General features: G+C 46.1%; 1 protein-coding gene across 5 annotated transcripts; it reads right to left on the bottom strand.

Moving 5' to 3' along the window:
- Positions 1-6,195: 6,195 nt before the first annotated feature.
- On the bottom strand, positions 6,196-91,841 carry Nf2 (NF2, moesin-ezrin-radixin like (MERLIN) tumor suppressor). 5 transcript variants are annotated; one of them, XM_051165378.1, is made up of 17 exons: positions 91,358-91,838; positions 60,575-60,700; positions 58,803-58,925; positions 56,736-56,819; positions 47,224-47,292; positions 45,485-45,567; positions 42,710-42,785; positions 39,295-39,429; positions 33,728-33,802; positions 31,880-31,993; positions 28,578-28,700; positions 27,062-27,279; positions 24,570-24,675; positions 21,575-21,702; positions 18,997-19,162; positions 17,176-17,220; positions 6,196-6,888 (listed from the first exon to the last, which is right to left on the bottom strand). In XM_051165378.1, the coding sequence occupies exons 1-16, from the start codon at positions 91,469-91,471 to the stop codon at positions 17,185-17,187; spliced, it is 1,776 nt and encodes a 591-aa protein (XP_051021335.1). In that variant the 5' UTR covers positions 91,472-91,838; the 3' UTR covers positions 6,196-6,888; positions 17,176-17,184. The 5 variants fall into 5 exon arrangements, with proteins under 5 accessions (XP_051021335.1, XP_051021334.1, XP_051021338.1 ...); XM_051165379.1 differs by lacking the exon at positions 6,196-6,888 and adding an exon at positions 15,855-16,632; XM_051165377.1 differs by lacking the exon at positions 17,176-17,220.
- Positions 91,842-107,666: the final 15,825 nt, after the last annotated feature.

Genomic DNA, 107,666 nt, shown 5'->3' on the forward strand with positions numbered 1-107,666 from the left:
CCCCCCCCGCCTTTATCAGCCTCTGTGGCCTCAGGCCTGGACTAAGCCATACACCCCAGAGCATGCAAGCTTTTCGTGCAGGCTTCCCAGAGCACCACTCTCCACTGAAAACTCCTCACTCAGGACCTCTGGTGAGGAAAGGGTGGGGGTGCCCCATGCGATGCTTAGCTCCCATAGGTGTCAGAAGCCCCAAGATGGGTGCCACCTGGACTTAGCTGGGGAGACAGAGAGAAGCTGTGCTGACCCAGTGTTGGTTAGAATTTAACTCTAGTCTCTCGGGGTGAATGGCGCAGCAGGTACCTGTCACAAGACGCCTCCGCAGTCTCTGCTTTTGTTTACTGACTTAATTCCTTCAGATCAAAGGCTGCCCCTTCCTCTCCAATTGGGGGGAAGGGGCAGAATTACATTATTTATATTGGAAATGGGGAAGGCTCAGTGGGGACTATTTCTTTATGCCTGATAAGAAGAAATTAGGTCACTGCCACCTCTCCGGCGTCTGCTACATGATTCTTTCAACCTAGGTGCCTTGGACAGGGGCGAGGGCTCCATACGCAGAGCTGAGCTTGGTCCATCCAGAACCTCTTCTGTCCTGAATCTCCAGTAAATTATTGACCCAAGTGGAGAGCATTAACATCCTTCCCGGGCAGCCCCAAGCCAGGGCTATCTATCATCTTGTAGGCTCTGCAGCTGGCACTGGGCAAACATCAAGGACAAATAGGCCAGATGCAAGGTCATTAAAATCAGGGTGCAGGGGGTAGGGTGGGGCCCACATGGGGTAAGCCTGCTGCCTCTGGGCTGTGACTTCCTCTGGGTCTCCCTGACTTTTTTCTCTGTTTCCTCCTGTCTCAGGCCTTCAGAAGGCATCATTCAGAGAAAGCTGGCACCCTGGAGTGACCGCATGGTCCTGTGCTTAGAACCTCTAGGCACCATTAATCTTCATAAACCTTGAAAAGTCCCATTGACAGCACCAAAAAAAAAAAAAAAAAAAAAAAAAAAGTGAAACCACTTGCCTAGGTTGGCATGGCTAGGAAGTGGCTGAGCAGGTGTGGGACCCCAGGCTTGTTGGGCTCAGAGTCAAGGAGGGCTTAAGGCCCCCTGCCAGGACAAGACTTGTCCCCAGAACCCCTGAGGCTGGTGATAAAAGGAGATTCCAGCTGTGCTGCGGTGGCACATGCCTTTAATCCTCCAAGCACTCAGGAGCGTGAAGCAGGTGGATCCTCTTCAAGGCCAGCCTGGTCAACAGCGAGTTCCAGGAGAGCCAGGGCTATACAGAAAACCCCAAAATTATTAACAAGAATATCAATAATAAATAATAAATTAATAATAATTTTAATAATAGTAAAATTTTTGTTTTGGAATACATTGTTTTTGGGTTTTCAAGACAGGTTTTCCCTGTGTAGCCTTGCTGTCCTGAACTCACTTGTAGACCAGGCTGGCATCCAACTCACAGAGATCCACCTGTCTCTGCCTCCCTGAAGGCTGGGATCAAAGGTGTGCGCCACCACACCTGGCTCTTTTTTAGAGTAGTTAACATTTTTTATTACACATTTCTAGGGGATGGCATGCCCTTGCTGTGGTGCTTGGGTAGAAAGCAGGGAATAGCTAGTGGGACTGGGTCCTCTTGCTCTACTACCTTGTGGGTCCTGAGATTGAATTTAAAAGCAAATGTCTTTGCCCACCGAGCCCTCTTGTGGCTCAGAGTACTTTTGTTTCCATTCTTAGTCTTCCTGAGGCCCCTGGAGGTATCACTGTCAACCACTTTTTGCAGAAGTGGCAGAGGACCCTGCCCTGGGCTAAAGGCTGTGCCATAGCTACACAGAGCTGGTAAGCAAAGGCTGGGTCTCTTTTGGAGGCTCTCATCGTAAGAGTTCTCAGGTGGCCCTGAAATCTACCCAGCAGCAGCAGGCCAGGTGCTATTCTGGGGTTACCACTCCAGTGAGAAATGGGTATACAGTGGAAACAGGAGAGGAACAGCGGGGGGTCCTCTCTGAGTCAGATGGAGACCTTGCTGTGCTGATAAACGGCCCCATAATTTGCTGGCACTGCCCTGCCACTATGCTGATAGCTGAAGGAGCTTTCTCTCTTCAGGGCTCAGACTGCAGCCTCGGGATCCTGCCATAATGCAGTAATGACAGGCTGCCAGGGAGCCCCACACAGCAGGGAGGGGCGGGGGAGAACCCTCTCGCTGGAGAGGAAGTCTGGGCTGTCTGCAGGGAGAGAGAGGTGAGAAGGCAGTGACTTTCTCTTCCCCAGAGTGCAAGGGATGGGATCAGACAAGGTTGCCGCAAATTTCTGCTGGTACCTTCTCCCCTTCCAGACTTGGGCTCCTGGCTCCATTACACGTCGGTGGCTTCTAATCTGATCCCCCCCCATGAAGGCTCCTGGGGCACACGGTCCTGGGACTCAGCTGCCAGGCACTGCCTGCTCAAGAAGCCCAAGGCAGAGGGGGACGGCCAGCAGAGAGGCCACAGTGACAGCAGTGGACATTAAGGCACTGGGATGCAAATGCCACAATGAAGCACCAAGGTCCTAAAGACTTCCTAGGCCAGAACCTAACCCTCTAAACTCAGCTATCTCCTCCAGTAGGGACAGGGAGGTGGGGCCAGCCTGGACTATACAGTCCTTCAAAACAATGCAAATACCAGGCAAAACTCAGTTCCTGCTGTGCTTGATGGAGATGTTAGGCCCTCCGTGAGCACTATGGGCTTTTGGTGTCTTTTAAAAGTCAGGTGTAAATACTGACTTCAACAGCTTAAAATGCCCAGTTTATACACAGTGGTGTTTCCCCGCTTTGACTGTTCAGGAAATCAAGCCACTTCTAGTCGTTAAAACTAGCACACCTGTAGACCCAGCACTCGGGAGGCAGAGGCAGGTGGATCTCTGTGAGTTCGAGGCCAGCCTGGTCTATAAAGCGAGTCTAGGACAGCCAAGGCTACACAGAGAAACCCTGTCTTGAAAAACAAAACAACACAACAACAACAAAAGAAAACAAAAAAGAAAAAGAAAAAAAGCAGCCCCCACAAACAAACAAACAAACTAGCAACTAGTTGCTACCTTGTACTCAAATTCATCTCACACAAATGGAGGGCTGAGGCTACAGCTCGGTTAGTGGGGTGGCATGCCTGAATGACTGCTAGCACCTCATAAACCCACAGTGGTGGTGTTGCATAGCTGTAGTCCCTGTGCTAGGGGAGTGGGGGGGGGCATGAAACAGGAGGATCAGGAGTTTAAAGGCATCTCCAGCTGTGTAGTGAGACTGAAGACAGCTCATTATCTTAAAAACAAAAACAAAAACAAAACAAAACAAAACAAAACAAAAAACCCTGTTTTGAAAAGTGACACACAGCTTTCATCCCAGCACTCAGGAGGCAGAGACAGAAGGATCTTTCTGAATTCGAGGCCAGCCTGGTTTTACAGAGGGGGGTTCCAGGACAGCCAAAGCTACACAGAGAAACCCCATCTCAAAAAAAAAAACAAAAACAACAACAAAAACAAAAACAAAAAAAAACCCCCCCCAAAAAAACCAAAAACCAAAAACAAACAAAACAACAACAAAACACCCCCAAGCCTCAAAACAGTTAAGAGCTCTATATTTTCAAAGCTAACAAAACACTGCCCAAACTTTTATAACTTTTTTTTTTTTTCCCAAGACAGGGTCTGTTTGTGCAGCCTTGGCTGGCCTCAAACTCACAGCGATCCTCCTGCCTCTGCCTCCTGAGTGCTGGGATTAAAGGCGTGTGCCACCACTGCCCGGCCTTTTATAATTCTTAACATCATTCCAAAAGATATAAAATAGTATTTAACTCAGACCCCGGGGAAGTATGTACCCAGCCACGCACCATTGATGGGCAGATTCTGAACTGCATGGCTAGTGATCTCACTGTCTCATAAACATGACCATGCACCCAGACTGCCAGTCAGCAGGCCACACAGCCTCATGGAACCACTGTCCTGGATGTGACTTACTCGGTTTAGTTGGAGACAGGCTGGCCTCAAATTTGAAATCCCCTTCCCTCAGCCTTCTGAGAGCTATATAGCTATATACCATGGAATATTTTTAATATTTTAATGCAGGATCCTGCCCGCATTGCCTGAATATGGCTCAGAGGTTAAGAGCACTTGCTGTTCCAGAGGACCCAGGTTCAGTTCTCAGCAACCACACGGTGACACACAGCCATCTATAACTCCAGTTCCAGGGGATCCGATATCTTCTGATCTCTGTGGGCAACAGGCATGCACATACATACATGAATGCAAAATACACATAAAATGAAAATAAAGCTAAAAGAAAAAAAAAAAAAAAGGAAGACACTAATGGCAGACTATAGCAGCTTAGAATTTTTATTAAAACAATCACTTAAATTATAATCACCCCCAGCCCACACAGAAGACAGCTTCATGTCCTGGCCCTGGTAGGAGTGACACGGGCCTCCCAGGAAGAGATGCTGGACAAGAGAACCGAGGAGTGGAAGCCCATGGCGCTGGCTTGGCCTCAAGGCACCTGGGAGAGGCTGGGTCCTCGTGAAGGCTGCCTGCACCAGAGGCTTTGAGGCTCTGGCCCTGCTGGCAAGAACAGCCAGTTGCTGTTGCTGGTTGTCAGCCTCTGGGCTTCTTTGGAAGTGAGGGAGCAAGAGAATCCTGTCTAAAAGATGGCCAAGCAGTAAAGTAGTGTTATGTAAGCCCACGGGTGTTGTCAAGGAGGCCTTGGCAGTGACCTCAGGTCACAGTGCTGCTGTGGCTGAGGAATGGCCTCAGTTGGGGTGTATGACCAGGCACAGGCCAACAGCAAGGTTTCAGTGTCCTGCACCGAGTGACTTACTGTTTCAGTATCATATACCCCTTACCCAAGGGCCACTGAAGCTACAGGTGACATAGCCAGGGCTGTAGCCCACTTCACTTGGACTTGAGACACATCTGTCCTTGACCCTGATGTTGTCTACCAGAAAGCACTGAGCCACAGGCTCAAAGCAGCCATTACTCTGAACCTTCTTCTCCAGGGCTAGAGACATGGGGACCCCACCCCCTCTCTCCAGGGGAGCTCAAGTACTTCTGACAGAGTGGGCTTGGGCCCTACCTTCCAGGCAATGGGTACACCTGCCACTGCTCCCACACCAGGACTCCCACCCACGTGGTTTTGTAGCTTGGCATTTCCCAAATTTGAGTTACGAAGACTAGTTAAATTAAAAAACAGGGTCTGGGCCGGGAGGGGTGGTGCACACCTTTAATCCCACCACTCGGGAGGCAGAGGCACGTAGATCACTGTGAGTTCAAGGCCAGCCTGATCTAGAGTCCAGGACAGCCAAGGCTACACAGAGAAACTCTGTCTCAAAAAACCTAAAAAAAAAAAAAACAAAACAAAAACAAAAAACCAAGGCCTGGAATTTTTATAAACAGTGTCATGGTCCTGTGTCCCACAGCCACTGTCGGATTAAGTTTACAGGAGAGGAAGAAAGTCTATCCTGGAAGAAAGTCAGGGGTGAGTTCCAGGCCTGACAACACAGCTCAACCTCAGAGCCATGGCAGACTTGGCAAATGCTGGGGTGTCAAGTCCATAGGACTTTCCCTCAGCCTTAGGTTCTAGAGTCCTTATCCTAGGTGCCCAAAGAGGCTGGGGTGACACACTCAGGGGCGGCTGCCTATGGCAAAGTGGCCTGATGGGCAGCTAGCCAGTGGGAACAAGGTAGTGTGCCTTAGTTTCTCAAAACCAAACTGTACTGTGGAGACACATCGCTCTCAGCCCCTCAACCCAGCTCTCTTTGGTTAATATACATCTCTTTGTGGGCGAGGCATTTCACCTGCTGTTAGGACCCAAAGGGCCCTGATTGGCCATAGCAGTGACTCCAGCTATGAAAAAGATAGAGCCAACCGTGGAGTGTGTGAGTCACATAGTAGGCAACCCACAGGGTTAGCCTGTGTGACCCGCTGTGAGTGGATATCTATGCCAGGCTCAGGAAAGGAGGGACAAAAGGGACACTGCTGGGCCCTCAGGGAAGACAGGGACAATGAGGCCTAGGTATTGGAGAACACAAGGAAGAGACTATGGTAGGATGGGCAGCAGGCCTCTTGCGTTCCATGTGCCGAATGGGAACCAGTGGAGGCCCTGATCACAGCTGGGTTCCCAGGTACTCATGGGAATGTGACCAGGAAGCCCTGGCCCAGCAAAGGCAGGTATCTGAGCCTGAAGGGAGTTGTGCACATTGTACCGTCAGGTCCCTGCACAGGCTCCACTAGCCTCCCAGCCCCTCGGCCAGGCACCTGTCTTTCACCACAGCTGCCCTGCCTGCTTCCTGCCAATCAGACAGACACACTGCCTCAGGGGAGCCTGTCTAACGACCCATCACTGCTGGCTCTGCGCTCAGCCAGGCCATGCTTCTGCACTGTGTCAGATCCTTCCTGGGGAGCGGAGGCCCATCCCAGAACCCTAGCGGGGAGTGGGGAGCACAAGCACGGAAAATTTCAGGCAGCTTTCACACTGGACTCCTATAGCTGCCTTCCAAACCAGAGCCTGACACCACAGCACCTAGGACGCAGGAAGGACGGTGTCCCATGCACAACACCAGAGAGAGAGAGAGAGAGAGAGAGAGAGAGAGAGAGAGAGAGAGAGAGAGAGAGAGAGAGAGAGAGAGAGAGAGCGCACGAGCGCAGGCCAGGAGAACTAGAACACCTTGAGAGATCTTTACAGGGTCAGAGTTCAAAAACAGCTGAAGGAGACTGGGCCCTCTACTCAGAGTTCCCAAACGAGCTGGCCCCCCATTGATGGCTCTCAGGCAGTCAGGCCCATGCTGTTGGTGTCAGGAGCAGCAGATGTGGCAGATCCTGAGTTGGCCGGGTCACCTGCTAGAGTTCTTCAAAGAAGGCCACTCGGGACTTGGCGCTCTGCAGAGTGAGCTGTAAGAAAGAAAAGAAGGACTGAAGGGAGCTGGGCCTCACAGCACAGCCCATCGTGCTACAGGGAACGACCTCAAAGGCAGCTGAGAGCCACAGGTACCGTACGGTGGTCATGGCCAGATGTGGGTCCAGATTCATGCCGAGGATCAAGTGCAGAAGGACACGCTGGAAGGACGGCTGGGGGCCGACGCAGCTCAGCAGGAACCTTCCTATCACATAACCCTTCCCAGAGGTGGGCTAGCTTGTGAACTGTGTTTCTGCTGCCTCTGAAACGCTAACTCCCACCTTGTGCTCTGCAGTGCACCAGCTTCTCTGGGCTGAGACCCTGGGTTGGCACTACCTCTCAGTTCTTACACTGGGCCAGGTAGCATAGCCTCAGGCAAAAAGGGACTGTGTCATATGAAAGGTCTGTTCTCTTCTCAGGGTGACCCCAAAGCAGACCTGTCCATGGCCTGGAAGCTGAGAGACAACAGACTCTCTTATGCATGTCAGGCCCACGCAGGACAAGGTGTCCTGAGCAGTGGCTGACATGTCACCCCAGCATCTCCCAGGAGGATACCACCCAAGAAGTTCTGGGCTGGGAAAATGGAGAAGAGGAAGAGAGGCAGGTCTGCCTCCCAGCCTCCCCAGACAGAAGCATCTGGCATAGGCACCTATTTCAAGCTGTTGCTGAGAGGGAGCCCTTGGGGCAAGACTCTATGTTCTTGATGCAGCCCCAGGGCTTCCCAGAAAGGAGTGTGTCAGGAACTGCACACTGCCCTTCTTCATGCCTAAAACGTTTACCTTAGTGCTTGGTTCTGAGTGGGAGAACAGGTTATGTTTATTGAGTGCATCGAATGAGATATGGGCCACAACTGTAACTAAGTGGGAGGGGAGACTCGAGGCTGCCTGCTTCCATTCCAGCTCACTATGTGGCCTCAGTAAACACCACTGATGTCTCTGCACCTCACTCCTCTGGAGGTAAGGCATGGGACAGGCTGCTCTGGTCCTTCGAAGAGTCTGCAGTACTCACCAAAGCTCTACAAAGGGCAGGAGAGGGCGACTGTGAACCCACTTCACCATCAAAAGACAGGCAGCATTAGTGTGCTCAAAACGAGACAGCTTGAGAGCCGACTCTTTAAATCCTGCCAAATCTTTTGGCCTTGAAGTTCCCGACTAACAAGCTGAATGCAAGGAGGCATCTGAGCTGTTTTCTTCAGCGGAACCAATTCCAGAAGCTCTATGGAAGCCCAGTTCTGCCAGGAATGGAGAGAGCTTTCCTTTGCTGAGGCAAACACCCTCCAGACGGGAACTGCATTTGGCTGGGTTTCTCCTGAGTGCCAGCAGAGGGGCCAGTGGGGGTGCGCCCTGTGATAATGGGGACCAGGACAGTAAAGGAGAAGATGGTGCCAAAGACCTAGGACAAGAATCCTCTCCGGGAAGGGTTTGAATCAAACGGTGTCCCCACAATTCTGGGACAACCTCAGGAGGTTTCTTGGGATAAGGAGCCTGCAGGCAGGAACGGGGCATAGCCATAGCCACTTCCAGTGAAATGCAAGGACAGCGGGACCCAAAAACTTATATCGGGTGTCGCAACCAGGCCACTTAAACCAACTGTGACACAGGGCAATGCAGCACTTTCTCACAGGGAAGTACCCGGCTCCTGCTGAGGACCCATTAGCCTGTCCTACCTGTGGCATCAAACCCCTTCTAGGGGAAGCAGAGGAGAGCAGAGCCCTCGTTAGGATAAAATTCAGGCAGAAGGGTCATGCACCGCGCCAGTCTCTAAGCCAGGACACACATTGCCCTGAGAGGCCTGGCTACTTCTCCAGGCAGGATGCCCAGGCGGTGGGGGCCGTTAAAAGTCCATAGTGTTGGCTCCAAGAATTCCTGGATCCACTACCCAAGTGTGCTGGCTGTCCCTTCAAGGTGCTTGGGGAGGGCTTTGGCAGCACCTGACTCCAGGTACTCAAGCATGTACTCATTAGGATGCAAAGCTCTCTGGGAAGATGCTCCCACCAGAATCCTACCAGTGCTGCACCACAGGGTACGATGACCTCTTTTCTCACCAGGAGGGTCTGTCCTTAGTGTAGGGGAAAGCACAGGCTAAGCACAGCCAGAAGTGCAATATCATGCAGGAGAGTGGCATTTCAGGGGCCTAAAGGCTGATAAATCCACCGTATAGAGTAGCTCAGGGCCTCTTATGGACACTGCTCAGCTCAAAGGGAGGCTTGACCAATACTACCCCACCTTCTACCCTTACCATACAGCTCCTGGCACTTCTAATTCCACCAGGAAACCGAAAGTCTGAGGAATGTAAACCGTGTGCTCACTTCCCACTGCTGGAGTGCTTCCAGGGGCCACCTCTGCCTGCTCCCTCAGCAGCACCCTTTATCTTAAGACATCAAATGCCTTCTGGCAGGACCGGAGGGCAGAGCTCATGCAGGAGGGAGGCAGACAGTGAGTGACTCAAGGGTATGCGGGGAGAAGCCTTGAGCCCTGTGAAGGAGGCATTCTAGAGAACAAGAAGCCCTTGTGCTGGGGCACTGTCACCTGTTTCTGCCGACTGTGCTCCTGGCTAGGCACTCCATGGGCAAGCTAACCCGTGGGGTCCACTGCCACCTGCTGTCCTGACACAGGCACGGCTCCCCCTAGATGGCTGGTTACCTCAGTCACAACTACAAGCAGGAGGTGCTCATGAAAGCAAAGGCTCAGAGAAAGCGGAGCACTGTGAGCCTTCATAATGCCAGCCGACAAGCTTCCTGGGCTTCTTACGACACTCTCACATCCAAACGTCGGAGAGCCCACTGCAACACTTGGGACGTCTTGTTGCCTAGTGATAGGAATGTACAGCACAGCAACACTTCTGCTTGTAAGATCCAGGGTACCATGGAGATGGTTCCACTAAGATTCCAGCCTCAGGCAGGTGTGGTGGTGCAGACTTGGGAGGCGGAGGCAGGCAGATTCTGACTTTGAGGCTAGCCTGGTCTACAGAATGAGTTCCAGGAGAGCCAGGGCTACACAGAGAAACTCAGTGTCAAAAAACCAACAAACCAACCAACCAAACAAAGATTCCAGCCTCATTCCCTTTCACAGGAGCCTCATATGTCATACTGAGATGGGACTTGAAGCCACCAGCAGAATCCCAGCCATCGTATTCGTGTGCAGCCTTTGGCTGTGGAGGTTCATCCCTTGGATGCGGTACAGGCTCTCTCATACCACTAAGAAAGGAGAGCCCTATATCTCATCAGGCTGTGGGTATGCCTGAGTCTGGCGTCCCTCCCTGAATCTTTCTGTGAACAAGCTGGCTGAGCTCCTGCTGACCAGGGACCACTCTGCTTTGCACAATCCTTCCAAACTCATGCTCGATGCAGACAAGGTCAGCCATAGGCATCTGGACAGTCAGGCCTTGCTCCTTGGGAAGCCTGGAATCCACGAGGCACGTGTTCACAGTGCCCAAGTCAGTGTGCTCTCGCCAGCTCTCCAGAGACGCACAGACCACGCAGCCTCCGCTCCAGCTCTAGGCTGCCCTGCTGCCCTCTTCCAGCTGTCTCTTCACATCTGATTACAATCAGCCCTGAGAATAATACAGGAGGAATTAACTTCTCTCTTGACTGAACCGGCTGTTCGAGTCTGTCACTAATCCAATTCCAATTTGAAGAGACCAACTTCCTTTTCTTTCTCTGTGGCAGATCTATATGGCTTTGTGTCACACGGGGCGGCTCATCTTTCTTCTCACCTCAGCACATAAAGACAGGCCCTGGAAGAGCCACCTTTGCTCCTACCCACAAATGACCAGGCTGTGGAAAGGGAGGACAAAGAGTCGCTTAGCAAAGGGAAGTCCCTTCTGCTCCCCAAATTATGTGTTAAGTGACAAAAACGGACAAAGCACCAAATCTAAGTAAGTTTGTATTTGGGAGATACACCTGTCTCCTTAAGACAAGAGTGGGGCTGGAGAGGTGGCTCAGTGGTTGTCTGCTCTTCCAGAGGTCCTGAGTTCAATTCTCAGGAACTACATGGTGGCTCATAACCATCTATAAAGTGATCTGATGCCCTCTTCTGGCCTGCAGGTGTACATGCAGATAGATTACTTATATACATAAAATAAACAAATATTAAAAAAAAGAGGATTGGGGCTATGTCAGTGACTCAGTGGTAAAGCACTTGTCTAGTATGTTCAAGGCCCGGGGTTCAATGTTCAGCACTGCAAAGAAATAAGCATTAAAAATAAATAAATAAATAAATAAATAAATAAATAAATAAATAAATAAAAGAAGGCCAGAGAGATGTCTTAGAGGTTAAGGGCACTGACTGCTCTTCCAGAAGTCCTGAGTTCAATTCCCAGCAACCACATGGTGGCTCACAACCATCTATAATATGATCTGATGCCCTCTTCTATCCTGCGCGTGTACATGCAGGCAGAGCACTGTGTACATAATAATAAATAAATTAAAAAAAAGATTGGCCAGATATGCTGATGCTAACATTTAAATATCAGCACTAGAGAAGCAGAGTCAGGGACATGTGTTGAGTCTGAGGCCTCCCTGGATTATACGGTAAGTTCCAGCCAGCCAAAGTGACAGAGACCCAGCGTTAAACAAAACAACAATGACAACAAAAGACTGGCTTTTCCCACCTTCAAAAAGGACCCATTACCCAGCTGGCTTCTTCTCATCTCTTAGCTGTCCCCTGATCGCTGTATGACATTGACTCCATCAAGATGGTCCTGAGAAACAGCTCCAGGGCTGGCAGGCAGGCCTGGAAGGTACCTGTGACCAGTGCGGTCATCTGACGGCCTAAGAAAGACTAACAACTAGGGTCCTCCAACTTTGATCCCGAGAGCGCCCCCTGCTGGAAATCCACCGTGAGACGGCAGACTGCCAACTGCCCATCTTGCCTCCGAAAACCCTTTTGGGGGGACCATTTCCTAGAGTGACAGGTGGGTAACTGAATGTATTCCAGTGTGAAGCTTGCAGCAGCAAGGCTGCTTGATTAAGAATGAATTACACTTTCATCAGCAGAGAAAGAAAACTGATTCACAAGGCTGCATTGTGACAATCTTGTCCTAATGCAAAAGGTAGTGGAGAGGCAGGCAGGACAGAGCCACTGTGGCTACCAGTGGGAGAAAGGAAGCGCTACAATTAAGCCAAGAGAACAAAGCTAATCAGGGCACCACACTCCTTACACTGGTGTCTGGGGGCCTCACCTCAATCCACTTCTCCCCAGAGAGGAGAGGAAGGTGGGAGGGGGATGTCTAATTCATTTTAAATAATAAGACCCACAGTGCCGAACCCATTTTAGATACTAACCTAATAACTCCCAGTGCTGAGACTCAGCTCGTCCCATAAAGATGCGGAAGAATTGAAATGCAAGCCCTAAAATCATGTTACACTTCCTCTCCGCCACTACATATTGAAAATGAAGGAGCAGGGGGAGGGCGGAGATAGAAAAGGACATGCAGATTCTCTGGCGTGAGGATCCACGGGGAACAAGCAGAATGGAGCAGAAAGGTGACAGCCAGAGCCAGCAGCAGCAAATTCAACATGATCTTTGTTTGGGGTGTGATAAACAACCCCTTCCTAAGCTGGAGCCAAGGTGGACAGTGCTGACAAAAGGAGGCCACCACTACAGACTGGGTACATTAAGCTTTTCTCAAGTCTTGCTAGGGACAGCTTGCACCCAAACACCATCCTCTTGATGTTTGCATCGAGAGAGCCATCCACAGAGGTGGAGTGAGAGGCCACATCCAGCCCTTTCCGGAGGGATCTGCCCAGGAAATCCCTGGGAGTATGCTCTGTATTAATCCTTAGGGGCCCTAAAGCAGCAGCAATGTGCCTGGAAATGACTGCCTGTGTCTCTACGCCCTGTGATGCTGGAAGGGACTATTGCTACTCTGTTCTTCCACCTGACAAACAAACTCATTGGTCTGATTCACCTCACTGGGCAGGTGGACGCTAAATGCAATCTACCAAGCACTCTGTGCAAGAGCCTTAAGAAAGAGGTCCAGATATACTGGTGCCACTTTTAAATTGCCAATCTCCAAAGAGAAATCATGGCAAGGCTCGTAAGAAGAGAACCCGCAGCCTGCAGAGTGAGTTTGCATCCCAGCTTTCCCCCTCCTGCTGTAGCAGCAACAAATCAGGTGCCCTGGGAGCGCTGTGTGCTGAAAGGAACGTCTCTTCAGAGCCAAGGGGCCAAATGGAATGTTTTACTGCATCAAATAAGGCCCCATAATGGCCACAGGCACTTTCAAGTAGTCATAAAACATTGAGGCCACAGGCAGGGTTTGTAGGCCCAACACTCCCCAAAGCAAACTCCTTTACAGGGTAAAGCTTCCCAACCAAACCCAGGATTAGGCTGCAGTCTTAGAAAGAGGCTTGCTGACCCTTCTATCTGAACCTACCAGAAATAAGCAAGAAACCTGTAGCCCTCAGTAGCCACAGGACCCTTGCAAACTCTTATGTTAGGAATGGCTTTTGGGAGTGACCCTACAGGTGACAAGCAAGAAAAGCACCCTCTCTTTAAATCCTACTTTTCACATGAGTGTTTTGCCTTTATATGTGTCTATGTACCATATACATGCCTGGTACCCAAGGAGGTTGAAGAGGATGCCAGGTCCTCTGGAACTGGGAGTACAGATGGTTTTAAGTTACCTAGTAGGTGTTGGGAACCAAACCTGGGTTCTCTGAAACAGCAATCAGTGATGCTGAGCCATCACTCCAGCCTAAAGAAGTGCTCTTTTAAGATCAGCTTCAAGCCGGGAGTGGTGGCTCACACCTTTAATCCCAGCACTCAGGAGGCAGAGGCAGGTAAATCTCTGAGTTTGAAGCCAGCCTGGTCCACAAAGCAAGTCCAGGACAGTAAGGGCTATGTAGAAAAACAGTGTCTCAAAATACAAACAAGCCTGGTGTGGTGGATCTCTGTGAGTTCGAGGCCATCCTAGTCTACAAAATGAGTCCAGGACAGTCAGAGCTCTGTTACAAAGAGAAACCCTGTCTGAAAAACCAAAACCAAATAGACCAGCACTTAAGGACTTGTGTGTGCTTCCATGGAATGTGGGAGCTGAGAAAGGTTCCTGGTGCAACGCAGTTTCTTTTGGGTTTTCTGTGTTCACATCTAGCCTTGCTGCTGCTCCCACCCCACTTGTCTCTTCTCTGAATGCAGTAAAGGAAGGTTCTGGAGTCTGAGGAGCCAGTATGCTGGCTTTTGTATCAGGACTGAAGGTGTTCTACCAGATAATGCCAGCAGGCCCACGGGTTTACAGTGAAGGCTAGACCTATGAACTGGGCATTACACTTCTCAGCAGCCATCTCTGAGGCTGTTTGTGTACAGCAGAGGTAACCAGGGAGGCTGCTTGCTCTAACTGTGGGAGATGCCTTTCACGCATACTCGATTTCTCCCTGAGATTTATCACTTCTCCAGGTGCCTGAAGTGTTGTACTCCATTTCCCAAGCTCTGAATCTCCAAGGAGACACTGCAGAAATTAAAGATGACATTAGACTTTCTGTCTTCCTGATCCAGGAGAGGCAGCTGGGTTTCCCATAAACGCCAAAGCTCTGCTTTCCCTGCTCCTCCACAGTGGGAAACGAGATTTGACAACAATGAGCTAAACCATCTCCAAATGAGGTAAGCTTTCTCAGCTCCGCGACCCCCGGAAGTTCTCAGTTGTCAATTTCCTTTGAAATCCTCCACTCCATTGGAGGTTAGAGGCATGAAAATGATGACTTGTTTGCTGGCTCTTGGATCAACTCCAATAAAGTTCTTGAGAGCGGGCTGGAGAGATGATGGCTCAGCAGTTAAGAGTGGTGACTACTCTTCTAGAGGCCTGGGGTTCAATTCTCAGCGCACAAATGGCCGCTTACAACTGTCTGTAACTCCAGTTCCAGGGGGTCTGATACCTCACACAGATATACATGAAGCCAAAACACCAATGCACACAAAATAAAAATAAATACATCATTTAATAATCTTGAAGGGACGACAGAATGGTCCTGAAGGGTGCTTGCTCCAAGATGTTTTCATCTCTAGAGTATGGTGGCCGAGCTAACTCACACCTGGCTACCATTGTCATCAGTACCGTGACTCTGAAGCCCAAACACTCAGGCCTAAGGTGCCCCGTGTGCCCACTCAGGTATCAGGAACATGTGTCATTCCTTCTGAGATTGAAATGAATCCTGGTTCCCCAGGGTGGCTTGCTGACTCAGATGCAAATGCTGCACCAGTTGGAAATACCACATCAACCGGGAAAAGTAGAAAATATAGGAACGTAAGATTAGCAGGAAGAGAAAGAAACCATAACCTTGAAGGCCCAAAGAAAAGTGGAGGAGTAGCCATAAAAGCTAATTCTGGTTCTCCAAGTTTTTCACCTCCATCACATGTCAATCAACACACCTGAGGCTCTCCTCCAGTTGTAGGCTTAAAAGTGGTAGTGTAACCCACAATTCCTCCCTCCTCCTCGATGGCTGGGTCACAAGCAGATGTTCCTTTTCATCTAGTTAAACCCTCACTGTGCACTAAGTGCCATGAGACGCCCCGCATTTAACCTCACAGCAACCCTGGGGATCAGATGATGACAGTGATTTGAGACAGGGTCTCACTGTGTAGACCAGCTAGCCTCACAGAGATCTGCCTATCTGGGATGAAAGGTGTGTGACGCTATGCCTGGCAGAAGATTATTTTTATGACATCTGTGCAAGTGCTCTTCCCAGCCCCTTTTATTTGAGACAATGTCTTGCTTTGGTTATTGAAGCTGTCCTTGAACTTGTGACTCCCCTGCCTCAGCCTTCTAAGAAGCTGGTTTATAAGGGTAAGCCATTGCCAGGTTTCACTTAACGCTGACAGACAAGGATTCTCATAGTCCACTCCCCGCCTCTCTGTTTCTTGACACAGGGTTTTTCTTTGTACCCTGGAAACTTGAAACTTGCTGGGACTAAAGGTGTGCACCACCATACCCAGCTAAGGATTCTGTCTCTTAAGAAAGAAAAAAAAAATTGGGGCACTGAGTAAGGCAAATCAGGATTTTCTGCTTGCCTAGTGCAAACCAGAGTTCATGAACCACCACAGACCCACTTGGGTACCCTCGTGCCACGGTGTCACCACTTGCAGAGTTCTGCCTGCCCGTGTGTTCCAGTGCCCTGCTCAGAGCACACACTGCGTGGTGTCAGGGTAAAAGTACCAGAGTGGGCATGAAGCTGACAAACAGAAGCTCACTCACTTACTCAGGCTCAAAGGACACTCAAAATCAGTGTTTATGCCATGGGTTCTTGGGACCTCAGTAAGCTCTCATTTGCCTGAGAAAGGATCTACTGTGACTTTAGAGGCTAATCTCCTTTGCTGGGACAATGAACAAGTACAGTTTTCGGGGCAGAAGGTTCAGGGTTTTTTCTACTTGACTACAGTAAGAATGCTAAAAGATTCAGTCTACACTCCTGTCAGAGTGTCAGCGGCCCACTGGCATGGATATGACTGGGGATCAGGCAGTAACAGAGGTGGGGTGACATTTTAATTCTGGGCAAAATAAATTTCTTCTACTGCCTAGGCACGTTAAGAGAATAATCTGTAATGCTTTAATTAATTGACTCATCACAAATGCTGCCTGCTCATCTCCTGGGTGTCTGCAATGGGACTTTTGCAGACGAGATTGTCCATGCACAGCTCCTTCCATGCTGTAGGGGGCAGAAGCCACAGTGGCCTTTAGGGCAGCCATGGGACAGCCAGCTCACTGCAACTGGCTTAAAGATGCACCAGTACTCTGTGTTTGCTGCCCTAGGAAAGAGAAGGGGCGTGCAGAGAACGGGAAGCTTAAGGGAAGATGAGAACCGTGACCCCGCGCCACAAGCCACCAGCTGTGGTAAGTCTGCAGAGCGCACCACAGGGTAGGAGTGATCTTGTACAGGAGACACCAGTCTTAAAGGCATCACAATTGACCACATTCCCATGCTAGAGTTATCTATCAAGGAGAACACCACCAAGAAGACACAGGACTTGGAGACAGGTCTGACTGGAAAGGAAGCCATGGCCTTCCCCAACCCAATGGTGACATACGATAGAGGAAGCAACGGGTCCTGCAGCCCCATGACATGCTCCTCAGAATGAGGCAGCCTTCTGAGCTCTGGAGGCTGGTCTCGGCCCCCCAGGGTGGACACCTGCTCTCACCCTCAAAGCATGCTATGGGCCAGGCCCAGGGCTTCACCTGCCCTTGGGAGGGCGCTGTGTGGCCCAAGGACAGAGACAGGCAAGCTCATGCATGGGTTAGTATCACAGACGGCAGGACCATCACCACAGACAGAATACCTGGGAATAACCTACTTTGAGGACTCAAATGCAGATAGGTCTTCTGCCTTGGGCTTGAGGCTAAACCAGCAAAATAAAATGAAAAAACAAAGACATACCCTGTGAAATCAAAATGCCACATGTGCCATTTGCAAAATGCTCAGTAATAGAGACAAGTGACTTCATACACTTTCATGGCTTGAACACTGGCTTCTCTGGTTTCAGCACTCCAGGCGTCTGTAGCCCAGCTGACCACAGCAGTGGTGGCACAGCAGGGTGTCCAGGTGACAAGGAGGCAGGGGTCTGAAGTTGCTCCCTCAGGGCTGACTGGCTCACCAGCCCAATCATGTTTTGGCTTAAGAGTAGAAGCCTCCCTTTTATTCCCCCTGCTCCTCCCTTTCTGAGACTGGGTCTTATATAACACGGGCTAGACATGCACTTTCGTTATAGCCAAATTGACCTTTAATCCTCCTGCCTCCTCTTCCTCCTGAGCTCTGTGGGCCACCATGCCTGGCTTTAAACTCCCTGTTGATGTCTAATAATTTTGTTTTAAATGAGAAACCCAGAAAACAACAGGAGTCATCGGAAAGAGGGTGTGCAATGGGGTGATGCCGTCCCTCTTATGTTGTTTGCTTTATCTTTTTTTTTTTTTGTTTGTTTGTTTTTTGTTTTTTTGAAACAGGGTTTCTCTGTGTAGCCTTGGCTGTCCTGGACTCACTTTGTAGACCAGGCTGGCCTCGAACTCACAAAGATCCTCCTGCTTCTGCCTCCCAAGTGCTGGATTAGAGGCGTGCGCCACCACACCGGCCCCCTCTTAATGTTATTAGGAAGAGTTCTCTACTTGGTGTCCATTGTAACATGCTAAGAAGAAATAGGGCTCCAAACACTCTCTCCTGAGATATGCACAGGCACACAGTGACCGCAGGGAGACATAGGTTTCTTAGGATTTTCAGTGACAACTTAATCACTTAAAACAGAGACAGTCCTTGAACTGGAGACTGCTTTACAGACTGAAGTAAAGAGTGAAGTTTAACCGCATTAGTTACCACTGAAGTGCGAGGGAAAGGAGACGCGGTCTTAGTTCTGTAGCCTAGGCTGGCCTTGAACTTGCACTTCTCCTGTCTCTGCCTCCTGAATGCTAGGGTTATTGCTGTGAGCCAACACACCAATCCCTTTATAACCTCCATTTTATAGGGGCACCCAGCTAAAAGCGGAGCATTAGCTTCCGGAGACCCTTTCTGCTTTGCCCAAATAAGAGATATATACATTCTTGGGCTAATAATGAGGACTGAGAAACTTCTAAATACTAAATTGACAAGAATTCTAAATATCAGGAGAGAAAGACAGGGCTCTGTGAGCCTCATAAACGAAGTTTCATCTTTTTAAACATTAACATTCTTCTAGATACTTCCTTTGAAGTATTAAAAAAAACCCTTGGAGATTCAGAATATGGTCTTACACAAAGACTAGAGGGGACTCCTTTCAGCATCCCCTAATCCACTGTGCGTCCTCATTAAGTGAAGCAGCTCCTTGGGCATAAGTCCTATTGGCTTTAGAGACAGAAGCACTTTAGTGCTCAGTGATAGATCAGAACCCATCCTCAAACAGGGACTCAGCTCGTCAGAGCTTTGAACACAAGCTTCCATCAAGCCAATGGGTTCACGGTCATTGGCAGATTAAATTCCCTTTCTATCAGGAATTGAAAATTTTCCTTAACTGAGTACATGCTATTAAAAAAAAAAAAAAAAAAAAAAAAAGGCAACAGTTTAATGACTGTGCTCCTGAGGAAACCAGATGACAATCTCACATTTCATTAATAAGTGTCCTGTTCAACAAAGCCCAGGAGACTCCAGGTACCTTTTTAATGGTATTGTGCTTGCTGCTGGTGCCGCCCCTGTCTGAGTTCTCGTTGTGTAGGATGTCCAAGGCTGTCTCCCTCTCTTTAAGTTTCAAGGCTTCAATTTCTGTCTTGAGTTCATTGAGCTGCTCCTGCAGATGCTTGCTCTTCTCCATGTACTCTACTCTATGGCAAGAAGAAACCACATATTACCACTGGCCAGACAACGAGGCAGGGAAGAGACAAGCCATGATTTACAAGCTGCTCAGTGTGGCAGCAGGAGTGGAAGCTTGGGGCTCACACCGGAACTTGGCCACTCAAAGCCAAAGGGAGCTTGGGCTGTCCACTTGACTGCTAGGAATCCCTTTCCCCGTCAGTACACTTGAGATAATAACTGCAGGCCTCTGGTCCGGGGAGAAAGGCCTGGGTAAACTTTCACAGTGCTCCACAAATAACCCCCGCCAGACAGCTTTGGTTTTGTATGAGGAATCACATCAATGCCGGCCTCCTGAACCGCAGCACGCTTCTGCTGCCACTTTTCTGGAAGCAGTAAAGCAGGTGATCTCTTCAGGAGACGCATCGACTCTCCCACTTACTCTGAGACCTTTAGAAAACGATGTCAGACACTAACTCAGAGTAACATGAAAAGGTTAAAGTGTTTAACTGCGAGAGCATGAGCAGAAAACTATGTAACACAAAAATGAGGAAACCCTCTGAAGGGATGGCTGTGGCCGGTCGATGGCTCGGCCGGCCTGTACGGAGGGAGAGTGCTGCGGGCTGACTGTCTGTGCTACCCTCGCTCACACACTACAGCCACATCACCAATGCTTTAGGAGGTGAAGGCCTCAGAAGTGATTAGGTCATCAGCCTCATGACGGGATTTATGTATGTCCCTTAAAAAAAAAAAAAAAAAGCCCAGTGAGAGACCCCTGACACATATGAGCACACAGCAAGAAGGTGCCATCAGTCAAGCAGGAGGAAGGCGCCCATTAAACCGAGCCGACAATGCCTTGATCTTGGATTTCTAAGCCTCCAGAATTACGAGAAGTAAATTTCTGTTGTTTATAAGCTTTCTAGCCTCTGGTATTTTGTCATAATAGCCAAACACACTAAGACAGTAAGAAAATACAAACTATAAAAAACCAAGAGACAGAACAGGATGTGGCCTTATGCTGATCACAACCACATAAACATGTACATCTGGACAATGGGAAAGGAACTCAGACTGATGCTCAGAGCAGCAACTCTGGATCATCAGCTTCTTAGCTGTTCTCAGCATGAGGGATCAAAGGAGCATAGGCTGGTGCATGATGACCCATGCTGGACTCCGGAGAGCCATCCAGAGAGGACAGCAGTTAGTGAGGGGTTTCAATCCTTGTCCTGCTCCTCATCAGCTATGTGATGGTGGGTGAACTCATCAAACTAAGTCTATTGTCTTATGTAAATGGAACACTAACATTGTTCTTTGGAGATTGGTCCTCGCTGCAGCCCAGGCCAGACTTGAATTTGCTATGTAGCTAAAGAGAATCTTGAAATTCTGATCCTCCTACTTTTACTTTCTGAGCACTAAGATTAGTGGTGCACGCCACCATGCCTGACTTACACTGCGCTGGAGACGACCCAGGGCTTTGTGTATGCTGGGCAAGCATTCCACAAACTGAGCTATATCCCCAGTCCCTAAAACCTGCCTTTGATGCCAGTGGGATGTTTGTTAATTAGCATGAATTAAATGAGACAAACACTAAAAAGCTGTGACACACAGGTGTCCAATCCACAGTGTAGCTGTGATCTCTGCCAGCTGTAGTACTATTAACCAATTTACTTCTGGCTCAAGGAGTAAGAGGGATCTTACTTAGATTTCATCTACAATGGCGCTGACTCCCCGTCTCCGCTTCACCTCTGCTGGCTGCAGTGTGGAGGGAGGGCACCTGGAAGAAGTGGCTGCGGTCTGGCTGGGCTGAAGCTCCACTCTCGGTTGCCAGCATAGGGGAGCTGGTCCCAGCTGGCCCCTGGCTTAGCTCAGCCTAGGAACTCTTTTTCCTCCCCCACCCCTTTTCTTCACCTTTTTTCTAGAACCACTGTTGAAGAAAGAACATGACCGGACCAAGAAGAGACTTGATACCCTATGAGCATATCCAGGGGGAAGAGGTCCCCCCTCAGTCACAGTCATAGGGGAGGGGAGTAAGGGGAAAATGGGAGGGAGGGAGGAATGAGAGGATACAGGGGATGGGATAACAATTGAGATGTAATATGAATAAATTAATAAAATATATTAAAAAAAAAAAAAAGAACATGACTGGAAGAAAACTGTAGTTTAGTTCTATGCAGACAACAGTCTAACTCAGAAACTCACCACAACCCAGTCCTACTCTTCAGTTAAGATTGAACCACTATAGACCCCAGGCCACCATTATGATCAAGTGTTATTTTTATCCTGGGACACGACTGTTGTCCTGATTTGTTATCTTTAATTATTAATTGGGAAATTTATTCTCTAGTGGGCAAAACAAAGCAAATCTTTGTGACCCCTGTGTCCCCCAGGCCAGGTCCACTCACTCATATTCAAGACTGCCCCAAGCAAGCACAGAGGGTACATACTTTTCTTTCTCTATCTCCATGGAAAGCCGCTTCATGTCAGTATCCTTGAAGTCAAATGACAGGCTGTCACCGATGACGTCAAAGCTAGGTATGTCAGGAGGCAGTGGTGCTGGGATTGGGTTCATGGGCTGTCATGAGAAAGCTCAGATTAGGAGGCTTAAATGACACAGGGCAAAGCCCTCTGGAGTCAATACTGCCAGGCAAGTGGTCCCAAAGCAGCCACATTCAGACAAGTCACCCTTCTCTGCTCAGATCTCATTTCCATGATCACTTGAATCAAACACAAACTTGCACTCAGCTTTTCATTTAGGAAACTCCCAGGCACTGGGCTAGGAGCTGGAAACACAGAGAAGACAGGCTCCCTGGCTCTAAGCAGATCAAAGTCTTGCTCAGGAAGCAGATGCATTTGCAAATCCTCACAGTTAAATGAGGTGTCCACTAGCCAGGGGAGGACCACAGGCGTAGGAGGTGGGGGGGGGGGGGGGATCAGAGACTGAGCCAAAGGATACGGGTGCCAGGCAAGAGGCACGCTGGTAGACGGTGCAACCAGAGCACTGCGCATTTGAAGTGCCTCCTGGCTTTGGATCAGAAAGGCTTTGCTGGCGTGTTAGGGGCTTAGATGCAGAAGACAGCCAGAGGAGGGCTTGAAGGATGGTTAAGGTGAAGCCATTAAACTTGTTTTCTGGACCTTCTCATCCCAGAACAAAAGGTCACCTAGCATACAGCCCCTACCTACCTCTCTAGTGTCCCTCATTATTTGTCCTGTTAGGTCATAAGCAATATTGCTTATTACCCGTTGGGCCATGTCAAGTTTCCATTTATGAACTTACACATATATCCTTTCCCCCTCCCTGCTGCTCTCCTCTCTCTCCCTTCCTCCTCCCCTGTCATTTTCTATGGTCCTAGGGATGTGCATGTTAGGTAAACACTTCACCACTGAGCTATATCCCCAGCCCTAGTCTCTGTTTCTTTTCTTTTCTTTTTTTGGAGACAGGGTTTCTCTGTCTAGCCTTGGCTGTCCTGGACTCACTCTGTAGATCAGCCTGGCCTCTACCTCACAGTGATCCCCAACTCTGTTTTTTTTTTTTTTAGTTTTGTTTTTGAGATGGAAGCTCACCACAAGGCCCAAGCTGGTCTCAAACTGGTGAGCTGCTGTCCTACCTTTCTGAGTGCAAGGACTGCAGGTGTGTTATCACATCTAGCAAACTCTCCAACCTGCTTTCAAAGCTCTCAACTCCTTTGGTCTCTTACCAAAGCCCTTCAGTCCCCTTCCCCTTGGCAAAATAGCTGTCTTTCCCTTTGTAGGTTTTTAGCATGGTGTGGACCGTGCTGCAATGGGTCTTTCCTCAGTTCCAACTGCAGCGACCCTCACCGTTACATCAGTTTTTGTCTATGTCTACAAACATTTTGAAGGTAGACTTGGTCTTTTCATCCTTGGATTTTTCACTGAGCCTGGGACAGTGTTTGGGATGGAACAGAGCCTCTTAACTGCATTTATGGCAATGAGGTCTAAGGCAGGATGTGTGAGGAGTGTCAAATGTGCCTCTGACAGGGACATCTAGGTCCTACTTATATTCTGTTTTCAGGGCTGAATGTTGGGTATATGAGTCTGTGGAAATTCATCAGGCTGGACAGTTGTAACTGACACATGACTATTTACTTCAGAAAAATCCCCAGGAAGGAAGAACACTAGATGTTACCCTGTTAATGAGAGCAGAAACCTCTTTGGCAGGTGTCACAAATGAACAGCTGATCTCACAGTTCTACTTATAAGAACTGATTCTACCAAAACTGTCATGTGTGTGCACAAAGATTTGTGTTCAGGGATGTTGAGTGCAGTTGTGTTCAAAATTGATACAGAAAACATACTAAGTACCCATCGATAGGGACTGGCTAGCTGAATTACAATCCACCTATACGACATGGTCTGATTAAGGAGCTGGTGTGTTCTCCTCTGGGACACATTGCTAAAGGAAAGAGTAAAATGAAGAGCAGTTTAGGTTCATAGCCCAGCTGAACCCTCAGATGACCACAATCCCAGCTGTCACCTGACTGTGACCATCCGAGCGCTCCCAAGAGAAGACATGAGCCTGATTAATGCACCATGCCCGAGAGACAAGTAATGGTGTTTGTGGTTATTCGTTATCAGGGACAGGTAACGAGGACACGTGGCAATAGCAAACTGCTCACATTTCTCCAACTCAAACCCTGGGCTCTCATGTCTCTGTGCCCTGAATGCATCTGTGGCACGTGTGAATGTACCATGTGCAAAAATGTGCAGTGTGTTTGTTATGCACACGACTGTTCACTATGTGTGCGGCATACGTGTGAAGAGTTACGTGTCTGTGCTGTGAAGACATTGTGTCCTTGTCTAGACTACCCCACCCTCCCTTCCCTGCCCAGCAGGGCATGCTGCTCCTCTGCAGAACTCAGCCACACCGAGCCTTTCCTGCTCCTGGGCACCTGTGTCTGTCAGGATGGAGATTTCCAACTGATGAGCAGAAACTCTCCAGAATGGAGTGTACAGAGGAAAGGAGGGAAGCAATGTCTACCTATCTTGTGACCCCACTCAGTAAAGGGCAGCCTCCCCAGCCCCAAACCCAGGCTGGCAGCTGGTTCTGGCACAGCAGTGATTTGTTCTGAGGTGTAAGTCAGCCCCTTCACAGAACCACACCAGCACACAGTATACACTGACAACTGAAGATCACATTTAACTTGGCAGTAGGGAGCTAGACAGCAAATTCTCTTGAGGGTAGAGACTATAACGTAGTTATAAACATTCCAGAGCTGGAAAGGGCCCTGTGGTCTGTTATCTATGTAGCAAAAGCGGTAACTAACTAGCTAGACAAGGCTAAACACAGACCAGGAGGGCCCAATCCAGCCCTAAATTTGCTTTGTCACCGGAAGGCACTGTGAAATGAACTAAGGGGCTGGGAGGTTTAGGGAAGTTGCCAGACCGAAGCAGCCAAAGCTGCGAGACTGAGCCCAGGCTCACTGGATATGTGGGCTTGGTGGCGATTTCTAAGAGCTTCTGCTTGGCTCTTCGCTCTGCTTCGCGGGCTTCCTGCAAGTCTTGCTTTAGCTGATCAGCCTCCTTGGCCCTGCAGAGAAAGAAAGAGATGTCAGCTCCACAGACCGGGACAAGGAGGGTGGCTGGACACTTACCTTACTTATAGAGCAAGGACCTGGATGAACCCTGTACATGGCACCTAACAAGGCAAACAAGGACAATGTGGCAGGGACAGTTACAGGAAGCCAGAACTTCTAAAGTAAGAACAGTATTCCTGGGTGCTGTTTAATTTTTGTTTTGTTTTTTTGATATGGGGTTTCTCTGGGTAGCCTTGGCTGTCATGGACTTGCTTTGTAGACCAGGCTAGCCTCAAATTCACAGAGACTGGACTGCCTCTGCCTCCATGAGGGCTAGGACTACAGGTGTGCGCCGCTGCATCTGGTTGGGCACTGTTTTTATACTAATGGTAAAGCAGACTGAAATACAGGGTAGCTGGTGGGAATAACCGAAGCAGCAGTTCTGCAGGCCAGCAAAGTGCAGGGGTCAGAGGTCAATCTGGGTAACACGGGCAGATGCAATCTCAAAGTAACAAAAATAAGAGTGTGGTATCCCATGGCTTTAATCCCAGTACTAGGAGGCAGAGGCAGGCAGATCTCTAAGTTTTAGGCCAGCCTGATCTACACAGTGAGTTCGAGGTAGCCAGGGCTACACAGTGACACCCTGTCTCAAAACAAACAAACAAACAACAACACCAAAACGGGTGGAGAGGAGGGAGAGTGGGTAGGGCCCAGAGGCACTCCGCTTGTTTCTGGTGAGGAGTGGGCTGGGAAAGGAGAGCATCACAAGCCTTACATACACAGGACTACAAAGGGTAGAACATGAGAGAAGTGCTTCTTATAGGCCAAGTATCCACTTTCCTTGGCAGGAAGAAGTCCCGTCACTGAAGGCATCTATGTCTTGGTGCAGAACTCTGCTCTATGGGTTGGGTACAGCATGAAAGATTGTACAGAGGTCAAGCCCTAGAGATGTGATCCATACACAGAAAGGAGCCTGGAGTGGGCAGGCATCAAGGAACCATAATCTCAGAGTGACATGCAAAAAGTGGTGAGAAAAACTGTAGTGAATCTACCTTAGTAGCTAAGAGCCAAATTCAAGGGCTCTAAATCAACAGAGCCAAATGCTACGTGAACTGTGCCAGTGTTTATCTGAAGGCCGCAGGACTAGAACAATCCAGAGCCTAGAATAGTCTAAAGAGTACAGGTAACAGTTCTATCCTCCGGGGATGGAGAGATGGCTCAGAGGATAAGGGCACTGACTGCTCCTCCAGAGGTCCTGAGTTCAATTCCCAGCATCTGCATGGTGGCTCACAGCTATCTATCTATATTGTGATCTGATGCCCTCTTCTGGCATGCAAGTGAACATGCAGGCAGAATACTGTATACATAATAACAAATAAATAAATAAATAAATATTTTTTAAAAACCCAAAAAACAAAAACAAAAACAAAAACCAAAACAGTTCTATCCTCCAACCTGGCCACAAGCTATGACAACCTGGTCACCAAAAACACAAGCTAGCCTGCTCCCCTAACTACCTGGAAAACTACAGGGAAATAGGTAAGTAGTTTCTCTTTTGATGTAAATAACTGCCACTGATCTACATTAAAAGGGAAAAGAACCAAGCACATATGATACAGACACTTATGTGGGTGTGAGCCAGGGCAGAGGTCAATGAGGGGTATGGTCCTCTTGCCCTCCCCCTCAGTGGAGCGTCTCTCAGTCAATGTGTGCTCATTGAGTCAACTGGACCAGCTGGCCACTAGGCTCCACGGATCCTCCTGTGGGGAGGCTAAGACACATGCCACTGTGCTCAGATTCTACATGGGTGATGGCAATACAAAGCCAGCAGGCACTTTCCTGATAAGGCCACTTCCCCTTTAAAAAATGGTTTTATTATATGCATAGGTGTTTTGCAAGTCTGTATTTGTGTGCCATGTGCATGCCTGGTGTCCACGGAGGCCAGAGAGGGTTGCGTCTTCTCGAACTGGAATTACAGTTGATTTCAAGTCACCATGTGGGTGCTGGGAATCCAACCCAGGTTCTTTGGAGAGTAGCTCTTAACCTCTGAGCCATCTCTCTAACACACTGCTCGACCCTCTACCCCCTTTTTTATACAAAAGAACCTCTTTTCTTCTGTGGCTAAAAGCAGCCTGTGGATATGCTTAAATGTTTTTCCTGCAAGCTTCACTATTAGAAGGATGGGGTTATGCTGTGAAACATGACAAAAAGGTTCCCTGGGAAAGAGAAGTATGTTCTCTGCCCTCCTAGGAGCTCCCATCCCACTAGCCTGTCAAGGAAGAAGTCTTACAGTCCTGTTCCCACAACAGAGAAGTTTGAGGATGCTCTAACCAGCTCTGGTAGGGCTGGAACCAAGGAAACAACCCTTTACCCAGCCCAGGACCCAGGACGAGCATTCACCTCCTCTCTGACTCCTCTGCCATCTTCAGTGCCAGCACTTCAGCCTCCAGCACCTTCTGCTCCATCAGGCGCTTCTCCTCCTCTGTCCGAATGGCTGTGGCCTTGATCCGCTGCATCTCTTGCTCAGCCTCTGCAGCCTTTTGAGCCAGAAGCTTGGCCTCCTCCTCTGTGATCTGAGCCTTTTCAGCCAACAGGTCCGCCGTTTCCTCAGACCGCATCTGGGAAGAAAAGTACCTTCAAATAGTGCAGGGTCAGTGAGTGCTTCCCACAGAGGCGGAGCAGTCCCTGTGCATGCTGGCCTCCCTGCCAGGGCAACAAGGACCAGTCTTTTTTTATTTTTATTTTTTAAATTTTGGTTTTTCTGTATAGGTGTTTTGCCTATGTATATGTCTGTGCATGATGCAGTACCTCTAGAAGCCAAAAGAGGATGCCCTGGAGCTGGAGTTACAGATGGCTGTGAGCTGCCATGTGGGTGCTGGGAATCAAACCTGGTCCTCTAGAAGAGCAGCTGGACTTCTGAGCCATCTTTCCAGCCCCCAAGAGCCAGCCTTAGCCTCCCTAGGCCTCCCCCCTGAGAGACTCCCAGTCTGTCTGACAACAGAAGACATGCTACATACTCCAACTATTCAACCGGGTCTCCCATCCTCCACCATGGGAAAATGAAAAAAGCCTCTATGTAGAGAATACATTTTGGCTGAAGCTTATGCTTGTGAGGGAATAAGCAATTTAAACTCTGTTCTGTCCCTTTAAGTCAGTGACTCAAAAGCAGAGGTGTCCACACCCACTCCTGTGCAAATGTCTGGAGACTATTTCCTGCAGTGCTAGAGAATCAAATATAAGGCTGGGCACAGCAGGTATGCCTTTTATCCAATCTCTAGTAAAATGAGGCAGGGAAGATCAAGAGTTCAAGGTTATCCTTGGCTATATACAAAGTCCAGTCTGGGATATCTGAAACCTGTCTCATCCCACTGCCCACCTACCCCCACTCAAATTGAATACACAAAAATAAATAAATACATGGAGCCATGGGCATGGTAGAAAAAGGCTGTGCCCTGGGCCACATCTGAATCCTCGGACATTTTTGAGGTCGGAGTGGAATTACTGGAGTGTATTACTCTACAACCATCTTTCAATGCAGAGGGTTACTCCCAGATTATGGCTGGTTCTACTTCTCAAGCGCTGGTAGGGCCAAGGTCAAGAATCCCTGACTTAAAGGCATCTCAGTTGTGAAAGTACAGTGTGGTTGCAAATGAACTTGATTCAAATTTTCCAGGGGGAAAAAAAAAGGCATTGGTGGGGTTTTCAGACAAGGTTTCTCTGTGGGTAGCCTTGGCTGTCCTGGACTCATTTTACAGACCAGGCTGGCCTTGAATTCACAGAGATCCTCCTGCACAGCTTTTCTTGGGGGGACAGGCTGGTATTGGTCTTTTAAAAACAAATAAGCTCATGGTCCACAGGAGGTCTAACTCCACAAGTCCTGAAGGAGCCTCCAGGAGCCCCAGCCCTCGGAAATCACCAGAGCTTCATTGGCCATCGTTGCTTCTTCTTTCATCTGCAGGAGCCTCCTCTCTAACTCGTCTCTTGTACGCTCGGCCTCCTCCCGCATCTGCTTCTCCCGAGCCAGCCGCTGCCGCTCCATCTGAGAGTAAAACAACAGGCCCAAGTCACAGTGCTCCAGAAACCCAAGACCAGGGGCTTCTGGCACTTGCTCTCCACGGGGGACCTTTCTCGTGCCCTACTTTAGGAAGCCTGGGTCATTCCTGTCTGCTGTGCTCTGCGCAGAATGAAAAGCTGTACGCCTTGAAACAAATTCCGGTAGTGAATACAGAGAACAAGATCCAGACTCTGGCTCCATGTGCAGAGAAAAGAGCACGCACACGCTATGATCTGCCTGACCTTACGGTGCCCTGTGATTTGTGACTGGCAATTCTCCATATAGGTTCCTCCTCCCCAAAACAGGGGCCCAGAAAAAAAAAACAGCCCTCTTGTCTTCTCAGATGAGCCACACCTTGGCATTTCTAGTTCCTACGGCCCCTTTACACAATGTCATCTACAATAGTGCCACTTTTCCCTCTGCTTACATAGAATGGTGGTTTCCACACAGAATTGCACAGTAGGAAGGGGCAGAGGCTTTGCATGGTCTTGTACAGCCCCATGTGGAGGCAACTCAAAGCCAGGCAGGACCGCAGGTCCATCCTTACGGAAACAGTACAAAGCCTCTACTGCCACCCGCTAGCCTTCTGGATCACAGTGTTAATTGGGCCACCTGCCAAGCTTAATAAGAGGACCAAGACTAAAGACAGCACAGTTCTCTGTGACTTGACTCCCAGGCACTGAGTTCAGAAAGTAGAAGCCAGAAGTGACCAAATACTATATTCTGCCTTAGATAACAAAATCATGTTAATTACTCCTTCAAGCTCACTCAAACTCTACAAGGCTGCCCTTTCTAAATATGAAGTCTCCTCAAGCACATTTAATTGAAAGAATCATGCAAAACAGACAAGTAATAGAGTAAAGTCTTTGATTTTCCTCCTGACCTCAGTGAACAGCTTAGCAAACTGTTCTTCAATTTCCACTAAAATACAATTTCCATTCTCTTTTTGAAAAAAAAAAAAGGACTAGGCTGTGCCCAGTTCCTAGCCTTGTACTTTTCATGAGACCTTCACCCTAAATTATAAAGGGTTACCAGTTTTCAAAGCAGGTTATTACTTATGAAGATTTTCAGGTATAATTTGTCCTCTGGAAAGAGGCATCACTAGTTCCATTTTGTAGATGAGGAAACTAAGTCATGTATGTACTAAAGAAAAGATTTGGCTGCAAGGTTGCCATGCTCCATTGGGTGGCATTGACACTATTCTCTTCCAGGGCCCAGGGGCCATCACTCTCCTTGATGCCTTTAGATCTCTAACTTGTAAACTTTCTGCTACTGAAAGTCAAGTCAGAGAATATGCTTCCTAAAGGCATCGCTATGCCCCAGGCTAGCTTAGTAGCACATTTCTGTTCAATACAGCCTATATCATCACCCTTAAAGCATCCTAAGGAGCACACTGATGGCCTACTGTCCCAGAAAGCAAACAGAGGGCACACTCACAGCTCACTGCCTCAAACTGGGCATTTCTCTCTAAAGCCTGGGGCTGGGAGCCAGCCTCTCCAGGGTTCCCAAGTCAGAGAACACCACACAGACTCATTATTACACCTCTGAGCTTGTGAGTCCTCAGGGAAGCCAACTGCAGCTGGCTCTATCAAACAGTTCATCCCAAACCACAATTGAGAGTCTCAGGAGCAAGACTCAAATTAGTTGTGGATTTCAGTGAGCAGGGAAGGTCTGTGAGTAGAAAACAATGATGCAGCTAGTCCAGTCTGGTGGTAGGTGCTACCAGCACACCTGCAGAGGCCCAGCCGTGTGTGCCCAGGCTGACCTACAGTGAGGAAATGCAGCCGGGAGGCTAATTAGTATTCCACAGCATGCACTGAAATGCCGTCTTGTATTCTATCACCACTTAATTAGAAAGGGCACTGACCTGGCAGAGGAGACAGACATAAAGGAAGACAGTCAGATAGACAAAGTCATTCCTGGCTACCTTGACCCAAGTCTCTGATGATCACATTTGAAGTACAGAAATGACTAAATATTGTGTTGGCTTTTTCTTTTTTTTTTTTTAAGATATGCTACTAGAACTTAGTATAAATTCCTCTGAGAATTTTTTATCATATTTACTTATTTGTGTACGCAGGTGTGCATGTGGCAGTCAGAGGACAACTTGTAGAACTCAGTTTTCTCCTTCTAGCATGTAACTCCGGGTCTCAAACTGAGGTTGCCAGGTTTGGTAGGGAACTTTTACCCACTGAGCCATCTCACCAGCCCAAGGCCAGCGTTAGCCGACAAAGATTCCAATAGGAATGAAATAAGAGGGCTGGAGAGATGGCTCAGAGGTTAAGAGCACTGTGTGTTCTCCCAGAGTTCCTGAGTTCAATTCCCAGCAACCACATGGTGGCTCACAACCATCTATAATGTGATCTGACGCCCTCTTCTGGTGTGTATATGTAATTAAAAAAAAAAAAAAAAAAAAAAAGGAGAGCAGGTACATCTATAAGTATAATATTCTGGCTGACAACAGCTATCCTTTATCTTGTAGGCCAAGACTGACCAAAAGCAGGTTCAATTAGAAGAAGGTTTTTAGCTATTATTATTCATTATTGTTGTGTGTGTGTGGTGCATGTTCTTTGGCACAAGTGTGGATGTCAGAGGACGACTCTGTGGTGTCAGTTCTCTCTCCATCTTTACATGGGTTCAGGTACAGTGTCAGGCTTACACAGCAAGTGCTCTTCCATGATGAGCCACCTTGCTAGCCCTAAAACCATGTCTTAGTTGGGCAGGGTGGTATACATCTGTGATCCCAGAATCAGGGAGGCCGAGGCAAGAAAACTGTCTGGAGTTTGAGGCCTGACTGGGCTCCACTGAGTGTACAGGCCAGCCAGGACTACATAGTAAGAACGTGTCTCAAACAAACAAACTAGAGCCGGGAAGGAAAGCTCAGTAAAGCTCTTGCTATGCAAACATGAGCACCTGAATTTGACCCCTAGCACCTACAAAAAAGGCCAGGCATGATAGCATCCTGAGGAGGTAGACGCAGACAGAGCCCAAGAGCTTGCTGGCTTCACTTTATCAGTGAGTCCCTGGCCCACTGAGAGACCCTGCCACAAAAGACAAAGGTGGCTCTTGAAAAATGATACCCAAGGTTGACCTGTGGCCTCCAAAACTAACTGCACAAATACATATATACACAATGCCAATGAAATGAACAGACTCATACTCACCTGCTTTCTAGCCTTCTCCTCTCTGGCCTGGGCTTTCATCTGCTGAACTTCTAAAGAGTCAGCTTTCCTCCTCCTCATGAACAGGTCATGGTTCCCAATACACAGCTGGAGAATCTGTGGCCACAGAGGAGGAAAACATGTTAAGCACACAAATTTACTTTGTTGCCTACTAGCCCACCATGCCACAGCATCTTGGGCTCGGGCGGGGGGGGGGGCCCTCGGGGGGCGGGGGAAGTGTAGCAGTAAACCTGAGGGAAAAATGAAATAAAACACAAAAGCCCGCTGATGGCTTCTAATGCTCCTAGCTCTGGAAATATGTACAATGAGGTACCTCAGATAATCCAGGAGGTATCGGAGAAGACACTCCGTTAGTCACCCAAATGTACCAACCACAGTCTCCTAAGTCAACACATGACAAGGTAGATCAGGAGGACAGGGCAGACCAACCAGGACGTTGGGTTGGGCCAAAGGTTATTCACATGAAAAGAAAGCTGATTCTAGTTTCAAAGGTAACTTTTACTTGAAAATACAGAGTTGTTTTTCTCTTTTATTTTTCCCCCTGAGACAGGGTTTCTCTGTGTAGCCTTGGCTGTCCAGGACTCGCTTTGTAGACCAGGCTGGCTTCTAACTCACAGTGATCCACCTGCCTCTGCCTCCCAAGTGCTCGGATTAAAGGCATGCACCACCATGCTGTGCCAGAGTATTTTTTAAATCAAGAAAGTGAAAGATGTCAACTAAGAAAACACAGGGGAAGAAACAATAAAGGTTTTGAATGTGTCAACATGAGGTGAAAATTATTTGTCATGACATCATAAAGAAGGCAAATGAATCTCAGAAGGGAGGAGAATAATAATTAATAAAGAAAACAGACAACCAAGAGGAAAGTGGCCAAAAGACATGAAACAAGAATTTAAATGAACAGGAAATTAGACTTGGTCAACAAATTATAAAAATGTGACTTCATTAGTGATTATAAAATGCAAATCAGCCGGGTGTGGTGGCACATGCCTTTAATCCCAGCACTCGGGAGGCAGAGGCAGGTGGATCCCTGTGAGTTTGAGGTCACCTTGATCTACAATGCGAGTCTAGAACAGCCAACGCTATTCAGAGAAACCCTGTCTCGAAAAACCAAAAACCAAAAAAAGTAAAATGCAAATCAATATGGCAGGTAGGGGCTGAGATGTATCTTGGTGGTAGAGTGTTTACTGGCATGCGCAAAGCCTTAGATTTTATCTTCATTCCCTGCTCTCTCACCAAAAAGGAAAAAAAAAACTCTGTAGGTTAAACACAAGAGAAACATATTTACCAAATCAAATATCATTTTGCACCTCTTCTTTTTAAAAAAAAAAAAAGATTTATTTAATTATTATTATGTCTACAGTACTCTGCCTGCATGTACATCTGCAGATCAGAAGAGGGCACCAGGTCACATTATAGATGGTGTGAGCCACCACGTGGTTGCTGGGAATTGAACTTAAGACCTCTGGAAGAGCAGCCAGTGCTCTTAACCTCTGAGCCATCTCTCCAGCTCCTCATTTTGCACCTCTTAGCAAGAGAAACTAGGGCCAGATCCCTGGCAGAGAAGCTTTTTAAAAAAGGCAATATATAAAGAATTTAATTCCTGTGCTGGGCATGGTGGCACACGCCTTTAATCCCAACACTCCAGAGGCAGAGGCAGGTGGATTGCCTGGTCCACAAAGCTAGTCCAGGAGAGCCAAGGCTACACAGAGAAACCCTGTCTTGAAAAACAAACAAACAAACAAAAAACCAACCTACCAAACAAACAAACTAACAAAAATTCCTCAGAAAAGTTCATTTTCTGTCATGAAAACAAGGACCTCAACTTACCAGCTTATTAACACGTAGCTTTGAGGAGTTAAATTTGAAGACATCAATTTTCTTATCCAGTGGTTTAATAGTAAACTGAAAGAAAGGAGTACAGTTTCAGGTAACATATCGACCGGGAATCCACAAACATTCCAACCACACAGCCTCTAGTCCCGGCTTCCTGGTGTCCAGAAGTGAAGCCTTGGGGCATTAGAGGTACTCTGGGCACCAAGATTGGAGCTGCACAAGTTCATGACCCTAGCCATCTGGGTGGCTGTGAGGAAGTGACAGTAGTAACCTGAAGTTAGAACCATGAAGGGCCTGCTCTGGAGGCCACACTGGCACAGCTCCTCACCTTCATAAAGTTCAGTCTAGAAGGACTTAGTCCAACAACAGCCAAATACTCGAGAGAGATGTTAGTCTCATTGGTGGGACATGTCACAAATATCCTAGAGGTTTACAGTAGACTTACCACAGACAGGAGGTCTTAGGAGTAGAAGGCAATTAATAAGAGTAAGAACAGTCTCTAACACTGAAAAGTAAGAAGAGGAGGAGACGGCGAAAGGCGAAGGGGCAGGAACATCAACCTTATTAGCTCTTTAGTAACTGCAATGACACAGCAGGCTTAGTCAGACAGCAAGGCTGATGGGTGGTGAAGAGTAAGTCAGAGGGGGTGACAGTTGACGCGATATGATACAGCAAGTTACTATGGGTTTTTGAACACGGTCAGCTGGTAAAAGTTGTCAAGAGAGAGAACAGTGTGAAGAAAAATGGATTGCTGTAAAAGAAAACTATACAGTTCCTGAAATCAAAATGAAGGATAGACGGCAACTCAGCAAGAGAAACTTAAACAAACAAACAACAACAAAAACCCCCAAAACAAAAAAGGCAACTGCTATTCTGAACCACTGAGGAGACCTGAGAGATCCTGGATTCCAAGAATGGCCCCTGGAAATGTATCTCTAAGCTAGTATACCATATACCTGTCATATTAGCACAGAGGAGGCAGAGGAAGAAGGTCACAAGTTCAGAGCCAGCCTCCTCTATATAAAGCTCCAGGCTAGCCAGGGAAACATGACGAGACCAACTTCAAAAATAAAACAAAACAAGCATATCTAGACCAAAGCAGCATTTTATACGCACATATGAAAAGATGACACCATTATGTTGTACAATTAGCATATACTGACAAATATTGTAAAAGCACAAACACATTCCTAAGAAAGACCTGTACAACTACCCCAGCAAAGCAGGGGATTGACTAAGCGAGAGGTGTGGCTCTTGCCTGCATGCGGCTTCTACCCTCCGGACCACAAAAATATAAAACAAAAAGTACGAGCTGCTTAGCAAAGAAACTTCCTGGGGAAGGCAGATTCTTGAGTAGTTTATATTGACCAATGAGAAATGAGCACACGTAGGACCAAAAAAAGCCCCCTTAGTTTAGCTTAGCTTGGCCAAGTCAGTTTAGTCATAGTATTGTTCTGGTGTAGAATATTATTTATGAATTTCATAAAGCTTATTCCTAAGCCTTGCTACTGAACCTTAGAGATGCCAGTGGGAAGCCACAAGCAGCACAGGAACCACAGGCTATACACGAAGACTCCATCCACTTAAACCAACACTCTGTTTAGCGGGATGACTGCCATTCGGAATGCTCAGAACTACTTCCCATTATGGCGTGCCGCGGCAGCCGGGGGTCTGCTAGCCATGTGAGGTGCTGATATGACGGACATAACGGACTTTACCCCGAGAGAGGGCACATTAGGTCTGTTGTGTCAGGTATACCAGCGGGACCTCAGTCCCCAAGCGCTCTTAACAACAAGCATTTGAGGAACCTTTGGTGTACAAATGTATGATGCGTGGTGAACAGCCTCTGTGAAATTGGGAAGTGAAGAGCTTGTTACACCGGGACACCCACTGCTTTAAGTCATGTGGCACTTCCAATTTAAGAACCTGAAAAAAAAGAACTACCTAATGCTTGCTTCCCAGGATAAACAGCTATAAAAACCAACAATCAGAATGTCTAGCTGGGTGGGTGTGGTGGCGCACACCTTTAATCCCAGCACTCGGGAGGCAGAGGCAGGTGGATCGCTGTGAGTTTGAGGCCAGCCTGATCTACAAAGTGAGTCCAGGACAGCCAGAGTTACACAGAGAACCCTGTCTCGAAAAACCAAAAAAAAAAAAAAAAAAAAAAAAAAAAAAAAAAATGCAGCCGGGCATGATGGCGCACGCCTTTAATCCCAGCACTGGGAGGCAGAGGCAGGTGGATCACTGTGCGTTCGAGGCCAGCCTGGTTTACAAAGTGAGTCCAGGACACCCAAAGCTACAGAGAGAAATCATTTCTCGAAAAAAAAAAAAAAGAAATGTGATTGGCCTGGCATTTGGCTCAGCAGGTTAAGGTGTCACTAATCCTTTAGAACTGAGTTGGATCCCTGGGACCAAAACAGTGTAGAGAGGAAAAAAAGACTCCTACAAGTTGTCCCCTGACCTGCACACACTCATCCTGGCACATGCTACAGCCTTTCTTCCAGTAAGTAAATAAGCAACTTCATTTTGGGTTTGGGGTGAAGATGCACACCTGTAACCCCAGCATTTAAGAAACTGAGACAAGAGGTCTATAAGTTCTAGGCTGTGCATCAAGACCCTGTCAGAGAGACAGGGAGAGAGAGGGGGAGAGGAAGAAAGAAGAGTGGGGAGAGAGGCAAGTTCAATCTGCCTCAGCAAGAATGCTTGAGAGATCTAAGCCACACATTGTAAACAAGGGCCTAGTATCCCTTTCCTTGAGTTACTAAAAAAGAAAAACAAAACAAAAACCAGGAAATATGCTCCAAGACCTGCAGGCAACATAAACTAGCACTGCCTCCTGTGCCTCAGATGCGCACACACAGTTGGGGCTGCCTCTGGCCTGGTGTCTTGTGCTCTTAGGGCCCAGCCTCTGGACCGCTCCGATAAGCAGGAGCCCTGGCATCAGACGCTCTAGCTCTCAGTCCTTGCCACTCCACTCATCAGACACAAGATCTCAACGCATCTGTCTCCTGGTGACCTGGATACTGTACATGTCCCTGCCCTTACAGTAAGTTTCTTCTGAGGACTTGATTGACAGCCCGGGCTCAAACCCTTGTAAGCTGAGGGCCTTTGCAACTACATCACCAGCCCCTTCCACTCCACACATACATTTATTTATTTACTCACTTATTTATGGAAGAATGGGGCACGTGCCTGAGCATACATGCGAAGGGCAGAGGACAACCTGTAGGACTTAGTTCTCTCCCAACATGAGGGTCTGAGGGATTGAGCTCAGGTCGTTAGTCACTGAGCCACCTCACCAGCCCACAGTGTACTTACGTATTATAAGAGTCAAGCCACCGTTGAACCATGATTTCCTACAGAGCTAGCACTGGACTATTTATACTTCTGTTTGCTCTGTGAGGCACAAAGCACACGTTCAATAATTCTTTTAAAATTAATGGCTAGGAGGCCAGGGTGATGCTCAGTGGGATGGCAATAGCCTTGCACATGCAAGGCTCTGCGCTTAATGCCCAGTACCATCTAGTAAAAATAAACAGAATGAATATACAAAACAGGACTGCTGCTTTGGATGAAGTCGTCATCTTACATAGAAATATGTGAATCCACTCTAGGGTCATCCCTATAATCCCAGAATTTAGGAGGCCGAGGCAGCAGTGTTGCTGTCAGTACAAGGCCATTTGAACAACATAGAAATCTACGAACCCAGGGCTGGAGGGATGGCTCCACAGTTAAAAACACTGATTGCTCTTCCAGAGGACCCAGGTTCATTTTCCAGCACCCACATGGCAGCTCACAGCTGTCTGTAACTCTAAGATCTGACACCCTCACACAGACGTACATGCAGGCAAAATACCAATGCACATAAAATAATAATAAATTAAAAAAAAGTATTTGGACCCAATGAACGGTACATAAGTTCCTCAAACTTTATCCTCTAATCCTTCAAAATATGGCAGTCTTTATCTTCATTCATGTCATTGTTGAAATATCCACTGATGGCTAATCTTAGTTGTCAATTTTGACTGTATCTAGAATCAATTAAAATCTAAGCTGGGAGCCAGGCATCATGGCACAGGCCTTTAATCCCAGCGCTTGGGAGGCAGATCGCTGTGAGTTCGAGGCCGGTCTGGTCTACAAAGTGAGTCCAGGACAGCCAAGGCTACACAGAGAAACCCTATCTCAAAAAACAAAACAAAAAGAGAGCACAGACTGCTCTTGCAGAGGACCCTAGTTCAATTCCCAGAAACCACACGGCAGCTCTCAACTGTCCATAACTCCATGATTTGACATCTACAGACATATATGCCTATACATAAAATGTACATAAAAAACAAAAGACAAACAAACAAACAAAAAACCCCAAGCTGCCAGGCACTCCTGTGAGCAGGTTTTCTTTTCTTTTCTTTTTTTTTTTTTTTTTTTTTGAGCAGGTTTTCTTAATCAGATTATGAAGCAGGAAGACCCACCCTAAATATGGGCCATAATTTCTGGTGGCAGCCTACAAAAAAGGACAAAGAAGAAGGAAACTTTGCTTTCGCTTGCTTGTTTTCACTCTTGCTAGCAAGTTCATCTATCCTGTTGCTGTAGCATTCCTTCACCAATATCAGAACCAATTCATTGGGATTACAACACAGACTAAACAGCAGCCATTCTTCAAGAATCGTCCAGGCCTTCAGCACAGACTGAGACTGCAGAGACATCCAGCCTTGTGGATTCTCATCCTCTCCAGTGTTAGGCAGCTAGTGGTAGACCACAATTTCATGCTGTAAGCCAATCTGAGGAATACCTTTTAATATACACATTTCTCCTATCAGTTCTGCTCTTTAGAGAATTTTGACTAACACATCTCTACAAAATATCTATCAGCCTGGCATGGTGGTGTATGCCTTTAATCCCAGCATTCAGGAAGTAGAATTAAAGGCTGGTCTATATGGCAAATCCGAGGCCAGGCAGGACACAGTAAGTTCCTTTCAAAAACATAACAAGCCAGGGTCAGTGACTCACACCTTTGATCCCAGCATCCAGGGAGGCAGAGGCAGGTGGATCACTGTGAGTTTGAGGCCAGCCTGGTCTACAAAGTGAGTCCAAGACAGTCAAGGCTACACAGAGAAACCCTGGGGGAAAGGGGAGAGAAGCATCCCCTACCACCACAGATATGATTGCATGTACACTTTTCCACTACCTGTACCAAATACAGCACATAGGGAGAAGCTTAACACAGACCACATTTAAAATACAAAGAAGCAGAAAGCCAAGCAATAAGAAAATGTTTCTTTTTCCCTTCTTTCTGTTCTTTGGGGTTTAGTCCTGACAGGTTGAGCCGCTCACTCTCTTGTTAGTCAGTAGTAGGGTTAGCCATGCCCTTTGAAGAAAGGATGTCAAAACTCTCCATAAGTACTTTAAAAATCAACAACCAAAGTTCTAAAGCCTGGGAATTAAAGGACTTTTACTGACAAGGAGATGGTCGGCCTTGGGAAGCGTTGGCAAAAAGAAATGGGAAAAGACGTTTGGCAGGACCACTGCACCACAAGTGGCACCTGTGTAGAGACTTGTCCTACCTCCTTGTCGCTGTAGGAGATGTTTCGGATTTCATTCCATGGGAAGGAGATCTTGGGGGTCAGCCTGTTCTCAGGGTCATAGATATGAAGGCCGAGAGCATCCACTCCAAGCAGCAACTCTGTGCCCTTTTTATTCTGCAGAGCCAATAAAGAGCAGCTGCTGTCAGCTTCCGACTGGGGATTTTATTCAACTTTCTAAAGAATCTGGCACACACTGTTACATTTGACAAGTTTCAACAAGTCCCAACAGAAATCACAGCTCTCTTACAACCCAGGAGGCTTCCAGCTTCTGGATTTAGTGAAGCAGGGGCAAAACAATACCATTTTTGTGACTGGCGTGTCCCCTGCAAGGACCACTGTGGACCCAGGCTCCTGTCACTGGCTTGGTGGCCGAAGAAATGGTAACTTAAAATTCTGTTGTGAGTACTAGCTAAACAGGCAGATTATCAGAGGGAGAGCCAACACCCGAATGTCTGAGCATTTCTCCCATTACAGGAAGTGGTAGCTTTATGTTGCTTGATCACGGGTGTTTGATGGTAGGGTAGTGTTCTTGTCTGGTATATACAAGGCCCCACATTTGATCGTCATCATCACAGACACAGCTGTTGGATTTCTAGAAGAAAAAAGTTAAGTCCAGGCACCAGACAGCCTCATTTTAGGTTACAATGCAGCTCCATGTAGTTTGTTACACCACACCCCAACATGACACAATGTTAGCTGCAGGAGCTAGGTGGTGGCATATACGGCATTCCCTGAAAACTTCATTTTCCCATGTGTTTCAAATGCTTGATAATTAAAAGTTGGAAGAAATAAAAAAATAAATTATATATAAATTACACTTCGATGCAGCTGTTTAAAACTCAAGTTAACTATGAATGCTATACTTCTACGAGCAGTCCTGGTTAACAGTGCAGACAGAGGCTCAGGGCCTGTGCCCCAAGTTACTGAGCAGCTGTGGAGCCACTGCCCCGACCTCACAGGCAGGTCAATTTGAAACTCCCTGCACACACAAGGACACTACAGTTCCTGACCCCTTGCTGACAAGGAAATTGAGTCGAGACTCAAGGGTAGAAGAGCATATCGGCAAACTGAGAAGGTGCTTGGGCTGTGAGAAGTACCAGTCTAACAGCAGCTGTTAGAGGGGGAAGTGAGTACCCCAAGATAAACCTCCTACTCCTCCTAACACCTGAAACCAGGCGCTGCCACCCAGCCGTGCAGTGTTCTGCTTGTCTACGACGCTTTTAAAACAGATGTGCTGACAGAGGTGAGGCCTATATTCTTACATCCATAGCCCACTATGGAAAATAAGGCATTTCCTTATGTTTCTGATAATTTAGTTTAAATAAGAAAAGAAAGGACTCCATCCTCCGCTCTCAACACTTCTAGAAACTAGTGAAGGTAATACAAATAACTCTTCTGAAATTGTGCAAGTATATGTACAATTGTACAAATAATATGTACAAGTATTTATTTACCAGTTAAAATATATGAACTGTTTACCTTCCCTAGTTAATGATAGAATTTGAGATGTCTAACATAAAGTCACTAAAATGTCTTTAACTCTATTGTTCAACATAAAAAGCATATAAAAATTAATTCATGTTCATCTGGTTAATGTAAAATATCCCTTAATAAGAGGCTGGTTATTGAACTGCTGTGATGGTTTAGTGCTCATTGCCACACCTGATGGCCAGAGTTGGCCCCCAGGACGCACATGGTGGAAGAAAAGAACTATAGCAATGTTGCCCTCTGCCCACCACCAGAAATAGGGAGATAAACAAATAGATAACAAATAAAGTAAATACATATTTCGTCCTCTAAGTAAAATAAATTTATAAGACACTCTGGTTTAGTTTGGTTTTTGGAGACAGAGTTTCTCTGTGTGGACCTGTCTGTCCTGGAACTCACTCTGTAGACCAGACTCGTAGAAAATGGCCTGGCTCTGCCTCCCTAGTGCTGGGATTGAGGTGTGTGCTTCGACCCTCCAGCCTAAGAAACTAGTTTTTTAAGTATTGCAAAAGTTAAAACAACAACAACAATTAATGTTGGTGGCGGGCAAGAGATGTTCATTGGGTTGACAAAACCACAGAAATGCATTAAATTGGTCTAACTTCAAAGAAATGGGTATCAAATACAAATTAATGAAGCTTTTAATTATTTAGTATTTACTTATGTGTGTTGTGTCTGTGCATGCATGCTTATACCACAGCACACAGGTGACGATCACAGGACAGTGTGCGGGAATTGGATCTCTCCTTTCACCCACCATGTGAATCCCATGGAAGAACACAGGATGTCAGGCTTGACAGCCAGTACCTTATCTACTGTCCACCACACTGGCCTCACGAAACATTAGAAACAACTTTCTGTATTTTTTAGATTATTTTTCTTTCAGTTATGTATTTGTGTGTCTGTGCACTTAAGTGTCCTCAGAGGCCAGAGGCATCAGATCCCTCAGGAGCTGGAGTTTTCAAGCAGTTGTGAGCCTCCCAAACTGGGGACAGAGAACTGAACTCAAGTCCCGCTGCAAATAAGATGTCTTTGAGGCACTTGCTTAGTATAGTAGAACATTTTAGTGTGTCCAGTATTTTATAAAAGAAATATACAAAAACTTGTATTTAGGAAAGAAATTAAGTAGAAAGCTATCCTAGAATCCTGGAGACATGCTTAATTCAACTTACTCACAGGTAACATAAAGACTGCAGGAACCCAAAAAGGAAAGCAGAGAATAAGTGGATCATAAAGGTCGATGACTGCAGCTCATCTTTAGTGCCTACTCATCGGTGGCCAAGCATCTTAACATCCATTCATCCACCACATGTTCTCCTTTGGAAAAAGCCATGGATACACTGCACCCATGGATACACTGCACCCGGCAGCCAAATCCTCCCACAGGAGAAAGACATGCTCTAGGGCCAGACCTGAACAGAACACAAATGCCTTTCTCTGCAGAGGCACTGGTTCCCGGAGGCCTGGGGACCATTAATGGTCTGAATAGAAAACTAATTAGCCTCACAGTGAGAACAAGAGTTCCACCTACACAAATTAGGAATCTATACGAGCAGCCTTACTTTCAGTGGGCCCCAGGGAAAGACACTATTTCCAGGTGCTCCTTGGATCTCACTAGAGGCCAGAACAATCAAACATTACACGGCCAGCGTTCCAACAAGTCTCCACTGAAAAGAGGGCCAGGCCCAAGTCCCTGAAGGTACCACTGACACTTAATTACTTCTGATCTAATTTGAAGTGCCCAAATAAAAAAGCCAGGCTCTCGACCCTGTCTTCCTTTTTTCTTCTTTACCACTGAACCGCAAAAGACTCTAGCTACCCTGGGATGAGGAAGTAAGCTATCTGGCCATGTGGCCTCCGCACAGTCTCTCCCATTGCCAGGGGACTTGGGGATGAGTCAACACACCCGGATTGTAAAGTAGTTCACACCGTACATCTCCAGGTCCTGAGCTATCTTCAAATACTCCATTTCTGCTTCATCCCTGTGAGGAGAATAAAGACATCGTCACTGGGGCTGAGGGACAAGGGTGGAGGACAGACGCTTGCCAAGCCAAGCACTCTGGCCATGCTATGGACTTACGACAGCTGCAGAAGATGACAGACAGACCAGAGAGCAGCGCCACTCTTCCCAACCCAGAGTCTATTAAACACAGGCAAAATTTCCCGTCCCCGTGAAAATAAGAAAACAGACTCATTACACTGACTCTTGGCTTCAATTTCACACTCTGCCCTTGGTAAATAGTGACATCTGTCTCAAGCGATTTAAAAAAAAAAAAAAGAAGGAGGAGGACGTGGGCGCTGGGAGCACAGCTCAGTGGTACAGCACTCGCTCAGCACATGCAAGGCTCCAGGTTCATCCCTGGCAATGGCAAAAAGAAAAACAAAGCCACAGTGTGTTCTTTTCAGCCTTATCTCTGTGCACTTTCTTAACACAGAGGCTTTGGTAATGAACAGGCTTTCCTACAAGCTAGCTGATAGCACCTACTTTCCTGGTTTTATCTCTTGAGCTACTGTTGTCAAGGTTAAGGCAAGAACTATCTGAGTCATAAAACCCAGGCCAGTGGGTGAATACTTCTGTGTTATAAGTCAAACTTAAAGCAAGCTCTGGAAGCGGCAGTGACTTGCAGAAAACTCCCCAATAGTAACAGTATTGAAATAATTTAACTGAAGCTTCCCTGTGACCTTGTCCTTGTCCTTCTCTCTCTCATCTCAAAACACTCTCAGATGGATTTTAAAAATTCACCCTGAGAGAATGCCAAGTGTTGGCAAGCAGGTGGAAGAAGCAGAAATCACACACACTGCTGATGCAAATTGATTCAATTACTTTGGGAAACTGTTCAACATTACCTGTAACAGCAAAACCAAGAACCAACCCAACAACCTAGGAGTCCTTCAACAGTGGAATGGGTAATTGTTATGCTAATATGCTGGAATTCTGCACAGCCATGAAAGTGAGAAAATTATTGCTACATACCATGAACTCAAATCTCACAAGATGGTCTTGAGTAAAAGAAGGCACTAAATACAGAAATTGGTTGTATTTATCTAAAGTCTAAAATAGCTACCCCTAGGGGTAGTTGCCTAGCATGTGAGATCCTCAGAACTATAAAACAGTAATATAACAATGGTAAGTTTAAAAAAGGAAAGGAAAAAAAAAAAGGCTGGAATGATGGCTCAGAGGTTAAGAGCACTGGTTGCTCTTCCAAAGGTCCTGAGTTCAATTCCCAGCAACGACAAGGTGGCTCACAACAAGACTGGGTGCCCTCTTCTGATGTGTAGGCAGAACCCTGTATAGATAATAAATAAATAAATCTTTTTTAAAAAAACCAATGGCCAATACTAATCTATGGGAGCACTAATTAGAAATTGGAAATTGGGTTGTGCGTGGTGGCGCAAGCCTTTCATCCCAGCACTGAGCAGAGGCAGGTGGATTCCTGTGAGTGTAGGCCAGCCTAGGGAACACATCATCCATTCCAGGACTACAAGAGCTACATAGTGAGAGAAACTGGAAAACTAGTTATCTTTGAGGAGAAAGGAAACTGAGAAGTCATAAGCTGTTTTTTTCTTTATCATTTTGTGGTAAATGATCAAGCACTATACTTACGATCTGTGCATTTTGTGGGTGTAAACAAAAAAGAAAAACGATATAGGACCTAGGGAAATAGCTCAGTGGTGAAGACCATTGACTGCTCTTCCAGAGGTTTCGTGTTTAATTCCTAGTGCCCACACAGTGCCCGCACAGTGCCCACAATCATCTGTAATTCCAGTGCCAGTGCCCTCTTCTAGTCTCCTCAGGCACCAGGCACGCACATGGCACACAGACATACGCATAGGAAAAGCACCCATCTACACAAAATCAATTTAAAGAAAAGATATAAGTAGGAAGCTGATCTGAAGGATTGGGGTGGGGGCTAGTGCAAAGATGATCACTAAAGCTACCAAGGGAATACTTCCAGCAAGCTATCAATTGTCGTTTTTCTTTTGAGATAGGGTTTCTATATCTCAGATAGCCCTGGCTGTCCTGGAACTTGCTCTGTAGACCAGACTGGGCTTGAACTCACAAAGATCCACCTGACTCTGCCTTCCGAGCACCATCACCAACCAGCTCATGTTTTAATTTTAAGTTAGTAAAATTATAGATTAATTAAAAACAAATGTTGAAAAAAAATAAAAACCTAGAGTGGTGGGAACATTCTATTAACACTGCTGAGATCACCCTGCACTGCAGAGCTTTCTGTAAAGGTGAAAAGCATGCAGCTACTCTAAATGCCACCAACACATGACTGGATGCAAACCCAAAGGGCCTTTAGACAGAGTGTTAAATTAAACTGCCACGGATGTACTAGGTTTGTACAGCCTAATAGGCAGAACACATGACCACTTTTTAAATTAATTAATTAATTAATTTGGGTTTCAGCCCAGGGTCTTACACGTTCTAGGCAAGCGCTCTACTGCTGAGCTCCATGCCCAGAACGTCACATGCTCGAGTTTCAGCAACACACTACAATACGGATGCACAGGAAACTGAAGAGCAACTCTGTTCCCAGCTCCTGCTTTTCCTTTTATAAACTTCAGGACTGCATTTTGTCCAATGAGCATGTCCCAGCTTTACAGTTCTTTAAGAGGAGGAGGAGGAGGAGGAGGCATGAAGAAAAGTAAACCAAGGAGGAAGCAGCCTCACCTGGCTCTGCCCCGGTGCTCTGCGTACCAAGCAGTAATTCTCTCCTCCCACATTTCTGGAGTCATCTGGTATAGATTTATTACCTACCAAAAAGAGCAAAAGAAAAACACACATGCAAAGCAATTCTGGGTATTGTTTGCCATTTTTATAATTATGGTTCATTTTTACAAAACAGCAAAGCTATTTTTAAAAAGCTGCATGCAGAGAGAGACACACAGAGGTGGGTGTGTAACCAAGCTCCCCTCCACTAGAGGATCAACCTGCGAGCTGCAGGATTCTTCAAGCCCAACTACGCTCCTGAGCTGGGCGCGTCCCCTGCTGCCGCCGGGGCTGTCCATCTCAGGGACCACCTGACAGTACAGCAATGCTTATTCACTCTGGCCTTCAACCATCAAAGGGCAGGAAGGGGCTGGGGAAGCCTTTACTACCCAGTGACAGGTGATAAGTGGGGCTGTAAGAAGGGAAGCCACCAAAGGCTGCTTGAGTCTAATGAACACAGCAAACAAGACAGAGGATTAAAAGGCCCTCCCCAACCTTATCTTCTCCACCCCAAACAGCTCAATTCTGCACAATGAACACACAATCTCTTGGCTCCCTTAAATCAATGCCACTCAGCCACCTTTAGAAATTGCCACACGAGGAAAACTATAGGCCGCAGTCTGAGTGGAAATTCCACATTCACTCCACAAACTCTTGCTTTTGTATTGTTTTGAAACCAAAGCTCCCTGTCTAGCCCATGCTGACCGTAACCTCACGACCCTCTTGCTTCTGCCTCGTGAGCACCAAGCACCGTGTGCGGCTGCACCCTTGCCTTTTACATGCTTGACCAAGAAAGCTAAGCGCAGTGATACACATCTGTAATACTCAGGAGACTGAGGCAAGAGGGGAGTGAGCTCGGGGCCAGCCTAGACTACAGAGCAAGAGCCTGTCTCAAAACATAATAAGAGGGGCGAGAGAGAAAGCCCGGACGGTGAAAGTGCTTGCTCTGCAGACATGAGGGTGTGAGTCTGAATGCCCAACACCAACAGGCATGAAGACACCATTAGGAATTGACAGCTCTTGGGAGAGGAAAAAAATATATATATATATTTTTTCCAAATGGAATGACCACTGGGTATATCAACCACACCCCAGGCAGCAAACTCAGGAGTAGCTGGCCAATAAAAATTGGAATCCATTACTTTTGTTGTTGTTTAAGAGAAAGAACTTATTAAGTTACGTGGGTAAGGAGTAGGAGAGAATCTGGGAGGAGTTGGGGGAGGAGAAAGAATATAATCAAAATATATTGTATAAAACTCTCAAATAAATAAAAACATAAAAAAAAAAAAAAAATAAGGGTCAGGCACGATTGTTCATACATGCCTGCAAGCATAGCACTGAGGGGTAGAGGCAGGCAGATACCGGATGCTCACTGGCTGGCCAGCCTCACTTAAATGACAGCTTCCAGTCAAGAGACCCTGTCTCAAGACAATTAGGAAGAAAGAACAACAGAGGAAGACATCCGAAGCCCGGCTCTGGCATTTTGGTGTGTGAAAGGGTACACACACCTGCACACTCACAGGTACACACAACACAACAGACACACAAACTAATAAGTAAATATGCTTAGCCAAGAGTCCGTACTCTTTTCTCAAGATTATGATGTGTTTGCTCAGTAATTCCTTCACTCTTCAAATCATTCAGTGGCTTTCCTGCAGCCACATCTGCTGTTTTCCCAAATAGAGAATTTGATTTCTTACCCTTTTTGGAAGCAATTCCTCTTGAGCTAAAAATCCCCGCTTATGCACAGAGGGGTCATAGTCGCCATACTGGAAAGGAAAAGAAAGACAGCCGGTGACTGAGGGTCTAAGGACTACCATCGTCTCTGAACAAGGCTCAACGCAGTTGCTCCCCCAATTCCAGGGAGCAATTCAATTCTGATGACAAGGTCTCAGCTTGCCAGTTTGCTATCCTTGAATGAAAATACAAAGCTGATTACATCTATGAGCAGAGTTGCAGAGTCCCATAACGGATGGATGGGTGCTAATAAGAATGTGACATCTGCATGGAGATGTAGTCTGCTTCCTAAGCCTCAAAGAAAGCAGTTGCTTCCAAACATTAGCTCTGTAATGGAAACAACAAAACACCACTGTGAAAGTTGTGATTAGCAAAGTGTGATGAGAGTTTGGCCTACAAATGTCTCTAAATGGCTGGTAATTGGAGCCAATTGCTAGGTGGGACCAGGGATAATACAGGCAATATTTTTAATACCTTTTGCTCAAGACACTGAAAGTTGCTTTGGGAAGATCTGATATCAATAATGTCACTCCTATTGCACAAAGAAACAAATAAAATAAAAGGTTAAGTGATACAGCCAAAGCTGTAGAGCAGGTCACCAGTGGAGCCTACAATCTCAGCTGCTCCTCCAGGGGCAACAACTCAGACAGCTATTCTCTGATTTTTAAAAACAATATTCATTTCTTTCGTAGAAAATAGTTTAGATCAGAGAATCATCCAAAATCAAAGCGTAGGGCTGGGAAGTGGCTCTGTGGGACAGCACTTGCCTTAGCATGCATACAGCCCTAGGCTCTTCCCCCGCCCCAGGGATAAGGAGAGACCGACTGTAGGCTAGGCATGGTGGTACATGCCTTTAGCCCCAGCCCTTGGGAAGCAGCGATGAGTTAGAGGTCAGCCGGGGCTATATGCTGAGATCCCATCTCAAAGTGAAATAAAATAGGTAAGACACAGAAAACAGAGTAGAGTATGAGCCCAAAGCCACAATGCTTATGTGGAGTCAGTTCTTTCTTCCCACAATGTGAGGTCTCCACATTGTCAGCACTTCAGCTTTGGATCCAATGCTTAACAAGCGCCTTCACCTACAGAGCCACCTCAGCAGCCCAATGGTTTATCTTTCTTCTCTCTGCCCCCTCTTCCTCTCTCTCTCTCTCTCTCTCTCTCTCTCTCTCTTAAAGTTTTTCTTGAGACAGGGTTTCTTTGTGTAGCCTTTGCTGTCCTGGACTTTTGCAGTCTAGGCTGGCCTTGAACTCAGAGATCACCTCCCAAGTGCTGGGATTACAGGCATGCGCCACTGTGCCTAGCTCTTTCTCTCTTTTTATTTAAAAGCTGTTTTTAGATTTTTAAAAATTATTTTATGTGCATGACTATTTGGCCTGGATATACGTCTATGCACAACATGTATGCCTGGTATCCAAGCCTCTAAGTGGGTGCTAGGAATAGAACCTGGTGCTTTGCAAGAACAGCTCTTACCCACTAAGCACGCTCTCCAGACTTCTCTCTCTCTCTCTAATTAAAAATTTTAAGCTGGGCATGGTGGCACACGCCTTTAATCCCTTTAACCCCTTTGGAGGCAGGAGGATCGCTGTGAGTTCGAGAGCAACCAGGTCTACAAAGCCAGTCCAGGATAGCCAAGGCTACACAGAGAAACCCTGACTCAAAACAAACAAACAAACAAAAAACAACATAATTTTTGAAAATTTCAGCTGGGTGTGGTGGCACATGACTTTAAAATTTTGTTTTATTTTGTTTTATGTGTATAAGTATTTCCTCTGAATGTATGTCTATGTCCTATGTGTGTGTCTGGTGCCCTTGGAGGCCAGAAGACATTGGATCTCCTGAGCTTGAGCTCCAGAGGGCTGTGAGCCACTACAGCTGGAGGCTGGGGGCCTGCAGTTCCAGGAAGCCAGCTCCTTACTCTAGTCTCTTTGGGCACACAGTGCACACAGAACACCAAGACAAAACACTTGTGCACATACTCCCAGCACTTAGGAGGCAAAAGGTCAGTCTGCCCTACAGAGTGACCTCCAGGACGGCCAGGGCCTGTCTAGAAGAGTTAAAAAAGGACTAAATCTTTCCAAGTCTAAGTTCTTTTTAAAATGAGAGCACTAGCCCTGGAGGACCCTGAAGAGAGGGCTCTAGCGTGCTGCTGTGAGGTCTTTAAGGAAGGCACCCTGTCTTAAGCCACAGCCCCTCACCTATAAAGCAAGGAGCAAACAGTAAAGGAGTGCAGGCAAACATCTGGGCGGCGCTGGGTCCTGTGGAAGTCAGGCATGAGCACTGCGGCGTCTCAGGACTTCACAGGCTATGACTGAAAGACTTGCTAGTTGCATCTGCAAGGCTTTCAACACTCACCAACCAACTCTTAATGCAAAAGTAAGCAGATATGCAAAGTTAAAGTTGTAAATGCAGGTCTCAAAGGCTTGCAAGATTAATGACCACCATTATTAAATTATCCCAGGCTCCCAGCTACTACACTGATCAAATATATCACATCTGAGCAATGTGGAGGCAGTGGAGGCTCTGCCCAGAGCTTCTCTCTGAACTAACTCCACTCACAACATTAAAGATACCTTGATGTCTATTTAAATGTCTATTTAAAAAAACAAAGGGGGGAAATGCTAGTGTTGTGGCAGTGAATGTAAAAGGAAGCTATACGACTCGATGGATGGAAATGACTGCTCCTCATCTTTTTATGTAACAAAGGCATTCTGATAAGCTGTGAAAGCAAGAGAGCAGGAGTTTCAAAGCTCTGCAGCTATGTGGGCCTGTGCTTAATGTTATATTCATCATTTGGTATTCCTGCATTAAAGAAAAACCCCTAATGCCTGAATTGTAGAGGCCACAACCCTGGTCTTACACTGCTCCTTATAAATCACTTGAATTTACATTAAAGGAGGGAAGAATAGGGATGTAGACCAATGATGTGGCTTAGCATACAAGAGACCCGTGCTCAATTTTTAGAATTAAAACAAAGCAAATATCATTATCATTTTGCGAAACAATTAAGATAAAATTCATGGGGGGTGGGGTGTAGGCTGTAGGCATGGCTCAACCACTAAGAGCATTTGCTGCTCTTGCAGAGGATCGGGGTTCAGTTCCCAGCACCCACATGGCAGATCACAGCTTTCTATAACTCCAGTACCAGGGACTCTGATGTCCTCTTGGACATTGCATGCACAGATGTACATGCAGGCAAAACACCCATAATTAATTAGAAGATTTCTGGGCTTGTGACACAGCTCGCTGGTCAAAGGTACTTGCTGCCAAGCCTGATGACTGGATTTCTGTTCCAGGACCCCAAGATGGCAGGAGAGAAATAACTCATGAAAGTTACCCTCAGACCTCTCCACCCATGCCTTGGTAAAGGAGTTTCACCCCATCCAAACCCTACTCCCTGTCAAACAAAATAAATAAATGTAATTTTTACATATTTAAAAAACAAACAAACAAGTTGGGCACAGTGGCACATGCTTGTAATACCAGCACTCTGGGAGATCTCTGTGAGTTCAAGGGCAGCCTGGTCTACAAGAGAGTTCCAGGACAGCCAGGACTACACAGAGAAACCCTGTTTCAGAAAAACAAAAAACAAACAAACAAATTTTGGGTGGTAGTGGCACTTGCCTTTAATCCTAGTACTCAAGAGGCAGAGACAGGCAGACCTCTGAATTTGAGTGAGTTTCAAGACAGCCAGAGCTACACAGAGAAACCCTGTCTCAAACAAACAAGAAAAAAAGAAACAGAAAAGCAAAACCCTAAGTCTCATGACCTGAGCTCAATCCCCAGGACTCACATGGTCAAATAGTCCTCTGACCTCCACATACATGTCCTGCTATGGCAGACACACACACACACACACACACACACACACACACACACACACACACACACACACAAATAAATAAATAAATAAATAAGCAATTACATTTCTTAAATACCAAATTTGTTCATGAGGCAATCTTTTTTTTTTTTTTTTTAAACTATGTATACAGTGCTCTGCCTGCATATACATCTGCAGGCCAGAAGATGGCATCAAATTACATTATAGATGGTTGTGAGCCACCATATGGTTGCTGGGAATTGAACTCAGGACCTCTGGAAGAGCAGTCAGTGCTCTTAACCTCTGAGCCATCTCTCCAGCCCCAGCAATCTTTTAAACTTGCCTTTTTGCTGGATGTGCATCTTTAATCTCAGCCCTTGGGAGGCGGAGGCAGAGGCAGGCGGATCGCTGTAAGTTCAAGGCCAGCCTGGTGTACAAAGTGAGTCCAGGACAGTCAGAGCCGTTACACAGAGAAACCCTGCCTCAAAAAAACAAAAACAACAACAGAAAAAAAGAAAAAACAAAATATAAAAATTAAAAATAAACTTGCCTTTTGCTGCTTTGGGGCTGGGAGTAAGGCTCAGTCAGTGGCAGTGTTTATTGACCCAAGTCTGACTTCAAATACTAGGAAATCAAAAGCTCACCATTTATACAGTCCTTTACGTCTTCATCTTTCTCTCTTTCTTTTCTTTTCTTTATTTCTTTCCTATTTGCAGTCTGGGTGGGTACCTCCTATGCTGCCTAGGCTAGCCTCAAGCTCCTGGGCTCAAGCAATTCTCCTGCCTCAGACTCAGCTAGGCCTAGCCATTTGAAATGCCTAAGTTACAAGGAGTCTCTTTGTGGATATTAACAATGAAACATCAGACCAAATGTTCTGAATGGGTCTTAATAAAACAAAGGCTTGCCTTTTTTCTACCTGCCTTTCTTCTTTCTTTCCATCAGTGTAAAATAGATTCCTACTACATATAGTCACTAAATTCCATATGAATCAAGCATTTAAACCTATGAACTAAAACCCACGAAAGTACCAGACAAGGATGGGCACAACAGTGGTTGGCGAGGTCCCTCTCGAGCCTGACACACAGCAGCAGACAAAAGGCTGCTAACATTATAGATCAGCTCCCATAAATCAATCAGAAAAAGACAGGAGCACAGAAGAAAAAGGGCAAGCCATACACAGCCAACGCAGAGTGAAGAATGAACAAGTGGCCAGTTAATCCCTGAGATTCTCAGGCAAACAAATGTCATTTTTTTTTTTTTTTAATAAGACCTATCTTTTGAAACAGGTCAGCAAAAATTTAGAAGACTGATTGTATCCAATGTAGGGAAGGATGTGCCAAAGCAGATGTTCTCACATGCCGCTGGAAGTGAGGTCAGAACACTTCTCGAGGAGGAAAAACCTACACACATGACATTTACTGGGCTTTGGGGCCCACTGTGTAGCTCTGGCTGGCCTGGAATTCACTATGTAGACCAGGTGGGGAGGTCTTGAGCCCACGTGCTAGGAATAAAGGCTCGTGTCATCACACTTACATTGTAGTTTGTAGACAGGATCTCATGAAGTGCAAGCTGGCCTTCAACTCACGCTTGCTATATAACTGAGGATGGTTTTGAACTCCTAATATTTCTGCCTCTGGGATTACACATATACTGCCGCTCTCCACTTACAAGCTGCTAGGATAGAATCCAGGGTTTGGTGCACTAGGCTAGTGCTCTACTAACTGAGTGGCACACCCAGTCCCTCCTAGACTTTTTTTTGTTTTTTGTTTTTTTTTTTTTTTTTTGAGACAGGTTTTCTCTGTGTAGCTCTGGCTGTCTTGGAACTCATCATGTAGACCAAATTGGCCTTGAACTCACAGAGACCCACCTGCCTCTGCCTCGAGTGTTGAGATTAAAGGCGTGCGCCCGGCCCCTCATAGACATTTTAAAGTTAGTTCCCTCCTATATCCATCCACTACCTGAGGTGTGAACCTCATAGTCTCTTACTACAACAATCACTAGAACTTTTTAATACCAGATCTGCCTCTCTGTTTCTAGACTTGTCTCACTCTGTAGTTTTGGCTGTCCTGGAATTTGCAGTGCAGACCAGGCTGGCCTTAAACTCACAGAGACCCATCTACCCCTACGTCCCAAGTGCTCAGATTAAAGCCACCACACTGGGGGCTGATCAATCGTCTCGTTACACAGCCACCAAAGGTTCCGTCAAAACATAAGCCCTTTAGCCGGGCACAGTAGTGCATGTCTTTAATCCCAGCACTCAGAAGGCAGAGGCAGGTGGGTCTCTGTGAGTTCAAGGCCAACCTGGTCTACACAGTGAGTTCCAGGACACCCAGGGCTACACAGAGAAACCCTGTCTTGGAAAACCAAACCAAACCGTAGCCCTTCGCGGGATCAGCAGCACCCACAGCTGATGCTGTGCCTTTCATGCTCTGCTCCTCTAAGCGCTCGTTCGTCTTCAGCTCTTCTCTCCTACGTACTCAGTTTAACTGAATTGCCGTCAGCCACTGTCCCTGACAATGTAGGGCACTAAAAACAATAAGCTTCTCCCACTGTTTTTTGTTTTGAGACTCTCTATGTAGCCCTGGCTGTACTGGAACTGGGTAAGTGGATCAGCCTAGCCTCAAAACTCTGAGAGCTCTTCCTGCCTCTGCTCCCAAGATACAACACCTGGACAGATTCATTTATTTTTAATTTATGTGTATGTGTGTGAGCCCTTGTAGTGAGTATTTGAGTACCACATATGTGCAGGAGCCCTCAGAGGCCAGAAAAGGGCACTGGGCACTCCAGAACTGGGGTTACAGGCAGTTGTGAGCTGCCATGTGGGTGCTCTGATTCAAGAACAGTAAGTACTCTTAACTGCTGAGCCATCTCTCCAACTCTTCCACTATTCTTTTCTGCCTTCTCAGGGTTAGGAGTTTACAGGCTGCGGCAAGATTCATGAATAATATCCCATTCTCTTCTACTAACTTTCAGTACAAACATATTTCAGAAAAAAAGAAAAAACACACGTGAAACTCTAAATTGTCCACACAGGATCCAACAGGTGGCTTAAAAATTGCAAGATGGTTTCACTTGTCATATAACTGGCCCATTCTTTCGATTCCAGCAAAACTCAAGCTTAAACCAAGAAATACGGTTCTTGTTAACTGAACCATGTGATTAATATTTATTTGTATTTATACGTTGAAGTTAATTGTTTCTTTATGCTTTGGAATTAAGTGCGTCTATATCATCCCAACAGCTGAAATACTATAATGAATACATTTGCACATAATTATGTTCCATGTGTTAATGAGCTCAATTCCATTTCCCCTCCATATTTCTAGAGTTTCTTTTTGTTTCATAAAGGTTGGGAAGAAAGCAAACTGTACATACTGGAAGGAGACAGTATGGTTTACTGGAAAAGCTCAGATAAAAGTTGTTTTATCTTGTAAAGGAAACTAGAACTTAGTGAAAGTTAATGCCTGACCCCCACATACCTCACTAGACAGTGAGGGGCAGGAACAAAGTGCTGGGTCAAGCAGCCCAGACACCTGGGTTTTCAGTCTGGCTCTACCCTCCATCCCTCTCTGCTTCACTCTCTGTGAAGAGACAGGTAACTGTATGGCAGGACACCTGCCTCACATACGTAAGGCTTTGGGCTCAGTCCCCTGTGCCACCAAAACAAAAACAAACAGTTGGGCGGTGGTGGTGCACGCCCTTAATTCCAGCACTCTGGGAGGCAGAGGCAGGCTGATCTCTGTGAGTTGGAGGCCAGCCTGGTCTACAGAGGGAGTTCCAGGACAGCCAGAGCTGTTATACCAAGAAACTCTGTCTGGAAAAACCAAAAGACAAACAAACAGTGGTCTATACATTCCATTAATACAGAAACAACATAAAGTCATTCATCTTTTCTAACCCTTAATTTTGTCACCAGAACAAGTTCAAGCCTTGGCTTCCAGAAAATACTACATGGACTGTCTTGTGAAATAATCTGTTGAACACTTTGTTAAACATGGGTGTAGCTTATTCTAAATATCTTCTCACTATTAACCAGTAATCTGAGAAACTGCTAACATAGCTACAGTAAGTCCTGGCCTGGTCTCACTTTACAGCCTTTGCTGACCTGGAACTGACAGGGACCTCACTGCCCTGCCTAGTATTAAAGGTGTGCACTACCTCACATTGCCAGAATACGTATTTTAAAAACTAGAGATTACCTTTATTAGTGAGATTCCTAATTTAACACCGGAAAAAATAGTTAGAGCTCCCGCCTCCATATGAACCACATATGTTGTCTGAATCACTTTCATCTCCAAATTGGCAAAAGCCAAATAAGTAGGGCTTTCCTACAGTGAAATCTGTTCAAGCAAACATCTGCTGGTTCCTTGAAAAATGATCCACACCCCTCTGCCCCCACACAGGTGGCCTTTGAATTTGTGACCCAAAACCCATAGCCTTTGAGACTGAGGTAGCATCCTTGACAGCTTGCAAAAAGGAACTCAACTCTGGGCCAAGTACATGGATTTAATGAAAGTGGTGACGACTGCTTTGTCACTGTCAGGCCTGAAAGGATACATCTTTCCTGTTACTAATATTCTTGATCATAGCATAAAAGGAGCATATGCTTTACTTGAGTCACGGTCCATCCTCTGTTTTCTCAATAACTCCTTTTTCAAAGAAGGCATAAAATACAATTCTAAAGCCACAGACTCTGCTTCTAGCTTTAGCCATGAAGGTACCAATGACCTTGGAAAGTCACTGAGGGCAGCATTTGCTCTAGTGGCTGCATCTGACAGTTAACAAGCCCCATGCCCTATCCTTGTGACTGCTCAGCAGACACTAATGAGTCATCAAATGATTAAACTGACTCTGTGCTTTTACTGGCCTGACCAGCATACACATTTCAAAACCCTTTTCCCAACCCAAATGACAAACAAGTCACTCCTAGCTTTGATCTGAAATTGTACTAAAAATGTAACTGACATGGGAAATCCAAGAGTCAAGAAGTACTCTGGACTGACACGCTAAGACTGTCCCTTCTAAGATGGGACAAAACTCCAATACTCAATGAGTGCTCCTCTCCCACCACGCCAGGTCTGCTGTTCTAGGCTAATGAGACAGCATCACTGGGCCCAGCAGGCTCAGCAGACCCAGCTCCTGCAGTATCTAACCACATGCACAAAACATGCCCACCAGGGCCTCGCCGGGAGTGTGGTTTCTAAGAATGTAGTCTCTGGAAAGATGAGTTTGGATGGAGGATCTGGTCTTGCTGACCAAAAGGCCTCATTTGATCATAATTAGAGACCATAAATTCACGTTTCCTGACTAATAAAATGAAGCTGATGTGATGAATTTAATGAGCCACATGTACATAATGAGATTACACAGAAAATTCATCTTTTTGAATGAATTCACTCAGAATGAATTGTAAGTCATTAGAACGATATGCTTGTCACTTAATACACAACACACACACACACACACACACACACACACACACACACACACACATACAAAATACACAGAAGATGATCAGCAACAATGGATGTACAAGTCTCATGACATGACGTTTCATTTTTAGGGGCAAGGTGTTCTGAAGTGGCCAAAATCCAAAGAAATGGAAGACCATCACCAGTTCATGTTAAAAGAGAATGCGTTTTTCTGCTTTGCACCCACCTTGGCCTGAACAGCATAGGAAGCCAAGAGCACTGAAGCCTCAGGAGGGCAGTAGATCTTTTCATCCAAAATCTGCTTCTTCACCTGAAAGGGGCAATGAGAGAGAGGTGAAGTGGCATGTGTGGCAGACAGCAGTGCCGCCTGGTCACAGCAGATGGCTGCAGGGTATTCTAAATGAGGGCTGCTAAAGCAGCCTCTTAATGATTTTCTGACAAAAGGGACTTTTTTTTTTTTTTTAATGTTGTAGACTTGTTGAGAGTTCAGCAAGGGAGATGTTATCAGTTAAGATGGCTGCAGAAAAGTCAGATCTGTTGATTACAGCAGAGACTGCCATGGCGGCTATGACAGAGGCTGGGGGTCGCTGCCTACTCTGCCTTGGCCCCTGTGAGCACTCACAGCACTGCAGGAGATGAAGCCTACTTTCAGATCTTCATACAAGACAAAAGCCACCAACGTCACTGAATTATGACTGTAGAAAAAAGTCATCATTTCCAATATGCTGCTCTAAGGAAAAAGGAAGCAATAAAATTTGATCGATTCAACTTTTAAGTACACATGAGGCTCAGGAAATATAATTCCTAAGCTATAATGTTGAATTAACATATCTCATTGCACCTAATTTCTTACAGTGGTGCAGCTCTAGACACAAGGACAAGAAAGCCACATGCAGTGGGGGTGCATCAAGCAAAGCCAACTCTCTTTTCAGATTCACAGTACTAAGTGTTGCCTTGCTTAGTCATAAAAACAACCAAGCCAAAGTCACAGGGGAACAAGTGCTGCCTCACGTCCTCACAGGAAAGCCATTTTATAACACTACGGTAGACTAGTCTCGTGTAGCTTACGTTTGTCTTGAACTCTCTATATAACTGAAGATGACCCTAGATTTCTGATCCCCCTATGGATTACAGAAGCACACCACGCTCTGTCTAGACAGTGCCAGTGTTGAAACCCAGACTTCATGAATACAAGGCAAGCATTGCCATCAATAGAGCAACAGCCCCAACCACTGAAGGAGCTCCATGTGGCTTCACTCACACATACAATTTTCCCCAGGCCTTAGAACCAAGAGAAAATGAAAGCTGAGCTGTTCTGAACAGTGAAACCTTCAAATCTCCTAGTTAGTTTCCTTACAAAGAGATAAAACACACACACACACAGCTCCCTCAGTCTCATGGCTCTCTGTAGTGACTGAAACTATTTGGCCAGGCATGGGGCACACACACTGTCATTCCAGCATTCGAGAAGCTGAAGGCAAAAGGATCTCAAGCTCAGGGACAGCCTCGGCTGTAGAGAGAGCCTCTTCTCCAGCAACACAACAGTATTTGGAGGGTAATGTTACATTTCATGTACTGTATCACAGACACAATATACAGAGATTCCATATTCCAGGAATGGATAAAAAAAAAAAAACCACAGATACTCTTTTGGCCAATCAATGTAATTAATGGCCCATTATAAAAAATCAGTCAGACAGCTCCCTCAGTTTCATGGCTATCCGCAGTGGCACATAAGCAGCTTTGGCATCAGTCACTACAGAGAGCCATGAAACTGAGGGAGCTGTCTGACTGACAAAGCAGGGTTTTCCATCCTTACATGAACCACCTCCCTGTGCTCCTAGATGGCCAGCCTGTAATTCTGGAAAACCTAATTGTGCCATTCAGCAGTCCTGCCTTGAGAGATGGCAGATCTTGAACTTGAAAGGAACTTTTTGCTAAGCCTCTGAGGTTGTTTGTTTTTTTTAAATAACCTCAAAGAACACTTAAGTTAGCTAGAAGAAATGGGCATTCGTCTTCATGGGAGTAGTAGACTGGGTAGCCCTGTCTATTCTTCATCCTCACTCCTCTGCGATTTCATCTGACACCAATTCCCATCACTTGGGTAAAGTTCTGTCTTGAAGATTTTTTTTCCCACTACTGAACCAAAAGACTGACTATTTGGAGTCAGAACATTTTCTGCCTGCAGAAGTGTTTGTGGTTAACTCCAAGGGGTTCACCCAGGCTGCTTCTGAAACCATTCCCAAACTGGTCCTCTCAGAACCGGGGGAGACAGCATGGGCTGCTGCTGTACCTGTAAGAAAAATAAGTGTTGCGTGATCTCTTGAACTAGCTCCTCCTCGGCGTTCTCAGGGTAAAATTTGGCCAGGAAGTGAAAGGTAACTGGTTCTTCCTTCGAAACATCATGATCCAACACCTGCAGAATTGCAGAGAAAAGACATGCTGTGCTGGCCCCTCTTTTCCACGTACTACCATCAAAACACGCTTTGCAGGGAGGTATAAATTCCCTTCTCCTGTTAGGTTCCCCGCATTTCCCAAAGGCTGTGTTTCTACAGTTGGAAGCATTCACAGAGCCATCTGCAGCAGGATATAATATTCACTTCACACAGGGGGTTCTGAACCAAATCAATCAATAAGCCCAAGGGGTGAGTGGAGCTCCAATGACAGCACCAGTGTTCTCAAAGCCACAGAAAATAGTTACAAACTAGAACGTATAACTCAAAGATCTTGGGCAATTATCCTTTATGGAAGACTGAAGATTAAAAAAAAAATTTTTTTTTCTGAAATAGTAACATCTACTTTTATTGTTTTTTTCCTTACTGCCCACTCTCATAGGTTCTACTGGAATACAGCTTAAATAAAATAAACTAGATTTTTGTGATACCATTTATATATTTATTATTTTTTTTGTGATACCATTTATATGTTATGAATACTAGAAGTGAAACATAGCCATCATGGCAATCTTTGTTGCTGGAATCTTCCAGAGAGGTCCAAAAAATGCTTGCATTGCAGTAAGTAAACCACTGCTTTTAATCTTTTAACAATCCCACCCACCCCCTGAAAAGCTTGGACCATCTGCTCTCCAGAGTGAATTTCATTTCAGGACATAAACATGCTACCAGGCTCCATTAACATGTGTCATAATTTATTTCCTTTGAGCAGCAGGTTCTATGACTCCTGATGCCCCCAATCTAATATCCATTTGGCTAACACTCAGGTATGATTTAAAATTCACTTTGCTGAGAATCATAAAAAGATACAGAGGGCTTTGCTGTTTCCGATATATAATTCTGCACATGCCTGCCCAAATTCCTGTGGCAGTCCCCACGGGATTCAAAATAAACTTAATCTAGGTTGCCCTCTTATTCACTGGCTCTTTGTGTCACTTAGAGTTGTTAATCATTGGAATGACCATTTGACACTGACAACTAACAGGAGTTAGAAGCATGAAGGAGATCACCGTGCACATGGTGTGAACACAGTTTGAACACTTCACTTAACGCTAGTAAGACAAGAGACTTTTTTTGGTTATTGTATTATACAGTGAGAACATTTAGGGTCAGAATTAGACATGGAGTCACTTTGGGAACCAGGGCTCTTTTGGTCACTTTGGGAACCAGGGCTCTTTTGGCCTCCCGCTGTCCTCACTGTTAGGTGGCCAGGAAAATGACAGGCACGCCTCTGTGTGACTATACAAGACCACAAATGGGCAGTTTCCTTAAGCCATATCCATTTCTAAGCCAGCTTGAAATTGCTAGAAACCTAGATTTCAGGTGCTTAAGAAGCCCCCAGAGCCAGGCATTGGTGTCGCACGCCTTTAATCTCAGCACTCGGGTGGCAGAGGCAGGGGGATTTCTGTGAGTTCAAAGCTAGACTGGTCTATAGATTGAGTTCCAGGACAGCCAGGGCTGCAGAGAAACCCTGGCCCACTTCTTAACCATGTCTTTTGCCATAGCCCAACAATGAACAAATAAACTAAGTGTATGCTCAGGAAAAACAGAACAAAACAAGAAACCAGAAAGGCCAAGCCTCCCTGCTGGTTTCATGGAGATCTATCCCAACCTTCTTGTCCATTTTGAGCCAAGCCACGGTGTCCTTGATTGTGTACTGCAGTCCAAAGAACCAGGTTTCCCGAAGCCCCAGGGTCCGGCACACCAAATCAAACAGGTCCTTCCCTTTCCATTTCATCTGCAACATAACAAACCAACAGGGATGGATGTTGTGAGCAAAAGTCATAATCGGCTCACACGCAAAACCGTTCTTAGCGCTCTCTAATGTCACCAAAATGGCTGATGAGCACTGGATTCTGCAATAATTTTAAAGCTTCCCCCACACAACCCTGAGTGGGAAATACCAATTAGAGCTTAATGGCTTAATCGCTGCGGAGCACACACAATACCTCCTTGGACAGTTCTGCACAGATCTCAATATCCCTGAAGCTGCTAATTTAGGAAACCTGGTAAATAAGCAGCCTCGTTTAGGAGAGTCAAGCCTCCTGAATTAGCCCAGGAAGATGGCTACTTTGTGAGACTCTAACTCCCTTGAGATTTTTCTGTTGATGTTTTTATTTAAATCATGACTCTGCCTTTTGATAAAAGGTAAGGTATTTTTCTTTTAACTTACTATTTTTTTACTAGGGAAAAGAAATATGGAAGCTGTAACCAACACCACAAACTGTGTAACACAAGAACAACAAGAGGCCAGACAGGCCAATTCCAGGTCTCTATCAGGATGATGGGCTGGGCCCAAGCAGAAGCATCTTGCCCATGGTCACAAAGAACTATTCTAAACACTGGTGTCCAAAGCCGGGAGACAAAAAGGCACGAGCGGTGCATGTATTTCATGGCCTCACTTTCAAAAGGGCTTTTAGAATCACTGCTAACCCTGTTTCTCTGCTGTTCAAAGGTGTAGTTAGAAAAAGCAAGCTCAAGCCGGGCACATCTTTAATCCCAGCACTCGGGAGGCAGAGGCAGGCAGATCACTGCGAGTTCGAGGCCAGCCTGGTCCACAAAGGAGTCCAGGACAGATAAGGCTACACAGAGAAACCCTGTCTCGAAAAACAAACAAACAAAAAAACAAAACAAAGCAAAACAAAAAACAAACAAAAAAAGGCAAGCTCAAACATCCTCACAGGGAAAGAGGATGCAGGGCAGCTGAGTAAATGTCGCCACCTAGTGGCTTTACATCAACCAGGCTTTTCCTGTGTTGCGTCCAAGCTACCGCTTGCTGGACACCCACTCCAACTACCCATGCATCAGATAAACATTCATCAACACTTGAGCAAAGTTAGGATCATATGAAACACATGCATGAGATTTGAGTGTAAGGACTGATGAGACCACCTGGTTGCAGAAGCATGTGTGCCTCTCCCACCTCTACCCACGAGGGACAGTCAGCAAAGTGCTTGTCACAGGAGCATGAGGACCCCAGTTTGATCCCAGCACTCTGTAAGAAGTTGCTTGTGGTGGCTCATGCTTGTAATCCCAGCACTGGAGGGTAAGGGGTGTAACTCACTTGCCAACCAGCCTAGCCTAATAAAGAAACCCCAGGTCCCAATGAGGATCCAGTTTTAAAAAACAAAAACAAAAGAACAAAAAAACACGGGGTCCAGTGAAACTGCTCTCTGCCTAAGGGCTCTTGCTGTCAAGCCTAACCAGCTCCAACCTGAGTTCAATCCCTAGGACCCATATGGTGGAAGAGAACTGACTGCCCTCTGACCTCCACCCACACCATCACACACACCCCCAAAATTAAAAACACAAACAAGGTGAATGGCTCCTGAAGAAGCAGAGGCTAATCTTGCTGTTTGTATGGGTGTGTGCCATGGTGACTATATGTGGGACTCAGAGGGCAGCTTAGTGGAGACCCCTCTCTCCTTAACCTTTCTATGCTCTGGGGATCAAACTCGCGGTCTTGCACATCCTAGGCGAGTATCCTACTGCTGAACCATACTCCCAGCTCTAGTCTATGTTTAATACAGGAGAGTAAACAATCCTCTGCAGGTACTCAAGAGGAGACGTCATCTTTTTCTGTCTGCAGCCAGAGTCAGAAACCTAAATAGTAGGACACCAAGACCTCAGCACACAGTGCACACTGGCTTTGGTCCTTCACCAAGCAAGGCATTTCTCGTATCTGTCCTGAAACCTTGGCCTCACCCCCTCTCTGACTATAGTGAGGTCCCTGGAATGCTTTAATATGGAAATCTTTAGAGACATTTGAATAGGAAAAAAATGAATGAATTTTAATTTAAAAACACAACTGTGTTCCCCTTTTATAAACTGGATAATAGGCACATCCGGTTGACAACTGGACAGAGGGTTACTTTAATCTGTGGAAGGTCTTAATTCCTACAGGCAGGTTTAACTGAAGAAATGTTATTTTGGAAAACTGGAAGCTTCAGGACGCTGATTACCCTCTCGTCTCTATTTTAAGTAGCACACAGTATATAAATTATAAACGGCTACCTTGCCACAAGATAATGTGCCACTAAAGAGCAGGCATTAACTTGAAGAAGTTAAACACCACCCGAGGGCCAAGAAGATCGGGCTATCACGCCCAATCCACCATAACTCACAGCCTCGCTGGGCAGACCTTGGCACAAAGGCTGTCAGCAGGCAGGACCAGCAGAGCAGGGAAGGAAAGCAAGCTTCCAAGGGGACCGTGGGTGAGACTCCACACCAGAGAGCTGAAAGTCTCAGCGTAATATTGTATTAGTGCTGTTTTCCTGGATCTCCTCTACTTCTTTGTTTTTAAAATGCAGACCTATTTTTATTAAATGCAAAAAGACAATGTCAAGCCGGGCGTGGTGGCGCACGCCTTTAATCCCAGCACTCGGGAGGCAGAGGCAGGCGGATCGCTGTGAGTTCGAGGCCAGCCTGGTCTACAAAGTGAGTCCAGGATGGCCAAGGCTACACAGAGAAACCCTGTCTCGAAAAAACCAAAAAAAAAAAAAAAAAAAAAAAAAAAAAAAAAAAAAAAAAAAAAGACAATGTCTTTGCCCCCATGGAGCCTGCAATAAAGCAAAAAGGAAACAATTCTCAGAACAATTCAGAATGCCCTACTTACATTTTTTCCTACTTATATTTAACATTGGTGCAAAGAATCACAGACTATCAGAGCTGGAAATGAGCCTCGGCACTCACCCCCTGTGAACCCTTGCCCTCATTGTAAAATCGAGTCACCAATTATTTGGCAGCCTGCCAAATAAACCCTGGCCTTTTTTCATAATGATCCAAAGTAGGCAAACCCCTAGTCTCACAAACACCCTTTTGTGGGTCTGTGATCATCAAATCTTTTTGTCCCAGCCTTGGCCAGTGAGTGACCAATATTCAGAACCCCTTTTCAGAAGAGTCAGATACAGCTCACATATAGTTGTGTCAACAGAGCCAATTCCCCAGAGGGCCAGACACTAAGGCTGTCCAATGGCAGAAACAGACTGTCTGTGGGAGGAAGAGGCAAGAACTCAGGTCAGAAGAGACTTGAAGAACAAGTGATGGCGGGAAGGAACTCTACCTTAAAAACAAAACATGATCTGAAGCCAGGCCTGGTGATGCACCCCTTTAATCCCAGCAGAGGCAGGTGGATCTCTGTGAGTTCGAGGCCAGCATGGTCTACAAGCAAGTCCAGGACAACCAGGGCTATTACACAGAGAAACCCTGTCTTGAAAAATCAAATCGAAGCAAAACAAAACAACAAACACACACACACACACACACACACACACACACACACACACACACACACACACAAACCAAAAAGACCATCCAAACAACACAACAAAACCCATGATCTGTACAGGGACCGTAAGTCCTGTATCTGATGGGGCTGAAACTGACAGGCAGCCTCAGAGTGGGTGGTGGGAATGACACTTGATGCAGGAGCAGGTGGCTCACTTCAGCAGAAAGCCTCTGAGGACTCGTCCGCTCGATGCCCCTACTCTAACGGGTGAGGGATGAGTTGCAGGGAAGGAACAGTTGCAGTCCAGACAAGAGCACCGAGCAGGCCCTCCTGCCATCAAGAAGGCAGCTGGAGAAAGGCAGCCTGGGAGGTGGGAAGGAGGCAGTCTCCGAACCAGCACCTCAAGAGGCTAGAGGGAAGAAAATCCAAGGACACCAACCTGCATTTCCAGCTTGAGCACCTGGTATCCCAATAAAAAACAGAAGGAACACAGAAAAAGCAGCGAGACTGGGGGAAAACAGATGGACAATTACGTTTTAGACAAGATTACTTAAGCTGCTTGGAGAAAGTGGTGGCTTGGTAGTGTGTGCCTTTAATCCCAGCACTTGGGAGGTCAAGGCAGGCAGATCTCTGTGAGTTCAGCCTGGTCTAGATCCTGGTCATCCAAGTCTATCCTGTCTTTAAAAAAAAAAAAAAAAAAAAGAGATGCCCTAAAGACATTTAAGTTTTAAAAAACAAAACAAAAGAACACACGCGCACGCGCGCGCGCGCACACACACACACACACACACACACACAAAACAAAAAAAACTTAAAGACCTTCATTTATAAAACAAAACATTCTAAGGTGAGACAGGAAGATTGGTTGAGGCCAGGAGCTCAAGATAACTGTGGGTAATATAATGGGACCTCATTCCAAAACAAAATAAAACATTTTGTCTCTGTCTTTAAGCAACTAATACAGTTTGGTTTGGTTGGTTGGTTGCCAGACATGTAGCTTACACCTAAACTCCTAGCACTCAAGAGGACGAGGCCAGCTTTGACTATAGAGAGACTTAAAAACAACAATAATCAAATAAAACAAAAAGACGCACAAGTTTTCTGTTTGGTTCATGTCCACTAGTTACCTTCAAAGGCTGTTCTTTCTCAAATGCATGAGGCCTCTTTGTCTTCCTTATTTGAATCTCTGCTTCTCTATAAACAAGAACCGTTGGCCAGCCGGGCATGGTGGCGAACGTGAGTTCAAGGCCAGCCTGGTCTACAAAGCGAGTCCAGGACAGCCAAGGCTAAACAGAGAAACCCTGTCCCCGGGGGGTGGTGGGGAGGGAGACGGGGAACCAAAAAACCATTGGCCATAGGTGCTATAGAGTTTTCAAGTTTCTGTGGAAGGAGGCTGGCTTTCTTGGTACAAGCTGATTTGCCTGAAAATGATCGTTTTTATGTCTGGTCCACTACCCTATGCTGATGCTCTGAGTGAGTCACTGTCTCTGAAGGTCTCTCTAGACAGTGGGCACCTCTAACTGGGAGGAGCATTAGTCAGCATCCCCAGTGACCAGTGGGGAGCATACAAAGTATACAAGACACGTCCAGCAGCAGCTGTCTAATATGACTGACTAGGTGACACTAAAACCCACGGCTCCAGCCGGGTGTGGTGGCGCACACCTGTAATCCCAGCACTCAGGGAGGCAGAGCAGGCAGATCTCTGTGACTGTGAGGCCAGTCTGGTCTATAAAGCAGAATCCAGGACAAGCAAGACTACACAGAGAAACCCTGCCTCGAAAACCAACAAATAAAACCCAAGGCTCAGAGGCTTAGAGCAGAGTTACCTCACACATCCAGGCCTTCTCCAAAGGTACAGTGAATACACACTGTGTCCAAGTACAGCCCAAGATACAGGACCAATGGGGAACAGGGGACAAGTCTTCCTGTTTCTAATTTTGAACAGAAGTCAGTCAAGAACAGATGATCATCACAGTGAGGTTTTCAACACTGAAACACTTGTTATGACAGAAATACCCAGGGACTGTTGGGACTCCTAAGGAAGAAATCCCCCTTTCACAGAAATGACATCTAAACTGACTCATGGTAGAAAAGAGAAGCCAGCTGAAAGATTGGGTTTGGAGAAGGAGACAGCAGGGAAAGGTGTTGCAGGTAGAGAGAATAGTATACGCAAAGGTCTAAGCAAAAAGGGCCTTAGAGGAATGAAACGTTTTAGTTTGATCGGAAAATACTTCTGAATTTACAAAAATAACAAACTGAGCCAGTGGAATGGCTCAAAGGCAAAGGCACCCTGCCACCAAGCCTGCCCACCTGGGTTTGATCCTCAGGACCCTCTGGTGGCAAGAGAAAAGAGAGTTCCTGTTTTCTCATCGCAAGCAGAGCCCAGGAGACTTGCAGTACTAGCACTCGAGTGGCTGAGGCAGGGGACCAGCTTTGATAGGTAGACTGGCAGCTAACTCCCAGAACCCACAAAGTAATCTGGTGGCCATTTCTCCAGTCTTCTAAGGATAGAGCACAACGGGTTCTATTCCAGACACACAGAAGGCAAGTTAAGTCATTATACAAGATGGATGCCTCAAGGTATCAGGGCTTCTTTCCAGGAACCAGCCAAAAAGAGATAGGTCAGTGAGTTCTCTGCCACGGATATATATCTCAGTGCTGTTGCCGTGTGACCTTGGGCAAGTTATTGAACTTCCTCCTGCTCTAACAAGGGTAATAAGCAGAACCTGTCTTAGCAGATTGATCTAAGGATTAAGTGCATTAATACATTTAAAAAGACTAAGACAGTGCTGGGCCCAGAGCAAATAAACACTCAATAAGGGGTAGTTAGTTAATCCCCACTCCACCTCCATGCCTTGCTTCTCAAGTGGTGCTGCTTAAAGCCTCCCAGCCCCACTTCACCTCACAGTGATGGATGACAGATGGGAAAGGGCACCATCAATCCTCGCCGAGCTAGCCACACTGTCACTCATTGGACAAACACTTCCTGAGCACCCACCACATCCTAGTCTTTGTGTTCAGCACAAGAGATAAATGATGAATTCAGGACAAGACACGGTCCCTGTTCGTGTCTGACAGGGAAGACAGGTAAATGGATAAGGAAAAACAACCCTACTAACACAACAGGCTGTTGCAGAAACACAAGTCGAGCCCAGGAGATATTTGCGAAGGGGGTTTCACTGAGGAGACACTAGCTGAGCTGGGTCTCATGGAGAAAGAGCTGACAAAAGGAAGGTCATGCCAGCCTGAAGGAACAGCGTGTCTGCACTTGGGTCCAAGCTGTTGCAAGTAAAGGAATGTTCTCTGCACTTTTTAGGATCTGACAAACAGCATGATTTCCAATCTGCAGTACTAAATGTTCAACGCAGGATTGAATATGTAGCTTTGGCCCAGTACATGTGACAATTCCCATTTTGCACAACTGATCAGGGACCAGGCTGTGTCAAGGCAGAGATGCACCCTACAATAGTATCTGAAAGCGTAGAAGGCAGGACGAATGGGAGGTGTCTCCTACTCGTTTTCCTATTAAAACATTCTTAGGCAGGGCTGGATGGCACAAGCCTGTAATCTCAGCCCTTTGGAAGACGGGTACAAATTCTGAGCTAGCCTGAACTGTGGAACGAGATTTTGTCTAAGGGAAAAGCAAGTGTTTCTGATACAGGACGACACATAAGCCTTTCAGAGCTACATTTACACTATGATAGACCTTTAGTTTTTGTTACATTTTTGTTTATCTGTGTATAAGCACATGTGAATGCAAATGGTGAGAGGACAATTTGTGAGTGTTAGCTCTCTCCCTCTACCGTGCGGGTCCCAGAACTTCGGAACTGAGGTCATCATGCTTGGTGACAAGTATCTTTATCTGCCAAATCATCTTGGTTGCACTAGATGGCCCTACAGGCCTTTAAAGTAATCTTGAAAATCACGTTTATTTCAAATTCAGATCATCAGAGGGACTGGAGAGGTGGCTCAGCTGTTAAGAACACTTGCTGCTCTTGCAGAGGACACAGGTTCTGTTATCAGCACCCACATGGCGGCTCACAAGTGTCTTTGACTCCAGTTCTAAGAGACCCTGACATTCTTGTTTGGCTCTGTGGACAACACAGACACATGCAGTCCTCGTACAACACATACAAGCAAAACATGCAAACGCACACTATAAAAACTACTAAATCATTTTTAAAACTCAGGCTATCAAGCACCACTACCCACTGAGTCACCTTGCCACCCCTGTATGTGGGGAGCTGAGGAAGCCTTAATTGAGTGAATACATAAAGAGCAGATGAAGTTTTGAGTGGGTGGGTATTGTAGACATGGCCGTGCCCATGTCAAGGATCAATGCCTCAGACCAGCAGGAATTTGTCAGAGTCTTCCCACTTTGGTGAGGCTTAGAATTGCAAAGCCTTCCTCTAGTCCAAATGCCAGTGTTTACAAATGGTTGACCAGCATGTACAAAACCCCGCAACTGCCGTTTCCTCCTCCTAGATCTTGACAGCCCGAGCCTCTTGCCTACTTCCCACCGAGACCAGCCACCTATCCTGTGCTGCATCAGAGCACACACGGCCCATTCAACCCCGGCCTGTCTGCTTGTATTGGTTGCTTCTGGGCTGGAGAGATGGCTCAGCGGTTAAGAGCGCCAGCTGCTCATCCAGAGGTCATGAGTTCAATTCCCAGCAACCACATGGTGGCTCACAACCATCTATAATGTAATCTGATACCCTCTTCTGCAGATAAAGCACTCATATACAATAAATAAAAATAAAATTAAATTTAAAAAATATATATATATTGGTTGCTTCTTTAGTGCCTGCCCTTTCATCGCTCCCTTGTTGCCTCTAGTCAAGTCACGGAGCCAACCTATGTAGTACATGAGATCTGTAGGCTTCTTTGTTGTTGTTAGGTTTACAGTCTTTTTTTCTGAACAGGTTGTCAAAAGTAGAACAGTATCTGGTCTTAAGGAAGTGTACTTTTTTTTTTTTTTCCAGACAGGGTTTCCCTGTGTAGCCTTGGCTGTCCTGGACTCACTTTGTAGACCAGGCTGGCCTCGAACTCACATCTGGATAAAGTATTCACCTGTTCTACTCACTTCTGGAGCCCTCTTTCCTGGTCTTAGCTAGAGAAGAGGAGAAAGACTAAGAGACAGGTGTCAAAAGGAAAGAGGGTAGTTTGCAGAAAGAAGAACAGCATGAAGGAGTGAAAGCCCAGCCTCTGTTGGATGGGAGCATCCTCTCTGCAGGCCTCTTGTCCTCACAGTGCCCTTCAGGCAGAGGGGCTAGACGGAGGGGAGGGCCGCTGGAAGCTGCGTGGCTGTGGCTGTGCTGGCTTTCCTGTTACTTTAACAGGCTGCAGTGTGATGTCACAGATATGTCTATTGCGCCCGTATCAAAGACAGATGTGTATGAGCTTTATAAACAGGACTAAGTGCTGTCGGCTTGTTATTTTTTATAGAGGCTAGATTTACAAGCTTTACCGGGAGTGGAGTACTTGTCATTCATCAACTTTAGGATGTTTTAAGTAAATAGCGCTGAACACTTAACCTCCACTGCAGAACAGAGCTAGAATGCAGCACCTTTCAGTTACAGGAGGCAACAATAACACATGGAGTCTATTGGCCCGGGCAACCGGCTTACCAGTTGGCCATGGTTACATGAGATCTTGACAGTGCCTTTTGCTTTCTAACTGCCAGTCTTCACGCTACATTTCCTGTTTCTCTGGCAGCCCTATGCAGCCCCTGACAATCAAATCCCTTGTACGTGCTGACACTAGATCAGAGGGTGAGAGGAAACTGGCCACAGGTTGGGGAAAGGCCACAGTGAGACAAGGTCAGCTCTCCTAAACAAAGTAAACCCAAATGGGATGCTAGGTGTGAAATGCCAAAGAATTAGAGCCCACAGAAAAACTTAAGACTTGGCCAGGCGCTGTGGCGCACACCTGTAATCCCAGCACTAGGGAGGCAGAGGAAGGCCGATCTGTGAGCTCAAGGTCAGCCTGGTCTACAAAGCAAGTCCAGGACAGCAGCCAAGGCTACACAAAGAAACCCTGTCTTGAAAAACAAACAAACAAACAAACAAAACAAAAACCAAAACAACTTAAGACTTCACATACAACTCACAACTGAAAAGAGCCAAAACAGGCTTTTCACAGACTTGGGGGAGGGCCTTCAACCAGCAGCCACTCAAACAAGGGAGAGAGAAGGGGAACTAGAGACCCTCCTTTGCTTATCAGATCCTTCCAGTGAGCCCACAAGCTGCTCGGCATCCTACATAAACACTGTAGAAAGGTTAGGCTCCTTACAGATGTGCTGCCCTGGCTCAGGGCCTGTGCCCTGTGAGCACCATTATTTCAGAAATGGAAAACTCAAGATAACAGATTTTCCTGCTCAACATGTATCCACAATAGACATTGATAGTCAGAGCTGGCCTGACTACAGCTCTGACTACAAAATTATCAAAGCTCTGAAAACAAATTCATAAAAGACTTGTGAATTTAGTAAGTTTGTATAAGGGAGCTAGAGAGATGGCTCAACAGTTAAGAGCACTACTTGCTCTTCCAGAGATCCTGAGTTCAATTCCCAGCAACCACATGGTGGCTCACCACCTCTTCTGGCATGCAGGTGCACATGCAGATAAAGCACTCATACATTAAATAAATAAATAAAGGGAGGGGGGCTGGAGAGATGGCTCAGCGGTTAAGAGCACTGTCTGTTCTTCCAAAGGTCAATCCCCAGTAACCTCATGGTGGTTCATAACCATCTATAATGAGATCTGGTGCCCTCTTTGGGTGTGTAGGCACAAATGCAGGCAGAATACAGTATAAATAATAAATAAATCTTTTAAAAATAAATAAATAAACAAGACGTTTGTATAAAAAGATCCAAGCCTTAATACAACTTTTATTTATTTGTCTTTTAAAAAGAGATAACAACAGGGATGTTGGCACACAACTTTAATCTCAGCACATGGAGGCAGAGAGCCAGGTTTCAGGCCAGAACACACACATACACACACACACACACACACACACACACACACACACACACACACACACACACGAGGGGGGACGGAGAACAAACATTTCAATGTATACAGTACACAGCCCAGCTAGGAATGGTGGTACACTCCTTGTAAATCTTGTGAGATAGAGGCAGGAAGATCATCAAAAGTTCAAAGCAGATTTGTTCTACATAGCAAGTTATAGGCCAGCCAAAGCTATAGAATGACACCCTATCTCAAAAAAAATCAAAAGTCCAAACAAACAAAAAACACAATGGAAAGAGTTATTAGGGGCTGGGAATGCAACTCTGTGCCATAATTTGTACCTAGTTTATTCAATCCCTAGCAACCTGCTTCCAAACATTTATACAGATAACTCTGCTACGCAATAAATGAAAAATGAACACCATTACATTCTGATTAAGCTGGGCACAGTGGCACACGCCTGCAATCTCAGCACTTAGGAAGCAGAGGCAGGTGGGTCTCTGTGAGTTTAAGGCCAGGCTGGTTTACAAATCAAGTACCAGGGCAGCTACACAGTGAATCCCTGTCGAGAAACAAAAACAAAAACAAACAAACAAAATCTTCCAAACTCCTACCATAATTAACCACAGCAATTAATTTTCCTCTCCTGGTCCTCCAATCATCACTGTTATTGTGTCCTCTATATCAATTATTAGTTTCAAGGCTTTCCATCATTGCTTCTTTTGTCCGGCAACCAACTACCTGACCTTATAACTCAGTGTACACACTCACAAATCAGCAGAGCTACCTGCTTCTAGACCTTTCAAAGAACTCTTCACTATCCACCCAATATCATGCAAGAGATAGATAGTGCACACTTCATGGATATAGGAAGTGAGTTTATCTTCCCCAAGATTGCTGCCTTCTCTCCAGTGCCACAGAGCACCAATTCTTTGAAGCGAAGGGCAACACACACACACACACACTCTCTCTCTCTCTCTCTGCATGAACACACACACACACACACACACACACACACACACACACACTTTAAGACTCTCAGATAAGCAAGTGCTGCACAATCTGTGGACACTCCATAGTGCTTGTGGTTGGCTGGTGATGTTGATGATAATGACGATGATAGCTGGATGAGGCTTCTGAGTAGAACACTCCTAAGTAATGATTGCAATGAAGCAAGAATTTATGATACTCCTTATTAAAATTCTAATTGCATAACTAGGCCTTAAGATACATATCTCCCCCTTTGGTGACACATACTGATTCCCTTTTTCTAAAAATACCTTGGCAAAGAAATCTAAACCTCAAAGAACCAAAGAATAAAATTTTCCACAGAACAAAAGGCACTAGGAAGAAACAAATCACAGCACTTTGGGAAGCCACAAAATAAAGGTTTTAAACTCTTATTAAGCCGGGTGTGGTGGCTCATGCTTTTAATTCCAGCACTGGGAAAGCAGAGGCAGGTGGATCACTGTGAGTTCGAGGCCAGCCTAGTCTACAAAGCGAGTCCAGGACAGCCAAGGCTACACAGAGAAACCCTGTCTCAAAAAACCAAAAACCAATCAACCAACCAACCCTCTGATTAAGTCGTTAGACATTCAAAGCAAAATATGTTACTGGTTTTTCTGTGGGGTTTTCCCCCCCTGCTTTTTGAGTTAGAGTTTCAAAGTCAACTGGCAGATGACAAAGCAGAAAAGAAACAGTTACAGTGTTATAACAGCAAGATAGAGCCTGTCCTCCAAAAGCCAAGAAGACAATATATATCTGCAGAATTTAGCTCGCAACATGAGGGCAATCATAGCTCTGTCAAACAGCATAAACACCTCAACCTGCTGCGTTGGGTATGTCACTTAACCTCTTCGCGGACACAGCTTCTGCAGTCACCAAGTGGTCACCCTCTGAGTCTATGAGCTTGAGACGACTTGGTATAAATCATATAGGACTTTTTCACTGCTGGAATAATTTTCCGTCAATCCTTTAACAACTCACTGTTATGTAACTAATGCTCCATACTTCACGTATGTGTGTGCGTGTACTTCCTGCACTGTTTTCCCTCACTCTAGGTTCTATTAGTATGGTCCTTATGCCTCACACCAAAAGTGGAATACATAGCCAGCATAGTGTTATACACTTGGGATATACAGACAAGCAGATCAAGAGTTTGAGCCAGCCAGGTGTGGTGGCACGCTCCTTTAATCCCAGCACTAGGGAGGCAGAGGCAGGTGGATATCTAAGAGTTCAAGGCCGGCCTGGTCTACAGAGTTCAGGACAGCCACGGATACACCCAGAGAAACCATGTCTCGAAAAACAAACAAAAAGAGTTTGAGGCAACCTTAGCTACATTATGAATTTAAGACCAGCCTAGGATACATGTGACACATCCTCAAAATAAAATTTTTTGCCGGGTGTGGTGGCACATGCCTTTAATCCCAGCATTTGGGAGGCAGAGACAGGCAGATCTTTGTGAGTTTGAGGCCAGCCTGGTCTACAAAGTGAGTCCAGGACAGCCAAGGCTACATAGGGAAACCCGGTCTTAAAAAAAAATTTTTTTTAAAGTTGATTGCAAAGACTGTATTAGGAACTCTCTCATGCAACAAAAATGGTAATTATAAATACTGCTGAAAAGTAAGATTTTAGCAAATAGCATGCTGTGGATAATATGCAATTAGCAATAATTACAATACTTGACATACCGAAAATAACAATTCTCCAGAAGCAATACTAAGGATTGTTTGGTGTGGATAAGACATAAAGCTATGCCAGAAGTGGTAGTTGATGCCTGTATCCTGGGTACTCTTCAAGAGCCTGAGCTACAGAGACTGTCTTTAAAAATAAACAGAAAAGAAGATAGAAGGCTGAATTTTTTACATTAAATTTACTTTAAAAATATTAAAAAAAAAAAAAAAAAAAAAAGCTAGGTGGTGGTAGTGCACACCTTTAATCCCAGCACTCGGGAGGCAGAGGCAGGTGGATCCCTGTGAGTTCGAGGCCAGCCTGATCTACAATGCGAGTCCAGGACAGCCAAGGCTACACACAGAGAAACCCTGTCTCGAAAAACCAAAAAAAAAAAAAAAAAAAAAAAAAGTATACAGTGTTCTGCCTGCATGTACACCTTCACTGCAGATGAGAGTGCTGTCTCATTACAGATGGTTGTGAGCCACCACGTGGTTGCTGAGAATTGAACTCAGAACCCTTGGAAGAGCATCCAATGCTCCTAACCTCTGAGCCATCCTCCAGCCCCTACTTTTTTTTTTTTTTAAATTGGTAAGCCAAGTGTGGCAGGTATGCCTTTAGTACCAGTACTCAGGAGACCGAGGCAGGGGGATCTCTGTGAGTTCGAGGCCAGTCTGGTCTACAGAGAGGGTTCCAGGACAGCCAGGGCTACATAGAGAAACCCTGTCTCCAAAAAACCTGTATTCCTGGTGGCTGTGAAGAGTGCATCCAGATCCCCTGGAATTAGAGGTACAAATGATAGGGAACCATACTGCTGCTGGGAATTAAACTGGAGTCCTCTGGACGAGTGGCCAGCACTCCTAGCCACAGAAGCATCTCTCTAGCTCCAACGAGGCTAAATTTCAAGCATGTCAAAGTTAGGCAAAACTAGTTTCTTATCAGACAGAACCCTTGACAGAATACTATCTAAATGATTATTCTTGTCCTGGATGTGTGTGTGTGTGTGTGTGTGTGTGTGTGTGTGTGTGTGTGTGTGTTTGGTTTTTTGTTTTTGTTTTTGTTTTTAAGCTCCTAAACCAGACCCAGAGCACAGGCTGACAATCCCGTATATTCAGGAGGCTGAGGCAGGAAGACTATACGCTCAAGGCTAAGTCAGACAATCTATTGACACCCTGGTCTCCCAATGAAAAGTAAAGTCAATAAGTAAAGGACTAGAGATACAGCTCAGTGGCAGAGCACGTATCTAGCATGCTTAAGGCTCAGACTCAATCTCTAGTACTTAAAACAAACAACCTCGCAGTGGTACTAGGGACCAGGCTCAGCAGTAAAGCACAAGCCAGGCAGGCATGGCCTAATCCCAAGCACTCCCTCCCCAAAGTCCTGTAAAACTGAACCAGAGCATGCAAATCAGTTCATGCAGCACCCGGAAAATGTAAACATTCTGTCTGTTTCTAGGATGTAACACAGACTCTGGCAACACTGAAGTGAGGCAAGTTATGGGGAGTGGACAGATTTGGTAAAAAGTTCTCTGTAAATAGGTAAGAGGTGACGAGATCTGAAGACTTTTTTCTTCTTTTTTAAAATATACATCAGTGTTCTGCCTGCGTGTGTGTGTGTGTGTGTGTGTGTGTGTGTGTGTGTGAGAGAGAGAGAGAGAGAGAGAGAGAGAGAGAGAGAGAGAGAGAGAGAGAGAGAGAGAGAGAGAGAGATCCCCTGGAACTGGCGGGCATTACAGGCAGTTGTGAGCTACCATGTGGTTGCTTGGAATTGAACCTGGGTCTTCTGGAAGAGCAGCCAATGCCCTTAACCACTGAGCCATCTCTCCAGTCCTCAGAACAAGCATATTTATGGAGCTGACTTAATCTGAAAACCAACAAGAATAAGATACCACATAAAAGCCGGGCATGGTGTCTCATGCCTTTAATCCCAGCACTCGGGAGGCAGAGGCAGGCGGACTGCTATGAGTTGAGGCCAGCCTGGTCTACAAAGAGTCCAAGACAGGCAAGGGTACACAGAGAAACCTTGTTTCGAAAAACAAGAGCAAGCAAGCAAGCAAACAAACAGATACCAGATAAAGGCACTGCTCGAGTATTTAAAGCTTCAGGCCAGTCCAGGTAAGTTCCACCATTACCCTACCCTCGGCTTTATCTACAAGCTGAACTAACAAACTACTGGAGCCAGACCATAAGCAGCAAAATGAGCCAAGAGTTTCTATGTATTCCCCAAATCTAGGCCTGAATTTGGCAAGGGAGAAAAACAGGGCTAGGAGTGAAAGGTGAAGAGGGAAAAGCCCAGTGTCTTAGAAAACGCTGTGCTCTGTCTCCACCTAGCGGTGCCAGTGATTCCTCAAAAGGAAAAGCAGCCTGAGCCTCAGCAAAGGGAGCTAGCTTACCTATGGCCAGAGAGTCTATCTCCACCACAACAAAAACAAACTTTCTTCTTGAAACCAGCACTACTTTACTAACAATTTTCTGCATGCTGAAAGTATCCTTAAAAAATGTGGATTTATACTTTAATCCGGTGATAAACCAGAGAAGCCTTCGCACCAGCTAGCTAGAGCACTCAGTAGATCTGAGAAAATGCTTTAAACTCTGAAATTAAAACTAAACAAGTGAAACCAGGCATGGTGGCACATACGTTTAATCCCAACACTTGGGAGGGAGAGGCAAGCGGATCTCTGTGAATTCAAGGCCAGCCTGGTCTACAAAGCAAGTTCAGGATAGCTAGGGCTGTTACACAGAGAAACCCTGTCTCTAAACAAAAATTAAACAAGTGTCAGAAATGTTCTTTGGGGCCAGGCGTGGTGGTGCACACCTTTAATCCCAGCACTGGGGAGGCAGAGGCTGGAGGCAGCAGAGGCAGGTGGATCGCTGTGAGTTTGAGGCCAGCCTGGTCTACAAAGCGAGTCCAGGACAGTCAAGGCTACACAGAGAAACCCTGTCTCAAAAAAAAAAAAAAAGTTCTTGGACAATAATATAAAACTAGCATAAATTACTCAGAGAGTCATCAAAAGTCAAGAAAAAGGCTGGGGAGAGTAGTGTATGTCTGTACATCCCAGTACACAGGAGGCTAAAGTAGAAGGATCCAGAAAGAAGCCAGGTGAGACTACACAGCGAGACCCTGTCTCACAAAATTTAAGGAGGAGGGAACCTTTCTCCTAAGGCAGATGCAGATGCTGATGCTGATGCTGATGCTGATGCTGAAGGCCTTTGAACTGTGGCTTCTTCCCCTCGTTGTTCAGATGAACAACTAGGGAAGGAGGTTTAACATGCCCCAAAGGGCTCAGCCTAGAAACTAGATGCTCAGAACTCTCAATGACTGTATGTGAGTGAACCACACACAGAGAAGGTGTGTAGACCTCCAGAGCCCAACTCTAGCCAGGCTTGCCAGCAAACTCCCTCCTACCTGACAGGCTTTGGTAGACACCCTTAATCTGTTCATATTTGGTACAAAGAACCTGGTTCTTACTTATTCACTAGACCCACACATCTGCCTAGTTTTGTCCCAGAACCCACGGTTACTTGTGTTTCTAAGAAGGGTTTTTTTGGTTTTTGTTTTCTTTTGTTTGGTTGGGTTTTTTGTTGTTGTTGTTTTTGCTTTTATACTTTTTTCCCGAGACAGGGTTTCTCTGTGTAGCCTTGGCTATCCTGGACTTGCTTTGTAGACCAGGCTGGCCTCGAACTCACAGAGATCCACCTAACAAATGCTGCGCCACCATGCCCAGCTTGTTTTTATACTTTGAAACTCAAAGAAGAGCCATGCATTTTGCAATGTGCCTATAATCCTTTTCTTTCTTTCTTTTCTTTTTTTGGTTTTTTGAGACAGGGTCTTTCTGTGTGTATCCCTGGCTGTCCTGGACTCACTTTGTAGTACAGGCTGGCCTCAAACTCACAGCGATCCACCAGCCTCTGCCTCCCGAGTGCTGGGATTAAAGGCGTGCGCCACCCGGCAGTCCTTTTCTTCTTATTGTACAGAAACTGTACTCAGATGATCTCAAGTGGGGTTCCTCTAAAACTGAACTATAAAGACATTTGGAGGGAAGGGAAAGGTGAACTTCTAAAGTTTAAAATATATCTTTTTTAAACCAAGGCTGGGGATATAGCTCCTTGGTAGAGAGCTACTCTGGCTTGCTGCATGCGGTGGAATCCAACCCCAGCTCACAAAGAAAAGGAAACAAGGTAATCAGTTGATATCTTTGTGGGAACACCAAATGCTTTTGGAAGGACACAGGCTGAATATTGAGGAAGAACTGCTCTGACCATAAGAAATGTGAAATATGCAATTAGAAAATACTTAACTATTGCAAAATTAGCTTTACTTTAGGCCAAAAGCTTGAATTCCAAGCTGATCGTGGGCAACTGAAAAAAAATCTCTTATAAAAAAATGCTCAGAGCTGGGCGTGGTGGCGCACGCCTTTAATCCTAGCACTCGGGAGGCAGAGGCAGGTGGATCGATGTGAGTTCGAGGCCAGCCTGGTCTACACAGTGAGTCCAGGATGGCCAAGGCTACACAGAGAAACCCTGTCTCAAAAAACCAAAAAAAAAAAAAAAAAAAAAAAAAGCTCAGATGGCCGGGCGTGGTGGTGCATGCCTTTAATCCCAGCATTCAGGAGGCAGAGGCAGGTAGATTGCTATGAGTTCGAGGCCAGCCTGGTCTACAAAGTGAGTCCAGGACAGCTAAGGCTACACAGAGAAACCCTGTCTCAGGAAAAAAAAAATGCTCAGATGATCCAAAGGACAAACTCGACATCAAGGCAAGAAAGCAGAGCTTTTAGTCATGCCATGACCCAACAAAGCTAAGCCCTCTGGCAGGGTCTCCAAGTGGTTTTGAGATGGGATCTTACACCAAGTGCAATAAGTAAAATAATGACAAAGACAAGTAAGTCATCACACTAGAACATTCTTTAAATGGACTGTTAGTTCTACTTTCTCCTATTTACCGAATTTTTAGATTCCCACGTGGAGTCACCTACTAAGTGTCACACACGGTGGAGGGAGGACGGCCTGGAAGACTGGTTCCCTGGATTCAAATCCCAGGCCCCACCTTTTAGCAGCAGCATGACACCCAGCACAAAAAGAAAGTTTGGGCAACATCTAAATGCATTAGTAGAATCTCTGTGCCAGGTGCCAGGTGAGAAGGGCATTCCAGGCCTAGACACAAGCTCTGTGGACAGAGGCTGGGGGAGAGTAACTGAGGCAGTCAGCTCAGAGCAAAGAGGATGTACAACAAAGTGTGGGAGAGGCTGAAAGGAGCAGAGAAATGGGCAGGGGCTGAGGACATACTTCCATTTACACAAAAGTCCTTACAGAGCTGTACTTTGTGCCAGTATTGGTCTAAGAACTCTGCCAATAGCTCCCTACAAGAATCACAACAACGTCCATCTCACCAAAAATGCAAGTGAGAAGTAAAGAACTAGTTCCTCAGAGGCAGCTCCAGGGACCACAGCCCAAGTCTACGATTCAAGGTCATCCTCTGCTACACAGCAAGTCCATGGCTGGACTGGGACATCTGAGTTCCATCCCTAGGACTCATGCAAAGGTGGAAGGAGAGGGCTGAGCCCACAAAAGTCCTCCTCAGCCTCCAGCACGGCTGTGGCACATGCATGCCCTTTCCCCAGTAAGGTTTATTATAATAAAAAACTAAAACTACCCAGCACTTGAGAGGCAGAGGCAGACGGATCTCTGTGAGTTCAAGGCCAGCCTGGTCTACAAAGCGAATCCAGGACAGCCAAGGCTACACAGAGAAACCCTGTTTCACAAAAACAAAACAAACAAAAACAAAGACAAAAACAAAAAAACTAAAACTAAACAAAAAGTGCTAAGCAATAGGAATTTTCCAGCTCTGCAATAAGCTTATGGGGACACTACCATACACGCAGAGCATTGCTGATTGGAACATGATATAATTTTAATCATGTGACTTTAATGATGTGCCCTCCTTGAATCAACAGTGGGTCCACTGAGACATTAAGTACGCTATTTATCCAGTTTAATCTTCTGTTTCCCCCATGGAAACAAAGTACACAATAACAATCATGTCCACAATGGTCCTGATCACTACTAGTTGATGCTGGTTGTCCAGCCCATGTGGGAACTCAGTCTCTCTTGAATGAATAAATAAGCCCTGTTGTACCATATGGAACCGTGCATTTAAAGCACTGAGTACCGTACCTGACACATGGTCACTGCTATTCCCTAGTCTTTCATCCCACTAAAGGATGGGCAACAGGGACCATGAAACAACTGTATTAAGCAGCATGCCCCTGCCTCTCCAGCAGCCCATCTTTCATCCCGCCTGTCCACCACAGACCACAGACCATTCAAAGGCGCCGTCTATTTCCATAGGGCACAGGTGGTAATAGGGAAGGACAGCCTTTCTTCTGTAATGAGAAGTTCCATAGTGCACACAATATAGCCTAATATCCTATATAACCTATAAAATAACCACAACCATAATTTCCAAGTGTTAGATGCCTACCTTTTGGGGAAGTATAGAAAGAAAGACCATGGGGCTGGAGTGATGGCTCAGTGGTTAAGAGCACCGAATGCTCTTCCAGAGGTCCTGAGTTCAATACCCAGCAACCACATGGTGGCTCACAACCATCTATAATGTGATCTGATGCCCTCTTCTGCAGATAAAGCACTCATATGCAATAAATAAAATAAATTTAAAAAAGAAAAAAGAAATAAAGACCATACTGAAAATACCAGAATTATCTCTTCTGTTTTCCCATCTTTGAAGGCTGTTTCTGTTATGGACAAACTATGTCTACTTGTTATATGGTATAATGACCTGTAATATTGGCTTTCAATTGATCATAACCCCATTTGGTTGTGGTGAAAACATTTAAGATGACAACCAACATGAGACGGCTTTGTTTTTTTGTTTTTTTTTTTTTTTAATGTAATATAGTATTAGAACTTCCTACAACTCAATTTCAAGAAATTTTTCATATTTGGCTCATCCCACTGATAGATTGAATTATTACCACAAGATTCCAGCCTAGATGTGAAATAACATAACCATTTAGCCTTCTGGCAAATCACATTCAGCACCCACTTTCTCAAGATGACAAATATCAAATCTCTCAAGTGGAAAAATCTTTTAGGGCATCAAGCCAATTGTGCAATGCAGCAAATAGATCAAGGAAGTCCACCCCCACCTCTGCAGCAAAACTCCTGAACTTACTGTCATAAGGTAGCATGACTCATATGCCAGCTACCACTGGCTCTAAAATCAAGTCCTTCTTGGGAGGTCACTACCATTTGACCTTAACAAGGCCAAGAGTTCCACAAGTCCTGGCTTTCTTTTTTCCCTAAGCCACCTGCTATCTCATTGTGTAAGCTTGGCACACAAACATGGAAGGGAGTGAAACTATTTGCTCTCTAAGCTCTCTCTATCACCACAGAACAAACTATTATTACCCTTAACATAATATTCAAACACCACTTATAAACAGTGTTTCTATTATAAAGTGAAGTTCAGGGAGATGCAGTGACTTACCTAAGACCACCACAGGACAAGGTGATGTAAGCCCCCCACTTTAGACCAGTTATAGCCTTTCTTCTCCTTCTTTCTGTGGCACTAAACATAACAATCCTTGGGTTTTTCTGTCTTGCTTTGTTTTATTTTGGTTTTTCGAGACAGGGCTTCTCTACGCCTTGGCTATCCTGGACTCACTCTGTAGACCACGCTGGCCTCATACTCACAGAGATCCGCCTGCCTCTGCCTCCCAAGTGCTGGGATTAAAGGCGTGCACCACCACGGCCCGGCTGGTAACAATGTGCAGAGCCAATATTACTGGTCCCACTTTACTGGTGTGAACAGTGAGGTCCATAGAGCTCATATCCCAATCAGAACCGGGTAGGAAAGAGGCAAAACTTGAGGCCTCAGCCTGTCTTATTTAAAGTTCATGTGCTTCCTATTACTGCTGCGCTACTCAAGCTGTGGTCACTGGACCAATAGCATCATCGGCATCACCTGACAGATAATTAATTAGAAAGAGATTTCTCAGCTGGGCAGTGGTGGCACCAGGGCTACATAGAGAAACCCAGGTTTTATTAAGATTTTCTTGTCATTTCTGTTTGGTTTTGTTTGTTTGTTTGCTTGTTTTTTAAAGACAGGGTTTCTCTGTGTAGCCTTGGCTGTCCTGGACTCACTTTGTAGACCAGGCTGGCCTCTAACTCACAGCGATCCACCTGCCTCTGCCTCCTGAGTGCTGGGATTAAAGGCGTGCGCCACCACACCCGGCTTCTTGTCATTTCTGTAAAGTTTGGAAACATTATGCCTCTTGGACTTCCACTATTACTATCGCTCTGTAGAGATTCACCCTGGGTTCTCAATGTGTGCTGGGGTGCAGTTCACACCAGGCACCTTTAATGTTTGAAAATACTTTAGTCACAACCAGGGATAGACAGATGAATGCTACTAGGATCAGAGGCTGGGGTACTCGATCAATATCCTACAATGCCCGTGGGCCTGTTAGCCCAAGCCTGTAATCCACACCCAGAATAAGATCATTACAAGTTTGAGGCTAGTCGACTCTATAGTAAGTTCCAGGCCAGTCAGGCCTACATAGAAAACTGTTTCAAAAACACAAAACAATGAGACTGGAGAGATGGCTCAGAGGTTAAGAGCACTGGCTGCTCTTCCAAAGGTCCTAAGTTCAATTCCCAGCAACCACATGGTGGCTCACAACCATCTATAATGAGATCTGGGTCCCTCTTCTGGTATGCAGGTGTTCATGAAGGCAGAACACTGGATAAATAATAAATAAATAAATAAATATTTAAAAAAAAAACACAAAACAGTAACAACAAAAAATCCTACCGTACACAGGACTGCTTCCCCATACAAAAAAATTAGCCAGCCCAAACATCACCAGGGCTGAAGCTGAGAAACCACACTATCTGATAACACTATCCATTATTTTTGTATTTACTGATCACTTTTTAAGATTTGGTTTTACGATCTTCAATTATGTGTACATGTAGGAGTCTGTGTGTAGATACTTGCACGGACATGACTCTGAGTATTTATGGAGCTTAGGGGCACAGGCTCTCGTGCAGCTGGAGTTACAGATAGTACTGAACTACGTGCCATAGGTGTTAGGAACCAAACTTGGTTCTTCAACACGTTCCAGCAGTTTATTGTCTGTTTTTGTTCTTTTTGTTTGTTTTTTCGAGACAAGGTCCCTCTGTGTAGCCCTGGCTGGCCTCGAACTCACAGAGATCCGCCTGCCTCTGCCTCCCAAGTGCTGGGATTAAAGGCGTGCAGCATCACGCCTGGCTATTGTCTGTTTTTGTTTGTTTGGTTTTTTTGTTTTTGTTTTTTCTTTCAAAATAGGGTCTCACGATGTAGCCCTGGCTGTTGGAACTCAGCATGTAGACCATGCCGGTCTCAAACTCAAAGATCTACTCTGCCTCTTACCCCCTGAGTTCTGGGATTAAAAGTGTGTGCCACTGTGGCTGGAGAGATGGCTCAGTGGTTAAGAGAACTGACTGCTCCTCCAGAGAGTCTGTGTTCAATTCCCAGCACCCACATGGCAGCTCACAACTGACACCCACAGACATGCATGCAGGCAAAATACCAAAGAACATAAAATAAAAATAAATGATTAAACCTGGTGTAGTGGTGCACACCTTTAATCCAGCACTTAGGAGGCAGAGGCAGGTGGATCTCTGAGTTCCAGGACAGCCTGGTCTACACTGAGAACCCCTGCTATAAATGTCATAAATAAATAATGAAAAACTGACAATAGCAACGTTGAGACTTTTAGTCCATCGTGGCAGGGAAGGCATGGTGGCGAGGACATCAGGGCACATCACACACACAGTCAGAAGTGAAGAGATTAACCCCTATATTTAGATTGCTCTATCCTTTTCGCTCAGTCCAGCCCCAGCCTATGGGATGGACCACTTATGTGCAGAGTGTGTCTTACTTTCTCAATTAAATTATTCTGGAAACATATCCAGATATACTCAGATATTTTGTGGGGAGTGGGGGACCGTTAGACACAGTCTCAGTGTTATTCTGGCTGTCCTGTAGACCAGACTAGGCTTAAACTCAGAGATCTACTTGCCTCTGTAACTGCTAAGATTAAAGGCTCTCCAGGTATGTTTCTCTGGTAATTGATCCTAAATCCAATCAAGCTGACAATGATAACTAATCATCACAAAGTCCCTTATCAGCTATAAGGTTTGCTAATTTTTCTCTTCACCTAACTCTGCCCTTTGAAGCACAAATTTATTTATTTATTTATTTATTGGTTTTTTTTGAGACAGGGTTTCTCTGTGTAGCCTTGGCTGTCCTGGACTCACTTTGTAGACCAGGCTGGCCTCAAACTCACAGTGATCCACCTGCCTCTGCCTCCCGAGTGCTAAGGCACAAAAATTTTTAATTTCAATTAAGTCTTTTTTTACTGTGAATGTGTGTGTGTGTGTGTGTGTGTGTGTGTGCGCGTACACTGACCTGTGTGTGCACATGCAAAGGTCAACATGTCTTCTTCTATTATGCTTTACTTTATTTTCTGAGATAGACTCTTTCACTGAACCCGAAGCTCTCTAACTGGCTGGCCAGCAAAGTCCCAAGATCTACATATCTCTACCCTCTTCTGCCCTCCAAGGGTACTACTGTACACAGGTGGTGCACATACACACCTGCACGAGAAAACACTCATAAACATAAAGTAACAAAAACACCCAGCACTTTAATCTTTTAACATTTACGCATTCTTTGTGTGTATCCCACGTTGGTACCGTGTTTTCAGGAGTATGAGATGACTGGGCTTATGACCCCCAACTTTTCCAGTTAAAATATACTAACCAGATAAGACTACCTCTCTTCCAATGCACACCCTGTGCGGCAGACTCAGGCATGTGTCTATTTGCAGGCAGGGCACTAACAGTTAGGTACTTTATTAAATGCTGGCAGGCAGCCAGTGCCAGCCTACACTGCCCCTTTAAGGCAAGCTCAAATGAGCAGGTTCTGGGAGAGCCAGGCCACGCTCATGTTCTCCTCCTCGAGGTGCAGGAAGATGTGTGCAGCTTGCTCCTCCCTGCTTCCTACTCCCCGCACAGAGCAGGGAATCAGCCGTGGATGTGTACATTTGTGTGCAGGACGGAGAATAACTTGGTATAACTCATTCTCCTTACAGTACGTGGACTCCAGGATCACACTCAAAGTTGGGTTTTGTGTATGTGTGCATGGTTTTTTTTTTTTTTTTTTTGTATGCTCAATTTTCTTAACCAATATATTTTATTAACAACTTAGTGACCGAGCATATGTCACTTATAACCCGACTAACCAAAACAATAGGAAATGAGGATTAATGGACACAATAACAAAGCTGGAAGGATATCAGTACCGAAGAACGATTCTCCTAGTACAATCAGCAGGATTTCTTCTGCTGGAACCTGGAGTAATTAGAACCCAGAACCTCAGCAGCAGCCGGAGCCCCGAAGCCTTCCCTTGAGTGGTTCTCTCTAGGAGCGTCTCCAAGTGCAGCGATGAACAACCAAAACTACCCCAAGTCTCCAAAAAGCCCTCCCCCCGCCAGTTCCAGGCTCATTTATATATCCTCCCAGAGTCTGTTCACGGGATCTTTTCAGCTGGCAACAATCAAGCTCCTACTCAAGGTAGTTGGTCTTCTAGTGGATTAACCTCACCTGTTCTCTCACGAGACCGTTCCAATCCCTCACTTGGGATCCTAAAGAACAGGTTTATCTCTCCTTCATTTTTTTTCTTTTTTGGTTTCTCTGTGTAGCCTTGGTTTTCCTAGACTCACTTTATAGATCAGGCTGGCCTCGAACTCACAGCAATCTGCCTGTCTCTGCCTCTCAAGTGCCAGGATTAAAGGCATGCACCACCACGCCTGGCTGCGTGTGTTGTTTTAAATATTTATTTATTTAGTGTATATGAGTGTTTTATTTGCATGTACACCTGAAGGCCAGACAAGGGCATCAGATCACATTATACACGGTTGGGAGCCACCATATGGTTTCTGGGAATTGAACTCAGGACCTCCAGAAGAGCAGGTGGTGTTCTTAACCACTGAGCCATCTCTCCAACCCTTAAGCAAAATTGTTTAATGAAACATTTAAACTGTTAATGATGCCAGGTTTATGGTGCTTGCCTTTAATCCCAGGACTTAAGAGACAGAAGCAGGCAGATCACTATGAGTTCCAGGCCAGTCAAGGTTACATAGTGAGATCTTGTCTCTAAAAAAAACCAAAACCAACCAAACAAACAAATACATTTTAAAAACCCAAAAACAAGTAAATTGGATGTGGTGACACACCTCTTTAATCCCAGCGTGGGAATAGAAGCAGGCAGATCTCTAAATTCAAAGCCAGCATGTTCTACAGTTCCAGGACAGCCAGGGCTACACACACAGAAACTCTGCTTCATTATGGGGAGTGGGGGCGTGGGGGCCCACGCCTTTAATCCTAGCACTCTGAAGCAGAGGCAGGTGGATTACTGGGAGTTCAAAGCCGGCCAGCCTGATCTACAAAGAGTTCCAGAACAGCCTGGACTACACAGAGAAAACCTGTCTCGAAACATCAAAAAAAGCACCCAGGAGGCAGAGGCAGGCAGTCGCTGTGAATTCAAGGCCAATCAGTCTGGTCTACAATGTGAGTCAGGACAGCCAGGGCTGTTACACAGCGAGACCCTGACTCAGGGAAACAAAACAAAACAAAACAAAACTTTCATTTGGTTCTCTTTTATAATTCTTCTCTTTAGTGATCTTCATTTGATTTAGTAAGTATTGTGGTACCTTTTTGCGCCTCCCATAAACTCTGGAAATATATTTATAATGGCTAAATCTCATGTGTGTGCTTGTACGGTGCACAAACGCACACGGACATGCAGAGGCCAGAGGTCAGTAGCAAGCCTCTTCCTTTATTACGCTGTCTTATTTTTTGTGATAAGGTCTCTCACTGAACCTGGAGCACAATGACTCAAACTATCTGTCCAGCAAGCTCCAGAGATCTGCCTGCCTCCAGCCCAGCGTTTACAGCGGTGTTCAGTATCAAATGCAGACCCTCACACTTGCGTGGCATGCACGCAGTTTACGGACTTCACAAACTCCCCAAAGCCTATTTTGCTTATCTGACCCCTGTTCACTCTCACTTGTGCAGCTGGCTTTCCCACACCCACCTTCTTTCCCTGTGGATGGATCATGCTTTCCCGGGTTTTTGTTTGTTTGTTTTGTTTTGTTTTGCACATCTCATAGTTTTTTAATGTTTTTGACATTTCAGATAATATATTTTAGTGACTCTAGTGTCGCCTAGCCACGGCTTTTATATGGTGGGGGAGGGGCAAAATTCTATCACTCTCCTTGAGTTTTTGAGACAGGGCTTGCTAAATCACTTAAACTGGCCTTGAACTCTCCATTCTCCGGCCCTCAGCCTCCCAAGTGCTAAGATGACAGACACAGACCATCAAATCTATATTCAAGACTCACTGTGTACACACCTTCAATTCCAGGGCTAGGGAGGCAGAGGCAGGCGGATCTCTCTGAGTTTGAGGCCAGCCTGGTCTACAAAGCCAGGACAACCAGGGCTTGTTTGTTTATTTGTTTGTTTGTTTTTTCAAGACAGGGTCTCTCTGTGTAGCCTTGGCTGTCCTGGACTCACTTTCTAGACCAGGCTGGCCTCGAACTCACATCGATCCGCCTGCCTCTGCCTCCTGAGTGCTGAGATTAAAGGCGTGCGCCACCATGCCGGGCACAACCAGGGCTTGTTACACAGAGAACCCTGTCTGGAAGGAAAAAAAAGACTTACTATTTGCTTATTTGGTGACTTTAATGAAATCTATCCCACACAGTGTGAGGGCCGTTCTTTCTTCACAGGGAGGTGTTGCTCTGAGTAGTTACCTTGAATGACATGGCTTTAGTTTTTCCTTTCCATGACCATTGAACTGTTAAATTCTAATTGTGGCTTGTTTTTCTAATATTTGTGACAATGCCCTGAGGCACAACTTGTAAACAAATTGGCCTACTGAATTATGGCGACTCAGAACAAACTGTTTCTGAGGTGAATGTTTGATATTTCTGCTTACCCAAGGAGGATCCCCTAAGAATTTCTTACAAACTGGAAAACACGCAGCCTAGGCTGTGTCTTCATACAACCCAGCCTTCGCTCACTAAAGCCTAGTATTCTCAAGACTGCCTTCAGGCATGAACTTTCCCACTGTGTTTCAGGCAAGTTATTTCCTTTGGTGGAAGATTAGGACAATCTGGGTTTTATTTGTCTTCTGGGTTGAATCCTGGGCCGCCTGCATGTGCTCTATCCGAGCTACAACCCCAGTCAGCAACCGGTTAAGGTTAGTGCCCCACCCCCCCCATCCTCTTCAGGCTTCTAGGGATGGGAAAGGGGACACTGCCAGCTTTCGCTGAGTTGTCCCCTTTCCCACCAAACCTAGGATCGAGTCTTTGGTGGAAAACAGAGTGGGCAGAGGTTTCAACTTGCCTTCCCTGCAGTTAGGAACCACTTCACAAGTCAACGCTGGGGCAAGAGCAGTTAGGCCCTAAATTATCTCAGCACGCCACGCCCTGTTCCACAAGTAGGGACTGAGAGGAAAGAGGAGGCCCTATCCTCCCGGTGCAGCGCCTTCCTAGGACTTAGCCTGAGCAACAAGCGCTGGTAGTCTTGATCCACACTGCGGCCTCTTGCCTTTTAAATCTCTTCATTGATTTCCTGCTGTAGCATTTTTGTTTGCCCTTACAACTATTTCCAACGGTTGTTTTCAAAGGAATTTTCGTTAGTGTCGGAGTAGACTGTGTCAGCAGAGTCCTGACACTGTCATGAGTAAGTCAACCCTAAGAGCAAAGCCAAAGAGCTGAATAGCTCCCACAGAATCCCAAAGGCCTGTAAAGCTGAAATGACTATGTAGCCATGTGTAGACACAGCTTGCTAACTCCTGACTTACTAGCACTTCTACCAAAGCTGCTGGCTCTGCTACACTTTGTGTAGCAAGGAGTAAATTGCTTAAGAGGCAGTATCATACTGACGATAAGCTTATTAGAAAGTTAAAAAAGCCTTGAGGCACTCTCCATATATAAGAAGAAGAAAAAAAAGCAGGGTTTTTTTTTTTCTACTTTTTTGTTTGTTTGTTTGTTTTTGTTTTTCGAGCCAGGGTTTCTCTGTGCAGCCTTTGCTGTCCTGGATTCACTTTATAGATCAGGCTGGCCTCTAACTCAGTGATCCTCCTGCCTCTTCTTCCCCGAGTACTAGGATCAAAGGCATGCACCACCACACCCTGCTCTGTTTTTCTACCTTTGTTTGTTTTTCGAGACAGGGTTTCTCTGTGTAGCCTTGGCCGGATACACCTTTAATCCCAGCACTCGGGAGGCAGAGGAAGGCGGATCGCTGTGAGTTCGAGGCCAGCCTGGTCCACAAAGTGAGTCCAGGACGGCCAAGGCTACACAGAGAAACCCTGTCTCGAAAAACAACAACAACAACAACAACAACAACAAAATAATAATAATAATAATAATAATAATAAAATAAAAATAAAAGTGTGCGCCACCACACCAGGCCGGTTTTTCCTACCTTTTAGAGAGAGGCTCTTGCCTCCTTCTGTAACCCAGGCTGGACTTGAACTCTCACAACCCTATGGCGTCAGTCTCCTAATCTCTGCATTTACAGGTGTATGCTCATGCACCAGACCCAAAATATTTCAACAAGATGTGTCTTAAAAAAACAAACAACTCCCCGGGTGTGGTGGTGCACTGGGGAGGCAGAGGCAGGTGGATCTCTGAGTTCAAGGCCAAGCCTGGTCTACAAAATGAGTTCCAGGACAGCCAGGGCTGTATATACTATGAAACCCTCCCTTGACAAACCAAAACCACAGAGGCAGGTGGATCGCTGTGAGTTTAAAGCCAGCCTGGTCTACAAAGCCAGTTCAGGACAGCCAAGGCTACACAGAGAAACCCTGTCCCGAAAAACCAAAACAAAAAGAAAACAAAAGAAAGAACAACCAAAACCAACCAACCACACAAAAGCCACCACAAGCAAACAAATAAATAAATGATGGGGTGGGAAAGTTTCTCCACCATCAACCAGTTCTTTCTGTCAGATACCAGTCGAGCATCCTTTAATTCAATTCTGACACACTCTACTTGGAGTGTTCAGTAGCGTAGATAAAAGCGTCAGCCACACAAGACTGTTTCTAACTAGCTATATAAACTGAGGAACCACAACTCCCTCTTTGGGTTCAGTTAATTTAGTAGAGCACCTCACAGAACTCAGGGAACCACTCATGTTTACCTATTTCTTTTTTTTTGGTTTTTCGAGACAGAGTCTCTCTGTGTAGCCTTGGCCATCCTGGACTCACTTTGTAGACCAGGCTGGCCTCGAACTCACAGAGATCCGCCTGCCTCTGCCTCCCAAGTGCTGGGATTAAAGGCGTGCGCCAACACGCCCGGCTTTTACCTATTTCTTTTTCACCAGGAAATATTACAAGATCCTTTTTAAATGTGTACCGTGGGCAAAGGTGCTGACCAGAGCGCATGTCCAGACGGGAGCTCTCTCTGAACCCCATGTGTTTAGGACTTTATGGAGGCTTAGTTTTTTATACACACACACATCATCATCAGGCACTAGTGATCAACTTAACCTTCAGTCCCATCTTGGGAGAAAAATTGAGAAGCCTCAACCTTAAGGATGCTAACTAGGCCTTTCTGATGGCCAGAATGCATCCAAAAACTACTATAACCTGGCAGAAGCAGCCAACTCATTAGCACACAAAAAGAAATTTGTTACTTCGGAGATTCCAAGGATTTTAGAAGCAATAAGGCAAGAAACCGGATCAAGTGTATACTCTAGTGTCACAGGTACCTACCTAACTGGTTTTCTTGTTGGTTTAGGGTTTGTTGTTACTGGTTGGCTGGTTTTTGAGAGTTAAATGTGTAAATGACACTTAGCAAGTGTTCAGGGCTATGGATATAGCCCAGTGATGATGCGCAAGGTCCTGGATAACACTCTCTCTGTCTCTCTCTCTCACTCTTCAACAAATGATAACTATTATCAGCATATTAGAAACTATGGAAAGTAAACGTAAGATACTTGTTCCCAGAAACTTTGGAACGAGAAGTACAAATTTTCAATAAAACTAGATGTAACGTTCAAGACACAGAGTACACAGTAATGCCCGGTGAAAAACTTCCTGGAGTTTTAAGCGCAAGTCCTCCGTACCATAAACCAGTTGTTCTCCGTAAGATTCCAGTGTTTTCCAATAACAAATGAATGAAAATATCCTTCAGGAAATGCCATAACCAAGAGACCCACGTTTAAAAGGGGTTTGGGGGCACAACAACTAGCTTTAACTTGTGATCTGGGCCTAGATAGTGCCTTCCGGTCCCAGGGAATGATATACACAGAATCCCTCAAGCTTCCACTTGGACTGTCACCGCAGCGAGGGCACCCTGTGCGTGGGGACGCGCGCCCGGGGCCGGCCAGGCAGGGACACTCCGGCTCTCCGCTAACAGCCCGCCCGTCGGGGCTGGCGGCGGGGTTACCTCGCAGTTGAACTCCATCTCGGCGTCCATGGTGACGATCCGCACCGTGAATGTCTTGGGCTGCTTCCTCTTGAGCGAGCTGAAGCTCATGCGGGAAGCGATGGCTCCGGCCATGGCGCGGGGGACTGGCCTGGGACCCTCTGACCCCTAGGCCCGCGGTCTGGGTCTATTAGCCCCCCTGAAGGAGCTGCACAGGCCTCAGGGCCACCATGGTGGCCGGCTGGCCAGCCCAAGACAGACCTAGGCTGCGTGGGTCCCCAGCGGCCAGCATGGGCCGCGAGGACCCGGACCCGGGTACGGAGAGGTGAGTTAAGGGACAGTGTCTGCCGACGGAGGGGACGGGACGCCGGCGGGAGCGGGCGCGGCCCCGAGCTTGGGGACTCGGGCTGGGGACGCCGGGGGCGCCCCGGGACAGGAATCCTAGACGGATGGGGCGCGGACGTCGCGCCTCTCCGCGGCCGGCCGGGGTCGCGGGGCCGCGCGGTAGTCGGGAGCGCACGCGCGCGCGCGCGTGTCTGTCACCGGCTCGGCTCCGCGCGCCCTCGGGAAGCGTCCTCTACCAACCCCCACTACAGCGACCCGCCGGGTCCCCCGCCCCGCCCTCAGGCCGCCCAGAACGCTACACACGGATGCAACCTAACACATTCTCCAGACGCTGTGATTGGCTGGCACCCCAAAGGAAGCGGGACTTCACCTCCGTCCCGCCCCGTCTAGATCCTCTGCACCAATTGGAAGTTGCGATGTGCCAGGGGCGCGGGTCTGTACTCGGCGTTGAGTGGCTACTGAGGCGGTCACTCTGAACGCTTTTGTTCCTAAAGAGTACGCCTACTCTAGCAAGACTGGTTGAGAAGGCGCAAGCGGCGCCTTCCCCGGGAAACCTGTGGAGACCGGGGCAGCACCGCACGAGGAACCTTCGCGGTCATTGAGAGACCCAGAGCAGCAGTCGTGTTTGGGACACCCGGCCGAAATTTCTCTCGGGCGCTTAACATGTACTGACCTGTGTGTGTTTCCCAGACTTTAAAAACACGTTGGAGGGGGGGGGGGGGGGGACGGGACGGGGGGAGGGCCTCTGAAGTTGCCCCGACTTTGCCAAATCCTTCAGCTTCTCTTTAAAAAAGAATTAAGGTTACCACCACAGGATTCTTGCTTTTCCTTACTTTCCTTACCTCCTACGGGGTAGTTGAGGAATTTAGTACATAATGTATAGTTAGTACATATAGAAAGCGTTAGGAAGGTGTCTGACACGTACTAGGTTAAGTACTATGAAACTGGCTTAGTTGTAGATCAAAAAATGGAAGAATTTTCATTTTGCTCTCTGTATTTGCTCCCCCGCCCCCAAGTACACAGGAGTAGTAATTGTATCTTAATTACTTCACGTGTTGTAACATATAGGAGAATTTCGGCTTTCTGGGAAGTTGTAGAGTTTTTGTTTGGATGTCTTAAAGATATATAGATAAAGCAGGGCGTGGTGGCACATGCCTTTGATCCCAGCACTCAGGAGGCAGAGGCAAGCAGATCTCTGTGAGTTCGAGGCCAGCCTGGTCTATAAAGTGAGTCGGACAGCCAAGGCTACACAGAGAAACCCTGTCTCAAAAAAAAAAAAAAAAAAGAAAGATGTGTGTGTGTGTGTGTGTGTGTGTGTGTGGTGTGTGTGTTACAGTCATTGGGGCCTTCTTTTTTTTTTTTTTTTAAAACAATTTCAGAGGTTTAGCCCAGGATCATCCTGGTGGCACTCGTGGTGCTGGAGCCGGAGCTGAGAATCATACCCTGGTCCCAAAGCTTAGAAGGTGAGACAAGGGGAAATTGAGGCAAGAGGAGAGAAGAGAACCAGAGCCAGAGCCAGGCCCGGCAAGGAATAAAAATGCAAGTACGATGGGGATTTTGGCTGGGAGGATGCTGGACTAGCTTGGAGGATTAGAATGGAGTAATATTTGCTCTGTATTGTGCTCAAGGCTAGTTATATAAATCACAGTTAAAGGAAAGAGAGACAGACAGACGGACACACAGACAATTGGCTTTAAAACCTCAAAACCCACCCTCAGCGAAGGACTTCATCCAACAAGGACACACTCCTAATCCTTCTAATTCTTTCAAATACTGTCATCCCCTAGTGACTAAGCATTCAAATATCTGTGATTTTGTTTTTGTTTTGTTTTTGGGAGATAGGGTTTCTCTGTGTAGCCTTGGCTTTCCTGGAACTCACTCTGTAGACCAGGCTGGCCTTGAACTCAGAGATCTACCTGCTCTGCCTCCCAAATGCTGGTATTAAAGATGTGTGCCACCAAGTATGGAGGGCCATTTTTATTCAAACCACAATTTTTATTTTATTCCTATAAGTGTTTTATGGCATATATGTTGACTGCATGCGTACCTGGCACTTACGCCAGAAGAGGGTTCCCAGTCCCTGAAATGAGTTCAGGCAGTTGTTAGGCACCATGTGGGTGTTGGAAAGTAAGCCTGGGTCCTCTGCAAAAGCAACAGTGAGCAGTCTATCCAACCTCTGATGTTTGTTTTGAGACAGGGTCTTCCTTCCTTATCTAGGGTGTCTGGAGCCCCTGGGCTCAGCATGCCCTCTGCCTGAGCCTCTCAAATCTCTTAAAACTACAGCCCTGACCATACGAGGTAGCACGCGCCTTTACTCCCAGTACTTGGGAGGCAGAGGCAGGAAGATCTGTATGCATCTAAGGCTAGCCTGGTCTACAGAGTGAGTTCCAGGACAGCCGGGGCTACACAGAGAAACCCTGTCTGCTGCAAGAAAAAAAGGGGGGGTGATAGGATTAAAGGGGTACACCATCAAGCCCTGCTTAGAGACCTGTTTTTGTATGCACGAAAAGCTTAAGAAGCAATACATAAATAACATGGTTGGCAGCTGGGCGTGGTGGCGCCCGCCTTTAATCCCAGCAGGCGGGAGGCAGAGGCAGGAAGATGGATGTGAGTTCAAGGCCAGCCTGGTTTACAAAGTGAGTCCAGGACAGCCAAGATAACACAGAGAAACCCTGTTTGGAAAAACTAAAAAAAAAAAAAAAAAAAAAAAAAAAAAAGTGGAATTCTGTAATATTCGTTAGACGCTGCTGCTAGAACTTTCTGTAGCATAAGTCTTGCTCTTGTACAACAGATCCATAGAAGACTAGGTCAGGCCAGCGAGGGCCATCAGAGAGGCTGCCACCAAAATGATTCTTCAGGTACTGTGGGCTTGGCATGGGTTTACCTTCGTTTTTATTCCTTCAATTCTTCCCTGCAGGTAGAGAGCTAGGTTGGAGTCTTCCTTGGGCTTCCTGTAGAGACAACAAATAGGCCAGAACTAAAGATGCTGCCAGTAAGTACGTGATTTGGAGAGCCCACTGAGGAACAGCAGAAGGAAGTAGATCACACAGCAGGAGCTAAAACACAAGGTTTATGATCAGTAATAGTTCATTTTTATAGAAGACTTCCTAAGTGCTAGACTCCTGGCTAATCTGCAAAATACTCTATTTAAAGTTCCTGGGAAGATGTCCAGGTAAGATAGGTAGTTCTGAATCTCAAAAGCAAGAGCCAGAGATGAAAATAGATATGATGGGGGCTAGAGAGATGCCTCAGTGACTAAGAGCACTCTTAGACAGGCCCTGGACTCATCCCAGTCCCCGGGGGGTGGCGGCAGTTCACAACAGCCTGTAAATCCAGCTCCAGGGGATCTGACGCCCTCTGCTGGGCTCCTCAGGCACCTGCAGTCTCATTCAGATATTAACACACAAATACACAAAATTTTAAAAAATAAAATAGGTGAGATGTCTAGAAAGATGATTTGATGGTTAAGAGCATTGGCTCCTCTTCTAGAGGACCTGAGTTCAATTCCCAGCACTTATGAGGTGGCTGCAAACCATCTGTAACTCCACTTCCAAGGCATCCAACATTGGTGGGCCGACAAACATGCATGCAAAACACCCATACTCATAAAATAAAAAGTATATATTAAAAAAAGAAAATAAAATAGGAGCTGGAAGCCGGGTGTGGTGGCGCATGCCTTTAATCCCAGCACTCGGGAGGCAGAGGCAGGCGGATCGCTGTGAGTTCGAGGCCAGCCTGGTCTACAAAGTGAGTCCAGGATGGCCAAGGCTACACAGAGAAACCCTGTCTCGAAAAAAAAAAAAAAAAAAAAAATAGGAGCTGGACAGTGGTGGCGCATGCCTTTAATCCCAGCACTCAGAAGGCCAAGGCAGACAGATCTCTGTGAGTTCAAGGCCAGCCTGGTCTACAAGGTGAGTTCCAGGACACCTAGGGCTACACAGAGAAACTCTTGTCTCAAAACGAACAAAAACCCAGAACCAACAGGTAAAAACACATTTTAAGTGCCATGAATATCCTTTCATAACATTAACTATTCCATGATGTATTTTTCTAGGGGCCTGCATCCTCTAGTTTTCTTCCTAGAATTTGCTACTAGGCAACTGTAGCAGGCTTTCCTTCATGTCTGACTCTGTTTTTTTTCTGCCCTTATTTTTATTTATTTATTTATTTATTTATTTATTTATTATGTATACAGTATTATGCCTTCATGTACTGCAGGCCAGAAGAGGGTGCCAGATCTCATTGTGGATGGTTGTGAGCCACCATGTGGTTGCTGGGAATTGAACTCATGACCTCTGTAAGAGCAGTCAGTTCTCTTAATCGCTGAGCCATCTCTTCAGCCCCCTTTTCTGCCCTTATTAATTTGACAATGGTTTCCCCTACCCATTTACTGTTTATTCGTTGTGCCAGTTCTATTTCTAAAATTATAGATCTCTTGTTTTTTGGTTGGTTAGGTTTTTTTGGTTGTGTGTTTGTCCGTTGTCGTCCCCACCCCCACCCCCCGCCCGCCTTTTTTTTTTTGGTTTTGTTTTTTGGTTTTTTGAGACACGGTTTTTCTGTGTAGTCTTGGCTGTCCTAGACTCACTTTGTAGACCAGGCTGAGTGCTGAGATTAAAGGCCTGTGCCACCACGCTGGGATTTGTTGTTTGTTTGTTTTGTTTTGTTTTTGAGACAGGGTTTCTCTGTGTAGCCTTGCCTGTCCTGGACTCCCTTTGTAGACCAGGCTGTCCTCGAACTCAGGTCGATCCACCTGCCTCTGCCTCCCGGGTGCTGAGATTAAAGGCGTGCGCCACCACACCGGCAAGTTGTTTTGTTTTTGTTTCAAAAAGCTTTATTTTTTACTTGGTCCGAGACTTGGAAGGGGCTCCAGGACGGTTACGAAACCTCCTGGTGGCTTGAGAGGTTCATTCAAGTGTCGATCCTAAGGCTGGCTGGTGTAGAGCAGAGGCGGGAGCCTTGGAAAGTGAGGAGGTCTCACAGTCGTGCTTGGGAGTGAGCCGCTCACCGGGCATGGTGGCTCACGCCTTTTAATCCCAGCACTCGGGAGGTAGAGACAGGTGGATTGCTGTGAGTTCGATGCCGGCCTGGTTTGGTCTACAAGGCGAGTCCGGGACAGCCAAGGCTACACGGAAAGGCCCTGTCTTGAAAAACCAAAAAAAAAAAAAAAAAAAAAGAGTGAGCGGCTCACAGAGATACTTTTGCCTATCTTGATGAGCTTTACCTCGTCATCCAGGAAGTGGTCTGTGTGAGCGGAACCCAGGGAATGAAAATCCTAGAGGGCCTGAGTCAGGTTCTTCTCTGGGGCCAAGGCCACTCATCTTTTTATTTATCCATTTTTTAATAATTTATTTATTTTTATTGTATGTGCATTGGTGTTTTGCCTGCGTGTATGTCTGTGTGAGGGTATCAGATCTTGGAGTTACAGTCAGCTGTGAGCTGCCATGTGGGTGCTGGGAATTGAACCCGGGTCCTTTGGGAGGGCGGTCTTGGAAGAGCAGTCAGTACTCTTAACTGCTGAGCCGGCTCTCTAGCCTGACACTTGCCTTTAATCCCAGAACTCAAGTGGCAGAAGCAGGTAGCTCTCTGTGAGTTTGAGGCCAGACTGAGTTCAAACACAGCCAGGGCTACACAGAGAAACCCTGTCTCGAAAAGAAAAACAAAGCCTTTTTTGAGCTTTTTTTTTTTTTTAAATTTCATTGAGACATGTAACCTAGACTGGTCTCAAACTAGTTGAAGTTGACCTTCAACTGACCTTCCTGCCTCCACCTCTCAAGTCCTGGGTTCATGGACAAGTAGCAATTTTACGTGGCCCAGGATGGAATCCAGGGTTTTGTGCATGTTAGGTAAGCCCTATATTCCCAACCCCTTGTTTTTCTTAGGCTAATACTTTATGCCATATCAATAACTAAGTGATTTTTTGTTGTTTTTGTTTTGCTTTGTTCAAGGTTTATTTATTTGTTATGTATACAGTATTGTGCCTGTATGTACACCTGCACACCAGAAGAGGGCACCAGATCTCATTATAGATGGTTGTGAGCCACCATGTGCTTGCTGGGAGTTGAACTCAGAACCTCTGGAAGAGCAGTCAGTGCTCTTAACCTCTGAGCCATCTCTCAAGCCTGTCGTGTTTTTTTTTTTTTTTTTCTGAGACAGGATTTCTCTGTGTATCCCTGGCTGTCCTGTAGATCAGGCTAGCCTCATAGAAATGCACCTGCCTCAGCCTCCTGAGTGCTGGGATTAAAAGGTTTATGCCACTAGCCTCTAGGGAGGCAAAGGCAGGTGGATCTCCGTGAGTTCAAGGCCAGCCTGGTCTACAAAGAGAGTCCAGGACAGCCAGGGCTCTGTGTAACAGAGAAACCGTGTCTTGTGGGGGGGGGGGGACGACAAATAAATAAGTGAATAGATGTTGAGTGTTTTGTTTTGTTTTTTTAAGACAAGGTTTCTCATGCAATCCTGACTATACTGGAACTCACTCTGTAGACCAGGCTGGCCTCAAGCTCAGAGACCTGCCTCACGAGTTCTGGGGTTAAAGATGTGTGCCACCATTGCCCAGAAAATAAATGCAGGAGTCAAAGCAATACAACCCAGGTAATAAACACATAAATAAGCTAATACTAGATTTCAGCATTGCAAAACCAGTAGTTTCCCTGAAGCCTTCATTCAGCTTGCCTTAATGTTGACATCTTACTTACTCACAGTATAATGTTCAGAATCACAAAATTATGCGTCTGGAGCAGTGCATGCCTATGGTCCCACATATTAAAGAGGCCAAGCCAGGAAGAGAGCTTGAGCCCAGAACCGTAAGAACAGCACAGGGAACATAGCAAGAACATGTGGTTTAGGCTGACGCTATGAACTGGTTGATTAACATGCAGGATGGGAGGGGCCCAGCCCCCAGATAGGTAGCTGGAAGACAGACAGACAGACAGACAGATGGATGTGGAAGAAGGATTATTTGAGCCCAGGAACTGAGGACTATAGTGGTACTGGTTACTCTTTGTCAGCTTGACACGTCAGTAAAGTCAACTGAGAAGAAGACACCTCAGCTGAGGAATTGTCTGCATCAGACGGGCCTGTAGGCAAGTCTGTGGGGGCATTTTCTCCATCAAGGATTGATTCAGGAGGGACACAGCCCACTGTAAGTTGTACTGCTCCTAGACAGGTGGTCCTGGCTTATATAAGAAAGCAAACTGAAGCCGGGTGTGGTGGCGCACGCCTTTAATCCTAGCACTCAGGAGACAGAGGCAGGCGGGATCACTGTGAGTTCGAGGCCAGCCTGGTCTACAAAGCTAGTCCAGGACAGCAAAGGCTGCACAGAGAAACCCTGTCTTGAAAAACAAACAAAACAAAGAAAGAAAAAAGAAAAAAAAAAAGAAAGCAAACTGAGGCCAATAGTCAGCACTCTTTTCTTGTCTTTGATTCAGTTTCTTTCTTGAGCTTCTGTCCTAGTTTCCTTTGATGATGTGTTGAGGCCTGCTTTAACTTTTTGCATAACTATAGCCCTTATATTGAAACCTACTTTAGTTTTAAGCATACCTGTAGCTCCTCTGTTGACACCTGCTTTTGTTTTTTGGTTTTTTGGAAGTGTTTTTTGTTTGTTTTTGTTTTTGTTTTTGTTTTCAAAACAAGATCTCTCTGTGTTAGCCTTGACTGTCCTGGACTCACTTTGTAGACCAGGCTGGCCTGGAACTCACAGCGATCCACCTGCCTCCGCCTCCAGAGTGCTGGGATCAAAGGCATGTGCCACCACCACGCCAGGCTGACACCTGCTTTTGTCTTTAGCATAACTGAAGCCATTTTGTCTATAATCTCCATTTTGGTCATAAGGTGAAATTGAGTTCAAGTCCTCAGGTTCTGCCTGCCTGACATAAGAATATCCTTTTACTCACAATTCAATACTTGATGAATGTTCTGCGTGAATTGATGGTATATGTGTGTTCTACTTAAGCAAAACCACTATACCTTGCAATGTACCGTTCTCCTTGAATGGTGAGGAACTGGAAAGTCCCCAAAATTCCCCTATCCTAAATCTCAGCCAATTAGCTTAAAATTCTTTGTCTAGCTACCTAGCACAGTGTACCTTGGATAGAATTGATTCTTCTTGTTTGGTCATGGCCTTTTTCCTCCAAAAACTCACTTTGAGAGTGGCTCAAACTCACAGTCTTAGTGCTCCTGACTGGTCAGACTTTGCTAAGAGTTCAACAAACCTCCATCTGAGTCTGGTGTAGGAGGGGTCAGGGTGCGGCCATTCCTGAACCTCAGCAGATGGACTATAGCTCGTAAGATAAAATAAAACCCTTTCCTCACCAAGTTGGCTTTGGTCAGTGCTCTCCCACAGCAACAGAAAGCAAACTAGGAAATAGTGCATTGGGCAACTGTGGTGTGGACAAAAAGGGGAATCCATATCGCCTAAGGATGCTTGCGTGAACCCAGGACCATAGGTCAGCATGGAGCAGGTCAAATACACGTGATGATGATCAGTAGTAAGATAGGACCTATAAATAACCTCTACATCGCTGGGCGTGGTGGCTCACACCTTTAATCCCAGCTGCTTCCCACTCAGGAAGCAGAGGCAGGCAGTGGTCTGCAAAGCAAGTCCAGGACAGTGGAGGCTAAACAGAGAACTGGAAAAAAACAAAACAAACAAAAGCCAACACACACACACACACACAAACCCACAACTCTGCATTACAACCTGGGCAACATAATGAGGTACCAGCCCCCAGCTCTAAAAAATAAACAACCAAACAAAGATTTGTTTACCACAGTGGATGGGCATTTGGGAGGAGTGGAGCTGAGACAAGAAGATAAAAAGAAAAAAGAAAAAGAATTGTTTGTCTGTTTTGGGTTTTCGAGACAGGGTTTCTCTGTGTATCCTTGGCTATCCTAGACTCACTTTGTAGACCAGACTGGCCTCGAACTCACAGCGATCCACCTGCCTCTGCCTCCTGAGTACTGAGATTAAAGGCGTGGGCCACCACACCCAGCTGGTCCAATGCTTGTTTGACCCATTGGCACCAGACATGCTTGACCACATGTGGGTGGGAGGTACATGGGAAGGAAACACGTCAGGATGTGTGCTTGCCCTGATTGGACGTAGGGGGGAGGTGCACAGGCAGGAAGTGTGTCAAGGTATTTGCTTACTTGATTGGACCTGATGGCTTATGGGTTCACCTTTTTTGTGACCCTCTGCAAAGTGTGACTTGTAACCATGTCCTGGGGCACCCTGGAATGCTTCTGGCCAGAGCCCCTCATCCTGGCCAATATTTAATTAAATCTTACTTCAAAGTCTGGTATGGTGGCACACGCCTTTAATCCTAGCACTCGGGGAAGGCAGAGGCAAGCAGATATCTGTGAGTTCAAGGCCAGGCTAATCTACAGAGTCCAGGACAGCCAAGGCTACACAGAGATCTGCCCAAGTCCTGGGATTAAAGGTATGTGCCACCGCTGCCCAACCTTGTCCTAAAGTTATGGAATTTGGTTTTATTTTGGAAACAGAATCTAAACAAATAGCCCATCCTGGGCTGGAATTCCTCTCCCTCAGCCTCCCAAAGAGCTAACACACACACACACACACACACACACACACACACACACACACACACACACACAGAGCTTCTAGGCCTGTTTCCGTGTTTCTGGACGCTGCACCACATTGCTTTGTGGATTGAGTGGAGAGAGAAGCCCATAATCAGGTGCTTGCTGACCCATTCAGCATACCTGGTCCTGGTGGTGTCTCCATGGTGGGAAAGCTTTTCCAGTGTGCCACTCTGAGGCACCGAGTTGGTTTTGGGTTGTTTGAGACAGAATCTCACTGTGCAAGCCTGCCAAGCCTAGAACTCAGTTCAACTCAACAAAGAGTGCTGGAATTCAATAAAGGCTTCTAGCACCTGATGTGGCTGAGGCACTGAGTTTGAAAGGAAGCAAGCTGCAGAGAATAAATTCCATGGGAAAGAACAGCGGCGGAGGAGGACCACTGTTGGAAATAGAGTAATCCCTTGCTCAACTGTCAACCTGAAAATGTCAGTTTCCGGAAATGAAAATCCATACATTCTCAACTGCATGCTGTTGAGTACTGTGAGGAAATCCTGTCTCGTCCTGCCCTGCCCTGCCCACCTGCAAGGTGAGTCATCCCTTTGTTCAGCTTATTTGGCTCTGGGCCTAGTTTTTTTTTTTTTTTTTTTAAGGATGGCATGCTACTGGAGGAAAAGGACTTTGGACACAGAAGCCACCACTGTCTTTCTCCCTACCCACCCCCTGCACCCCCCCCCCCCCGAGACAGGGTTTCTCTTGTAGTCTTGGCTGTCCTGGACTTGCTTTGTAGACCAGGCTAGCCTGGAACTCATAGTGATCTGCCTGCCTCTCGAAGCCACTGTCCAATTTGCAATTCACTGCTGTTTCTTTCTTTCTTTAAAAGATTTATTTATTATGTATACAGTGCTCTACCTGCATGTACACCTGCAGGCCAGAAGAGGGCATCAGATCACATGATAGATGGTTGTGAGCCACCATGTGGGTGCTGGGAATTGAACTCAGGACCTCTGGAAGGGCAGCCAGTGCTCTTAACCTCTGAGCCGTCTCTCCAGCCCCCTCACTGCTGTTTCTTTGTTCCATAAATTGATACTTTTTTTTGTTTGGTTTGAGGGCGGGGTCTCACTTTTTGAAGCCTTGTCTGGTCCTCGGATTACAGGCATTCATCCCAGGCTGGTACTTCGGGGTTCTGGCTGATATTCTAGTAGTTTTCTGGGGCCACTTGTACCAGAGCAGCATAAAAACGGGTCACCTAGAAAACCAGAAGGTTCAGGCAGGGGAACTGGCTCCCGGGGTAACACACTTGCTGTGCAGCAAGGCAGACCTGAGTTTGAATCCCAAAACTCATGTAAAAGTCAGGCGACAGTAGTGCCCTGATCTGCAACGCCCTCATCCTCCTGTAGGGACATGAAGACAAAGGCAGAAGAACCCCTGGAAGTCTGAGAGCCTTGGGAGACGCTTAGTGCATGAAGCACTGAGCAACAAGGAGAACCTGCCTCAGACAGCGTAGACAGCAAGGGCTGACAGCCAAGGTTGCCCTCTGACCCCCACCTAAGCTGTGCTATGCATGCACTCTTGTGCACACACCCTTACAAACACAAGACGAAGAAAGGAAGGAGGCAGGTGTGTAGGCCTGCTTGTCCTGGAACTCACTGTGTGGATCAGGCTGGCCTCAAACTCACAGATCCTCTTGCCTCTGCCTCCCGTGTCCTGGGATCACTACCTGGCAAGACTACAACTCCTAATCCTTCCTGAACAATTCCACCAACTGGGACCAAGTACTCAAACGTATGATCCCATCCATGGGGACCATTCTTATTGATTGCCTTTTTAAAAAATCTCTTAATGCCGGGCATGGTGGTGCACGCCTTTAATCCCAGCACTTGGGAGGCAGAGGCAGGCGGATCTTTGTGTGTTCAAGGCACACAAAGTGAGTGAGTCCAGGACAGCCTAGGCTACACAGAGAAACTTTGTCTCAAAAAATAAAAAACAAGGGCTGGAGAGATGGCTCAGAGGTTGGGAGCACCACCTGCTCTTTCAGAGGTCCTGAGTTCAATTCCCAGCAACCACATGGTGGCTTACAACCGTCTATAATGTGATCTGATGCCCTCTTCTGGCCTTCAGGTAGAGAACTGTATATGTATTAATAAATAAATCTTTTAAAAAAACAAAAAACAAAAAAAGAGGAGGAGGAGGAGGAAGAAGAGAATAAGTTCGATACCAAGCATATACATCCTTATAATCCCAGCACTCAGGAGGCTGAGGCAGGATAGTAAGTTTGAGACCAGTCTGGACTACATGGCAAGATCATGTCTCAAGGAAATACAAACAAAAATAAATAAGAAAGGAAGGAAGGAAGAAGAAAAGAAAAGAAAGAAAGAAAGAAAATCCAAGCCAAGCTCGACTGTAGTAGTGTACACCTTTAGTCCCAGCACTTTGGATGCCGAGGCAGGAGAATTTCTGAGTTTGATACAAGGAAAGCCTTGTTTACATAGTGAGTTCCGGGACAGCCAAGGCTACACAGAGAAACCCTGCATCAACAAAACAAAAAACAAGCCTAGCACAGTGGCATACTCCTATAATCCCAGCACTTGGGAGGCAGGGGCAGGCAGATCTCTGTGAGTTTGAGGCCAACCTGGTCTACAAAGTGAGTCCAGGACAGCCAAGGGTACACAGAGAGACCCTGTCTCGAAAACTGACAACAAACAATCAAATCTAAGACAACCAAACAACAACAAAACTTAAATAAGCAAACAAACAAAACAGGGGAGGGTGATAGCCCAACAGGCAAAAGTGCCTGACAGGAAAACTTGACAACTTGAGTTTGATCCCCAGAACCTATGGTGGAAGAGAAAACTGACTCATGAAAATTGTCTTTTGGCTGGGCAGAGGCAGGCGGATCGCTGTGAGTTCAAGGCCAGCCTGGTCTACAAAGGGAGTCCAGGACACTCAAGGCTACACAGAGAAACCTTGTCTCAAAAAAAAAAAAAAGTTGTCCTATGACCTCCAAATGCATGCCGTAGCACACCCATGTCCACATGTCACACACACATTAAATATTAAAAAACAAAACAAAACAATTCCAACTCCACAGAGATACTATTTGCAAGTAAGGCCACATGTCATGGCATCAGGGTGAAACTCGGGCAGTATGACTGAGCCTCTCTAGAAATAGACAGCCACTTTCACACCAGGATAGCCGGGGAGGTCTGGGGATACCATATTTAACCAGGGCACTTCCTGTAGAGTTCACAGTTTAAAACATCATGTAAGGCCTGGTTCCTGCTACAGAAATGAATGCAAAGGCAGTTTCCAGTGCGCTCGCAATCACTCTTAAATCTGCACGGCCAGGTACCACAGTTCTGCCTGTGATGGTGCCGTATGCCTTTGCAGCACGGACACACTCTAGATAAATAGTGCCACGGGTCACGTGGGTTCTTCAGTCTTCATCTAAGTGGCTTTACCTTATCCAGTTCCTGCTCTGCTCATGCTCATATGATGCTATGGCTATTTAAAGAGGGTTATACTAACTGAATACCCCAAAGACTGCTTAATAGTCGCAAAAAGCAGTTGCTAGAGTCCAAAGCAACTAAGGCCAACAGACTCAGGAAGAGACAAGAGCATGCATTTCCAGGCTAAGGTGGTGCCACCTTGTGGCAGTATTTTGTAAGCACAGTCATTGCACGCCAGCTTTGAAATCGTTCAATGCCTGAGATTAAGTTTGGGGGAGCATTTGTATTGTTTATCACCTAACACACAGAATGGACTTCATTAATATGCTTGTGTACGTCAAAGTCCTGTCATTCATATCTGCATATGATGTCTAGGACCGACCAAAGGTCTGGGACTCAGTCTTGTAGCTCACGGCCCAGCAGAGGTATAAAAGCTCTGTAGTCACTGTCTCCCCTATTTGGGGCCCCATAGGAGCTGGAGGATGCAGTTCTCTGAGAGCAGTCGGGCCTGAGCATAAAAGGCCATCAATAAGGAGCAAGTGACAGTGCCACAGCTGGGCAATTTGTCCCTTCGCTCTTCTGCAGCCTATTCGGTGATGATCTATTTGTCCCAGGGAATAGATGGTGGCAGGTTGGTCCGTATTTCACACTTAGGAACCTGCCTGCTCCTCTCTGGCCAGCGCTGCTCATCTGTCTCTGTCCCTGGCGCCCCTCATTGCCTTCCATGAGTGGACAGCAGGGCCTTGGCGAAGAGTTATGAAGGAGGGTTCCAGGAAGGTGGTTTTGGAAAGAAATAAAGAGAGGAAGAGGGAATGAAGAGAAGTGACAAGAGGGCGGGAGGGGGGCTGAGGGCGTGAGACTGAGAGCGGACGACGGGGAAGGATGGTGGGAGACACACTCCAGACTTAGGGGTGGGCAGGAAGGGACCCCAGAGAGCAAGGGATGATGGGAGGTAGATGGAGAGGGAATGGCCCTGGGGAGGCTTGCTTGTAGTAGACAGATTGAGGGGACCGGGGTAAAGTTCTGGTTTAGCATTTTTTTTTTTAATATTTTTTATTTAATTTTAATGTATTTATTTTATTTTATTTTTTTGGTTTTTCGAGACAGGGTCTCTCTGTGTAGCCCTGGCTGTCCTGGACTCGCTTTGTAGACCAAGCTGGCCTCAAACTCACAGAGATCCACCTGCCTCTGCCTCCCAAGTGCTGGGATTAAAGGTGTGTGCCACCACGCCCGGCCTTTAATTTTAATTTATGTGCATTGGTGTGAGGGTGTCAGATCTTGGAGTTACAGATAGTTGTGAGTTGCCATGTGGGTGCTGGGAGTTGAACCCGGGTCCTTTCGAAGAGCAGGCAGTGCTCTTAACCACTGAGCCATCTCTCCAGCCCCCTAGTTTAGCATTCTTGTTGCTCTGGGCTCTGCCTTCAGGACTAAGAAGGGAGTGGACTCCTTGCCAGACCCAGTTGTAGTAGCCAGCCTCCAATATGCCCTTGGCCTTCTTGGATGTTGCCATGCACACGCTTGGTACTAGGAATTGAAGCTAGGGCCTCCATATCCTGGGCAAGTGTTCTACTGACAAGCTAGGGCCTCAGCCCTCTTAAAGCTGTAAGTTTGCTACACAGTTTCACGCAGTTGGGCAAGCTGGGTTTCTCTATGTTATCTTGGCTGTCCTGGACTCACTTTGTAGACCAGGCTGGCCTGGAACTCACAGCGATCCATCTGCCTCTGCCTCCCGGGTGCTGGGATTAAAGGCTTGCGCCACCATGCTCGACTCTAGTTTGCATTTCTTAATTATCCTAAGCAGTTTATGATAGTAGCTTTCAAAAGGACTAGAACTTCTTTTTGGTGTTTTTTTGTTTTGTTTTTCAAGACAGGACTTCTCTGTATAATAGCCTGAGCTATCCTAGAACTCTCTTTATAGACTAGGCTGGCCTTGAGATCCACCTGCCTCTGCCTTCCAAGTGCTGGAATTAAAGGTATGTGTCACCATGCCCAGTTTCATGTTGCATTTTCCCCGAGACAGGGTTTCTCTGTTTAGCTTTGGCTGTCCTGGACTTGCTGTGTAGACCAGGCTGGCCTGGAACTCACAACAATCCTCCTGCCTCTGCTTCCTGGGTGCTGGGATTAGAGGCGTGCACCACCATGCCCGGCTTTCATGTTGCATTTTTAAGAATTATGTAAGTATAATACCTTAAAAAGTGATGATACATTGTATGTTGTAACCAAAATATAACCTTAATTTTGTATCAATATACAAAGATCTATAAAAGTAGATTCTTGGTGCCTGTAATCCCAGCACTTGGGAGGCAGGGGCAGTTAGATCTCAGTGAGTTTGAGGCCAGTTTGGTCTACATAGCAAATTCCAGGATAGCCAAGGCTATACAGAGGAACTCTATCTCAAAACCAAAAGAAAACAAAGCAAAACAAAACAAAATGGGGTCTGGAAAGATGGCTTAGAGGTTAAGAGTACTGGCTATTTTTCCAAAGGTCCTAAATTAAATTCCCAGCAACCACATGGTGGCTCACAACCATCTATAATGAGATCTGGTGCCCTCTTGTGGCATACAGGCACACATGCAGGCAGATACTGTATAATATATATATATATATATATATATATATATATTTTTTTTTTTTTTTTTTTTTTTTTTTTTCTGAGATGGGGTTTCTCTGTGTAGTCTTGGCTGACATGGGCTTGCTTTGTAGACCAGGCTGGCCTTGAACTCACAGTGATCTGCCTTCCTCTGCCTCCCGAGTGCTGGGATTAAAGTCTTGCACCACCATGCCCAGCTAATAAAATAAATCTGTTAAAAAAATAAAATAAAACACCAAAATGATAACAATCTCTAAAACTATCTTTTATTTGCCCATTTCAATTGTTGTCTGGGAGGTTTATTGACTCCTTCTGCTAACCTAAGCCTAGTCCTAGAAGCTTCTAGGCCTAGAATGTTTTCAGCCTCTGAGACTTACTGCTTATAAGCTCATTCTTCATAGTTCTTTCTGAG

The sequence above is a fragment of the Acomys russatus genome, chromosome 22, assembly GCF_903995435.1.
Source record: "Acomys russatus chromosome 22, mAcoRus1.1, whole genome shotgun sequence".
NCBI classification, from domain to species: Eukaryota; Metazoa; Chordata; class Mammalia; order Rodentia; family Muridae; genus Acomys; species Acomys russatus.

Bases quoted from the DNA above. Each gene is read 5' to 3' on its own strand.
- Nf2 (XM_051165377.1), bottom strand. From the start codon at position 91,471: ATGGCCGGAGCCATCGCTTCCCGCATGAGCTTCAGCTCGCTCAAGAGG. The intron at 33,803-39,294 runs GTAGGACAAGTC...CCTTTCTTTCAG, and splicing joins TCTCCTACAGCGACAAGGAG to TTTACTATTAAACCACTGGA. The intron at 27,280-28,577 runs GTGATTTCCGAG...TTTTCTTCCCAG, and splicing joins CGATGGCCAATGAAGCTCTG to ATGCGGTCTGAGGAAACGGC.